Here is a 143,603-nt window from a genome sequence, read left to right as displayed (position 1 = left end):
AGAAAGAGCAATAACGAGAAAGAGATCGTCGACGTCCAAGTTCGAATCGAAGCGCCACCGGCTTCCGCCACTGCATCGTTAGGGTTTTGTTCAATCAGAAGAACAAAGATGGCGCTGAAGTTTCTGAACAAGAAGGGATGGCACACGGGCAGCCTCAGGAACATCGAGAACGTTTGGAAGGCAGAGCAGAAGCACGACGCCGAGCAGAAGAAGTTGGAAGAACTTCGAAAGCAGATCCACGAAGAGCGTGAGCGCAACGAGTTCCGACTTCTTCAAGAGAAAGCTGGCCTCGTCCCGTAATTTTCCCCTATTCAATTCGGTTCCTCCTTTTTCAACTTCTTAGTTAGGGTTTGGGGTTAGAATTAGGATTTTATTGAACAAATTTTACTCATTTTGATTGCAGTGCTCAGGAGAGGTTAGATTTCTTGTACGATTCGGGGCTTTCGGTCGGAAGAAGTTCTAATAACGAAGGATTCAAAGCACTTGAAGCTTTTCCCAAACCCGATGCTTCAGCTGATGCGCCTTCTTCTTCTGCCTCTGCTTCTGCTTCTAAGGTATTTTCATCTTAGCTGCGATTTTTTTTTCTGCTTTTTGGGCAAAAGAGTATTTTTTTTTTCTCATTGGTTTTTGTTGTGAATTGATTTTGTGATTGATTGTCCTGTGGCAGCAACCTGGAGCTTTGTTTGAAGACAAACCGCAGTCTGCGAATGATTCTTGGAGGAAGCTCCACTCTGATCCTTTGCTTATGATTCGCCAGCGTGAGCAGGAGGCGCTTGCTAAGATCAAGAACAACCCTGTCAAGATGGCTATGATTAAAAAATCAGTAAGATTTCTTTTATTTTAAACCTCAAACTCAATAGAGTTCAAAATTTTACATGATTCAAAATCTTCCTAACTGGTAAGTGGTAACTCTGTTAATAACATCCATGTTCAGATTGATAGAACTTAGACTTGGGAGGTATGAGAATTTTGAGATCCCTTCATTAACTTGGTTTCTGGTAATTGTTACCCTTTACCTAGATCAAGCCAATGTATATATGTAAGTAGGTGAGAAGAGACAGATATTGGTGGATAAGACATGTTACACTCAGTTCCATAAAATTTTCTAGAGGGTGGGGTGCCCGGTCTTAAGAAGTGCTGTGAATGCATTGGTGATTGTTTCACATATTGCAGAAACTGCTGACACACCAAAACCTTGTTACTTGGGAATCCTCCTTGTCCAATACAAAAGTCTTGTTATTACAACAACTCCCAGATCCACACTGGCAATACTATGTGGTGTCTTCACCATGTGAACCATTGTTTGCAACCCGGTGCCCCTAGTAGACACCTCCATCCATGCAATTTGAGGCTATGGGTCATTTTCATGGTGATCCTGGCTTTAATTATATGAAATTGTGAATTGTTACTTTTTACTCACTTAGGCATTGGCCACCTTTCATTTTGTTAAATTTGTTTTCTTTAATTCACTGATCACATTACATACTTTGTATACATTTGTCAGATTGTGTTCACCGAGTAGTTTTACAAAACAATTGTGTCAGTTCAGTTTTACCAAGACCTTTTTGTTTAACATCATTTCTAATTGATAGCTTATCCTAATCATGTATGGTAACATTGGTAGGTTGAAGAAACAGAACGCAAGGAGAAAGGTCACAGCAAAAAGGAAAAGCGGAAGAAGCACCATTCTAGTAAATTAAAGCGTAAAAAGCATTCTGATTCAGAAGACGACACTACTGAAAGGAGAAAAAGAAAGGCTGGTGACCGAGATTCCGACAGGAGGCATCACAAGTCTCTATCGGATTCAGAATATGATTCAAGTGAAGAAGAAAGCAAAAGAAGGAAGAGTCGTTTTGAAGACAAAAAGTACAAAGAAAAGATGGAATTTGATTCAAGTGAAGAAGAAAGAAGAAGGAAGAGTCATTATGAAGACAAAAAATACAGAGAAAGGTCACCCAATCACCATCATAGGGAAAGAAAAGACTGTAATGATGAAGCTGAAAGATCACCCAGCCACCATCAAAGGCACAGAAAAGACTATAATGGCAAACATGATGACAAAAATTATAACAAGTCAGAAAGATATGCTTCAGAACGACAGTCCAATAGTGATGCCCCTGCTAAGAGAGTGAATAATGGGAGCCTTGCTGAACCAAGCTTAAATAGATCTGCTGCTACCTCACATGAACGTGAGTCTAACCATAGACGCAGATATGTAGCTCCTAAGCTTTCAGAAGAAGAGCGGGCTGCCAAGCTTAAGCAGATGCAATTGGCTGCTGAGTTGCATGAAGAGCAGAGGTGGAAACGTATAAAGAATGCCGAAGAGACTGATGCACGGGAAGCAACCCAAAACAAAAATTCAGGTGGAAGGAATTTCTTGGATGATGCTCAGAAAAGTGTATACGGTGCTGCCGAAGGAGGGAGTAAGTCAATAGCTGAAAGTGTTCGTCGTCGCACACATTATTCTCAAGGCAGGTCTGGCGGGGAAGGAAATGCATTTCGACGGTAATCAAGGGGTAATAAAGGGGCGATCCAGTGGTTGTTTTATTACTAATTGTGTTATCTAGGTTTAGACCCCCACTATTGCATGTGCTTTCTTTCCTGTAACCCTGTTTAATATCAGTGGAATAACATATCAAGAATTTGTAGTTCATCTCACCTGATTTGAGATGTCCAGTGTTCCTATAAGGTTTTTGAGGTATTTTATTTATCCATGGAGAAATGTTTTCTATATTTTTATGCTCTCGCCCTTACTCATACATTGAGCTTGACCTAAACTTCACCATTAGACTTGGTCTGAGAGCCAAGTTGAATTGGTTGGTGCATCAGAAATTGTGAATACATTGTAACACAACTTGTTTTGGTTTCTAAACTTGCACAAAGTTGCAGAGAAAACACTGTACTCTGTGGATCAAAATCATGGTGGGTTCATCATAAATGTAATCCTTTGATTGAAATCAACCTGAAGGCGAATGATTGTGTCTCCCAAAAGTATCAAAACACTACCATGTTGAAAATATCAGTTCCTAAAGTCATCCACAAGGAGTCTATAGAAAAAGTAGCTGCTGCTCAATTGCTATTATCTCTGTAGTCACACTCAACCAGAGAATTGTCTTCTTTTCTGGCATCATAAATGAATATTAGTACTAGTTATTTAGTTCTCCATTAAATTTTAGACAAGTACAGTTGTACTACACTAGCTGTTGTGTCTCATGTTAGTTGGTATATATATGGTTAAAATAGATTTAATAACCTCCCATCTTCCTTTTGTTTTGGATGAAAATATCCCTCTTCTTTTGATCCAATTCCTATCATTTTATTCACTTATTTAACATGAGAGAACATGACAAAGTAACTTTTGATTAGGAAAGATAATTATGATATGACCCAAAAATGAAAATTGTATTAACACCTTCTTTAAAAGCTCTTAATAAAGGTATATTTTCATTAAAAGCCTCAATTAAGAAGCCATAAAATTAACAGCAAATCAATTAAGTAGTAGGCAAGGTAAATTCATTATCTTGCCGGTTGGGTTGTTATTAATCTGTATAATTAATGATAGTTATGTAAAGCTTCCTCCTTAATTACTATTGTTCTGATGCTACATCATCCTACATACAGTTGCATGTCACTCTCACTAGTTTTGACAATGCCACCTTAACCAAATTAATCATGCAACTCATTAATCAATCATGAATTAATAATCCATTTTACCTATTCAACTGGTAATTGTGATTAGACGACTTGCCAAATACACTTATTGCCGACACACCCTTTGGTAACATAGATACCAATACTCCTTTTTCCTTTGTATCATTCTCATGGCACCAAGTAGTGCACAAAATGTGATTGTCACATGAAACAGATGGTTATGTGATATGTCTATGGCTTTTTCATTACTTTTCCACAATGTAGGGATAACATAACACTAATGACAAGTCACTAAGTTAATAGGAAAATTTGGTGGAAACTCAGGTACAGTCAACTTTACGTGAAGTTGATAACTGAAAGTCATTAAATGATTTGACTGATTTGACTAAATTTTCATCTAACGGCTCTCGGCTATCTACTTCAAGTGAAGTCGACTGCACCCGAGTTTTCACCGGAAAATTTTGCTCACAAATGGCAATTATATATTTATATCAACATATGATATAATTAACTAATTACTAGTAAACAAGTAAAATTGAATTTCAATTGTTCTAGTGTGGAGTGTGATATTAAACCTTTTTTCTCTTTTTGAATTGCCTACTTGCACTCAGGTTTTATTATTAGAATTTCAGTTAGTTCTATCCGGTTTAATTGAAGTGTTATGAAAAGAGTATTGGTCTTTCAAGTTTCAATAACCTAGTTGAATGTAATATTAACTAATAAATAAAATGAAATGTTATGTAAATGGAAAATAAATTAAAAAGTCAAATATAAAAAGACTTTTATATTAATGTACATATAAATAATCACTTTTTATGGTCACAAAAAAAAAACACTTTTTATACATCAATTTGAAATATTTGAATCAAATCCAAATCATCTAAAGCTAAAATAATTACAAAATAAGAAATTGAACAAAGAACTATAATATGTACAAATATTATTAAAATAATTTAAAGATATTTAATTTTCACTATTTCACTTTATAACAACACTTATTTAATACATCCATTTTTTAATAGTAATAATAATAAAAAAGCATGTTCACCTATTCTTTTCTGATCTCACATTTGCAAGTTTGGATTATATATGTCATAACTCATTATTAACTAACTAGAACCAGATTTTTGCATTTTGCGGACTCAAATAAATGATAAAATTAATTAATAAATATTATTTTATTACATAATTATAAATACAAAAAAAATTTCAAAAGTATACTTTTTTAAAATCATGAAAGTTTAATTAGATGAAAATATATATTATAAATATATGAACATTCAATGATTCTATGCAATAATTATTTGTATAATCTCTAAAGGTTATTTTGACTAAATTCTATTTCAAAGATTCAAGCTTTACATTTTTATATTATCAACTATTTTAAAAAGGATAAATATATTTTATTTTATTTTTCATTATATAAAATTAAAATATAAATATTAAAATAAAATAAAATAACAATGACTACTTGAATGAGTTTAAAAATTAATTTTTTTAACTATTACTACTTCTAAGAATTTTATAAATGTGAATTATTTTTTAAGCATCTTTGTTAATAACTTTATATAATATTTTTTTATTCTATTATTTTAACTATCACTTATCACAATTTAAAGTTATAAAAATTAAATACAAGCTAAGTTGTAATTTTATCTAATATTATTATGATTATTTCTATTTCTAATTTAGAAAACTATTAAAGTAAATACCAAAAAGTTTAAAATTTAATATATTTTATTGATATAAAGTTGGATACATGCATGTTAATGCTCAATCCGTAATAAAAATGTAATGATTTTTTATAGAGTAACTCAAGGAAATAAAATTTTATAACAATCTACTCCAAAGATTGCCTCTAATATGTGTGTTCCGATATTTACCTAGAACTGGATGGTTGGGTTTGAATGAGAGGCCCAAACACTAGAGGAAGGTGGTCTCCAACCTGCTTTACGTTTGAAAACCGCCGTCCAAGTTATATATGTGAAAGAATGAGAGGTGGTACCTGCAAAGACACTCCAATGCGTAAGTCAGCAAGGGGTTAAGCATGTTCAATGTATTAAAACTTAGAGATGCCTGAGGGGTATTAGTGTATTTATAGGTGATGTGCCAATAACCACCGTTGGAGTGGATCCACTATTAGTGGTGGATAACCGTCCCTTTATCTTAGAATTGTTGAGATCTCTCTCCTAGAAGTGGGTGAGAGATTTAGGGAGGTAGTTACTCATTTAGATAAGTATGAGCTGCATGTTTCAGTTGGCTCTGACCTCTTAGAGGAGGTCAGATGAGTGGATAAGGCTACTCTTTTTGACCGGGCCTTTTAACTTTATTGGACCTGGCCGTTATATTGGGTCAGGGTATGAATAGTGCCCCTACTCAAGTTTGATCTTTTAGCTAGGAGTCGGATTCGAGTATTAATCGAAATCGGGGATGCTCTGAGTCGATCCCTTCTTTCACGTCGGAAAACCATCATGGTTTTTCATTCATGAAACCGACGTGATTTTCAACCACCGCGTCTAATCAAACGTCGCATCTGTTCGAGTGTGGCATTTATGCGTGGGGGAGTAGTTACATTGGTAACGGCACGTTTCTTTAATGAGAGCGTCGTTTTATTGTTATGCCCCCCTAGTACGTTACAAATACTTTTTACTCTCCTTTCTTTGTTTTCTTTCGCCTTCTCTTCGAAGTTTCTCCTTCTGCTCTTTCACTTTTTCACTCAAAACTCTCTTTGATTTTTTTTTCGTGGGTGTTTTGCCTCAGCTATTGGAATTCTCCCCTTTAGTGATTCCACGAAGAAGGTTAGTTCTTCTTATCTTGCCTTCCTTTACTATTTTTGCCGTATTTTATTTGTACCGTATGCCAAGAAGGGTTTTCGAGTATATTTTTTATGCATGCTTGTTGTTGTAGTGAGAAACTTTAGGATTTTTGTGTTCTTCTTTAGAAAAGTTATTTCTTTTACCACTTGTTGACTGTTTTCTTTATCTGTTCTGACAGAACTGTCTTGTGTTAGAACTATGTTTTTTTATGTTCTTTTTCTTTGTGTCATGTAGATATATTTCTTTATATTTTATTTTTCTGGAAAAATGTCTTCTCGTATCCCTGTGACCCTTTTGAGATGGGTAGATGCCTCCGTGCTTTTTGAACACCCTCTAGTGGATACCGTTTTCTTAACCGAACTCCGCAAACACCATAGGATCTGTATCCATTATGCTGATGAACTAAAATACAAACTAGTGGTCCCAGATTCTGATGATCGGGTTTGCTGTGGGAGGATCAATGATTCTGAGCCTCACTTCTTTTTCAAGCATGACTGCCTTTTTACCCGTTTGGGGGTTTCCTTTTCTTTTTTCGATTTTGAGATGGGAGTTTTATCTCATTGTCGAGTTGCCCCTACCTAGCTCCATCCCAATTCTTGGGAGTTTTTGAAAATATACCAGCTTATTAGCAAAGAGCTCCACTTTCCGATTTCTTTACTGATCTTTTTTTTATCTTTTCTACCTTACCCGACCTTTTAGTAAGCAAAACACACAATAATGGGTATCTTTTCGAGCTATTCAAGGTCGAAAGGTATTTTTCATTTTTGACAAGTCCTTTCATAACTTCAAAAACTTTTTCTTCAAGGTCCAGGCTGTAGAAGGGGATCATCCCTTTTTTCTAAACGACAATAACAAACTCCAATTTCCTCTGTACTGGTCGAAGACCTCTCCTGTAGATAAATATAGTCTAGACAAGTTGGATGAGGTAGAGGAGGCCATTGTTGGGTTTTTTTCGAGAGGCTTGGAGGCGGGCTTGAAACCTGGATACTAAGAAATTCCTTCTTGGCCCTCCGAGTTTTGTTCAAATTGAGTTAGGTAGTTTTTGTTTCTTTGTGGCTGCTTTTAATGAATTCTGACTTGAAATGTTTTCACTTCCGATTTGTAGGCTGATCAACTTTTATCCTTTCTTTCAGAAATGGTGAAAAGTGGGTCAAGCGCTGCTTACCAGAAGGTCCAGGAAGCGAAGAGGAAGGCCCGCGCTCGAGCTGCTGCACAGGAAGTTAGGGTCTCGACCACTCCCCCTCGTCGTCAAAGCTCGGGTCTGGGGTCATCTTCTCAGCCCATTTTGGTAAATCCTATTCCTCTTCCTCCTCTACCCCTAGTACATTCTGCCTCGGAGCCTGAGAAAAAGAAACGAAAGACCATGGAATTTGGCTCCTCTAGCGTTGGGGATGCTGGGTTTGATGGTCCGAAATTTACCAGGAAGCACATCCTTCCTCATAGTCAGATTGCTATGGATGATGCTGCTCTACGAAATCATCTTAACATCTTGATCCGTGGTTCGAACTGCTGGGGTTTGTACTTCTCTCCTTGATATTTTGGACAAAACTCCCTTGAGTACTACTCGGAAGTCCATAGAGGACCTTCAAGGAAGAATTGTCCTATACCAGGAAGAGGAGAAGAGATTGCAGGAGAAGAATACCTGGGTGAAAGATGAGCTCACTAAGTTCTAGGAGAGGGAGAAAAAATTAATGGCCCAATGTGCTTTGGTTGAGGGGATGAAGAGCAAGGCTGAGGAAACTTATGTGAGGGTCTTTTCTGAGAATATTGATCTGAAGAAACAGCTGGAGTAGAATTGGGAGGCCTATTAGGACTTGGAGGATTCTATTATTGAGAGCTCGGAAGAAGCATTCAGGGTGTTCAAGGAACAAGTCGGAGTTATCGCTCCTGACTTGGACCTTTCACCCCTCCATCCCGACAAAATGGTCATTAATGGGGCAATTGTCTCTCCTCCTCGTTCTGAGACCGATTTCGAGTTGAAGACTCGTGGGCAGCACATTATTGAATCTCCTCCACGTGAGGTTGAGCAAATGGAAGGATTCCCGCCGAGCTCTTCTTCTCAACCAAGCGATGCCCCGACCTCCATTGCTGAAGAGATCCCTCCGTCCTCTCCGATTCCTACGGCTGAAGTTCAGAACTCCCTTCCTGGTGACGACTCTATTACCCCTTCTGATCTTATTGAGAAAGCTATTTAAGGCCCGGCTTGTGGGTCCTTTTTCCGAACAATTTTACTTTTATATGTTTGTTTGATAGTTTCTTGACTCTTAATCCTTTTAGGATTATTAACAATAACTGTTTGTTTTTGTTGCCCCTGTTCGGGACGGGCCTTCTTTAAAAAATACTTGCTTTATTATGCATAATATTTGTTTCAACAAAATATTTGCTTTTTATTGAGTGAACTGTTTATTCTAAGTTAGATAATTTGTCCAACAAGACTCTTAAAAGGCTCCTTTTGCTAGGTGCCCTCTATTTTGGTGAGGTTTTACGAGAAACCCTTAGGGAATTTTCACATCTTTATTTTCCATGTTTTCGTCTCATAGATTCAGTTTCATTTTGCTTAGTGAATCATTTTCATAACTTAGGTTTTTGTCGATGCATTTTATTTTTCTCGGGCTTTCCGACTTTTGAGTTATTAGCTCTGTTGTTTCCGAGTTATTATGATCAACTTGTACAACCTCTTTACACCGACTTGTACCTCATTGCTTTATGTCGTCGATCACATGGGTCGGTCGATGGATTTTCGCGTTTTATCAAGCTTAAGTCGGTGCGTACCATAGTAATAGTAAATGAAAAATTTAGAGGGAGAAGATGAAGTAATAAAAGATAGATATTATTACTTAGTGAATTGTGGATAATGATGCTTTTGCTACTAAGGGAATGGTTATTCTGCCCTTGGCCCTCGCTTTGGTGCCTCATTAAAACCCCCTCTAGGAAAACCCTTTTTGGGAAAAAATCATAGAGTCGGGAAAAAGAGTACATCAGAGAGTGAAGTTCGCTTTTGGCTATAATATCTCTTCATATTGTAAGCCTGCCACGATCTCGAAAGCTCGGCTCCTCCTAGATTGGACACTTTATAATATCCTTTTCTTAAGACCTCTACTATCTTGTAGGGTCCTTTCCAGTTTGCAGCGAGCTTCCCTTCGCTCGACTTGTTTATGCCGATGTCATTTCTAATTAGGACCAAGTCGTCTGAAGCGAAGCTTCTTCAAATGACTCTTTTGTTGTATCTGTTTGTCATCCTTTGCTTGAGCGCTGCTTCCCTTATCTGTGTTTGTTCTCGAACTTCTGGAAGTAGTTCGAGTTTTTCTTTGTGAGCTTGAATATTGCCGACCTCATCATAAAACCTCACCCTTGGACTTTGCTCGTTGACCTCAACTGGGATCATGGCTTCTATGCCATAAGCAAGTCGGAAGGGTGTCTCCCCAGTTGTTGATTGAGGTGTGGTTCGATAGGCCTACAGTACTTGAGGAAGCTCTTCAGCCCGGGCTCCTTGTGCTTCTTGAAGCCTTTTCTTCAACCCCGCTAGTATGATTTTATTGGCTGCCTCAGCTTACCCATTTGCTTGTGGGTGCTCTACCGAGGTGAATGGTGCGGTATTTTATAACCCACAAACTAACCGGCAAGTGCACCGGGTCGTACCAAGTAATACCTTACGTGAGTAAGGGTCGATCCTACGAGGATTGATGGATCAAGCAATAATAGTGTTTGATAGGATTAGTCAGGCAAATAGAAAATAATGTTTAGATGTTCAAAAAGCATTAAAGAGTAAAGAAAAGTTTGAAGAGACAGGTGAATAAGTGAATAAATTGAGAATAAAATATGGAAAAGATAGTTAAGGCTTCAGAGTTATCTATTTTTTCGGATTGGTGATTCTTACTAACTATTTTAATCATGTAAGATTTAATTCATGGCAAACTATATATGACTAGACCCTAATTCCTTAGACCTTCCTAGTCTCCTCTTAAATTCATTAACTGCCAATTCCTTGGTCAATTAATTCCAATTAGAGGGTGATGATCAATTTCTACTTTATATGCCAAAAGAATCCTAATTATCCAAAAATAAGGGGATTATATATCACGTATCCCGTTAAATAAAAACAATTAGAAATTCAGTATAATATGTTTTCAAGCTGTTTTTTAAGTAAAGAGCTTTTCCAAGTTTCACAAGAACTCAATCAGAACGTGGGTCATACTTCCGTTCCACCCATATTCATAAAATAAAGAGCAAAAACAATTATTGAAATATAAATCAAAACATGGATTAAATTAGAAATATCAAACGAATCAATCCAACAAATAGACAGAGCTCCTAACCTTAACAATGGAGGATTAGCTGCTCATGGTTCAAAGAGAAAATAAGGATTGTCAAAATGTACCGTGTTCTAATCTGATGGCATCTAAATTCCTATTTATAACTAATCCTAATAAATTGAAAATCTAATTATCTAAAATTAAAAATAATATCTTTTCCTAAAAGATAAGATTTGAATTTAAATTAGAATTAATTAACAAGTCTTCAGTTGATGGGTGGGGACCACTTGTTATGTCCATTCTGCAGCTTCTAATCTGTGTTTTCTGGGCTAAAAATTGAGTTAAAACAGCCCAGAAATTGTCCCCAGCATTTTTCTGCATTTTCTGCACGTGGCGCATGTCACGCGTACGCGTCAGTCACGCGTACGCGTCGACGGTATTTTCTGTGAGTCACGCGGACGCGTCGCTGAGCAAATCTTCAATTCACGCGTGCGCGTCGGTCACGCGCACGCATCACCATGGATACCTCCGATTCACGCGCACGCGTCAGGCATGCGTGCGCGTCGCTCCTCGCATCCATCTCCTTTGATTCTTGTGCTACAAAAACTCCATCAAATTTCGCCGAATGCTACCTAAAATAAACAATATTGCACAAAACTCAAAATAGCATCCATAGTGGCTAAAACTTAATCAATTCTTAATTAAACTCAACAAATTAGATGCAAATTCACTAGGAAAAGATAGAAAAGATGCTCACGCATCAGTGAACTGGTGTTTCATCTTCATACTGGCTACTAGATTTCTAAATGTAGAGTCGGTAAATTGAGTACCATTGTCGGTGATAATGGAGTGGGGAACTCCAAACCTTGCAATGATATTTCTATGGAACCTCCGACTCCTTTGAGCTGTAATAGTTGCCAAGGGTTCTGCCTCGATCCACTTCCTGAAATAGTCCACTCCTACTATGAGGTATTTTACCTGCCCAACGGCCTAGGGAAAAGGCCCGAGTAGGTTCAGTTCCCATTTTGCAAAAGGCCATGGGAAAGTAATACTAATAAGTTCTTCCGGGGGAGCGACATGGAAATTTGCATGCATTTGGCATGGCTGACACTTCTTCATGAAGTCGATGGCATCTTTTTGTAAGGTCGGCCAAAAGAACCCATTTTGAATAACTTTTCTGGCTAAAAACCTTGCTCCGAGGTGATTTCCGCAGATGCCGCTGTGTACTTCATCTAGGACTTCTTCTGTCTTAGAAGTCGGGATGCACTTTAGCAATGGTGTCGATATTCTCCTTCTATAGAGGATATTTTTCACCAAAATATAATTTTGTGCTTCCCTGTGGATCTTTTTGGTCTCTTTTTTCTCCTTAGGTAGGATGTCGAATTTTAGGTATTTGACCAGAGGAGTCATCCATCCGAGGTCTAAGCCGGAGATTTCTAAGACGTCTTGTCTGATCTCATTCTTTACAACTGAAGGCTCTTAGAGAGTTTCTTGAATTAGACTTTTGTTGTTCCCTCCTGGCTTGGTACTTGCTAACTTGGAAAGGGCGTCTACTCTGCTATTCAGCTCCCGAGTTATATGTCAGACCTCAGTTTCTAGAAAGCGCGTAAGATGTTCCATAGTTTTTTCTAAGTACATTTTCATATTTGAATCTTTGGCCTGTTATTCTCCATTGATTTGAGAATTCACTACTTGAGAGTCACTGAAGACTGCTACTTTGGTCGTGCTGACTTCTTCAGCTAGCTTTAACCCGGCAATCAAGGTTTCGTATTCTACCTGATTGTTCGAGGCCGAAAACTCAAAACTTTAGTGAGACCTCTATTTGAGTTCCTTCCTGATTGGTCAATATGATGCCCGCACCGCTTCCGACTTTATTGGATGAGTCATCCACATACAACTCCCAATGTGTCGATGCTTCCTCTTGTCTCCCACGTATTCTGCCGCGAAGTCGGTGAGACATTGAGCTTTAATCGCTGTTCGAGTTCCATATTTCAGATCGAACTCAGACAGCTCTATAGCCTATTGAACCATTCTTTCTGCAATATCTATTTTCTGAAGGATTTGCTTCATGGGTTGGTTCATTCGTACTTTTATGGTATGATCTTGGAAATAAAGCCGAAGCCTTCTGGACGCCACTATTAATGCATATGCAAACTTCTCGAGTTTTTGATACCTTAACTCGGGGACCTGTAAAACCTTGCTGGTAAAGTAAACAAGATACTGTCCGACCTTATCTTCTCGTATTAGTGCTAACGCCACAGCCTTCTCGGTGACAGCCAAATAGAAGATGAGTTCTTCTCCGACTTTGGGTCAGGTAAAAATGGGAGGTTGGTTTGAAAACCTTTTGAATTCCTGAAAAACTTCTTTGCATTCAAGAGTCCATTCGAACTGGCATCCTTTCCTTAGTAGAGAAAAAAGTGGAAGGGATCTCAACGCTGATCCCGCTAAGAATCTAAACAAAGCTGCAAGTCATCCATTCAGTTGCTGGACTTCCTTTAAACAAGTCGAGCTTTTCATTTCTAGGATTGTGTTACACTTATCGGGGTTAGCCTCTATCCCCCTTTGTGTTAGCATGAAACCCATAAATTTTCCAGCCTCTACTGCAAATGTGCATTTTACGGGATTCAGTCTCATCCTATGCGCCCTTATAGTGCTGGAGACTTGTGAAAGGTCAGTCAGGAGATTTGCCTCACCCTTGGTTTTTATTAGCATGTCATCCACATATACTTCCATTAAACTTCCGAGGTGAGGTGCAAACACTTTGTTCATCAACCTTTGGTATGTGGCTCCTGCATTTTTTAACCCGAAGGGCATGACCACATAACAATCATTTGCCCTAGGTGTGATGAAAGATGTCTTCTCCTGATCTGGTTTGTTCATCGAGATTTGATTATATCCCGAGTACGCGTCCATGAACGACAGGTATTGATACCCCAAGCTAGAATCTACTAGGGCGTCAATATTTGGAAGAGGATATGGATCTTTTGGGCATGCTTTGTTAAGATCGGTGTAATCAACGCACTTCCTCCACTTGCCGTTTTGTTTCTTGACCAGCACCATATTCGACAGTCAGGCCAGATACTTGACTTCTCTGATGAAATCTGCCTCTAGCAGAGCTTGTACTTGCTCTTCGACCACTTGAGCCCGCTCGGGATCGAACTTTTGTCTTCTTTGTTGGACAGGTTGGGACCCTGGGTACACAGCCAATTTATGCGATATGAGTTCGGGGTCTATCCCAGACATGTCGGAAGCTTTCTAGGTGAAGATGTCAGAATTTTCTTGTAGGAGTTTAGCTAGCTTCTACTTCATTTCTTTGGTTAAACTAGCTCCAATGTTGGTATTTTTTCTGACTTCTTGCCTGATTTGTACTTCTTTGGTCTTTCCTCCGGGTTGTGGTCGTAGTTTTTCTTTAGTTCGGATTCCTCCGAGCCTAATAATGTTGACTTCTTTGCCTTTACCTCTCAAGTTCAGGCTTTCGTTGTAACACTTTCTCGCCAGCTTCTGATCTCCTCTGATGGTGGCAATATCCTTTGGCGTTGGAAACTTCATGCAAAGATGGAGGGTAGAAACCACTGCTCTAAGCCGATTTAAGATTGTCCTGCCTATCAGGGCATTATAGGCAGAGCCCACATTGACGACAATAAAGTCGATGCTTAGAGTCTTAGATCTTCCTCCCCTTCCAAAAGTTGTATATAGGGGAATGAAGCCTAGTGGTTTAATTAGAGTATCCCCCAATCTGAAGAGAGTATCCGGGTAAGCCCTTAACTCCTTCTCGTCTAATCCCAGCTTATCAAATGCTGGTTTAAATAGGATATCTGCCGAGCTCCCTTGGTCCACCAGAGTTTTGTGTAGATGAGCATTGGCGAGAATCATTGTAATTACTACTGGGTCGTCATGCCCAAATGCAATACCTACTCCATCTTCCTTGGTGAATGAAATAGTGAGTAGGTCGGGCCCTTCACTTCTGACATGGTAAACTTCCTTCAAATGCCTTTTTCGAGATGACTTGGTCACTCCTCCTCTCGTGAAGCCTCCCGATATCATATGAATATGTCGTTCAAGGGTTTGTGAGAGTGGACTTCTTCGTCAGTGACTTTCATCATCTCTTTTTCTTTTTTCATGATTGTCCGACCTTTCCATGAGATATCTGTCCAACCGACCTTCCCGGGCCAGCATTTCTATCACATTTTTAGGTCGTAGCAATCATTGGTAGAGTGACCATACAACTTATAGTACTCACAGTATTCGCTACGACTTCCCCCCTTTTTGTTCTTGATGGATCAAGGGGGAAGTAGCTTTTCGGTGTGACAAATTTCTCGGTATATGTCGACTAGAGAAATTCAAAAAAGAGTATAAGAATTATATCTCCTGGCCTTTCAAGCCTGACTTCTTCTTTTTTCTTGGGCTCCCCTTCCTTCTCCTTTGATAGGTGAGAGTGCCTAGATCGCCAGTTTGGTTCCCGTAGTCTAGCGTTTTTCTCCATGTTGATGTACTTTTCAGCCCTTTCTTGTACATCGCTCAAAGAAGTCGGGTGTCTCTTAGGCTGCATTTGTTTTTGAGAACAGGACAGAACAAGACACTGAGAACAGGACAGGACAAGATATTGATAGACAGAGACATAAATTTTTGTGTTCTTGTATTCTGTTTGGTGATAAACTAGAACAAATTATGAAAATCTAATTTATTTTCATTTTTTTCATTCAAAAAATTTGAGATGAAAAATATAATAATAAAAAAATATAATTATGAAAAATTAACAAAAATAATGAAAAAAAAGAATGAAAAATAAGTTGTGTCCCTTGTTAGCGTCATTGTGTTCTTCCTGTCAGGATGGACACAAAATACATTAATTCAGTGTCTCTGGACACACTGTCTCTGTCCATGTCTCCTTTGACAAACATGGTTTTGTGTCTCTGTGTCCATGTCTCAGTGTCCTATCTTTGTAAACAAAGACAACCTTAGAGATGGACTGAAAGAAAGGTCCCTCTCGAAGTCCATTAACGAGAATCATTATTACTGCCTCAGTAGGTAGGTCCTGAATTTCTAGGCATGTCTTATTAAACCTTTCCATGTAGTCTCTCAGGGGTTCCCCGACCTCTTGTTTTACTCCCAATAGGCTAGGCGCGTGCTTGATTTTGTCCTTCTGGATTGAAAATCGCATAAGAAACTTACACGAGAGGTCTTCAAAGCTGGTGACCGACCTTGGGGGGGAGGTTGTCGAACCACTTCATCGCCGCTTTTGTCAAAGTCGTTGAGAAGGCTTTGCAGCGGGTGGCATCAGAGACGTCGGCTAAATACATCCGACTTTTGAAATTGCTGAAGTGGTGCTTAGGGTCAATAGTCCCGTCGTATCGATCCATATCAGGACTTTTAAAGTTTCTGGGTACTTTAGCCTTCATGATATCTTCGCTAAATGGATCTTCTCCCCCTAATGGGTGTCTTCTCGGTCTGCGCGAGAGCCCCTATCTCTGAATGTGGATTCCAGTCTCAAGAGCTTTTCTTCAATCTCTTTTCGTTGCTCGGCTTCCCTTTTAAGATTCCTCTCTACCTCGCGTTGTCGTTCTAACTCCTATTCTAGTTGCTCTTGTCGCCCTTGGTGGCCATGTAGCAACCCCATTAGGTCTGCGGAGGGGGTTGTCCATCTTTTCCAGGTTGGTGAACTTCGGAGGATATTCTTTTTTATCCCTGGATGTTCGAGGGACCTTCAGCATGCTGTCCTCCCGTTCCTTGTAGGGATATTATTGTCCTGTCATTGTTGACCGCGTCTTGATGCTCTTGCTCAGACTCCGATGTGGTGTGTCCATCTTCAGGATGGTCGTCTGCCATATGTGTTGATCTTCCAGGTCTCCGGCAACGACGCCAATGTTCCGGGGCTTACCTAGAACCGGATGGTTGGGCTTGAATGAGAGGCCCAAACGCTAGAGGAAGGTGGTCTCCGACCTGCTTTATGTCTGAGAACCGCCGTCCGAGTTATGTATGTGAAAGAATGGGGTGGCACCTGCAAAGACACTCTGATGCCTAAGTCAGCAAGGGGTTAATCAGGTTTAATGTATTAGAACTTAGAGATATTTGAGGGGTGTTAGTGTATTTATAAGTGATGTGCCAATAGCTACTGTTGGAGTGGTTCCACTATTAGTGGTGGATAACTATCCCTTTATCTTAGGGTTGTTGAGATCTCTCTCCTAGAAGTGGGTGAGAGATTTGGGGAGGTAGTTACTCATTTAGATAAGTATGAGTTGCATGTTTCAGTCAGCTCCGACCTCTTAGAAGAGGTTGAATGAGTGGATAAGGCTACTCTTTTTGATTGAGCCTTTTAACTTTATTGAGTCTGGTCGTTATATTGGACCAGAGTACGAAAAATGTGCATATATGTAAATCATGTATTTTATAAAATACGAATTAAATAATTAAGAAGATATTTAACATTATTAAGAGGATATGTTAGGTATAGGAAGTCACCTTACTACTTATTATAAAGATTATTATAAAATATGAATTGAATAATTAAGAGGACATTTAACATTAATAAGAGGAGAATCTAGTTGAAATGACCACTTTGTTAATTATTGTGGGAACCATTACAAGATTAACGTTAAAATGAGAGATATGCTTAATTTTATAATAAAATGACATCTATAATAATATGTTAACATGACAAAATTATAAGTAATTATGTGTTATTACTTGAACATAGAACAATTTTTATATCAACTTTTATATAATATAAACTAGATTTAGACTCGTATATTGTGCAAAAAATTAACGTTCTAAACTTTTTGTACAAATCTATTAAATAACTAAAATGATAATAGAGAAATTTTTATAGTTAATTATAAAACAATTTACATAACTTTTAAAATAAATATAATAAATTTTATTGTATAATACAATAATAATAATATAATGAAAATTAATTCAATCAATCTATTATATATTGAAGTATTGTTTAAGTAGTATTTTTTACTCTTAAAATAAAAAATTATATCATAATAAATTTTGTTGTAAATAAAATATAACTGGGTCAATCTATAGTGGATATATATTAAAGTATTTGTTTAAGTAGAATTTTTTAATAAAGGATAAGAAAAAACAGTCCAATTTTTTTATTTGATTTTGATAAATTCAAGTATTTTCGTAACCATTCTTTTTAGTATGTTGAATATCAATTGATTTCACAACATATAATTTTATCTTAAAAATTTAAAAGTTTATAAAAATATAATATATAAATTATTTAATCTATAATATAAATATACAATAATAGAGTAATATTTTAATAAATAAAATTAATGACAAATAAATAATATGATATTTTTTTAAATAACCTACTAATGATATTAAATCTATTTATCAATTTACTTAATATATTAAAATTGAATTTTTTTTCTAACTAATAAAAGTGAGGTGTCAATTTCTTGTGAATTCATTTTCTCTCTAAAATGAAAGCACTATTCTCTCTTCTAAATTTATTTTAGAAAATATCTTTATTACAATTATATTACAATTAGCATTTAATGAATAATACATAATTATACTAATTTAGAAAAATATCTTTTTTATAATTATATAAAATCAATATTTAATACATTATCAACTAATAAAAATGAGGTGTCAATTTTTCATAAATTCATTTTTCCTCCAAAATAAAAGCAATATTCTCTCTTCTAAATTTATTTTAGAAAAATATCTTTATTATAATTATATTATAATATTACAATTAGTATTTAATAAATAATACATGATTATACTAATTTAGAAAAATATTTTTATTATAATTATATAAAAGTAATATTTAATACATTATTAAACTAATTATCAATCAAAAATATTTTTAATTATTTTAATCATATTGATGATACCATTCTAATTCTTATTTATTATATAATAATTTTATTAGTGACAAGTTATTATATTAATGGTGACTTATTTATATTGATATCAATTGATAATAATAATAATAATAATAATAATAATAATAATAATAATAATAATAATAATAATAATAATAATAGATTTTAATAATTAAATACTAAAATAATTGTCAAATATGATCTACCTAACTTGAATTAGTTAACAAATTTAATTTTAGTTGCTATGTTTTATTTTTTACATAATTACGTTAATTGTCAATCATTATATATTAAATTAGCATTTAATACATAATTATATTAATTATCAATAAATTTTTTATAATTATACATTAAATCAATATTTAATATATAATTATGTTAATTGTCAATTATTTTAATTTTCAATCATTGTAATATAATTTTAAATTAATCGTAATTTCTGGCAAGTTGATATTGATATCTATCTTAAAAATTAAAATAAAAATCTATGATTTTAATTATGATAAAAATATATATGATATTAAATGACTTATTCAATCACGGCAAATATATAATGTATAACATAAATAATAAAAAATAATTTAATAATAACTAATTTATATAATTAATTTTGTTCTAATAAAGACTATATATAATATTTTTTGTAGTTTGTGAACCTATATCTGAAAATCAACTCATTTTTTGTTTATGAAAATATAAATAATATAATAGTATACATACATACATACACACACATATATATATATATATATATATATATATATATATATATATATATATATATATATATATATATATATATATATTGTATTACTTAATAGTTATTCTTTGCGAAAATATATGATAATACTATAGATATAGTGTATCAATAATATTAGTTTACAAATATAGTTGCTTATAGTATAATAATATTTTATTCCAATAACATATCTTTTTGTTTCTACTTTCTATATAGCAATAATATTATATATATATTTATATATCTCTTCTTTTAACTCTTTTTTTAAAATATTAGCATATAATTAATATAGATAATATATATACTGAGCAAGTATCTTCATTTAATTAATTATAAGAATTAATAAAATATAATGACATAATTTTCACTTAATTGTAGCAAGTATCTCCATTGAAAATATTAGCTGATTATTATTATACACAATTAGTGTGTGTATATATACACATATGAGTAATGGTGAATTTTTACAATTATTTATCATTTAGAAAATTCATATTTCAGACATATTTCTTCTTCTGTTTTTTATTCTTCATACCTAATAACTACTAGCTACGATTCTATCAATAGTATTATCCATGGTAGATTATGTGATGAAAAAGTTTGAAAAATAAATGCAAGAATTATAAGATTATGGAAAGTCCCATATAAATTTGACAAGAGTAAGACGGTTTACATAGAAATGATTCTCATGAATGATAAGGTTAGTTGATTATTTTTCATGATTCTTTCAAGTGATGCTAGGTCCAATTTATAAATATTTTTTGTTCGTATTTTAAGTTTATTTGGTAAGTAAACCCCTTACATGAATCAAAGACAGTACGATTTAATAGCTTGATAAGTGCTAATAGCTTTTATATTTAATTTGTTTTACAATGTGATAAAATTCATTATTCAATCATCAAGAATTATTTAGCAAAGATGTTTGAGAATGAACTGATCGAGGAAAAGGTTTTATCTCTTCTCAAATTTTCTGATTAAGGAATCAAGTAAAATTTATCTTTTGACTGCACACGTGGAATAATTTTTAAGAATGAGTCACGTATAGTAAATACGATCGATGATTGTAAAATTCTTGCCAATCATTTCAATTTTCTTGCTCATACTAATATATTGAGACAAACAAATGAACAATCTAACTTATTTGGTACGTAGTTAATTTGTATTAAACTACACAATTTTTTTATTTTACTTTTTGTCAAGAAATTACATAATAGCATCATTTTATTGATAACGTAAATTTTAACAGTTTATTTATACAAATGTTTAAAATCGTATTGTGCCTTTTTTTTAAAGGTTTATCCTTTTATTAATATATTGTCAATTTTATCATTTAAAATAAAAAAATTTGGTAAAATTTTTTAATTTATAAGTAATTTATAATGTTATTCATTTATTTGTCCTTAATTTCATGCTTTTAATTCAGATTTTTTTTTCAATTAGATGTTATTGTATTCTTGACCGAAAAAAAAGTTTATATCATGGTCAAAAATAAAAAAAAGTGACCACTACATTGTGGTTGAGCTTCTTGATTTGCGGTACGAAAAATTTTAATATTTCGTAATGAGATTTTATTTTGTAATAATTATCTATTCATATGTAAAATATTTTATCTTTTTTATTATATATTACTATTTATTTCTCTTAATTCTCCTTTTATTTAGAAACGAGGAAAAAATAAAATGCACACTATAAGATCAATTTACAACCCAATTACTCAATTGTTTACGTGATCACCAAGCAACTGAATATATACTTATTCTCCAATTTGTAAACTTTAACAAAGACATTGATAAGCATATTGGTTTACCCATTTTCTACTCATATTTTTATTCATTTTGTATTTTTTATATTTACAATAAATATTATAATATAAAAGAATAAAAAATAATATTAATTGTTATCTATTTTATTTATTTAGTCATAATTAAATTTGACTCAGAAGAGCTATTGTTATTTATTATTTAACAATGCATTTTGGATTTGTTGACCACTTATTTAATAAATTTTTAATTAATTATGTTATTTTAAATTAAAAAATATAGATTTAATGATATCAGAAATTTAAATAAAAAATATTGTACTTACAAAAATTAAAGAGTTGCTCCAATTAAATGATAAGTCATTGAAAGAATATTGTAAAATGCTATATTCTCTAGAAAATTTGGTGTCCAATTTAAAAGACAGAATTATAATGGAAGAGTTGAATTTTGATATTAATACTCTTGCGAGTGAACTAAGTGGGTATTTAGAAAAATTAACTGATGAGCAAAAATTTGCATACGATTAAATAATGGGTGCTGTTAACGGTAATATGAATAGACTTTTCTTCTTATATGATCAGGGTGGTTGTTGAAAAATATTCTTATGATCAACTATATCATGCTTAATTAGGCATAGCTCAATTAGGTATAAAAGAGGTATAATTTTAAATGTTGCTTCAAGTGAGATTGTTGTACTTCTGTTACCTAATAGAAGAACTGCACAACATTCATAAAGATTTTTTGTGTAACATTAAATAGGGAAGTCCTCTTGCAAGGTTAATAACCAAAGCCAAATTAGGGTGACAAAAGAAATAGCCAAAACTTGCCTTATTTAGTATTTATTAATTATCGCAACAATTAACGAATGCTAAATAAGGCAAGTTATGGCTGTTTTTGGCTAATTTTCTTTGGTTACCAAACATTTTCTTTAATCATATGGGATAAAACTCTAATAATAAGTAAGTATTGTTACGAAGTTTTAGACAAATTTCTTAAAGACATTTTGAGGTGTTTAGATTTGTATAGTTCTCACTTGCTATTTGGAAGTAAAATTGTTGTCCTCGAAAGAAATTTTAGACAAATTTTACCTATGATTCCCAAAAAATTCAAGATAAGATATAATTCAGTCTTCTATACTTCTTCATATTTGTGGTATAACTGTAAGGTTCTAAAACTTACAAAAAAATATGAGATTGTCACTAAGTAAAAATAACAACATACAAGAACTCAGAAATTTTATAGAATGGCTACTCAAAATTGGTGATGGTTTGCCTGGTGACACAACAGATGTGAATCGATCGTTCATATACCATCTGAAATTTTGGTTAAGAACTTTGAGACAGTTTTGAATGACCTCATTGATTTTGTGTATTTAGATATGTTATCCAATTTATTCATTGAAAATTATTTTAAAGATAGAGTAATTATCGCACCAATTCTGGATTGTGTCATTGATGTCAATAACAAGATGACTACAGAGTTACTGGACAAGAAAGAATTTACTTAAGTTTTGACTCTGTGTGTGCTAAGGAAAAAAATATGGAATTTGAGTGTGATGCTTTCTCACCAAAGATTCTAAATGGAATAAATTGTGCAGGTCTACCACCACACAAGTTGATCGTGAAGGTTGGCGCTCCTGTTATGTTGCTATAGAATATAGACCAAACTAATGGTTTCTGCAATGAAATGAAAATATAAATTAGAAGAATGAAAAACCATGTGATAGAATGCAAGACTTTAACCAGTAACAAAACTGAAAGTATTGTTCTTATCCCAAAACTGAATCTAATTTCAAATAACAAAACATTACCGGTTAAGTTTCAAAGATGACAATTTTCAATTATTATGTCATTTGCAATGATAATAAATAAGTTTCAAAGACAAATTCTATCAAAAGTTGGAATATACCTTCCAATGTCAGTTTTCACCTATGGTCAATTGTATGTTGCATTATCAAGAGTAAATAGTAAAGATAGACTGTGAATGCTATTGCAAGATCACAGACACTTGAAAGATAACTGCACGATGAATGTGGTATATAGAGAAATTTTTAAAAGCTTATAATGAAAAGATAATTTCTAATTCTCTTAATCAAATTTATTACTATCAATCAATAAAATTGACAAATTCTAGGTACTAATAGGTAATACATTCTTATTCTACATTTATAACTTGAGATATTAACATTATCATAAAAATCTGTATTATTTTATTCTCTTGATAAACTATTTTAAAATCATATTAATCATATAATTTTGTATACTAACATTGATATAATATTATTTCAGATATATATTTTAGGAGAATGTTGAGTTATTTTTTAGTTGATTTAAATTGTTTATTGTTTATTGAAGAACTTTATGCATAAGAATTCTCTAATAATTTATTGATCATTTTGAGCTAATTTTGATATGTTCTTACTTGACAGTAAACTAACATATAAAAATTTGTTGGTAGATTTAAGTATTATTAAGTTATTTATGGTGACATTGAGTATAATATGTCTGATTTATTGAACCAAGTATATTACTAAAACCGATTAATAACTATTCTAGAGTTGATACACTTAACACTAGATTAAAAAAACAAACAATACATAACATATTATTTTATTATTAATCAAATTATTATAATTCAAATTAATTTTAATAAAATAATTTAAAATTATAATTTCAATTTTATCACGTACATGACATGGATTATTATACTTGTTTATTATTAATTAAGAGATAATGCTAATAAAATTCGTTACATGAGGAGGTATAATTATCAAATTTAAAATTCTATAAAAATTATAATTTAACAAAAAAGTTTATGTGTGAATAAAATAAGATGAAAGAAATATTAATTTTTAGTTACAAAAAATATGAGTATGAACTAAAACAAATAAATAGATAGATGGTATCATAATTGCAAAAGCATGTGTAGTCACTATGGTGTGTATTTAAGATGCTGTTGTAACAACTAGTCTTCCATCACGGTAGATTATTAGTGTTATAATATAAGACATAAGATATAGGGTCACTGTGGACCATTTATCCAGCTACTTGTTTCCATCACTATTCCAAGCCCCATTCAAGGATGAAAAAAACTAGTTGGAAGCTATTAAATACCATTCACTGTAATCCTCAATCCTCATATTCAAATCTCAAATTTAAAATTTTTGGCCCCCCACTTTACAAAATTGTTATAATTGATGTGTCGGTTGCCTTATTAAGAATGTTCTTATAGAAAAAAAATAGTAAAATGTAAGTTTTTAATGTATTTATTGAAATAAAAATAGAATAAATTACTATTTTAATTTTTAATATTTAAATTAAGTCTTAATTTTAGTTTTAATACTAAAAATGTCTTATTTTTGTCCAAACATTTTATTTCATCTTATTTTAATCATTTAATTAAAATTATTTTTTTCATAAATATTAAATACTCATTTTGCCTTTGTTACTGTTCTTTTTTTTTTCTTAATATCTTATCACTTTTATTTTCAAATAATTACGGACATCGTTATGACGATTACAATTATGAAGACATATTTTTAGTCACTACTATTTTAATGTAATTGTATTTTATTTTTGTCAATGAGTTATACTTTAAATGTTATAGTCTTTCCATACTCATTTAAAAAGTTTGCGAGTTTAAATCTCCTTATCTTTGGGTTAATAAAAAAAAAACTGTATTTTACCTTTTGATATAGCAACTAAAAAAGATGTATATATTATCCAAAAGCGTGAAAATATTTATTGTTTTTTCTTATATAGCTTAATGTAACATGTATCAAGCTATGAGGGAAGAACATCAGAATCATAAACCAAATTTTTAACTTATTCACAAGATGAGCTTCTTTTGGTTTCTATTCTTCTCTGCACATTTTGCAATAGCAACTTCTCTTGTGCAACTTGAAGGCAAGTAATCACAACACACACACACTCCTAATTGAATATCTAGTTCCCTTTTTTGTTTTAATTTTTCTAATCATCAAATAGAGAATGCAATCTTTATAGAATGATTCTGAAATCATGCCAAGCAATAATTGACTATGATATTATCTTGTTAACTTTCTACATTTTGCAGATAATGATTTGAGGCACAAGCTAAGTGGCATGCACCTAAGTTTGTACCATGTTACAAGCCTTATCCTTCTCTAACATCAAATTCAAAATCACCAATTTCATACTCTGACATATTCAACAAAGATCAGGACCGTGTCAGGTACATTCAATCAAAACTAGCCAATAAGGTGGATGTGAAAAGTTCTGACAGAACTTTGGGACCAAAACTTGTTAGCACACCATTGAAATCAGGTTTGTCAATAGGCTCGGGAAACTACTATGTCAAAGTTGGATTTGGAACCCCTCCAAAATTCTCCAGCATGATTGTAGATACTGGAAGCTCTCTTTCATGGCTTCAATGCAAGCCTTGTGCTGTTTCTTGCCACCCACAAGTTGACCCCATTTTTGATCCTTCAACATCAAAGTCCTACAAAACCTTGCCATGTTCTTCAACTCAGTGTTCTTCTCTTAAGGCTTCAACACTCAATGATCCAGGTTGTTCAACTTCCACTAAAGCTTGTGTTTACAAAGCAAGCTATGGTGATTCATCTTTCTCAATTGGTTACCTGAGTCAAGATGTTTTTACTTTTGCTCCATCATACACAATACCAGGTTTTGTTTTTGGTTGTGGACAAGATAATCAAGGCTTGTTTGGAAGGGCTGCTGGTATATTAGGCCTAGCCAATGATAAACTCTCATTGATTGGTCAATTATCAAACAAAAATGGCTATGGATTCTCCTATTGCCTACCCACATCTTTTTCTTCACCAAATTCCTCAAAGGAAGGTTTTTTATCCATTGGAACCTCATCATTCCCACCATCTTCATCATTCAAGTTCACTCCTTTGATCAAGAATCCAAAGATTCACAGCTTGTATTTCGTCGACTTATCAGTTATAACCGTGGCTGGAAAGCCATTAGGAGTGGCTGCATCAAGTTACAAGGTTCCTACCATCATTGATTCTGGCACAGTCATCACAAGATTGCCTATGTCAGTTTACACAGCACTTTCAAATTCTTTTGTGAAGATCTTGTCCAAGAAGTATCCACAAGTTCCGGGGTTTTCGATATTGGATACTTGTTTCAAGGGGAGTTTGAAGGATCTTTCTTCAGCAGTGCCTGAGATTCAGATTGTGTTTCAAGGGGGTGCTAACTTAGCACTCAAGGCAGAGAATACCCTTTTGGAGATTGAGGATGGAACTACTTGTTTGGCCATTGCTGGTAGCCCTGAAGATAACCCTATTGCTATTATAGGGAATTTTCAGCAGCAGACATTTACTGTTGCATATGATGTTGCAAATTCCAAGGTTGGATTTGCACCTGCTGGCTGCCAGTGATCATAGGTTATGTAAAAATAAAAAGATTTGTTTGAATGCTCCAAAAACATTTACAACCACTCAGTTTCATTTGTGAAATTAAAAGATTATATAAGAATAAAATGAGTGGTTGTAAATGTCTCTGGAGTATGTAATTTATGTATTTTAAGAACATGCAAGTATTTTTACGCTCGGTGATTGTGGCATGATCCAATCAGTTGCAACTCACAAAGCTGGTGCTGATCCTGCTGGATACAATTGAATCATAAATGTTTATGATATATAGTTATTATAATTAAAGATTAAACATTGCTATTAAGAGGCATGTTATGTCTCTTTTCCTTTTAATGTATTCACATCTTAACTGTGCATAAAAGAAAAAAGACAGTTGAATGCTCATGTGAAACTTGCAGTTGCATTAGATTAAGGGATATTTTACTCTCTTGAGTTTATAATTGTAAAACATAAGGGTGATAGAATAAGGCAATTGTTCTGAAATTCCTCATAAATAATAGGGTAAATTGGCCTTTGTTGTATAGGTCTAATAGATACATATTTAATATATGAAATAATCATATTTTTAATTAATCTAACCCGTCCCAAGAATCCTAAAGCCCACCGTTAATTTATCCAATTATTAGATTGAGAATAGGATAAAATAAGACACTAAAAATAAAATATAAAAAATAAAAATAAAAAATTAATATTTTTGTATTTTATTTGATAATAAACTAAAGAGTAAAGTATCATTTTTGTCCCAACGTTTGGGGTAAGTCTTATTTATGTCCCTAACGTTTAAATCGTCCTATTTGTATTCCTAAAGTTTATAAAAGTGATTTAATGTTATCCTACTATTAATTATACTAACAAATCAGATTATATTTTTCAATTATTCTCACTTGGATGTATTCATTCTCAATTAGGTCTTATTTGGATATGTTCAATTTTAATATTATACCCACTATTTGTGTTTAGATTCAATTATGTTTCTAGAAAAGTGAATTATGTAAATGTTGTAGGAATTAGTTTCAATTTTGATGAGCTATTTTTCGGAATGGATCATCGATTCTATCCCAGACATTTGTATTCTAACTTAAAGAAAATATTTTTAAAACTCAAACTAAAGCGTTCATGATGTGTAATTGACGGCAGAATAACATTGAATCACTTTTACAAACGTTAGGGATACAAATAAGATGATTTAAATGTTAGAGACACAAATAGGATTTACCCCAAACATTAGGACAAAAATCATACGTTACTCTAAACTAAAATAAATTTTAAAAATCTAATTTATTCTTTTTTTTATGTAAAAATTTTGAAAAAAAATATAATAAAAAATATAATTAAAAATAATAAAAAAATTAAAAAATAAATTATATTTTTATTAATATTTCTATACTTTTTTATAAAAAATAATACAAAATATACTAATTCAATATTTATAAGGACAATAATTTTATTCATATTTCACAAATATCTTTATATCTCTTTGAGTGTCTTGTGCCTAAAAATGAAAGCAGTCAAATTTATTGACGTAATTGACAAGATCACAAGAACATGAATAATAAGTGAATAACCCAGTCCAATGATAATTAATATTTTATGTTCACCTGATCAAGTAAAATATTAAGCTTCATAAAATCCATGTCCCATCTAAATGTGAAGGCTTAGGCGGCGGCATGGAAATAACATTAATTAATCAATGTGTTTGTCTTTTCCTTTTTAAATATAATTTGTTGTGTAGAAAAATGATAGAAAAGATAGATGACTCAAAATAGGACTCTTAAATCATAAATTATAATTAAAATCTATAAAATTTATAAGTGAAATTCTTAGGTGTCCTGAGAATAACTTACTATTCTTACTCTTATTTCATGTCAGCATTATAATTTTAATATTATTTTTTAATTAAAATTTAAAATATTAATAAAATAAAAAATTAACCTTAAATTGGTTCACAACTAAGATGAAATAAAATAACTTGTGTAAAAAAAAAAGCATTTATTTATTTTCAGAACACACAGATTCTGTCTTACATAGTCTATAACAAAGGATGATTATTAACACTATGGTTTTTGGCCTAATAGAAAATGTTTCCAAAAACACATTGAAAATTGGAGAAAAAAGATTTTAAGGGCGAAAAAAAAATTAATAATTGTCCTTTTCATTTTTCTGCCTTTGAATTTGGTTTGCCATAGTTTAAGAATGTGTAACATAACAAATCCAGCATATCACATTACAAGCATCAATTAATATGCAAGCCATGTATGAACTGGAGTTTAGTTTAGTAGTATTTAATATTTTCAGGGCCTTTTGAGGGTCCCATTTTCTGTTGTCAAAATTCAATTTTTCCATCATAGTGTGCATTTGACATTGGAACAAAAAAGCTTATGATACATAATTATTTAATTATTAGGATTTTGCTATCCTGTGTGCTAAGGATATAAATTAAACATACCATAAAAAAATATTTTAATATTATTTATTACAAAAATATATTTTTTTATGTTTTCAATACATAAACTGATAAAAGTAATAAATAACATTAAAATATTTTTTTTTGTAATATGTTTAATCTATACCTTTAAAACGCACTATAACAAAATCTTTAGTTTTAGTTACAATGACGTGTTTAAGATGGTTAATAATTAAAACAGTTTTCCTAATGTGACTGATATATATAATTAGATGTTTATGTAAGATTGTTTACAATAATATTTTTTAACATTTATCAATTGACTTCATTTTAACATTTACTTTTAAATTCTTATTTAATATATATTTTAGGTACATTCATATATAATTTCAAAGTTTGAATTCTTAAAACAATAATGGGGCTGCCCTTATATTTGATTATCAAATGTGATTCCTCTTGCGCCTTCACATGTTGACCAAAGATCCAAAGTCTTCAACAAAATGCACACAGAAGAAGCAAGAATCATCAGAACAGGAACTGAATGATGATCAGAAAGTGATTCATCTAATTCCAGCAAGCCAGGTAAGTTGATATAGAACATGGAAACATTTAGTTATGCCCTTTTTTTATGATCCCAAAACCATGCCCACATGGTGTTTGCTGAAAAGTTTCTTGCATTTTTATTAATCTATTCTCAGACTTTTTATAGGAATTAACAAAAAATCATTTTTTTGCACAAAACCCGGGTAGATAAATGTATTGTTTATGCAGCTATATCATTGAGCATTGTGCAACGTAACATATGTTAATATATACAGAGCAAAAAAGCAGAGGTAGATTGAACTAGAAGCACTTTTTAGACCTTAACAAAACAATGGTCAAAATCACAACCAATTCCACTTGTTATTCCAAATTCCCAAACAACTCCTACATAGAACAAAGATTAACAATTTGGAATCTGGCTCCACTTGTTTAGTGTAAATATTATATGCAGGAAACATAGTTCCAACACAATACTGTATTTTGATGATCAAGAATCAATGTTTTATGATGACTTGACGAGTAAAATATCAGTTCATAAAGATGTCTTAAAACCGACATGCCGGATTTTGCTTTCACCTTAAGAGTTTGTTGTTTCAGGTCCATCATACCTTTGCACATCTGTGATCTCAGTTTCCATATTCTGCAATAGAGTTGGTAAGGAATTTTTTCACTCTGTCCTTCAGACTCCATTTTGCTTATCTTACATACCTACATTCTTTAGGTAAATATGTGCAACTATGTTAACTAAGAAGGAGTTCTCCATAGAGATTTAGTTCCAATGTATGAATTCCGGTTTTCTTAATCAGCATCATTTAATTGGTCTGATAAGTGAGTGGTGTATGAATTTAGGTGTGAACCACTTACCATGGGGTGCATTTCCTCAAAAATCCTAGCCAGGTCAATCAGTGTCCATGAGGAGAGAAAACAAGGTTCAAGGCGAATGGCTAATGGTATTCCATTGCTCGAGGACTTAATTATCTCGGCCAATGGCAATGATCAGTACCTCGCTCTTGTCTCCGCAGCCAATACAGTATCCAACAAATTGCATTCCAGAAGTTTGCATTCAAACATGTTCCCTGAACCGGCTACTGAGCCTGTCGCGTCTGAAACTATCGACAAATTGGATATATCACCAAGGCTAAGCCAAGGAGGAGGGAAACAAATCGAGGGAGACAAAAGTTGGCACTCGTTTCCTGAGCAGATTGTTTCATCTATTGATCAGGGGAATTTATCAGATTTTGAAGACAAACATAACTTGGATTCCAAGGATGTCACAGGTAGCAGGAGTTTTCACACATTAGAGGAATATGATAATCTTGTAAATGAAATAAGCTTCTCTGATTCTCCCAAAGTTCAGAAAAATGAGTTTAGCAATGAAGAAGCCGATTCAAGAACCATCGAGGAACTTAAGGTATCTGCATTAGCTAATACAATTCACAATATCGAGGACAATGATTCTGCGGCCAAGAAAATGCTACCACCTTGCTCGCACGACAATTCATCAGAAGATAGTAAACTAGTAAAGGATATCAGTATCAAAAGCATTACACTAGGAAGCTCAACTCCAAGTCCTAATAACCACTCCACAAATCAAAGAATTGAAAATGAAGTTGTAAATCCAAATGAGAAAACAAATATTCCTGGGATTGCTGCTCAAGGGGTAAACACCACTGAGAAAGTGAATAAGAGAAAGGCTATAGCAAAGAGGCTAGAATCCCTTAGAATCCCATCTAATGTTGAATTGCCAGCCATTGCTAGCCTTAGAGAATGGATTCCTGGTAGTGGAATATACTCTTCTGCATCCTACGTTACCCCGAAATTTGGCAGCTTTTCTTGTCAGATGGACACTAGGAATGAAAGTGAATCCAGTGAGGATTCTGTGTTCAGTCCAGAATTGGTATCTGCCTTCGAAATGAGCATGCAAATACTTGAAGCAGAGGAAGAAACCATTCTGAAACAAATTATAGAGAATGTGGAGGAAAAAAGTGAATGCAGCCCCAAGGAAGAACTCCACCAAAGGCACAAGGCTAAATCCATAGTTTCAGGTGAATTTAGTTAACAACAAATACATCTCAGACAAAACTGTAATTTGTACCTCCCACACTCTATTTCCTTTTTCATATCTTTCTAGACTTCATGCATGTGAATCTCTGCTTCACTTTTTTTGTTTATCTGTTTTGACTCATTTTATTTTGAGAAGAGGCGCCAATTACATGGCAGTGAATGTGAATCTGGGTTCAAACATATCATGAGGAAAAGATTTCTGTTGGAAAGAAATAATATGGCTTAGTTTTGATGTGATACTGATGTTTCCAGGTAGAAGCAAATTGGTTTTCATGACTACTTCTCCTCAAACTCAGAATATGAAGTGAAATGAAATGTCTAAGTTCAAGGCTGAAGCTCACTTCCTCTAAGAAACAGAACTACCCAACTGTCTTGTCATGATTTCATAAATCCACATAGTCTATAATTTCATTGTAACCGTTCAATTGAATTAGTGATTTGTCATAGCTTGGGAATAAGATTGAAATTGAATAAGCCAACTCTTGAAAGTACCAACATTTAAAATGTCATAAATCAAGCTAAGTTGTTTCGTTATTACGTATATATTCGATTACTATATATGGAAATGGATATTGTCACTCTTTTCCTCATAAATTCATGCAACATATATAAAAAAATCATCTGTAATCATATGTGGTATAGTATTATTAAAAATAAGAGTAGCAATATTAATTTCCTATATATAACCCCTTTTTTTTTCATGAGTAAAGCGACAATTAGGTCTATAAAGATTTTAACTTCGGACTAATTATTCCCTAAAGAAAAAAAATACAAATTTGGTCCTCAACGATAGCAAACGGTGGACACATGATGTCTTTCTATCAATTTATCACAGAAAACTAAACAATGTTACTTATATATACTGTTATCTACTGTGAGGTGTTTATTTATGAAAGATGATCATGCAGATAATAACTTTTGAAATAAAACTTCACGCGATTTGATAGGATTTGTGATAAATAGAAAATAGTTTAATAAAGGCTCAAAAGATAATAAATGCTTCATTCTCCAAAACCATCATTTCCATACTCATGTGGCAGCAACAGAACACACACCACTAAAGATAACAATCTGTTATCTTGAAAGATCTAATTGATACTTCTTTTTTAAAGGCTAATTAATCCAAAATCGAAATCTTCAAAAATCTAATTGTCACTTTACTCTTCTTTTTTAACAAAGATAGTAAACTTCATTATTTATAAGTAGCGAGATATATAACCCACAACTAAATGTAATTCATTCAGTACAGATTAGCTGTTCTAAAGAGCAATTCAAATCATTGATCATTGATGAGAAAATCAATAATCACGGAAAATGCTAATTTGATAGATACAAGTGACAACTAACAATCATAGGCTTAAAAAGGTTATAATTGTTCACATAATTGAATCTTAAGGGATAATGATGAGCATAATTTTGACCCTTTTCCCCTAATTGTTATAGACCGTAGGGGTTGCCACAAGCTGTTAAACTGTGGTGGTTAATTTTTCAACCAAAAAAGAAAAAGAAAAAGAAAAAATAATTAACAAGGACAACATACAAAAGCTCCTTGTTATCTTTGTTTCACTTCTCCAAAACAAGAGATGCAAACTACATATGACTAACAATAACTGCACTCTAAGTCCCAACACTGCAGAAGACTAAGAAGAGATATATATTTAGCAGCACTCAGTACCCATAGGACACAGCACAAGACACCAAATGCAGTGGAACATGATGATGAGGGTGCAAACAATGCAAGTACGGTTTGCTGTACAAACTTCCTATCATTATTAGGCAAGATTAAGAAGGGGAGAGGGAGAGAGAGATTGCAAGTCAATGTGTTATTTAACATGATGTTGTACAACAAACAACTATAACATCCTCAGGCCATGTTGTGATGAGGCAATCCACTGGTATTTTTTCTCTTTTGTTCAGATGGTGCCGCAACACTGCGATTCCAAGGCAAAAGGACACAAGCTCTAAGGGTCTTACAAGGTGTAAGGTTACAAATTTACAAGCAGTCAAGATACGAGTAGTTTCTGTGTCGGTTGTACTGAAGAAGGCTTCCGTAGGTGCGGTCCCAGACACCAATAAAGAGTGATTCTGTATCCGGACTGAAAGATACACCAGAGATCTCCCCAAAAAAATCAATTTCCTGTTCCTTCTCAAATCCACGCTTTGCGTCAAAGACATGCACAAAGTCAGCTGGCTCAGCCATTGCCATGAACTGCCCATCAGATGTGAAACGTATTGAACGTATAGCTCCAAGGTTGCCCTTCAGAACAGCAACAGACTTCGACAAGTTTCGAACATCCCAGACACGGCAAGTTTTGTCTTGGTTCCCGGTAGCAAAAATACGGCCATCAGGATGCCATGCAGATGCAAATGAGTAATCCAAGTGTCCACATAACTGCGTGATTGTCTACAAAGCCACCAAAAATAAAATTTAGAAATCCATAGCACATACACACTAGGAAAATCCACTACCATACTACTCTCATTTTAAAATTCCCCTCGAGAAACATAAAACAGGAATTTGTGACATGGAACAACAGAGCATGCCAACCTTTCCAGTTTGAGAATCCACCAGCAGCCCTTCTGGATTGTCTCCAACAATTGCAAGAAGTTTACTATCAGGGCTCAATGAAGTATGCTGCAGATAAAAGAAACCGATTCATATTGTCATTTATTATTCTATTCCAATACTAGCAGTAGGATTCTTATTGCAGGATCAAAGAAAAACAAAGACATTTTTATCCACATGCATTCTCAATCTTATCTACTAATATAAAATTCAACTAGAAGTGGCAACTCTTATCATCTTTTTTATTTCTATTTTTTTCCAAACATAGAAAATCAGCTAGAAGAACTTACATTTACAGGCCAGGGGAAGCAGAAATGCTTGGAAAGCTGAAATTTCTCCATATCAAAGTCTCTGACTCCACAGTCATTATTTGAAGCCATGAAATGAACCGCTCCACTGGCAGATTAATTGAGAGTTACTTGTTAGTAAGCAAACAACCATGTATGAAGGTTGTACATAGTAATTGCTGACAGCGCAAATCAACAGATTAAGGACCCAAAATAAAAAGAGAGAGAAAAAAGAGTGATAAGAAAGAAAAGAATGAAGACCTGGGATGCTCATAAATCTCGACAGCATTTGTGATCGCATTGTCCTCATAAGTAGTTCTGGAACAAAAGCTAACCCCAGGTCGATCTAAGTACTGTAAGACATTTTGCATGTGCCATCATCAATGGACAGGAAAAATGGTTGAATGCATGAATTAACAATAGTGGTGTTTATAATACCAATCATGTCAGATATAAGAAAATTATAAGCACAGAAAATGAAGTACCTTGCAAATAAGTTCTCCTTGAAAGCCTCCAGCAATCAACAAGTTGTCTCGCACTGCCAGTGTACTAATTTGTGTTTGAGTAAACCCTTCCAAGAGGCTTCCAGGATGTTTCTGTTAGCAACACACATTTAAAACCTTAGATTCTGTTTTCAAGCCATGAGATCAACAACAGACGGGAGACAAAACATTTACCTCACACGGAGCCACATGCCCTTGTACATTCAGGATTTCGGATCTCTTGGAGTGCAACGAAGACCAGTGAACAATTGAGTAATGTGAAACAAGATATACATCATGCTTCGATGTTGACCAAACCAAGTTCCGTAGCTACAAATAACAAATTAAAACTTCTCAGTTAACATACAGGTTTCTATAATAATAATAATAATAATAATAATAATAATAATAATAATAATATGAGATATAGACCAAATAAATGTTTTCACATCCGCACATAAAAAATGCAAATAATTTCTATATAAACATACTTGGAAATGAAGTATCGTTGACTTCACAGATCTAGTGTTCTGCCAGAAATCATAAAATCTTCCTCCTTTATCTGTTGGCCTGCATTCCTGTAGACAAGAACCGGGGGCATAAGGACAAAAGATCTGTGCATGTTAATCAAATGTTATAAAGCTTTAAGCAAAACCCTGTACCTTCTCCGAAAGTTCCCCTGATTGTGGTATATTTTCATAATTCTTGTACTGCTCTAGTCTAGTTTGTCTATACTTTTCACGACTAATACTCAGTCTATCCCATGGTATACCTTGGATATCCTTTCCCTTCCTAGCTTCTGCGGCAGTGGTATCTGTTATACGATTTTCCTGCTATTGAGAACCCAAATTACCCCCACACAAGAAAAAGTGCAAGCAGACAGAAAAGATTAGGTCAACGGTCGTATTCTACTAAAATTCAGTCATGCAAAGTTAAGTCATCCTATAGGTATGAAAAGAAACCGAATGCAGCAACAATACAATAAGATATATATACACATAAGACACACAAATTATTGAAAAAATACTTCATAGTGACTAGTAATGAATAAACATTCAAGACAATAGAAATTAAAATTGCTTATGACTCGAAACAAACCAAAGGATCGTATTCATCATCATCATCCGAATCTGATTCACCAAATGCTCTGCCTCGGAAATACACATCATCTTCTACCTCTGCCATTTCATTATCATCTGCAACGTACTCCATTTCGTCCCTGTTGTAATGAGACATGTTTGCCAACGCTGTTGAAAATTGATACCTAGTCCATAAATGGGAGTGGGATAAAATGACTAAACTAAATTCAATAATTGAAAGGGAGAAACAAAAAAATCAGAATCAGATTTTTCGCCTAGCAGTAAGCTGCACTTAAAGTTAAACGCCATACCCTAAAACCAAATACATCCTTTAATTTTGTCATAAAAACAAAAGCATCTTCCTTCTAAACCTAAACCGACAACGAATAGAAAAAATAATTAAGAAAACCTGAGAAATAAATATCATTAATCTGAACAAATTCCAGCCATCCTATGAAATTAATTCCAACATCAACATACATGGAACCAAAATTTCCCCAACTTCGTTTAATTCCGAACACAACAAGATGGTTTCACAGAGAAACCCCAAAAACCAGAAACCGAGAAAAGTAAATCAAATAAAACACCTAAAAGGATACCTACCCAGGAACCAAATTGCAGCATCTACACACGCGAATTTGTAAAAATGAAAACTTTAATAGATAAAAGGAAAATTAAATTAAGAAAATAAAAAGGGGTTGAAGCAATTGCGATTTATCGCAGGAAACGACGAGAAAGAGTTTAACTGGTTCAGAAAAATTCAGACCTGTGTAAAAATTGGAGGGGTTCGTGAATCCAAGCCCTTGTTTTGTGGTTGAAGCGTTTGTTGGATCTCGATGATAAGGACCTGAATTAGATCTCCGTATGCGAATGAACCACCTTTGCAGAAAAATAATATATAATGTAATTTATATTTATATTTATAAATAAATAGATAGATAGATAGATACTTAGATAGACAGATAGAAGATAGATCAGATATCTCGATTCCTCTTTGCGATGCAAACCCTGAATCCAATTGACATAATATCAGTGATTAGTGCGTAACACTCAATAAACTAACATTATTTATAGGTTTGTTAAAAGATTTGATTTAGGTTTAATTTATTTAATAATATTTTTAAAAATTTTAAATTTAAATTAATATTATCTAATTTAATAAGATTAAATTTTATTTAGATTAAGTTATTTTATTTGTTAAGATATTTAAATATTAGAGATTTATTTAAATATTTTTTGTAAAATAATTTATACATTTTTTTATGAATAGATTATATATATATATATATATATATATATATATATATATTTTTTTTTTATTTTTTTATTTTATTTGTTGTACGAAAAAAATTGTAAGATCTAATTTAAGATAATTTTGTATATTAGTTCTTCCAATTTTTACTTTTTAAAAATTTTACAGGAAAAGATTTCTAGTGATCTAAATTATTAAAAATAGAAATTTAGAGGTTTATTGAAAAAAATTCTCTGTCAAAAGTTTATTTGCTAATTACGAGTAACATGACTAATTTGATATTATTAAAAAAATAGAATTAATTTAATTAAGTTATCAAAATAGATAATTGGTGATATTTTTTAGATATTTTTTAATTTATCCTTATAAGATTTTTTACTTTTCATTTATTAATAATTAGCGGCTCAACAGACACTGTCATGCTTGTTCAACCGCTTTTTTATTGAGTTAAAAGAATATTTTTATATTTTTATTTTTAAAATTATAAATTTATTATCAATAACTAAAAATTAAATTATAAAAAAATAAAATATTTTAAATTATTTAATATATGTAAAAAGTATAAAATAAATAAATTTAAATTAAAAAATAAAAAAAATTGTTGTTATCATGTGTAATTAAATCAAGATAAAGATTTACTAATATTATTTACAAATTAGTTATTTATATATTAAATTTATTTATTTTGTCAATCTTATTTAATTTGAAGTAAATTTAAAAATTAATATTCAAAATATTTTTTTATACATAATTCTAATAGATAAAAAATTATTTCTTTAATCTTATATTAAACATCTTTTATTATTTTTAATTTTATTATTATTTTAAAATGATTAATTTTTACTTTGATTATATCATCTCATCATATTAATTTTATCATACATCTTATCATTTTCTCTTGTAATTATGTTGCCTTGTTTCATTCTCCTTCTTTATTTTCTTCTTTTATTAACCCCAACTACGATCAATTACCACCGTATCATTATCGCAGTTCTCATTTTTGTTTATCACTTTAATCCATACATATCCATTGTGTTAACTTTTGAGTTGTTAAAGATTTATTAAAAGAATTATTTTCTTATTTGATTTACATATCTAAACGTATAACTATTATATAAATACTTATTTTTCATACTTGTTTGTTAAGTCATAGTTTATTATTTTAAGAAAAAATTTAAGATATCAAGCATTCAAAAATTTTGTATAGAATAATTAAATATAAAATTTATAAGTTATTTAATTTTTTAATATATAGAATAATTAAATTTAAATTAATTTAAGTATAATACTAAAATCATTATGTTGTTACTATGTGTAACAATGAAGATAAAAATTTATAAATATTTGTAAATTTATTTATTTCTCAATTATATTTAATTTAAAGTAGATATAAAAATTTATATTTAAATCATCTTTCTCTCGCATAATTTTAACAGTTAAAAAAATTTTATTTCTTATAATTTTATATTCAACATTTTAAATTATCTTTAGTTTTATTATTCTTTTATGATTTTTAATTTTATTTTTATTATTCTTTTTTCTTATAATTATCTATCTACGTATGCCTCACCACTATTCTTATGTTGGCTTGTTCTCTCTTCCTTCCTCGATTTTTTATTCTCTTTCTATCTTTCTCCAATCACAATTAGTTACCAACGTGCATGTATTAGTTCATAATTATTACACTCAGAAGTAAATACTACTTTAAAAATTAAAAAAAAAGTCTCATAACTCTTATGTAAATTATCTACACTCCTATAAATGTAAGAAAGAGTAAATTAAACTTTTTTTTATTTCGAATTTTTTTTTATTATCTAATGCATACAAAGTCACATATTTTTATTTATGATAAAAGTTAAAAATTAAAATTAAATGACATTAACACTCTTTTGTTTAATAAATTAAAATAAAGCATAAAAATAATATAAGGATAAAAACTAAAAAAATAGATGGCTGTAGAAAAGGATAATGTTTAATTTTATGTCATTATGTATGAGAACAGTGATTTATTTTATTATGAAAAATTTATTATATTAAATAATATGGGATCCATATGTTATCTAGATTATTTCTTTATCAATTATAGGCTTATCATTGTAATTGTTTGTTCAGTGACAGTGCATAAAGAGTACATAGTATATAAGGTATAATAACTCAACAAACAGTTTCTAACGGGAATTTTTATTCTCTTCAACAATGAGAAGAACTTATTTTTCTCCCTCTCTTAATCATTCTGGTTCATTAAACCATCAACATCACAGTTTGAGCAGTTTAGGACATGAGATTTTCTTCATGGTGCGGTGAGCGTGGAGAGCAACCAAGCTGTGAATTGAGATCCAATCCAATTTTGCCATTTTCTTTCTATTCCAAATTTTTCTTTCGAACATTTTCTTTCCCATAGAGTTTGATGAGAGGCTATTTCGCAAGATTCTTTCTTGGTGAATATAGTTGTTCCGATCAACGAGTTGGAAGGAAGAAGATCTGAATCCTTATTACTCTGTGATTCATTGATTTCTCAAAATGGCAAACATAGTAAACAGATCCTCCCATTGTAGAGGTCATGGAATGTAATTGTAACAAGTAAGGCCACATAGAAGATGTATGAGTACTCCTCCCATTTCTATCAACGGCAGCAACATAACACCACCATCAATCACGTGATCGAAGGGCATGATGATATACTCAGTGACAAACAATCCAATTCAATTGTCTCCAAGAAAACACTGTTCACTCCAGAGCAAAGATTTGCCTTATTAGAGTTGATCAAAGACAAAAATGTGCAGCAACAACCTAATAATGCAAATCAAATTTTGACTAATGACTTTCACTCCAGGTAAAACCATTGCATTACATTTTAATGCGAGAAGTATGAGTATTATCACTCCAAAATCTGGGTCATTGATTCCGGTGCAACAGATCGTGTGACTTTTGACTTAAAATATTTTGCAAGTTTTCAAAATATTACTCTAATCAATGTGATATTGCCAAATGGGACCAAAACTATTAGCACTATCATTGGCACAATCACATTCTCTAAATTTTTTTTCAATAATATTTTATACATTCCTTCTTTTGATTTTAAACTGATCTCTGTGTTAAAGTTAACCTCAAACTTACATTGTCAACTGTTAATCAATGATAAGTGTTATGAGATACAAGATCGATCCACATCAAAGATGATTGGCATTGCTGAGTGTATAGAAGGGTTATATACAATGAGTAGAGAACCAGAATTCTCTCACTTTCCCCTTCTTCCAACAAAGCAAGCTTCATTGGCGGCAACTACGACTACTACTCATCCCACCACACCTTCACACAATGAGCACAACAACATTTGACATCTTAGATTAGGACACATACCCATGTATAAATTAATTTTTCTGAAGAAAGATTATCCTTTTATAGATTGTATTGTTTCAAAACTTCCTTATGATTCATGTCATTTTGCAAAAGAAAAGAAATTATATTTTAATTTTAGTACAACTAAAATAAAAGATTGTTTTGACTTAATTCATATGGATATCTGAGGTCCTATTTCTATCCCTTTCAATGAAGGACATAGATAGTTTTTTACTGTGGTGGATGGCAAGAGCAGATTCACTTGGATTTTTTTTATGAAAACCAAATCTGAAGTATCCCGATTAGTTATTAATTTTGTGAATTTTGTCAGAGTACAATTTGAAAAACAAGTTAAGAGTATAAGGATTGACAATGAGCCAGAGTTCACTCTAAAATCCTTTTTTGCATCAACTGGAATTTTATACCAAACTTCTTGTGTAGAAACACTAGAGCAAAACGAAATTGTAGAGAGAAAATACTAGCATATTTTAGGTGTTGCTAGAGCACTGGTATTTCAATCAGGAATTTCACATTGTTTTTTGCAATACGCAGTTGCTCACGCCATTCACCTAATTAATAGGCTTCCCAACACTAACCTGGATAATGCTAGTCTTTACAAGTTTTTGTATGGTAACTTACCTGACCCTTCACATTAACAAATTTAAGAACAAAATTAGACCCAAGAGCTAGAAAAACAGCTTTTCTCAGTTTTAAATTAGGAACAAAGGCTTTTTGACTTATTGATTTAAAATCAAAGGGATTTTTCATATGCAGAAATGTAACTTTTTATGAAACTTATTTTCCATTTTTACATTTCACTAGCACTGACATTTCTATGGTACCCACTCATACTCCACAATACATTGATCTTTTTCAATATGATACACTATCCACACATCATTTGCAATCAACCACACATACCACACTCACAGATTCAAATGGACATTTCTCAAGCTCCATGCACTCACCAATTTTCTCACACACCATTGCACCCATTACTACACCACACATTAATAATGCACCTGCATGACAACACTCTGACATCACACATGACTGCATTACTAGAAAATCTGAAAGAATCAAGAAATCACCTACTTATTTAAAGGACTATCATTGTATGACAACTCAGACAGCTCACTCTAGCAACTTTGCCAACTTTAACTCTTTATACCCTATCTCATAACACTTGTCATATGATAAACTAACCCCAAAATATAAGTCACTTTCTCTAGTCATCACCTCAAATCAAGAACCTAGCACTTATGATGAAGCGGCTGCACATGAATGTTGGAGAAAGACAATACAAGATGAATTGACAGCTCTAGATCAGAACAGAACTTGGTGTCTCACTGAACTCCAAAAAGACAAGAAGGTTGTGGGTTGCAAATGAGTTTTTTGGATAAAATTCAATCTCGATGGCACCATAAAGAGACACAAAGTGAGGCTAGTTGCAAAAGGATTCACTCAAGTGCAAGGAGTAGATTATGGTGATACTTTTGGTCTAGTTGTCAAAATGACTACCCTACGAGTAATGTTGTTAGCATTAGCCGCGGCAAAGAAATGGCATTTGAAACAGCTGGATGTCAACACTGCCTTCCTTCACGGAGATTTGGACAAGGAAGTTTATATGAAGATACCACCCGGTTTGGATGTGTCACAACCAGGTTTGGTTTGTAAATTTCAAAAGTCTCTATATGGGTTTAAGCAAGCAAGCAGGCAATAGAACATTAAGCTCACTCAGACTCTTGTGGATGCTGGTTATAAGTAGTTTTTTTATGATTATTCACTCTTCATCAAGAAACAATCTGAAAGCTTCATTGCCATTCTAGTATATGTTGATGACTTGGTTTTAACCGGGAATGACATTGGCAAAATCAATTTCATCAAGCAAAATTTGGATGACAAATTCAAAATAAAGGATCTTGGTGATCTCAAATACTTCTTAGGAATGGAAGTAGCACGCTCTAACTCTGGAATTCACATTTATCAACGGAAGTATACCATGGACCTTCTTAGAGATTTTGGTTATCTAGATTGCAAGCATCTCTCTACCCCTATTTGATTATAGTTAGAAACTCTCAAAGGAATCAGGTACTATTTTAACAGACAACACTGTTTACAGACAGCTCATCGACCGACTCCTTTACCTCACAAACGCTAGACCTGATATCTCTTACGCTGTGGGACGTTTGAGCCAATTTTTGGACTGTGCAACCACTTCTCACCTACAGGCTACTTTTTGTGTACTCCGATATTTAAAAGGTCGACCTGCAACTGGTCTCTTCTTTTCCTCTACTTCTAATCTGCATCTCACTGGATTTGTCAATGCTGATTGGGCTACCTGTGCCGATACTTGTCGCTCCATTTTTTATTATTGCTTCATACTTGGGAACTCTCTCATTAGCTGAAAGAGTAAGAAGCAAACCACAGTTGCCAAGTCTTCTGCAGAAGCTGAATATAGGTCTCTTGCTGTTGCCACTTGTGAAGCTAGTTGTTTATCTTTCTTAATGGATTTCATTGGTTTACCGCTTCAAAAGTCTATCACTCTTTTCTGTGACAACTAGTCAGCCATTCATATTGCCAATAATCCCATCTTTCATGCAAGAACCAAACACATTGAAGTGGACTGCCACATTGTTTGTAAAAAGCATTTGTCTGGTCTCATTCATCTTATGCTAGTTCGTTCCAAAAATTAACTTGCTAATTTTCTTACCAAAACTCTACCACCGGGTCCTTTTCTTACTAATGTTTCCAAGCTAGGATTATTAGATTTACATAATTCTATCTTGCGGGAGGGTGTTACCTAGATTATTTCTTTATCAATAATAGGCCTACCATTGTAATTATTTTTTCAGTGAATGTACATAAAGAGTACATAGTATATAAGGTGTAATAACTCAACAAACATTTTCTAAGGGGAATTTTCATTTTCTTCAACAATGAAAAGAACTTATTTTTCTCTCTCTTAATCCCTTCTGGTTCATCAAACCATCAACATCACAGCTTGAGCAGCTTAGGGCATGAGATTTTCTTCACCATATTTACCAGAATGCATAAAATGCAAAATGGATACCAAAATGCATTTTTCTCATAATATATGTAAACCGCGACAGGGGTACCGCGGTTTAGAATACACGTAATCCGCTATAGGGGTGTTGCAGTTTACGTGCTACGAGAAATAAGCATAAACTGCGATAGGGGTGTCGCGGTTTACGTGCGGACGTAAAATGTGTATAAACCGCGAGAAGGGTGTAGCGATTTATACGTTAGTATAAATACGTTGGAGGGGTCTCGCGGATTACATTTGTGCTGGAGAAAAGGTTTTCTAGAGAGAGAAGTAGAGGTTTTCTAGAGAGAGGAAAAGAGAGAAAAGTGTGGTTGAGTTGAGTTGAGATCGGAGCCGCGACCATGGCAGAGGCATGCAGTCTATACAGGCTCAACGGCGTTGCGCACGTTGCTGGGAGCATAAACGAAGAGGTTAGTTTGGTTATTTTTAGTTAATGTATTTTGTATAATATTTTTTGTATTTTTGGTTATTTTTAGTTTCGTTATTGTTAGTTAATGTATTTAAATTTAGATTTAAATTATTATTTTGAATCATAAAATGTAGTATTTAATTAATTTAGATTAAGGTCTTTAATCGTTTATGTCTTTCATTAAATTTTGTGATTAGAAAATAGGAATTGTATGTTACCTGTTTAAACTTTAAAATTATAGTGTCTGTGATAGATGACTATAAATTTGTGTTGGGTTTTCTATATGTTTGGTTTCTTCTGTCACATGCTCCAGCCGACTAAGTGTATATATTGAGTTCAGAGGCAGCAGAACATGCCTCTGCATGACAGGATCGTACCATATCTGGAGAGGGTCGGGTTGTACAACCTGACGAGGCTCAACGCCAAGTGGTTCTGGTTGGACGAGTCCTTAGTTAATGCTTTCATTGAGAGGTGGCGTCCTGAGACGCATATCTTTCATATGCTCTTTGGAGAGTGCACTATCACACTGTAGGATGAAGTATACCAGTTTGGGCTGCCCGTGGATGGTTTATCTATATCCGGGTGCCTTACTGATTTTGAGAAGTTTATGGAAGAAGGCAAACCGGCGTGGGAGTGGTTTGAGGAACTGTTTGGCGAGTTTCCACCACAGAATAAGGTGAAGCAGTATACAGTCCACTTCACCTGGTTTCATGAGAGGTTCAGGGTGCTGCCAGATGATGCTACGGAGGAGACCGTACGCATATACGGACGAGCTTATATTATGATACTGCTTTTCACTCAGCTGTTCAGTGATAAGAGTGGAAACCAGGTTCATATACGGTGGTTGCTCTTTGTGACGAGGCTTGATGATATGGGCAGTTATACCTGAGGGCCGGCAACATTGGCCTGGCTATATCGTTGCATGTGTCGGGTGGCCAACAGAAACATGACGAACGTGGCGGGCCCCTGCAGCTACTACAGTCATGAATTTTCTGGCGGTTTTCTAGCATCATGTCGTGGGGATTCGACACATATCCCTTCCCATTGTCTTCCAGGTATACAAATTTGTGCAGTTAGTCTTGAACTATAACTTTTTTTATTATGATTCTACCTGTTAACTTCGTATAACATTGTATTTCATTCATGTGGGCCACCTACTTGCCTTCATTCGACCGCAAGGAGAAGAGAGCCGTCCAGTGTCGCCTAGCGTTGGACCGATTAGGCGATCGAGATGTAAGTTTATTCATTTTGATTCATTTTTTATGTAGTACTTAACTATATATTTGTTAGTTAATTGACTAATTAACATATTCTGTCAACATCTGTATATTATTTAGGAGCCTTATGCTTCGCTCGACATGATGGCTGTCGTTCATCCAGAGATTCTCACAGAGGAGCACAGTCGGTTATGGTGTGTATGTACTTGCTTGATATACTTTGCCGTCATTGAGTGACACCAGGTGGATCGGGTGCTGCCATAGCTGGGTGGCGTTTAGCACAAGCCTGAGCCGGCCTCGAACATTGTGTGGCTCCATGCCAAGGATGGGTGGGGTGGGAAAATATGGTTCCCGGGCTACTACCAGGTATGGCACCTTAGTTGGCAGAACAAGGTTAATGATGTCCTGAGTATTGCCCGAGTGCCTGATCCCGGGCCATCCGCAGACTTTCTGCGATGGTGGTACAGAGTGGCCCATAGGTTTCTGTCGCTGGATTCCTTGATTGCCGATCCTAGGGCCGAGGAGATCTCACAGGATGTTGTTCAGAGAGGGTCATCACAGGCTCTTTTTAGAGTACCCATGCTAGACGTGCCAGATAACAGATGCGTCGAGAGGTGACGACGTGTTGGTACCCGGGCTACAGACCGGGAGTGGCGATGGCTGGATGACATAATTCAGGATGACAGATCCGGTGGCGACGGAGTCGGACATGCCGATCACCATGTCGGGCGTGGCCGTCCTCAGCGTCAGGGTGGTTCATCAGGGGGTACATCTGCTGGTCCTGGTGATAGACCTGCTGAGCATGCAGGGGCGGAGACCTAGAAGGTTCCTCTTACACATGTTTCGAGCTTCTAGATATACCATGACATCCATGGCTAGATGTATGATGACCTGACGGGTCCGACTTTCACGATGGATATGGACTATGAGGTTGGAAGTTCACAGCTCTATTCCGACTATGCAGATCTCATCCAGGATGACGACCCTCCGCATTTTCAACAGCAGACCCCACAAGATCAGGTGCCTAAGACCCAGCCCCAGATGGACATTGCGCAAGGGTACTGCCCAGATATGGATGATATGCAGCAGTACTAGCCGCAGATGTCTGACCCTCATGGATTCCAGCCCCACCTACATGTAGACCTGAATGAGCCTGTTGGCAGTCCGTATGACAGTTGGTTGGGCATGGGAGGGACGCCTGCATCTGCATATGACATGGGCATGCCAGTCGATCTTCCAGCACAGCAGCGCTAGAGGCCCGCCAGAGTGAGATGGGCTGCTCGATGTGGTATATGGTCGCATCTCCTAAGCGCATTGGGACATGACTCTGACGACGAGGATGAGGACAGGCAGGAGCCGTAGCTTACTTTTTTATGTTTTCATTGACGATACCTATGTATGTCAGACTTACCATGTACTTTTGTATTATATGTGTTTGTACTTAATTTATTTCCATTGAATTAGGCGTGTGTAATGCATGTTTTTATTAACCACACACTATGTTTTATGTTTATATAAATTGTATACTAATGCATAAACTGCTACACCCCTCTCGCGGTTTATGCACATTTTATGTCCACACGTAAACCGCGACACCCCTATAGCGAATTACGTGTATTCGTAAATCACGGGACCCCTGTCACGGTTTACATAGATTATAGAAAAAATGCATTTTGGTATCCATTTTGCATTTTATGCATTCTAGTAAATATGGATCCCATGTTATTTAATATAGTAAATTGTCCTTTTATTATATTTATTTTTATACTAAATAACAAAAAAGTTAAATTTTATGTCCGATTTTTATTAATTATTTTACTTATCTATAGTTGTTTAAATTAGACTTTATATTTATTAAGTCATGTTTCCTTCCAAAAAAAAAATAGTTACGAAGTTACTTTCATTTTTTTTATAAGAGTACATTTATTATATCATAATTTTAATAATTAATGTAAAATTTAAAAAATTAAATAAATATATATTTATTTTTATTACATTCAAGAGTGAATTATATGTATTTTTATAGTCAAGAAATATACTTCTTCTATAATTAATAGTTTTTCAATCATCTAATTTTTAGAAGAATAAATTATATGTAAAATGAATCCTGATATATTGGTACAAAAATTATTCTGCGTAATTTAAAAAAATATTGTCTTGTTAAGTTATTTTACTTTTATTCTTTTAAAATTATATCCAAAATTAAAAAAAAATTTACATGAATAATTTACATCCAATAAAAAACTCTTAATAAAGTTGCTGGGAAAAATATGTAAAAGTTTTTTTATTCAACGACGGATGTATGGAAAAAAATTTTTAATAATAAACTTCTCTCACTAAGGGTAATATTGGAACTTAAATTTAGACGCCAATTGACACTATATATTGGAACTTAAATCTGCAATAATAATTTATATCCAACAAGAAAATCTTAATGAGATTACGGCGAAAAAATAGGTAAAATTTTTTTTATTTAACGTAACTGATGGAAGAATTTTTTAATAATAAATCTTTCTTAAAGAATAATATTAGAACTTAAATTTAGGCACCAATTATTATTATATATTGTGTAAATTAGTAAATACCAAGAGCACATTAAAATAATATGATAATAATAATAATAATTTAAAGAAAAAAATTATTCTTTGTATATTTATTTAAAAAAGTTATCCTATTTAAACTATTTTACTTTTAGTCTTTAAAAATTTGCAACAATGATTTATATCTAATAGAAAATTTGTAATGAAGTTTCTATTTAAAATAGATGGAAATTTAACTTGACGATTACGCAGGAGAATTCTTTTTAATAATAAATCAGAATAACATTAAAACTTAAATTTAGACACCAAAAATTTTGGTATTGTCATTATATATTGTTATAAACAATGACGGACCCAAGTTAAATGAAGAGGAGCACTTGCCCCCACTAAGTTATAAAAAAATAATAATATTATATAAATTAATATATTTATTTCAATGTAATTATATTTTTGTTTTCACAAAAATTTATAAAATTTTATTTTGAGATTTATATTAAAAATTTTCTTTTATTAAATTTAACATGTAATAATATTTATTTTATTAAATTTGATTTAATATTAAAATTAAAAATAAGTAAATAAATTAACTCAATAAAAAATTAATGAATGATAATATAACTTTTAAAACTAATCAACTAATTAATTATTAAACTAAATCTCAGTTCTCTAAATATAAATAAAATTATCAGAGTCTTATTTTGTCTTTAAAAATTAGTTATAATAAATAAAAAGAATATCTATATATTAATTAATATTCTTTATTTTAATATTATATAATACTTTTTAATTTTATTTTTTAAATAATTTTGTTTGTAACAACTATTTTAAATTAAAAATATTTTAAATCATAAATATTACAACAAATAAATTTTTTAATTGAATGAGATGTAATTAGTATTTGAAAATTATAATGAGTAGTAGAATAATTGTTTAAAAGCATAGAAATTGATTTTGATATGTTAAAATATGTATATCTTTTTAGATAATTATTTACGTGATGATTGTAAAATGTAATTTTTTTTAATTACAATATATAATTAAATAGATGTATAAAATCTTTAATCTAATAGTATATTAAAATTAGATTAAAATATTTTAAAAATAAAAGTGTTTACTAATTTTTTTAAAACTTTAGTAATAACTTTAGTAATAACTTTATAGGAGACATTGCAGAGAGAAATAGGATGCATTTACTTTAACATAAATGTAGGTTCGACCTTTGGAATAAGGGTAATCAGGGTCTCATTAATATCCCGGACGTCCAAGGGCCTATTAAAAACTCTTTCAACCAGATTACAAAGGTTGGTTCTCACCCTTTCCCACTTATTCTGATAGAAAATTGCCTAAATCCTATCTTTTTCTGGAGCCTTGAGACTTCCCATAGAGAGTAGAGCGTCCTTTATTTCCATACGAGAGATATTATTGCCAGTACTCAGAAGAACATCTCTATCTAGAAGAGGAAAATTATTTCTCAAGACAAAGGGGTATCTGGAACATTATCGGTATACAACTGGTTATAGAATCTGATCGCCATTCTCTCCAGGGCTGTACGGTCACGCACCCAGCACCCATTATCATCTTGCAAAGCTTCAATCTGATACCTCCTCTTGCGGGCCATGAGCCATGGAAAAAATTTGTTGTTACGGTTTCCGAACTCCAACCAATTACAACAAGATTTTTGGAACCAGAGCAGTTTCTCTTGGGCCAAGATCTACTCATATTCCACCCCAATTTCTCCAGATAAAGATTCGAGTTCATAATGAGACTGTTCTTAATGCCTTGAAGCCTCTTCAAAAATTTTTATTTGCCAAAGACATTATGATTCCAAAGCTTTAACTCTTGCTTAAAATCTTCCATGCAAGTATTCCAAGAGTCTTGAAGATTACATCCCCTGTTAACAACATTATCGAAATCAGGGTGATCCAACCAAGCAGCTAAAAATCTAAAAGATCTCCTTCCTTCATTTAGTGCACCCTGAGAAGTAAGACGCAAAAGGAGAGGAGAATGGTCAAACTTCAGACTCGGTAAATGTTGGATAACTGCCCCTGGAAAGGTGATTTGCCAGTCAAGGTTAGAAATTCCCCTATCAAGCCTTTTCACCAGAGAATATCTTTTCCAAGTATACGGACATCCCGAGTAACCCAGATCCATAAGGCCATAGTAAGATAAGCAGGCATTAAAATTAGGGCAGGCCCTTCCATACCACAACAGAGACTCCCCACTTTGTTCATGATCATTCAAAATAGCGTTAAAATTGCCAATGGGGCACCATGGCAAATTGGCATCCCTGTCAATACTGTGAAGATTCTCCTAGAGAGATTTCCTGAAACCCCTATTAGGACTCCCATACGCGCCTGTTAGAAATCACTGCACCGAATTTCTATCTTCAATCTTCATGTGAACAAATTAGGAGTTATGATTTAGCACATTCACTTTTCAGAAATTCGAATTCCACATACACCAAATCCCTCCCGATTGCCCTCTAGCCTCCACCACAAAACTACCATCTAACCCAAATCTGTTTCTAACCATTTCTCCCCGAACACCACTGATATGGGTCTCCAGCAGGATGATGAAATTCACATCAAACTCCTTTCTAAGATTTCTAATAAGAGCAGAAAAATTTTACCCGCAGCTCCTCTATAGTTCCAAACTACAATATTCATTAGATACTCAAACAGAGAAGACGGCCCTTAAAAACCCAAGAAAAACTTCAAACAGAAGACTGGCTGTTACCCCCTATAGCCCAGAGGCTTCCGCATAGACCGTAGGTTCCGTTCCTTTGCCTGACACCTTATGTCCATTCTTGGGTATATCTGGTGCCTTGCTTGAAATTCCACTGCCGTCTTCGACCTCTAGACCAATCGGAGGAGTTCCACCATGCTGAGGGACTTGGTTGAAGAAGGAATTATGGCTCACATGGGCCTCAAGAACTTCCTTGGAGCTCTTCACAAATTGATAGTCTCCCCATTGTTGTTTTGTGGCTTCCCTCATTCTATCCATGATTTTCTTTTTCCACGATCCCCCAAGTAAAATTATTAGAAGCGGAGGATGGAACATTTTTTCTACCTTCTAATGAGACCGCTAAGAAGATAGAACCTTTTTCCACCATTTTTTGTTTGGGCTTGAAGCCCTTTTTTTTAGTATAGGCCAAATTTTCAGGGCAGCAACTTTTTTGGTTTCCTGCGTGTAAGAACCTACTTTAGGTTTTCTTATTATCACCTTTGATCTCTTCAAATTTGTTGGGCGCGTTTGGACTTGGTCAGAAGGCCTAATGGTGCTCCCATAGGTCTTTCGAGGACTTATAACTGGAGCTCAGTCAGAGACTTGATCTTTGGGCCCAGCATACTCTGGCCCTTTCTTTAACGGACTTCTCATAGAGGGCTGATCTGGAACGATACTCTGGAGTCCAATATGCATGGCCCCACTTGGTTGAGAACTTTCCTGCATCTCATCATCCCTTTCCTCATATAGCACATTAAACCGAGAATCTCCCCTACTGAACGTGTTCTTCGTAATGTCTTTACTTTCCTTATTAGGAATGACATTAAAGGTCTAATTCCCTTTTGTCTTTTTCATCAGGATTTTCTCTTGTTTCCTTTTAGGATACCTCTTCACCATCATCCAGGGGCCAAAATAAGGAGGATCATGATTTGCCCGTCGCACGATATGCTCATCATTGTGTTCCTGATTTTCTGGAATTTCCTAATTTACCTTTCACGTGATGGCCGCATCCCTTTTCCTTACCATCGTTAATCTCTCCTTTTCTATGGCCACCTCTACCACTGGTTGATTAGCCTTATGCTCGTCATCTTCACTACATTGTTCAAACTTATGACTAGCGATGGCAATTTTTTTCGACGGGGCGGGTATCCACGGGGATTTACCCGCCGGGAGACAGGCTTGGGGGTCATTTTCTCCCTCCGGGAGCGGGGGATGAGTATCTGTTTAATAAACGGGGCGGGGCAGGGAGAGAAGTACCCGGTCCGTGATACCCGCAAAATATCCGTGTAGCTGAAATTACATAAATGTCCACACACACACACACACACACACACACACACACACACACACTCTCATCAGTTCACTTTCACTCTCACATCCCAACCTAAATCGTGTCTCAAGTATCACCCTCTCTGTCTTTCTTCCTCCTCTTTCCTCCTTTGCCGCTGCTCACCTACTTCCTCTTACTGAGTCGCCGGTGTCGCTCCGTGCTTGCGTGTCACAACGTTGGCACCGCTTGCACCTGCATCGCCGCCTGCACTCTGCGAAGATAAAGCTGCTCTAGCCATGCTTCTACTATCACCAACATATTTAGATCTATCATCACCAACTATGCTTATGCGTCCATCTTCTTCAAGTCTGCCAATCTACCATCATCAATAGCCAATAAGTTGTTTGCATTCTTTTAATTATATAATCATTCAAAAAATTTTGAATTTTTCTCCAATAATCATCGTCATCATCATCTATGACATATATGTCAATATTATTTTGATTTAAACATATTATTAATGTTTGATTTATATATATATATATATATATATATATATATATATATATATATATATATATATATATATATATATATCTTTTGCGTAGCTTTTATGAATATAATATATGAATATGTTTGATTTTATTATACTGTGAATTGTATTTTGTTGGAAGATGATTTCGAATGGATGGAAATTAGAAACCAATATGATTTAATTATGATGTAATTTAAATTATTTGATTGTTCTATATAATTGTATTATTTCTATTCATAGATTGAAATTGGATTAAAATTTTTATTCAAAAATCTGTGGATAATCCGCAAAGACTCCGATCTCCGACGGATACGGAATCCCCATCATCCGTCGTGAAAACGGGACGAGAACAGGGACGAATTATAAGTGGCGAGAACGGAGACATGTCTCCGCCTCCATAGAGATTCATTGCTATCTCTAGTTATGACCATATTTTTCACAGAAAAAACATGCAAAATTACCTTCATACTCAATATTAAAAGTGCTTCCCAAGAGAGATTCTAAAAACTAATTTCTTAAACAGATCAATCTCGACACAAATTATCGCAAATTTCCCTTTTGAATGTATAAAAATAACTCGATCAATTTTCAACATATTTCCAATGGCAGACCCAACCTTCCTCAAGAAACGGGATTTCAATCAAAAGGTTGGGAATGCGGCTCCATACTACAATCTTTTTCACATAGTTCTCCACCGCTAGAAAAAAACAGTTTCCATCTTGAAACAATTAAATAATGTCCTGCGATCATCTATGATCCTTTCACAAGCGTATGAAAGTAATCTCTATCCATATCAATAACACTAATCCTCTCTTTATGTGGCCACTCTCAATGAAGAGGCTGTTCGATGAAGTCAAGGGCTACTCTCTTTCCTAGCATTCCTTTTATTCAGGAACCGCCTTGCCCTTGTCCTATTTTAAAATGATCAAGATCGGGTCGGTGTTTCCACTTTATTTAACCCCAATTGGTTCAAGAGGAGAGGAAGCCAAGAGAGTAAGAAACTAAGAACCAAGAAAGAAGCCATGAACGTGGGACTCGCTATCTCTGACATGCATACCCCTTCCACCATCCGCTTTCTTTCACCATCTTCTTCCCCTTATCACTCCCTTTTTCCCCTTTACCTTCCCAATAACCACCACCCACGATTTCGCGCCAAATCCTCCCTCGTAATTGAGAAGCAGGACCCACCCACCCTCTCCGTCGTTCAAGCTCCCGCACTGTCCTTGCCGGAACCGGTCTCTCGCCGTCTCATCCTCCTTCGCCATGCCAGGAGTTCCCGTGAAAATCGCTCACTCCGTGGTAACCACACCATTCATGCAACCCAGCCTCCGAAATATAAAGAAAAATTAAAAATTAAAAGATTCGAACAAGTCCCAAAATTCACTCTTTTTTTGAAGCGTTTTTCCTTTTATTAGCTCAAAGTTTTAAACTTTGCATGTTTTCGTGAAGTGGGGGAAGTTCCCATTTAAGAACTGGTATGGAGATGGAAGAAGATTTGTACTGATTCTAGGTTGTAAGAAACGGTGGGGTTCACTGCTTTGTTCAATTTTCAAGCTTTCTTGTAGTTTAAAGTTTCAAACTTTATGGTTTTGTAAAGAGGTGTGGGACATTCCCACTTAAGAATTTGCATCGAAATGACAAAAATTGGGGTTGATTATAGATGAAAGAAATGGTGGGTTTTCTATAATTTGTGCATTTTCAGGTTCCACACTTTTTAGTACCCATGTGAATGATGTATTGTTATGTGATACTTTGTTATGTGAACATGTTCTAAGTGTGAAGATGGTTTTTCTGCAGATCATGACCGGCCTCTGAGTAAATCTGGCCGTGTGGATGCTGTCAAAGTTTCTCTAAAGCTCCAAGAGTTGGGATGGATTCCTGAACTTATCTTGTGTAGGTTAGGATTGATTTCGTGGCACATTGTTCTTACGAATTGAATTGATTTGACTGTTTAAGAGGTGAGGTATGTGATATGAGCATACCTATTAGATATCAATTGGCAGTTCCTTAGATACTAGTTATAAAGGCTCATACTTTTTTCTTTTCAAATCTATATTATGATTTCAGTTTCTTATCTATATACCCTTAGTGTGTCTAAGACGGTGTCTAAAGATGATGTATAAAATTCATTTCCCTTTTAAGGACCTTATTGCGTTAAAACAGCTTTATGTTAGCAAGGATTTTTGAGGTTTTGTATTGATTTTTGATTTTGTGCTGTGGCAGTGATGCGGCACGGACTAAGGAGACACTCAAAATAATGCAGGAGCAAGTGCAGGAACTGGTGGAAGCCGAGATTCATTTTTTTCCTAGTTTCTATTCGATTGCAGCCATGGATGGACAGACAGCAGAGCACCTTCAAAAGATTATTTGTAGATATTCAAAGGATGAGATTCTTACTGTCATGTGAGTATCGGCAAATTTCAGCCTTTTCAGGGTGATATCTATAACTTATTCGTGCCTTATTGTCAAGGTAGAGGCTGATGATTCTGTCCTCATCAGAATTATGCCTCTCATCTCTTTGTTGCTTGTACACGAACAATTTACAGACACAAACGACGCTGATATAGCTATTACAGTATCAATGTTTCAGATGATGTTATACTAAATGCATTTACTACAATTGAGAAAACACATTTTGGCCCCAAACATGGATAGCCAGTGGGATCCACATTTCAATTTTTACACTTTCTAAACTTTTTATGTTGAGAGTTTCCAACTTTTCATGCTGTGGATTGAAATGCATGTTGTTTCACTCAAGATGACGATTGAGTTTTGTCTGAAATTCTCCATGTGCAGCATGTGGTGGTTTCCAAGAATTGTCTAGGAGCCCTTATTCGTGCTAATATCTTTTCATTCGCATTTTGAGAAACTAAGTTTGATAGTTGGAAAGTACTCTTCACAGGATCTGATTGATATTTAATCATTTGCTGGTATTCAGGTGCATGGGACATAATAGGGGGTGGGAAGAGGCGGCCTCGATGTTTTCTGGGGCCTCTATAGAATTGAAAACATGCAATGCTGCACTGCTGGAAGCTGCTGGAAAATCTTGGGAAGAGGTTAGCTTTTGTTACCTTGCACAATTGACTACTGTATATTTTCATTCAAGACTATTGGCTTTCTCTATATGTTTATTATGTGTTATATATTGTTAAGTTTAGATGTTCTACTGACATATTTTATGGATCTAGTGCAACAATTAACTTTAAAATGTTCTTGTAGGAGTTTATGTTTGGTAGGTGGTTATAAATTCTTTTTCCAATGTTAAAGTCTCACGTCGAATACTTGATTAATGAATTGGCAACATTTTTCTGCCACTTTGAATTTTTGTTGCTAATGACCATCACTCCCTGAAAGTTTTATAACCCTTTGTTTCTCCTCAAGGCTACATTTGTTGTATAATTTATCAATGGTGTTGTAGCATATTAGTCTGATTCATGCATGTGTCATGTGTGAATAGAGAATGAGTTCAAATCTTAGTAGTGTTTTATTTGGCCTTTTGGATTTTAACTACTCGATCGAATTAAGGCTTTTGTTTAATATTAATTATTTAGTTTATCCTGACATAATATCTTACAGGCATTTGCTGCGGCGGGATTTGGCGGGTGGAAGCTTCATGGCATAGTAAAGCCAAGTAGCTAGCTAGTTAAGCATTTCCATTGAGAGTTAATGCAAAAAAAGAAAAATTTATGCGCAGAAGTGGAAGTTCGAAGCATCACGAGTTCTTTCTGAAACCGAAAAGCACAGTTTCAGCAGTGCAAAGAGTTGATTATGACTTTAGAAATCATGCTGGAAGGAAAATGGAAAATGAGGGAAAGATTTTCAGTTGCAAATGAGTTGCTTCCAAGATGAGTCAAGATATAAGTATGGCTGAGGATACAGAACACAGAATCTCAGTCCCTTCAAATGCTGCTGCTTAATGTATATAGCATAAAGTTCATTGAAGTGAACTCATGCTGCTTACTGGTTGATTCAAGTTGAACACAACATCAAATAAAAATTGTTATGTAAATTATGTGCTGCCATCATATTATACCTCTTCCCCCTTAGTCCTCATTCTTTAATTAAAGTGAAAGTTTGTTTGATCAAGCCTCAGCTTGAATTCAGTACAAGTCCTTGAAAATAATTGCTTGTGCAGATTTCCCCTTGCATTATAACTTTGATTGTAATTCTACCGACTAAAGAAGAGTTTAGTGGTATGGTGTTCATAAAAAAATGTGCACACCATCAAATCAGAATTTATGTATGTGTTCTTAGGTTGATATTGATTTACTATACAGTGTTACAACGTTTAGAAAATCCACTTTCAAAAGTCAATTTTGATAAAGCTATTTTCGAAAGATAAAATCTTTACCAAACCAAATCTTTATTTGGTTTAAGTGAATTAAATAACTTAAATATTTGTGCAAATATTTTCTTAAGACTAGAGAGAATTCTGTGTATTTTATCCAAATTGAATATTGGATATTGAACCAAAAAAGTTGGAAAAAGAATATCCTTTTCAGCCATGAAACATAAGTTTGGATACAAATTTGCAAACTTTTTTCTCCACCAATGACACAAAGAAGAAACAGAATGTCAGAATCTCAATGAGAACCCAATCAAATTTCAATTTTGTTACGTCTATATCCTTTATAATACATAATTTTTTTTTAATTAAAAACAATTTAAATATATAATTAATTAATAATAATGGTATTTTTATACAGATATCAGGAATGTTTAGTATAGGAATAATATTTTTTTAAAAAATATTTTAAAAAATTTTGACAAAAAAATAAATAAACATTACTTGCAAGAACAGAGAGAGAGAGAGAAAAGAGTCCAAACATTCTCTTCATCCGTCTTTCGTCTTCTCTAAGTTTATCAATCTTGTACGATTTCTTCTACTCAACACCAACACCAACAACAACAACACACTTAGGGTTCTTCCATGGCGTCGCTAGGAACCCCGCTTTCCCAATTTCAATCCCTTTCTTGCACCAAATCCTGCATCCGGCTCCCCTCACCTGCTCTCCCTCTTCAATTCCGACGGAGATCATCGCCGGCGCTCCGGGGCATGCCGATGAAGGCGGTTGTTGTTGTGTCTGCAACGACGGCGGCGGAGACGTCCAACAAGAAGCGGTACCCTGGGGAGTCGAAGGGGTTTGTGGAGGAGATGAGGTTTGTGGCGATGAAGCTACACACGAGGGATCAGGCTAAGGAGGGCGAGAAGCCCGTCACGGAGCCCGAGGAAAAGCCCGTCGCTAAGTGGGAACCAACCGTTGATGGCTACCTTAGGTTCCTTGTTGATAGCAAGTTGGTTTACGACACTCTCGAGAAGATCATCGATGAAGCTCCTTATCCTTCATGTTAGTAACTAACTAACTGAATCTGTTATGCTTACCTAACTTAAGCATCGTTTTGCGTGCGTGGGTTGTTACAATTACACCCATTATCCATACGCATATCTATGAGTAGTTTTCAATGCTCTTGGAGCGCGAATTAAATGTGCTCCTGAAACCAACTTGAGTTTGTCGAGTAGTTAGCTTATTCGTCAGCTTAAGCAAATGTGGGGTTCGAATCCCACCTTTGCATACAGCAGCCTATTGGCCATTGCCAAATTCTTAGATGGAGCCCCAATCCGAGACGGATTAGTCCTTGGCCTGGATTGGGGGATACCGTGAGAAACAAAAAAAAATAGGTGCTCCGGAAGCATGCAATAATTGAGCTTAGGTAAACTTAAATCATATTAATTGGTGACTTAACCGTGAAAATGAGTAAACTTGAGAGATTAATAACCGGGGTGTTTTGTTTGGAGTATCAACAACTAAGGTTTTGGTGTTTCTTGGCATGTATGTAATAATGGCAGTAATAACATATCTCATTCTTAACCTGTAGATGCTGAATTCAGAAATACAGGACTCGAAAGGTCTGCGAGTTTGGCGAAAGATTTGGAGTGGTTTAAGGAGCAAGGCTATACCATTCCTGAACCTTCCTCTCCTGGCCGTAGTTATGCCGAGTATCTTATTGAGTTGTCGCAGAAGGATCCACAGGCTTTCATTTGCCACTTTTACAATATCTACTTTGCCCATACAGCTGGTGGTCGAATGATTGGGAGAAAGGTACCACTCTCAAAGTCTTGTGTGCAAAAAAGGTTAAATCAGATTGTTTGTTAATTGTTAGAGTGCCTGATGATGCATATGTAGCTATCCCAGCTTCGGTTTCTGTCATGTTACATTTTTCCAAGTTGTGTTCTGTTAGTGTTAGTTAAGTGTTAGTAATTTCTGTTAGTAGCAGCTAAAAGTTACTGAAGTGCAGCCTATATATATTCATCTGTATCTTGTAGGCCACAGAAGCCTGATATTCATTTGTTCAGATGCAGATATATTTTGGCGTATATGGGTCTAGCCTATGCTTGATACTAGCTATATAGAGTAGTGGGTGCCCTCCAATATGCCACTACTATGTGTCATAAAATCTTTTAGCATGTTATTTCATTCAAAATTCTATGGAGAATCATTAGAAAGCTATAAAATGCATCCTGAGATATTTGGCTACAACTTTTGCTCATGGTTTACATCAATAAAAGGATGCTTTTCTCAATTTATGGGGGTTTAGTGATGTCAATTGGACTATCGATCTTAATGATATGCACTTCATGTGTCTTGTTTTACCCCAAATTTTATAGAGGCAGAATTATAGGAATCTGGCTTCTATTTCTGTCTTTTCGCTCGCTCAGTAACACCTATCTTCTGTTACAGTTAAGTTAGTTAACTGCTGTTATTGTTAGTAGCTGTTAAAGGCAAGTATACAAGACAGCTTATATTATTGATCTGTGATCTACTGAACTTATGAGATTCATATTACTTTGCAAATCCGTATACTTTGGAAAAATTTAGTCAAGTCCCTGGTCATCATCCTTTTCCATAATCATTCTCTTACCGCATTTTAATTTTAACAGGTTGCTGAAATGTTGTTAAACAAAAAGGAGCTGGAGTTTTATAAATGGGATGGTGACCTTTCCCAGTTGTTGCAGAATGTGAGGGACAAGTTGAATAAAGTTGCCGAAGTATGTTTCTAGGTTTCCCGAACTTTTAACTTGTCATTTGCTTTAGAATCTCTGAGGAATAAGCAATATCTTGATTTCTTTTGTGGCTTTATTTCTAAGGAACAAGTGATATATGTTATAGCTTTAAGATTTTGTGAGATAGCATGATGAATATACTATCGTTTGTTGTTTCACCAGGAATGGACTCGGGAAGAGAAGAACCACTGTCTTGAAGAAACAGAAAAATCGTTCAAGTTCTCAGGAGAGATTCTCCGTTTAATTCTTTCATGATCATGATAATACATGCTCTATTATATGGTTTATTTACAAGCATTAAAGTGCATGGCGCAAGTCAAGAATATTGCAATATGTGTATATATGTTTTAATTTTAAGTTCAAGATGCAATAGACTGAATGTTGATTCCCAGATATAAAAAAGTTAACTTCCTAAACATTTCTTCGGTTCCGAATTTGCATTATTTTTCCAAGGGAAGTGTTCAAGGGGATCAAACCTGTTGGCTACTTTCTGAGTTACTAAGATATATTTGAAGGTTATTGAATCTGTTTGGTGAGAATGGATAGTGTTGCTTCCATTTTGATAATGACACTTTATTTCTATTGAGTTTTACATGAATATGATAACCAATAATATAAAAAAAAAGTCATTATTACAAAGTGACATTATCAAAATAGGAGTAACAATATCCACTCTCCTCAATGATTGGCACAAATAGAAACAAGTACCATTATCAAGAGAAAGAAAAGAGAGTTCTAAGTGGCTAAAAGAACACTAGAGTGACTGAAATTCTGGTTTCTTTTCTTGTATGTTTTCCAATGTAGTGTCCTGAGTGTATGACATAGAAGTTCACCTGAAGTTCATGATATTAGTTGCTTGCAAGTAAAACTGTAAAAGCTTGATTGTAGTTCTAGTGACATGAGCATACTGGTATGTTGTTTGATTATTTCATACAAGAAATGTTTTTTGCACATAACATCCCTGAGATACACTCATCTACCCCTAGATGGGGTGGTGGGACTTGCATTTGGAGTGAGTTTGGATTTCTATTCAATGATTGATAAGAGATAAGATGTTCTATTTTATGTATATTTGTTCTAGTCTTTTATCACTTGTTTTTAATCACAATGCCGAAATTTTCAATTATTTTTGCATAATGGCTCATAGATGGAAAATTTCGCGTTTAGAGCAACCAAAAGTCCAAAACAAAAGAATTATTTTCATGGCTACCTGTAACTTTTGGCTTAATTTAAAGGCTATTCATGTGTTGGATTTGAACTCTGATAGCGAAATGCTTCTAAAAAGTAAAGTATCATTTTTTTCCCTAACGTTTGGGGTAAGTCCCAAAATTGTTCCTAACATTTTAATCGTCCTATTTAAATTCCTAACGTTTTAAAATTGACTCAATGTTGTCTTGCCGTTAGGGATTCGTTAACAGAATTGACGGCGAGACAAAATTGAGACGATTTTAAAACGTTAGGGACTTAAATATGACAAAAATGTTAGGGATAAAAATGATACATAAAAATAAATTTTAATTTAATTTTATCTTTTAATAATATTAATTTTTTACTGTGCATAATATTCAATTATTTTTTAATTACATCTAAATAAATTATACTTAATCACGTTACTTTCATTTTAAATAAATTTATTTTTTTTATAATTTTAAAAAATTTTGATACATTAGAGACAAAAGGTATAATTTATATTTTATTATATATATATATATATATATTATTTTTTTCTTTTCTACAAGTTTATATACTAGTCATTATACAAACATTTCATGATAACTAAAAATCTTTAAGAATAAAATTAAAAAAAAATAATTTATTTAAAATGAAAGTAATATGATTAAGTGTAATTTACTTAGATGTGATTAAAAAATAATTGAATACTATGTATAGTAAAAAATTGATATTATTGAAGGATAAAATTAAAATTTATTTTTATGTATCATTTTTGTCCTCAATGTTTTCGTCCTATTTAAGCTCCTAACGTTTCAAAATCATCTCAATTTTGTCTCGCCGTCAATTCTGTTAACGGATTCTTAACGGCAGGACAACATTGAGGCTATGTTTGGTTAGAAGAAAAGAAATAGAGAGGAAAGAAATAGAAAGGAAAGAAAGAAAAGGAAAGAAATTGAGTGGATTTTTATTTTTTTTAGATGTGTTTGGATGAAAGGAAAATAAGAAGGAAAGAAATGGTATAAAAAGACAATTTTACTCTTATATTATAAAATATATTGAAAAAAAATAAAGGGATAATATTAAAAATAGAGAGAGATAAATAGTTTTCTCTCCATTGTTGGAGGGAAAGAAAATTGGTGAGTCCCACCAATATTTTTCCATTCATTTTCCTTCCTCTCCCATTTCTCTCCTCAACCAAACAAAAGAAAATAACTATTTTCCTTTCAATTTCTTTCCCTTCCTTTTCTTTTCTCCCATTTTTACCTCAAACAAACACACCATGAGTCACAACTTTGGGACTTACCCCCAACGTTGGGGAAAAAACAATACTTTACTCCTTCTAAAATAACAACTTATAAATAATAAATATTAGCTTGAATTACTATTTTAGTATATAAAAATAAAAGTTTAATTTTAATACATTAAGAAGTTTTTATACAATAATGAAATACATTTTTTTTTTACAATTGTGTAAAATTGTTTGACAATGAGTGCACTAAAATTAAATTCTCGAAAATAATGTTGTCACAATTTGTTTTCACGAAAAATATCATCTCATAAGTCATAATTTCCAAAAGATAAATCACTTCTCTAAATGTCAAATAATGAAAAATGGTCATTTTATATTATTACACACCAATTTATTACATTTGTTAAGTGTATGCACTACCATTTGTTCCTGCAACATAAAATGCGTGTTATAACTAACTTAGGTTGGTCGAGTGGTCAACTCACTCGTTTATTTAAGCAAGTGTTGGGTGTTTGAATTTCGTCTTGTGCATGCAGCAATTCATTGGCCAGCAGCAGACCCTTAAATAAAACTCAGATTCGCGACGTATTAGTCCTTGACCTGTCGAGTTGGGGATACCGTGGAAAACCAAAAAAATAAAATAAGATGTGTTATGAAAATTTATCATTAACTGTTAGTCAACGGACGTTGAAGTTTACAATATACAACTTAGAGATTTGTGTAAAAAACCTACCCTAACTAACTAAAAGGTATGTACTGTGTACATCTTATCCCAAATTGAATTTTAGATAATGTACAAAAAAATATTGAAAGAAAAGAATATTAGAATGATCACGCAACTTGTGCATGTGCCTCCTATGAACCTTTCTAAATTAAAGAGAAACATAGGGTGGATAAAACATAAAAGAAATAATTCCCATGCAATTTTGTAAACTTTTTTCAACCAATGACACAAAGATACAGAATCTCACCGTGAATCTAATTTAAAATTATATTTAAAAATTCCCAAAATTAAAAAAAAAATTAACTACTTGTAAAAACAGAAAGAATGAGGAGACGACAAATTTTAAGGTTTTAAAAAAAAATTAAAATCCAGCTGGCTGATTCAGCTGTTGTCTCTGCCCAAACGTTCTCTTCCTCTGTCTTTCATCTCTTTTTCCTTCATTTTCTCATCGTTTTTCAATCTCCTATGATTTCTCTTACTCTGTGAAAATTCAAAGGGACAAAACAAGAACAACACAAAAGCAACAACAAAGGCTCTTCCTTGAAAATTCCATTTGAATTTGGCTTTGTTTAATTTCTTCAAACGCAGCATTGTATTTTGATTCTGCGTCAGGGGAGGGTCCTACATTATCATCATAGATACCCTCTTTTTCATTCTGGTAAAGTTGTTTCCTTTTTCATGTTATCTTTCCATTCCCCAAGTTCCTTGTTCCATTTGTTGCTAAAATGTGATTCATTTGCCATGTGCATTGTTCAAATGTGGCATTTTTATTGTTATCAAAGAAACAAGGTGGGTGGATTTTGAATGTGGGATCTGAATTGGGATGTTAATGCCCAAATTATTGCTTTGTGTGCTTTAACCGTTTATTACTGTATCTATTTGTTTGCTTTAAAAATTGTTTCTCATTTAGGAATTGTTTAACGGAATTCAAGTGTGAAAGGTTTTGACGTTTGAATAAAGTAACTTCATGTTAAGAATTGCAAATTGCTAGCTTAACGGATTTGAAAGGGACAACTTTTTTGTTTAGATTGAAAATTGCTAGCTTATTGCTCCTTTTCTATGGTTTATCTAGATGAAGCCTTTGTAAAGTTTTTGTGCCATTTATTTATTTATTTTACAGGAATTGAACATTTCATGGGTTGTGTTGGAAAAAGGTGTCCTTAATTAATATTTTGCAGCCAAATTTTATGAGCATGTTCTTTCTATCCTGGGAGGATTTTGAGGCTAAGGGGAAGAATGAATGACCTTCTCAGAGACTCCGCTCTACTTGTAATCCCGTGAAGCGGAGCTTCTCTGAGTTACATGCTGAAACAAGATGATTGACCAATTCATCAATTTCGTTATTCGTCCTCCCAGGTATGCGGCCGCTTTGGAATTAGTATATTTAGATTCCAAACTTGTAAAGTATATTGGTTCTGAGTGGCACTGTGTTATGAGTGACTAATTAAGTCTTCAAGCTAAAGAGGTTTTTCTATTCATGGTGATTGAATTTAATTTGAACTGTATTGAATTCAGCTGAACATGTTTCAATCATCTTACAAGAACCACGAGACAATTTTCATCGAAGACTTCAATTATTCTGAAATTAGTCTCTTTTGTGAAACTTATGCAAATGACTAAGGGCACCATTTTTCACTGCTCAATTTTGCATTATTATTTTTCAAGACTGTCGATTATAGTTTCAGTGTATCTGCTTTGCCACATGTGCAGGGCTGAGTATGATCCAGAACAGTACCTGTGGGAAAAGGAATTCACCCTTGCCGGAAGAACATACATAAGGCAGGATTTGGAGGCAAGTATGGACATATTTTGTTGTATACTATTGTTGTCTATTCTTAGAAACTAATTAATGTTTGAAACATTAGATTGAAATCTTAGTTATCTTATATATTTATTTGTAATCTTGCAGCTAAAGAACTCAAGAGGTTATACCTTGCAGTGTAGCCATTATCTCCCTTCACCATTCCCTGAAAATGCTTCTCTTCCTTGTGTTATATATTGCCATGGAAATAGGTATGTTAATCTTTATGGACACATGACAGCTATTGCAGCTTGAAACAGGTTTTATATGGTTCTGGTTCTGAATGATACATTTGTTCCATTCTCCTTTTTGATATGTGTATTTGTGTACAAATGATGCAGTGGTTGTAGAGCAGATGCCAATGAAGCTGTCGTCGTTCTTCTTCCATCAAATATTACTGTTTTTACTCTCGACTTCTCAGGGTCAGGCTTATCTGAAGGAGATTATGTAAGCCTTGGTTGGCATGAAGTAAGTAACCTCTTAAAGAATATGTTTTATTCGTTGAATTGGTTTGAATCCATTTACATTAGCTTCTGCATATTACATACTCTATGAAACTAACAATACAACACATTTATAAAGACCCTCATGATCAATTTTGCGGTTTTAATTTTGCTTTATTTTTTATTTTATTTTTTTGTGTGTCAATTTTGATGTTTACTCTTGATCTGTTGTATATGAAAAACTTGTTTTGTTTCTCTTTCCCTTTATGTAGAAAGATGATCTCAAGATGGCAGTGTCATATTTAAGAAGCAACAAGCAAATATCAGGTATAGGTCTCTGGGGACGATCGATGGGTGCCGTTACTAGGTACTACAATTTCCAATCAACTAGTTTGATTTTTGCAAGAATTTCTTGGTCAATTGATTTTAGGCTTGAATGTGCTTTTAGTCTTTATAATATAGGCCATTTCGATTTTGGTTTGTATAAAGTTTTTTGTGTTGGCTGTAATTAGTCTTTATTATCTTTCCTTTTCATTTTTTTTCCTAATCCTTGTCACCATAAATTTTTATCGTCTAAAACATTTAAAAATAGGTATTTATTTCATACTAAAAAAAAGCCTTCAGTTTTTTATCTTTACAAATAACTTTTGAACTCCTTCGGGTATCTATGTTATTAATATCACAAGTACATTAATCTAGATTATAGGAACCAAAAAAATTAATGAGAGAAATCAATGGTATAATTGACTATGCACTTTACTTTGGTGTGAATTGTGATGTAGCATTCTTTATGGAGCTGAAGACCCTTATATTGCTGGAATGGTGTTGGATAGTGCCTTTTCAAACTTGTATACTCTGATGATGGAGCTCGTGGATGTTTATAAAATTCGGCTTCCAAAGTTCACTGTACATTCTCTCTCCCTCATTCTATATTCATAGGACTTAAGATGCTATCTTTCCTTTGTAGTAGCAACTAAAAATGATTAAATGAAGTAGGATCTCCATATTGTGAAGAGTAAGTGAATAAGTGATTAATGCAATACCATAAGTGAATAAGTTTTTGGCAGTAGTATGAAGTAATAAGTGAAGATGCTGTTACAGTTCTGGGTTTATGCATTGGTTTTAAAATGCTTCTGAGTTTCTTATTTTCCTTCCCTCGAAATTTAGAGGATCACTTTGCTGTTTGATTGAAAGGATTGGGAAATAGGATTATTGTTAACTATCTGTGGAGTGGATAGTCTTTCATCTTAGAGGTTTCAATCTACTTTCTTGTCATGGTTGACATTGGTTAGTTTGAATTTTGTGTATGTTCTTTTAATTTTGCTGCATTGGTCCACAATCAGGTTAAAATGGCTGTACAATACATGCGGAGGGTTATCGAAAAGAAGGCGAAGTTTGATATCATGGACCTTAAACTTTTGCCGGTATGTATTAATTTTGAAGCCAAATTTTTGTTTCTTTCTTCTGTTTATTTGATATGTTATGGTGTATTTAGACCAGTTCAAATTTAATAGCATTTATTTTCTGGACAAACATTTTTTTTCGCCAGAGCTATCTCCTTCGTGTCTGTCTTAATTTAATGCTTTTAAAGCTTACAGGTTGCTGCGAAGACATTCATTCCTGCTTTATTTGCACATGCTAACGATGACAAATTTATTCAGCCCCACCACACTGAACTCATCTCCAAAGTTTATGCGGTATTATTTCCAATCTGAGTCAATGTGCTTGTTTAACATAGCCAAAATATCTTACATGATCTCTAAATTTGTAGGGTGATAAAAATGTCATAAGATTTAATGGCGATCACAACTCCTCTCGACCACAGTCCTTTTTTGATTCAGTTGCTGTTTTCTTCTGTAAGGTGCTCCACCCTCCTCCAATTCCTAGAACTCGAAAGGTTGATAAATATTTCAATCTGGGGAGTTTGAGACTTGGTTCTGGTTTGGATGAGGTAATATTAATAAGCATAATGTATAGAATTCTATTTCTTGATGAAATCACTTTGCACCCATAATGCAACTTATGAACCAGAATGATACATCACCAAGCTTCTTGTGCAACTTATGTTATCAGATTTTTAGTTACTAATCTGCTCTTGCTTTTATTGGTAGAGCCTGTTGTATGAGATACTCTCTAGTCTGCGGTCTGCAGCATCAACTACCGATGCTGCAAGTTCATCTTCTTCTGCTCCGAACGCTTCATTTGTAGACTCAGTTGGAGGCCTTCCCTCAGAAGTTGTCCCAGTGACTACAGTAAGATCTCTCCTTCCATCTGCCTATGCTATTTTCCTTTGAAACTTTTATTCTGTTTAATCATCCGTTACCTTTAAGGCCATGATGTAGACTTAAAGGCTATTCGAATAGTTAACGGCCGCACAGTTTGCGTCCTCAATTTGCATAAAACCTTTGTGCTGAGAAATAAGATTGACATAGTTTTCGGTACCACTGACATTTAAGTTTATCTTATGTTGTTTCTATTTTTTATAGAAATATTTTTTTATTTCCTGTAGAAATTGTTTGCTTTCTGCTACTGATGTCTTTAGTGGTTTAAACATGTCAGTTTGCAGATTTAGTCTTTCTTTGAAATGATGTTTAATGATTTTACAGGACGAGCCAGATGTCTTGAACCGAGATTCTTACTCATGTAATAGCTCAACTAGAGAAAGCTGGGGCAGATGTTCCATTATGGGAAACAGCGACGAGGAACCTACTACAGATCATGGAGCTGAGGATAATGCTTCTGAGGTCTGTCTCTATCTCTATTTCTATCTTTGATTTATTCATCAGTTAAGAGCACAAAATTGATTTGAAGATGTGCAATAGTAATGTGGCAGTTACTTGCCTGCTAAGTTATATATCAAAGTGATATGGTAATCCATAAATTGACATTGGTGTTTTGTACTTCGCATGTAAATTATATCGAAATATGCAAGTTATTCTTTACTCCCATGGGAAGCATGAGAGAAATCTTGCCGGACAAGAAAGAAGACGAAAAGAGTCAAAAGGAAAAGAAGAAGAAGAAGAAACCTGATAAAGCAAAGAAGATTAAATCCGACGGGTTAGAAAAGATCGAGTCCCTTAGTCGACGCCTGCGGCGTTGTTGCATGCCAAGGGGATCTTTCCATCAAAGACACCAGTCATCTTGATTAGTCTTGGTTGCTATTGCATCTTGTAATCCATCTTATTGTAAAATTTTTCCACATCAATGTAAAAAATTTTTAACCTGTGGAATCAGCCACTGATGTAATTATCAGGTTAGGCCGCCTACATTATATCCTTTGGGTACGGCCTTTTCCTGGACCCTGCGCTAACATGGAATGCTTATGCACCGGGCTGCCAATGTAAAATGCATTGATATTGTTAGGTAGCCCATGAAATCCAACTTTCTTTGTAGCTTGACTAGTTGGTTATCTTTTAGGAAAATTCAAGAATGTACTACTAAATGAGCAAAAAATAATGCTTTGTAGACTTGGCCCTGATTATACCAATTGTTTATTGAGAGGCTTTGGATGTGACTCATCTCTGTGTTGCATTCTGTAAACTTGGTGCTTCTTGTGTGATTAGATAACATTTCTGACATAAACTATAAGACACTTGAAGTAGCTTGGTAACATTATCCTCTTCCCAAATTCCTAACCAACTGTAATGGATAATGTGACATCTGAAATTTTGAAATGAATTCTTCTTAATGTTTGCATTGACATTACTATCAAAATACAATGCTTCTCACCAGTGATATTACAATGTCTAATTTCTATACTTAAACATCGTTTGACGTTTGGTCTATCTTGTCTCACATATCAAATATTTCTTATATTTAATCTTTAGGGTAAGGACTTTTTATATTTTCTGGATAATGCTTTTTTATCAATTTTTTATTTTATATATAATTAAAACTTGAAAAAACAAAAATGGATAACTTGTTGATGGGAGTAGGGGTAGCAAATGAGTCGAAACTCACCGGTCGACCCGCTTAACCCGCTAAAAAGGCAGGCTGGCCTGGAAAATTGAAATAGCCAAACCTAAAAAGCCTGTCTAACTCGCACCGCCTAATCCGTGGACTTTGGCGAAGCAGGGCAGACTTCCCCGCCGGACCAAGAGTTTTTTTGGTCAAGGCCATTTTTTTACAAATTTTTATGATATTATTGATTTACAAGAGGATGAAGATGATAATTGAAAATATTCTAAGTTATATTTTGAATTATGTTTGATTGATTATAAACTTGAAGTTATTTAATTATATGTTTTAGACAATGTTTGTTTTGCTTTGGACAATGTTAGTTTTATTATTTTGTTTAAAAAAACTTGGTTTATAATTATGTTTATTACATATTTATAATTATAAAGACTTTAATGTTTGTGAATTTAAAAATTATAATGTTTTTATATCTTTAGAAATTATAAATTTATTGAAATGGTTATGAAATTTTATATATTATTTAATATTTAATAAATTATAGAAAAACAAAAAAAGAGATTTGACGGGCTTTGCAGTAGCCCGCCGTCAGGCAGAGCGGAAAGAAAATTTAGAACTGCCTCACTAAGCAAAACGGAGCGGGCTTTTGGCGGGGTGGACTTTCCTGTTTGCCACCCCTAGAGTATGGGAGTGGGAGAGGGAAAAGTTTAAGACAAATAATATTTTTTCCCCTTTTTTTCCATTAACATGAAGTTCTTTCTTTTTCCAAAACTCAGCAGGATTCTAGGGGTGACCCACCATTGTAAGATATTCAAATTCAAAAGTTGCACTTGATAATTTGATTCCAACTTTGACTAGCTTAAAAGGACTCAAACACGGTTCAACATGTAACTTTTAGAATCTTGTCTTGTTTATATCAGATTTCATTAATAACATTTTTCTTGAAATAAAGCAACATCATCTGCAAGATTTTTCCATGCAAACATCTATACATTACAAACAGCAACATATAGTTTTATTATTGGCATAAGCAAACATTAACGTATACCCCAACAGAGACAGCGAAATGATGCAGAATAAATAGGTTTATGCAGCAGTTTACTAGATGCTTTCTTTAACCCCAATTCAAATCAGCTCACTAAATGAAATTAAAAGGCTTAGTATTTGGTAAGTATTGAACTGAAAACTAGACCTTAGGAATCTGTTAAGAACAGGTTCCTTCATCCACTAAGGAGTACATAATATAACACAGAAACTAAGCTTAGAAAGTTGACAGAGTCAGTCCTAGTGCACTAGCTACTACACATTACAGCCAATCAAATGTTACTGCCACTACCAACCTTCTCCAATTCCTCACTATTTCTAGCAGACATACCCAATGATGGATCAAATTGATCTTGTGTAAGGAAAACGGTGCTTGATTGCTGGTACGACGACATGCTCGACTCCAGTATCTGATGCGGGAGCACCATATCCGGTTTGGAAAATGTTGCCTCCACACTTACTTTTTGCCTCTTGGTTGATCTCTCCCCTTTGGGGCTGTCAGCAGGGGAACCAGAATCTGGTGTCAACGGTTCGTGGTGAGACGAAAAAGATTCATTTGAAAGACTCTTTGCTGGGGCACGTTCTTTGGCTGCTTTCTCCGGATCAGGAGTTGCCGGATCAGTCTTGTTATCAGGATCTGGGCAGGTATCTTCTGGAACTTGCCCAGCAATCCCAGAGCCGGGTACATCTGAAAGAACCCCACTGAGCCGTTGTTGCTCTTCAATTATCTTTTTCAAGTATTTACCCTGGGCTTCTATCCTCAATTGTAGCTGCCTCTGAACCTGTTCCATATCAAAATATGATTATAATTCACCATTCAGCATATTGAATTGATTCTTAATTTAAAAAACAAAACTCTGAAGGAAAAAAATGCATGTATTTGTTTTTATAACAAAGGTAGAAATATTTTGGAATTTCGCAAGTCAAAGACATCCAAGAAAGGTCATTGATTCCTCTACAATCACAAGTCTTTAAGTATATAGAACTTTCAAGAATTATAAATTGTTTACATGATCAAAATATGATGAATGATCAATGGTGTGCTGATTCTCTCTTGCCATCACAAAACCATGCAGTATATCTTGTCAAAACAATCTTTTCAACAATTATCTTGCTTACATAGGAACTAGCTCACACTATTCCTTGAAAAAAGGCCTTAAAATAAAAAAAAAATTACATTAACATGTTACAATTAATGCCCTGTAAATGCATTCATGTAAATTTATCATCTTCCCTTAAATTAGAGTTTGGTAAATTTGTCTGCAAATGCATGTAGATTTGATAATACAATTGTGTATTGTGCAAGACAGTTTAGGGCTATAGGGTACTACTCAGGCAGAGGCTCTTATAATTAAAATCTCAACTGGTAGCGGCATTACTCATGCAAATGTGTTGATCAGTATATACACCTTGGATATAAAACCTAGTGTATAGTTTTTTATGTAATAAAAAACAATTAGTGTTGACTCGCATAAATTAGATATCAAACTCATCACTTCATCTCGCATAATTAAATGTGATACAATAAATAACCAAATATGTTAATGTAATATAAGCCATTAGATCAGTTCAATAAAATTTACCTCCAATTGTTCATGTAGGCGTTTCTGCACCTCCATTTGAAGCTTTAATGCTTCAGTAATTTGCATCCCACTGCAGACAGACAAGACCACACATAATTTCAGTCATTTATATACCACCAGAACTTTTGAGGGGAAAAAAAAAGCAAGTTACTTTTTCTCCCAGCAACAGCTTCAATGCATTGAACACATAGTAAGCATAAGATATAGTTGTCTAGCTAAATGTGCATTAGTAATGGGGGGATAAATAATCGCGTGTATACTCACGGTGAACCATCTAGATTGGAAAGCATATCCCCTGCTTCTTTCTTGTCAGTTTTCTTTCCTTCTACAAACAATTTTAGAAGTTATCACCAATCAAATCTAAGGGAGAATTCAAAGTATAATGAATATACTCATATATGTGAAATTTGAAACAGTGAAACTCAGAGACATACCATCAGACGAGGAATCAGGTAGGTACTTTGCTAGACGATATTTCTGGATGCAGCAGAACAGTAGAGTGAACAAAGAGGAAATGAATTAGAATAACAGATACCGAGAGACCCTGGAAACACGTTACCTGTAAATGACTTTTCACATGGTAGATTGTTAAGCCTTGCACACCCATAACTCTAAGGACACCTTTCGGTGTAGCGCCTGAGGGGGAAAAAAGGATAGTTTGAGAATCTAATACTCAAGCATATATGTTAGATAATTTCTTCATCCAACAAAAAGCCAGGGGGTAATACTCACGATCTGGTCCACCAAGTTGTGCCACAGCATCAACAAAGCGCTCATGTAGCTCATGTGTCCACCGTAAACGTTGCTTTGAGGCGAGATTAGGGTTGTTGGAAAGATTGTCTCCATTGCCAGGATCCATTGTGCTACTACCATGAACCAATGAATTGCTTCCGATTAAACTTGAACTAGGGACACTCTTTTGATGATACATTTGTCATTTATCTGACAGAAAACATAAAAAATAACAGAATATAATGTGGAAATTAGTACTGACATCCTGAACCTTACTGCCTATTTGAACAGGTTGTCAAAGAAATGGGGAACAATCAGAGATATGCACACAACACAATCAAGAAAGGAATTTCTTCAAGAGTAACCTCAAATATTCCTAAATGAAAAATTGAAATTAACATGTTATGATCCCACTACCTAATCTAAGATCTACTCACATTTTGTTTGATCATGGAGCGTTACATTATAGAGATCCTCCCTCAACCAACTATAGATATCATTGTTTGCAAGTCGCAACATATTTTGACCTTAACAAACACTCCCATGTATCCAAGAAGTATTGACTGCAATATGTAGATCCTTCAACACAGCAATATTTACCATGAACACCACTGTCCATAGTCGAGAGTACACACTATCACAAACTCAAGACCAGTAGACACTTGTTCATTTTGTTCTTCATCTAAAGCGAATTTCTTCCTTCACTTCTCTCATCAGTTGAGCTTTTAGGAGAACCTCAAACCTTCTGATACAAAAGCACAACGTTCCAATGTCTAAGCAACTTAAGCTAAGTGGTCTTGAACTAGGTTAACTTTTCTTGTTCTTTTACAAAATGGCACTCGATAAAGGCATCAAATCATTATCTACATTTTACAATATACTTATACAAAATGACATTTAGCTTCCTAAGGCACTTCCCCTAACACCAAATTATCCCTCTCCAATAACCATCCAACTTATCTAATCCTCCCTCTATCCCATTTTACCATGACTCTGAAAATTTCTTACATCCTTGAAATAATATATTTGGATACAATTTTTAGCTAGATACATTGATAGAAGGATGAACCAAATTTTCAGCTCAATCAGCTGTAGTAGGCCAGAATAAAAGGTGATACCAACACAATTTGAGGTACTTATCCCTAAATGAGGTTGATTTCTCCTTAAACTTTACTAAGTCACAAAGATATCATCATATTATTGGCAGAGAACTAAAAAGCATCATTATTGTTGCTTAAAGCAAAGACTATTATTATATTCATTCTCATACAACATCTGATGCAACCTAGCAACATTAGAGAACAGGGCAATATTCTTCAAAGTTGACTAATTGAATTTTCATCACATTAATACCTATGAATATCAGGCCACACCCTCAAAATTGAAGAACCTCAACTCTAATAAACCAATTACTAAATTTTTACATCCCCCCAAAATTGGGGTTATGACCCGAAATTAGAATGACCCAACTCTTGAATGATCACGAAAATCTGAAAATTTTACAACTTTAAAAAAATAAAAGTGAGAAAAGCTCCCATTCTCTAGTCGCAAAGCACGGAACGTTACAAAGTGTAGGGTGCAATTTTGAAAAAGTAGAAAGTCAAAGGCTTGAAATTAAAAACACAAACTTGAGGGTGATGCAATAGAGAAGAGTAGCACTGAGTTGAAGCTCAAAGGAATTAATGCCAAAAGGGTCGCCAAAAAAGTTAAGAAACAAAGGAAAGGAAATGCAGAAGCAGAAGCAGAAGCAGAAGCAGAAGCAGCTTCAGAGAGAGAAAAGAGATTGTGATTGAAAGGGGGAAGAAGAAGAAGAAGAAGGAATGGATACGTACCCAGATCTACGCAATCCAAACGACAACGCATAACAAAAAAAATTCGCTCCCTTCAATTTCGGAGCTGTGTAGTTCTGTGCTGTTTCTCTCTCTTCTCTCTCTTCTCTCTCTCTCTCTTTTGCTATGCAGTGACACACACACTCATACCCCTCCAATGGCATTTCCTTTGGTCCTATGGATTTTGGATTCTATTTCTTTTTTTTTTTTCAGTTTTTTGTTTTAATTATATGATAAAAAGTGGCAATGGAAATATCACACACAACTACCAAGTTTTAAGAATTTTGAAGAAAAAATATTAAGAGCTTGTTTAAGTACTATTAAGTTATCAAACAAATTTTAGTAAAAAAATATTTTTTATTATTTTTTGTTGTGTTTAACAAAATATTAGTAATAAAAATAAAAATATTAAAAAAATAAAAAATATATTTTTAAAAAAATTATAATTTACATCTATTTTTACTTTAAAAAAATATTTTTTAACATAATTAATAAAAAATATTTTTATATTATTATATTTAAATATAATTGTTTGATAAAAATATATTTTATATAAAATATCTAAATATAAAATTAATTTTAATTTTTTAAAATATTTTTAAAAAAATAACTTAAAAAAAAAGATATTTCCATAAAAAATTATCCAAATAAACTATAAGTTTATAATTAAATCTTTAATCAATATCATATACCGATCATAATATATTTATATTTTTTACAACATAATTAATTATTAAAATCATTAAATTTTTGTAGTAAAATAATCAAATATTTTAAATGGAATTAAAAATGTTTTTATAAACATAAAAAATCAGTTATTTTATTCGTGTTTTGATTATAAATATAAATATTATTATATTGTATGTTTTTTTACAAACAATTTATTAGTGATTATTTTTTATGTAAATATGTGTATGATTGTATATTTAATATCATAGGTATAATATAAATACAATTTTTTTTATTTTGTATCTTTTAACAATTAGATACAAAAAGATGACATAACTTTTTTTCCTTTACTTAAAAAAACAATTTCAAAAACCAACGAATTATAATTTAAATGATATAATCTTTTCATACTCACCTAAAAAGTTATAAATTTAAATTTCACTCTTAACTTAAAAAAAAAAAAACTTCAAAATAACAAATCCTTGATATTACAAGTAAAATTCACTCAACATACATGCCAACCATTTTTTACTAGGGCTTCTATGTATAGGATTTTCCTTAGTAGTACTTTGCTTTCATATATGCTCTTAAATTAATTATTAGCATATATGGATTCCTTGGCAGGGGTGCCTTTGAAATATTGAATTGAACTATTTATTATTTAACCAAACCACTCTTTCTTGTCCATTCCTTGAGTCAAATATTTCAAAGTCTTCTTTCTGGTATTTTTCCACCCAATCATTTAAGTCTTGGTCCATCGACCATTATTTGGAAGAAAATAAATTTGGATTTTAATATGATATAACATAATAATAATCTTAATATAATATAGGATTTCTCTGATATAGTTGTCAAATAAAAAAAGTTTTTATAAAAAATAAAAAATTAATATTTAATATATTTATAATATATTTATTAAAATAAAATATTTAAACTTTAAACCCTAAATTCTATATATATATATATATATATATATATATATATATAGGTTCCATTGTTTTAGAAAGATGAACCCACAAGTTTAGATTTCACTAATAAATCAAGGCATTTATTAACAATAGAGTATTACGATAAACTAATTAGAAGCCCCAGAGTGCAAAGATGAAAACGAAATTAATGAAAAATTAATGGTTATTCATGAGTTAGGGTAAAATCATGAATCATGAAATCCATAAAAGCATGCATTTTAATATGAGTTGATATTTAATTTGGTTTTTAAATTTGTATAGGAGTCTTATTTTAATTTTTAAAATTATAATTATTTTTATTTAGTCTTTAATTTTATAAATGGGATTTATATTAGACTTTGTAACAATTTTTGACATACAAACATTAATGAAATGCTGAAATAAAAAGTAAAATGTTCAACTAGAATTTATAAAATGATGTCGTTTGCCCGTTTTAGTTTTGACACTCAAATAATCTAAAAATAATATTATATCACTTGTTTTGGAAGAAAATTTTTTAATAAGCATTACTTACTAAACCAAAACGATACTGTTTTACAAAGTTTAATGTGACATCTAGCTTTACGTTAATATTTTATGAACATCTATCCGTTAAAAATTATTTCAAAAACTAACAAAAATTACATTCACAAAATTTATAAACTAAATAAAAACAACTAAAATTTTAAAAATTAAACTAAAATTTACCTACAAGTTCAGAAATTAAATTAAGTATTATTTCTATTTGAACATGTTTCCCACTTTAATTATTGATAGTTCAAAATCACATGCAATAGTTTATTAAGAGCTAACCAATCTTAATAATGAAACAAATAAAGTTTTAAAAAAATATGCTATAATATAGAGTTTTTTTTATCAAAGATAATTAATAAAGCTAAAAAATGCTCTTATTAGAACCCTTATATAAAAGTATCCGTAGACAGAAATAGAAGTTCAACACGAAACCCTAAATTTAAATAGGCATGTCAAGCATTAAACTTGGGCTATTTTTCATTTCTTTAATTATGCAATTATTGTGGTTGATAATGAGTATGATCTTTTAACCTATATATAAATATGATATATATCCAAATAGTAATAGGTACGTGAATCATTCAAAGAATTTTATGAACATTCACTCTCCAAATTAACTATATACCATTGACACCTTGCCATGTGTCATCAAGCACTCATATATAGCTTATGGTATTCATTCACAATGATTATGCATGCCAAGCTCAAATAATTATTCCAAATAATTTAAACTTATAAAATATTCCATTTCTAAGCGCTATACCGTTGCAGGGTCATGATTTCATAATTCTTTCTCATGCATTATCCTCTTTTATAAAGTCCTTACTTTATATAGAATTACATCAAACACAAAAAAAAAAGTCTTAAGTTACTAAATAACTTTAAGGTTTGAATATATATTGTCAATCTTTTATATATTTTCTATTAATAAAGTTAAATACATACTTCTATTTATATATATATTAGCAAAAGTGTACATATATACACTAACAAATAGAGATTATTAACATATTATATGTAGTAAAAGAGTGAACTACTAAATATAAAAATTGCCACCTTAATTTGAATAGAACTTTCTTAATAACTATCATAATAATTCACGAACATAGTTAAAATCGACGGCCAAACAGTTCGGACTTTGCAATTACTTAAATCTAATCCCATCAATTGATTATATATAACAACCAAATTAATATAGAATTAAAAAAAAAAAACAAAATATCTATATATAGTAGTGTTTGCTCTAATATAGCTAAAAGAGAAAGTTGGAAATGAAAAAGAGAAGATAGGGATAGAACATACCCTGTTATTGAGGCAAAGAAGAAGAAGGAGATAATTATAGTGTCTCTAACTTGCTTGATGATCATCATCATCAATCTCCTCAAGCATGTGAAGTTGGTGACTTTTATGTGGCCTTGAATTCTTTGTTTTAGAGTTTTGGATTTATTTATTTACTTATTGTTTTTGTTTTGATTGTGTGTGATATGTTACCTAGTATGACTATAATTCCAAGTCCCAAGTGGTGTGAATGGGTGAAAAGATAGAATTTAGTAGCTATTATTGGTTGTGAGGTGAGACAAGAAACAAACCTAAAGCATAGTAATTGGCTATGATGGAATCTTCAATGTAATATTCCCAAATGATTCTAAATATATTCAATAAATAATATTCCGGCAGTCTAGTCAATTTCCTATATATTGCTTTCTTCACAAACTAAACTTCTTCCGGCTGTGTATTTATCTATGGATTCAACAATGCAAAACCATGCATTCAAAATATCAAACTGCTTATTTTTTTTTTTTTTAGAAATTATTTTCTATATGAATTTATATATGATTTTTTTGTTGGAGTTTAAAATATACATATCTCGTTTATACTGTAAACGAAATACATACAAAATTATCTTGTTTACACTGTAAACGAGATAAATAAATGCGGTATAAATTAGTAAATACGTTACAAATTATTTATTTTAATAATTAAAATAATTAAATTATTCATTTAAAAAAATCCGGGTTTATATGGTATTTTATATATATATATATATGTATGAATTTAATTTTTAATAGTTTCCGGTATAAACAAATTTTATACGTGTATTTTACTATTTTATTACATATTATTATATTAGTAAAAATAACTATTTTTTATCAACCATGTTAATAATCATAAAAAAAACATGTAATTTGATAATTATGTAAAAAGTTAACACCACAAATATAAAATAAATAAATAAACTAACTGATTTTGAATTTTGTTAGTGAAATCGTATTGATTACATCAGAGATTATTTTGTTAGTTGAAAAATGAGAGAATAATTACATTATAATTATAATTAATTAGTGTAATAATTAATTACTACCTTATATAAGGGTGTTTATTTGTTGTAAATCAACATTTTCTCCACTATTTAGCAAATTTCTATTGATTTTCCCTTCAAATAGTTCTCTTTATTCTTTCTATCACTATGATATTCCACCCCACGAATGACCAATCTTCTAATTCTCTACACTACAGGTGCTAAATTTTGTACATGAGGGTATGTATTATAGAATTGTCTCATATTGTTTCATTTATTTAATTTGAGAATATAGTATACATAGTCCTTTTATGTATGTGATAAATTAGGGTTATTAAAATTGGATTTTTTTTTTAATCAATATGCATATTACTGAGTGTATATACATTTTTTACATTGTCATTATAACATTCGAATATAAAAGACAGAAGCCAAATAAACATTGAGATCAACTACTGTACACTCGAAATGTGTAAAAAAATTAACGATTTAAAGTCTTTTAAATTTAAAAATTAACAATTTTAAATTTTAAATGCGTCAAAAATGTATAAAACCAACTAAGAATTTGATACATTGATATAATATTCTGGTTGTGTTTAATTTTTATTTTTCTATTTCATTCAATTTTATTTAAATAAATTAAAATTTAAAATTTAAAATTTAAATGAATATAATTCGAATTCATGTAATTCAATCCAATATAAATAACTAATTAACCATACCAATAGAATAATATCAATTAACTTAAACCTACTTAAAACCTTTGCTAAATTAAACATTAAAATCCATTATAAATATCCCAATCATCTTTTGTTCATTCCACCTCAGTGTTCCCTCAGAACAGGACCTGAGATGTGTAATGACAGTATAAAAACGTAAATATTTTACACGTTTCATATTTCAATAAATAAAGTATTTGAATAATTTAAATAAAAACCTGTCAATATACTATCCAATATCAATCTCTTATTTTCCCAAGGACTTTAAAACTTTATTTATTATCTTTTACATTGATGAAATGAAGTTCAAACTTTTTTTATGGTATTCGCGTTGAGATGTTTAGATGTATGAATAAACTAACCACTCCCCAATTTACACTGGTTAAATAAAGTTCAAATTTAAAACTTCATACAAACTATCTAAATTCCTCTCACCACTCCAACTCTGTTTAGATACACAAATATTGACACAAATATTCATTGTAGAGGAATCATTGTAGCCAAAGAAAAAATTGATTCCACTATATAAGAACCAAGATGGTGGCATTAAGAAAAGATTAATATAGAGGAATCATTGATAATAAGGTTGCAAGCCATTGATGCTATCAACTACCAAAGTCCAAAGCCAATTAAGGCTTAGGCAAATCCCAAATTAACAATAGGCCTCCATGTGTACCATATATAAATATATATGTGTGTGTGTATGTATTTCTTTGTCCATAGTCTTAATACTAAATTACTAATCATATTAGCATGTAAATGGTCCCCACTTGAATAATAATTCCACCACCTTGGACACATATCCAACTATGTTATACTCAGCACTTAGCATAAAATTTGTTTTCTAATGAATTTCATAAGCATAAAATAACAAACCATGATTTGAGTATAGCTGGCTTTCAACACCAACCAACTCTCTCTTCTCCATCCATTGATGTCATGATCCTCCAACTAACTACTTGTGTCATTCACACCCAATCAATGGTGGGGAATCAACAAAAATGGCAAATGTCACATCTTTGGTGTGATGAACTATGGCCTCAAATAGTGCTATTTACATCACAAGTTGGTGCTAAAGGCCAAAAGTCACCAAATTTAGTAAAGCATCAAACAAGGTGAAAAAACATAACCTAAGAACAAGGACTTAACAATGATTCAAGATAACTGCTTAAAGAAAAGTACCTGAGCTGATTTCTACAACTTCACTTTTCCACATTATCCGTGCGAAATTGGCATGTTCGAAATAATTGTACAGTCAATGCTAGCTTTTCACAATGCTTAAAGCCATAGGGAAGTTTGAATTTACAAAATGGAATAAGGTGATTCCACATCTGTTCCCATTAATTAGAAAAGAACAGGTCAGAGTTCAAATACCTATCCTAGAGAAAGGAATGAAGGCCTGCAAAGCTATCTTTGGATTATCGCAGGATGAACCGGGAACCATCAACTTGACCTTCCATCCCTACATGCCGGCGTACCTAGTTATTCCATGAGGGTTACCTTGGGCTACATTGATGGCTTGAGTTCTCATCTTAGCTTCAGTCCAGATCAAAGGTGCTGCCATAGAGTCCATGCCTAGCAGCCTCCTTTTCCCCTCACCGGGTGATCCTTCTAAAATCAACCCCCCGGTAGTCTCATGTGAGGTTAGACAACTTTCAGTCGAACAGTCAGCCCTCTGTGGCGGGAGGCTATGAGGTAGTTCCTCTTCCGGGACATTGACTCCCGCCACTTCAGTAGATGGCATGGAGAAAAAACCAAGAGGATCAACCATGGGACCTCTTGGGGTCTTGCTCGCGACTCCTTGAAACTTTTGGTTGTCCGTGTCTATGACGGTAGCGCCAATGAATTGATCCGCTAGCATCTTACAAGCTCTTTCAAGCATGACCATGTATCTTTGCTCTGCGTCTTGGCGAATTTGCAAATGCTTCTCTGCCTTCATTAGAATAATTTTGAAAATTGGTAAGCATTTATCTACAAAGTAGTTTCAAAAGAATTTCCTCATCTATTATATCAACATCTAACTCCAATTATACAGTATGCAAATTCAATCTAAATCTAAAAAACTTCATGAAGACAAGCAATAAGCACAACTTGCGCACTAAGAAAAAGATATTTACCTCTACTTGCAAATGTAGTTTACTTTGCACTTCCATTTGTGCTCTTAAGGCTTCCTTGATTTCAAAACCCCTATGCAAAAGATTAATTTTTCCTTCAATTGTTGATTATTAAGACTCCATTTGTGCTCTTAAGAATGCAAAAAGATGCTTACTCATTGGTATCGGAAGTTGGCAACTTTGGAGAAGAGTTGTCAGTACCAGGACTTTCTAAGTATGAACCCGACAATCCTTTCATAAAATTTCAACAAAAATCAATTAAACCAAGAATAAAACAGGACTATTTAGGCGTAATCACAAATTAGAAATTCCCGCCAAACTTTCATCTGGTGATTATAGTTAAAGCTTTTTTTCCTCAACACACCACACAGTTATAATAAATGCTGAGCATGAAAAGTTTGGATGGTGGAAACATAAGTGGGAATGACAACCATACCATCTTTGCATCCCTCACCCATATCTTTCCCTGATTGCTTACCAAGTCTATATTTCTGCAAGACAGAATAGACATATTCTTTTCGTTTTCATCACAAAGACTAAAATTGGGTAGATTATAATGAGGAAAGATATATATAAATATGTAGCAAGACCTGAAGATGACTCTTCAAATGAAATAGAGTCAAACCCTTGACATTCATGGTCCGCATGATTGCTTTTGGCGTAGCTTCTGCAGATAATAGCCAGAACCTAGTCAAACAATGATATTGATGATATTGATTACAATACACATTAAAATTCTAATTGTTACTAGTTAGGACGAAGTTAAACTAGTTTTTATATCGAGGAGATAGGTTACTGATATGACATAGGAAACATAGAAAGCTAAATTTATTTGCATCAAAATACTTTTGAACTTTCCAAACTTGGTGAATTCATGCAAAGTATCTTGCTTTGTTATTACAGCAGTAAACCACTCAATCATTCATCTGTTACCATTTGATAGAATTGATCTTAATGTAAAGTAATTCATATTTGGCAATTCATAAGTGATTCTAACATACATTAAAAGAAGTTCACTTCTCTCAAAATCAATTCTAAGGCAAGAACTGATTCTAGTGGAGAAATACCAAACATGGGTAAAATCAGTTGTGGGAGGGGAATCAATTCTAGAACCTCAAGTTCTTTTTCAACATGCATTAAGTGGCTTATTCAAGAATAGTAGCCACTATGGCCGCTATAGCGTCTATTGATAGCCTACTGGCTACTACTGTGGCCCTCAAGCTGCAACAATGAAGCACTTGGCTAAATGTATTCCTTAGAGGCCTACAACCATTTTGATCTGAGGCTAAAGCAGTCACTCCTTGTTACAATTCATAATTAAGCAGGAAAAAAAAAAGGAATAGTAACCCCACAATGTTGTAGTAACATTATACACTCAATTCTGGCTAGTTCATTGGAAAAGATTATGAATAATGATACTGTATCGAAACATTATCGAATTGATGGAGAACCCTACAAATGGCAACATATTAACCACTCAAAACATAATTACGCTATCGGTTTTGCAAGGAAACCAACCTTTTTTTTACCCAACAATTGGCCAACAAAATAGTGAATGAACAAGGATTAAGCATTTAAGTTGTTATTGCAGAGAGGAAAATGGAAATTTAAAGGGAAAGCAAAATAGTAGTTGGCCGAATAAAAGTGAATTTGCAATCTTTTCTCATTGGAGGATATCAACATGGCAACTTCATCACCCCAGTTGTGTCTATGTCAATGTACAACTACTGATTCCACTCCATTGCCGCAGATTCAGCCAAAAAAAGAAAAAAGAGCATAAACCTTCCGAGTCAATTTCAGCAAACCAATGGAACGTGGACATGAGGTCAAATGTGGACTCTATAAAGTGCAAACCTTTCTGCAAAAGTTCTATACTTTATGATCAAACTCAAAACCCGCTTATAAATAAACCCCTTTCAAACATAAAGGATCTTAATTTAACTGCAATATTCAACATCTCTAATTAAAATGTGGGTGGGGTAAGTTTTCTGCTCATAAAAGAATTCTCCACCTAATCTCTCCCAAAAAATTCCACCTTCTCCAAAAGCACATGCATTTCAGGGATGAACAGTTATGCTTGATAAGAAAAAACAATAAGAATCAACAAGTAGATAGATTAAAGCCAGAAAAGAATTAAAATTTCTAATTAATTAACTATACATAAGTAATTGACTCGAAAGCAAAAAAGAAAAATCCCCTTCATTTTTACTTGCCCCCCAACTAGAAAGTGGGATCATGATTTCATTTCAAAAGTTCAAACAAAAATCAGAAAGCATAATAATAATATCCAAAGGAGCCAATACAAATTCTCAGCCATATTCTTCTTCCATGAGAAGAAAACAGAAAACAAAAAATTGCATATGTGCTATAACAAGAAAAAAAAAGAATTTCAAAATAAATAAATAAAAAGAAGATTGAAGTGAATGAAGGGAAAAAGGTTGAAACTTTGACTTACTACTAGCACCTCCGAGCTGAGTGACAGCATCAACAAAGCGTTCATGGAGGTCCTGAGTCCAACGAAGTCTTGGTTTTGGATCAGCAGTGAGAACAAGACATGGGTCTCCCTTGTGTGTGAGATTGGAGGCGCCACCAACTTGAACATCTTCTTGTCCAACAAGCCCTGCTTCATGTGGGTGTATCAGCCTCGGATACATGATGATGATACCTCCCTTCTTCTTCTTCAATGGTGAAAACCTGAAAGAACGAAGAGAGAGAGAGAGAGAAAGAGAGAAAGTGAGAGATTGAGGAGTAGATCCAAATGAAGGGAGGGTAGAGCTAGGTACCCATTTGAGTGAAAAGGGTAAAGGTTGAAGCTTTTTAGAGAGAGAGAGAGAGAGGATGACAATGAAACTGGAGAGAAAAACACCGTACCTTCTGAAACTGACGCTGGCACACTGGCACGCCTTTCGGGGATCTTGTCCCTTTCTGCCCTTTTTATTATACAAACAACAAAACCAAACTTAAAAAGACTAACCAAAAAAACCTTTTTAAATGAACTAAAGTTTCATTACTATTAAATAGGGTGTACATAGTTCCGGTGAAATTAGAGTTATTTTGATTCACATAGGATTTTAAATAACGACTGAATTTATTTTTAAAATTTTTACTCGATCTTAGATTCGATAAAATTTTATTATTTTCAGATCGCATTAAAACTAGATTTAAATTAGTACTATCTGAATTTTAATAAATTTTATTTTAAAAAATTATGATACATTTATTTATAATAAAAAATATATTTGTTGTTAAAAATCAATATTTTTATTTGAATTTTAATTTGTTTATAAATTTTAATTTTAATTTCATATTTTTTTGTCTATTTTCTAATTCAATAAATATGATTAAAAACAAAACAATAAGTCTATAATTAATATAACATAATATTATAATTAATTTAAAACATATATATTTTTTAATCTCTTTAGGATGCATATAGACCGGGTGAAATCAGATTCGTCTTAACCCAAACTCAGACATAAATAATAACCGAGTCCATTTTTAAGACCCTTATCCGACTCCGTAAAATTACACCAAATTAGTTTTTAAAGTGTTCGGGTCCAGACTTAGTCAGACCATATACACTCCTACTATTAAATATATCATCAACAAAATTTATTATTTTCAATCAATAATTAAAAGTTAATATTTAAAAATATAAATTGAAAATATATTATTTGATTATTAAATTAAAATATTTATATTAATAATTAAAAATACTAATTAAAAATAATAAATTTTATTAATTTTTTAACTTTTTTCTTAAATTTATAATTATTTTAATAATTTGATTTCAACTGATACTGGTTAAATTTTATTTGAACTAATATTTTAAAGTGGTTATTATGTTAAATAAATTAGATTAATATTTCATCTTTTTTTTAAGTTATACTTGACTAATTACTAAACAAACATTGAATTTTGTTGAAAATTTATGAATTTATACAATTTAAAAAGAAAAAAGTAAAAATATTTATTTATTAATCATATAATATTTTCTTTCTCCATAATAAGACCATTAGCCAGTTTAATAAATTCTTTTAGATTGCTTATGATTCTAGCTAAATCCTTCTTTTGTTGAACATTTACTAATTACTAAGACAAATATTAAATTTCGTTGAATATTTATTAATTTATACAATTCAATAGAAAAAGTAAAAATATTTATTTATTAATCATGTAATATTTTTTTCCATAATGATCACCTCGTCAATTTTAATAAATAAGATAAAATATATTTTTTATCATTTATGTTTGCGATTTATTTTAAATATCTTAAATATTTAGTTTTATTCAATTTTTTCTTTAATACTTTTTATTTGTGTTGAAATTACTCTGAATATTAATTCTATGTAAACTTTTAGAGACAAAATTAAAAAATTTAAAGGATCGTTTTAACATAAATTGAAAATATTATAAACAAAATTGAATGAATAAAAAATTTTAAGAACAAAATTGAATAAAATTAAACATTTGAAATATTTTAAAAAATATTATAAATATTTGAGACAAAAAATATACTTTACCTTAATAAATACTTTTAAATTGCTTATTATGTAGCTAAATCTTTTTTTGTTTGAACATTTATAAATTTTCCTAAATTTGAAAAAAAAAAGGCATAAATATTTTTTATTGATCATTTAATATTTTCTCTCTCCATATTTATAGTCTTACCAATAATTTATAATAAATAATTAAAAATTAAGCTACTAAAATAATATTTAAAAAATTTTATTGTTGACAAAAATATTTTCTAAAAGCACGAACAACAAAAACTCTCTAAAAATAGTTAAATTTGATAAAAATGATTATCCGTTAAGTGATCATGTTTTTGTTGATTAAAAATGTTTAATGAAATTAGAAATTTACATGCAATTTTTTTTATAAAGTTGATATTTAAAAATTATTAAATAATTTAATAAAAAATTAAATTATTATTAATTTTACAAGAAAATAAGTACACCTAAATTTTCAACCAGTTATCACCCCAAACTCCCAGCCACCACCGCCAATGGAATGTGCAACCCTCTCACTTATCTATCCTCCAATGGATTGCCAATTTCAAAGCTGGTATGCCATCTCAATTAAAGTGACAAATACCAATTGGCAACCCATGCGAGTTAGGGTGGTTGTGAACCTTTAATGTGCTAGCTAATTTAGCATTTGTCGTCAACAAAAACAAAATGACACAAAATCATTTGATTGACTAATTTAATCTTTTGTCTATTTTTTAGAATGATAATATAACTTTTTAAGTAAAAACAATTTATTTCAATTCATATTTTCTATTTTTGTGATACAATACAGTATTTGTAAATATTTTTATTATTTCTAAACAAAAAATAACATGTCAAGTTAAAAAATAAAAAAGACCTAATTATTTTTAAATTTAAATTGGTTAGAATTTATTTGGCTTTATTCATTAAATAATATCTTTTTTAAATTACTTTTTATTCATTACGTTAATATCTTTTTAATAAATTATTCAAATTTAAAAATATTATTTATTATAAAACTAAATAAATAATTTTTAAATATAATTTTTAAATATATAAATAATAAACATTAAAATACGATTAATACATTAATAAAAATAATAATTCCATAATATACTATTAATTTTACGATTTAGATAATTTTTACAATAAAGTAGAAATTAATGAACTCGTTATTTGATATATAGTAAAAGAATTTTGAGTAATAATAAATTTGATTTTTTATCTCTTAAAATTAAATTAATAATTTTATTTGATATCTTTGCACTAAACTACACTATAAATAAACTACTAATACTAAATGAAATAAAACATAATATATATATTATATATATATCATAGAGACCATTTATAAACTCAACAAACTCAAAGTATCAATAATATTATTAATCTATTAATAATACATATATTGTCATAAAGTTACATATCAATAAAGATTTATCAATATAAGAATAATGTAGATTAATTAAAATTTTATATATATTAAAATTCAATTAAATTTACATATATTTTACTCAAAATTAATTAAAATTTTACGTATATTTTGAATAAAATATATGTAATTTAATTAAATTTTAATATAAGTAAAATTTTAATTAATTTGTATTATTTTTATATGGATAAATCTTTATTGATTTGTAACTTTATGACAATATGTATTACTAATAGATTAATAATATTATTGATATTTTAAGTTTGTTAAGTTTATAAATGATTTCCATAATATATATATATATATATATATATATATATATATATATATATATATATATATATATATATATAATGTTTTATTTTATTTAGTATTAGTAGCCTACTCATAGTGTATTTTAGTGCAAAGATATCAAATAAAATTATTAATTTAATTTAAAGAGATAAAAAATTAAATTTGTTATTATTCAAAAAAATTTATTATATATCAGTGTTCATTAATTTTTATTTTATTATAAAAATTATCTAGATCATAATACTAATAGTATATTATAGGGTTATTATTATTAATATATTAACCGTATTTTAATGTTTATTATTTATATATTTAAAAATTATATTTGAGAATTATTTATTTAGTTTCATAATAAATGATATTTTTAAATTTGAATAATTTATTAATTAGTTTGTATTTATTATACTATATATTCAATAATTTATTAAAAAAATATTAATATAATAAATAAAAAATAATTTAAAAAAGATATTATTTAAAAAAAAGGACAAACAAATCTCTAACTAATTTAAATTTAAAGATAATTAGGTTTTTGTCCATTTTTAAACTTGACACGTTAACATTTTTTGTTCAGGGTTAATGGAAAAACATCCATAGAGACCGCGTTGTATCACAGAAATAAAAGATAGAGACGGAAATAGATCATTTTTATCTTAAGAGATCACGTTTTCATTCTTAAAAATAGACAACGGACGAATTGATAATTCACTCTTTTTTATTATCATATTTAACTATCTTTATAAGTTTTTTGTTATTTATATTTTTTTAAGATTATTTTTATGAATGATAAATTTTTTCAAATATTATTTTAGTAGTTTATTTTAATTAAAAGGTATAACATGTATAAACTAATTAACAAGTGTTTGAAATTTTAAAATGATATTCAATTAAAAAAAAACTAAAAGAAGACAATTAAGATGAATACCCTATCTTTTAAATAAAAAAAAAGTTTTTGACATTTATAACAAAATTCATATTATAAATGTAGCAAATATCTAATAATAACCTAATATAACTAAATTGATATAATAAAATTAGTTAGTAGTTCTAAACAAATTGTCATTTTTTTAATTAATTATCTTTTTTTTATCTCTCACGATCTTTTCTAATCTAATATGTTAAGAATTAATTTGTCGCAAATTTAAGTTCAATTTAAGAGTTTGTTAATAGTCAATAAATTACTAATGCATAACACGAAATTCAAACTCTCGACATTTATTTAAGCGGATCAAATTAATGAACTAACCATTATATTAATCCAATTTGGTTATTATTATTTTTTTTTGGTAATAATTATTTTACTTTATTAATAGGCAAAAATTAAATTAAATTTTTGGGTTTCCGTTTTGTCCATGTCTATGAACATTCGTATAGTATTGATTGTCTCAGCCTCTTTCATCTCACTTTCTATTTTGTTTCTGTTTTGAGTCCAATGTCATTGTCAGTGGTCCTTTTCTTTAGGGTGTAATCCAGCAAACAGAAAAGCAAATTGGAGTCAGTGGATATGGACTGTTTCCACAAGGATGAAATTAGAGGGCAAAAAACATTATTTGTCTATTAAAATTCAGTTATTAAATATGTATTTCTGTATAAATAAGTATTATATTATATATTTCTAATATATATTTTATATAAATAATTAGTTTTTAATTAATTTTTAATATATATGTAATAATATGATAGTAAAGCGTGATCTATAAATAATTAGTTTTAAATTAATTTTTTATAACTCAAATTACATAATTTTTTAATACTTATCTAAAAAATTGTGAGTTTGAATTTCTCTATCTTTAATAAAAAAATATATGTAAATTGATGCTCCAATTTTTAAATTCGAGTTCCTTGGCTTATATAATTGCAAATATTCTACAAATGTTTGAGTATATAATGCCTTAATTTTGGACTAAAAAAATGAATATTTCAATAAAATATCATTTATAAATATGAAAGTATTATAAGGAATTAAAGATCAATATTGTGTGCTAAATTTAGCATTGATATGTATATGTATATTGTATAAATAATCATCAGCTTTAAGCTTTTTGTTGGAAAATGGCAATGAATGGATTAATCATGCTTCAGTTTGCAGCAGCAATTATTTGATAAAAAAGAACTGGGAAAATGATGGAAAATTATGCCTTTTGGATGGTCAACTTACTATGATGATTGATTTTGCTCCCGTGATTACTTTATCAAATTGTGTCTTTTATTATTATTGGTTTTTCTTTTTTAATGTCTATGACTGTACCTTACTTTCTGGACCCTTTTGCTTAGACTTAAATAACAAAGTTTATAAAAAATAAATAAATAAAGGGTTGATGAAAATTTGCCATAGATTTATCTTAGTCTCACAAACAAATTATCTAAAGATAAGAATATCATTTGATGATTTTTTATGAAAGCATATATATACAACCATAAATTTATAAAAATTACTATTTTATAGCTATAATATTTAAGGGAGTAAATATTATTACAGTGATTTAAAATTATATTACATAATCAAAATCAACCGTTAGTTTTTGAGGGGAAAAGAAAAACTTTTCTCATGATAAGTTACTCCAAACATTCAAAATTGTAATGCATTATTAATGTTACAACAATAATAGTGTCCGAAATAAAACTTGCAGTATTATATATATTCTTTGCTTGTCTTTATCGTAATCCAATATTTAATTAACGGATAAATAAGACATACAAGTTGGCCGTTCACATAAAAAAAATAGAATTATATTATGTGTACATTAAAATTAATCATTAAATAAGTTATTTATATAAAATATATGTTAAAAAATAAATACATATTAAAAATAAATTAAATCACATATATATTTATACATAAATATATTAGTGGCTAGTTTTGATGTATAAATAATATTTTTGTAAAAAATAATAGTCTATTAATTTGATGTCCAGTTCACTAATAATGATTTTTTTTAAAAAAATAGAGAAATTTAAATCCATAACCTTTTAGTTGAGTATGAAAAAATTATATCATTTGAATTATAATTTATTAACAGAATCACAGTTGGAATATAATGATTAAAATATCCAAAGCAGTTGGATTATACTAATTAGATAATAAGTTGGTACTAAATTTCATATGGAAAACATTGGAACCATATTTATAAACTTTAATTTCTATTTCAATCAGCATACTACTTATGCAAATGTCAAGAGTCATAACTGTACAAAATATAATATGATTTATGTAATTCTATATAATGTGAACAATTTTATGGGGATATAAATAAGGTATTTTTAGGGAATTAAAGATTTTGGACTTGAGCAAGGAAGAAAAAAGAAAAAAAATCGATTAATTGGAATGTGTTTTGATATTAAATTCTTTAATATTTTCAAACTTTATCAAAGAATTCAAAAATTTAGTTCGACAACATTAAAAAATGAGTTGAAGATAAAACTTAAAAAATGTTTCTTTTCTTAAAAAGTATAATAAAGAAAGAAAAATGAATGGTATACTTGTCATTCTTTTCATGAATGTACCATAATTAGAGTTTTAGAAGGATGGAAGCTGGTGATGTATCAATCAACTAATAATCACTTTTTTTTTTCGTGTGAAATTGGTGGGTTTGATCCAATCATATACTCAATTTTAAAATAAAGAGTAAATTTTCAAATCGATTTTTAAGAATTTTAAAAATAAATATTTTAGTTTTTTTAAAAAATAATACACAAATCAATTTTTTATATTTTTTTATTAGACATAATAGTTTTTAGGTTAAATTACATAGTTGATCCCTATACTTTTAGTGAAATTGCAAATTAGTCCCTACGCTTTAAAAGTTTGTAATTGAGTCCCTAAAGAGAATTAAAATTTGCAATTTAGTCCCCACCGTTCAAAAAATGTTTGATTTAACAGAATATTCTCAGAATATTCTCTATTTTGAACATGTGAGCTGCACATGTAATAATAGAGACCAATTTACAATTTTAGTGAAAGTATGAAGACAAACTGTGTAATTTAACCATTTGAAAATTACCAAAAATTTTTTAGGCTATCTAAATCCATCCTGCCCCTCCCCAACTCTCTCACTCTCACTTTCTCACTTTCCAAAATGGCACTCCAATCCCAACGCTCTCTGTCTCTCACCTCGACTCACCATCGTCGTGCCTCTCGCCTCCGTCACCGCGCCGGATCAACTAATAAATTGAGTTGCTATTTCTATGTTGATTTGTTGCTGATTTTTCTTAGACATTGAATTGTTCGCTTTGAGCATGCTTGGGATTGGAATTGTTCTCTTCCATTTCTCGGTGTTCAGTATTGGGATTTGATGTACCAGAATCACTACCCACATATGTAATGAATCCATTCTTTGGCAAGCGCACCAAATATCGTCAAGTAATAACCCACAGTGGAGTGGGATCGTATCCACAGAGATTGAGAGATTGAGCAGTTTTGGTTAATGAGTTAATTAGTTAAGCTAACCAAAGTGGAGAATATTGAGTGCTGTAAATTAAATTGCAGAATTGTAAATGACTCAAAAGTAAAAGAAAGATATAAAGTGTAGAAAAGTAAATAGTAAGAATGTAAAGAACAGAAATGTAAATGACTGAATTGTAAATGGGGATAGGGAATAGCAAAATGTAAATAAAGCTATAAAGAGTGTGGAAGATAAGAATAAGGGGAACGCCCAGCTTCTTAAGTGGCACGCCCCTTGTATTGACATCCCTGGCGTGCCACGCCTTCGAATCCAAGTGGCACGCCCAGGGTCTTCTTTACACAATGGTTAGCCTGGCGTGCCACGCCTTCGAACCCAAGTGGCACGCCCAGGGTCTTCTTGACACAATGGTTAGCCTGGCGTGCCACGCCTTCGAACCCAAGTGGCACGCCCAGGCCTTCTCTTCTTGCTCCTCTTCCCTGGACACTTGAACTGGGCACGCCTTGGTGTTCAAGTGGCACTTGAACTGGCGTGGCACATTTGTGTTCTTTTTATGGTCCTTTTACGTAAGATAAAGGGGTAGATGATGCAAGTCATTAGGATTGGAAGAGAAGAAAAAGTTGTCGTATGAGAGAGGCGAGATGGAGGAAGGAGGCGAGACCTGACTTGTGAGCACAAATGCGGTGGATTTGGCATAGCGACGGTGAACCGAGGTGAGAGATAGAGAGCGATGGGGTTGGGATGTCGTTTTAGAAAGTGAGAAAGTGAGAGTGAGAAAGTTGGGGAGGGACGGGGTAGGTTCAGATAGCCTAGGAAGTTTTTGGTCACTTCAAATGGTTAAATTACACGGTTGGTCCCCATACTTTCACTAAAATTGTAAATTGGTCACTGCTGTCAAACATGTGCAGCTCACATGTTCAAAATAGAGAATATTATGAGAATATTCTGTTAAATCAAAATTTTTTGAATGGCGGGGACTAAATTGCAAATTTTAATTCTCTTTAGGGACCAAATTACAAACTTTTAAAGTGTAGGGACCAATTTGCAATTTCACTAAAAGTATAGGGACCAACTGTGTAATTTAACCTAGTTTTTAATTCATATTTTGGCATGACTTACTAACAAAAAATATTGAGTTAGCACGTAAATTTATATACGTAATAGTCAAGTCTTTATATGTGTGAGTAGGACAAAACAATCACTGACCTGTAATCACCAAACAATGTCGTATGGTGAAGGATATAAAACGTTTCGTTAGAAAATACCTCTTGGTTTTCCTCAATATCAACGAAACCAAGTCTGAAAAAGATATCAAACCCTATCATTCACTCTTGTTTTTATATAGAAACTCTATATTACTGCAACCTCATCTTCCATCTCATCTTCTACATCACCTTGTCACCATCAACGTTAGGACTCCGTTCATCATCGTGACGCCTGTTATTTACTGTCGTTATCTTCAAGTTGCTTGAAATATCGAGATTGATGCAACGATAACACTATAAGATTTTTATTGAACTTTCGTGCAATTAGCAAGTTAGTACCTTATTTTCGCTAAGCTAAATGGGTTTATAATAGGTTACATTACTTGATTAATCAATTTATTTTGCTGGATGGTTAGGGTATAGTAACAGTCGTAACTTGTGACTTGCAAGTTGTTATATGTGTATGGGTTTTAAAGCAATTAGAAGGATATAGCATGTTCAGTAGCTGTAAAAAAAAAAAAACCGTGGTTTATTTGTGTTTGTTGGTTTTGGTTTTGTTGATTGTGGTTTATTTTGAAAAATACGAATTTCCCTTGGTTGGCGTTATTAGAACTGAACCTGAACGTTTTGATTCCTGCAAATGAAGAACTAGGATTTCATGAGCAGCTTTAACAATGAAGAACGAGACCTCCATTATGATAACTAATCATACAACGCCGTTTGTGATTATAAGCCGGGGAGTGTTTTGTCTTACTCGCATACGTAGACACTTAACTGATACGTGTGTATGTTTATGTGCCAACTCAACATTTTTCGTTAGTAAGTCAATCGCAAAATAGACCGGAGATTGTTATATCTGATGGAGAAAAATTCTGAAAATTGATTTGTGATTAATTTTTATTGAGGCTAAAATATTTGCTTTTAAAATCTCCAAAGACTGATTTAGATAATTACTCTAAAATAAATATTGTTTTGATTATTATTTTTATACAATAAAAAATTAACTCTCTAGATATATTTTGCATCTAAATACATTAATTTTCAATGGGTTGATATACCAAATTCGTCTTTGAAAAATAGCGTGGTCTACTAATTATAATTATAAATACGTCAACCAATCATTTTTTGACAGGTGACATTAACTTATCATATCATTATGCCACGTGTTATTTAATGTGACATATCATTATTTACTGAACAGAAAAACCAATCTTAACTTACAATCTTTTAGGATTAATATGACTAAATTTTTTTTTTGAAAAACCAATTTAAAAAATACGCTTTCTTTTAGAAATAAATTTGAATATTAATTATTTTTTAATATATAAAAATATCAAAACGACAATTATTTTAAATGAGTAAACCATAAAGAAAAGGTAAATATACCCCACATAATAGAAAGATATTTTGTGAAAATTAATTATTGTTAGGAGGGTAGATTGGACAACTACTAATCTCGTATATTATTAGGGATGGCAACATATATCTTATTTGCGGGTACTCAATCCGACTCCATTCGATTGAGTAGGGTTGCCAACTCGATCTGTAGCGGGTAAGGTAGGACGCGGGTAGGGTTCTCATGCAAATCAGGTAGAATGTGGGTTGAAGCTTAACCCTATTCGATCAACCCGCATCTTATATATGTATATGTTATATACTTATATAAAACGAAAAAGCTCTACATCCATGTAAAAATTACATGGATGGTATCTAAGTACCTTTCACTCCACGCGTTTTCTCCCACCACACACTCGTTTGTTTTACACGCACCTCATATAACGTATAAACGTAATCCTTATTTTGCGTGATCAACCTTTCTCAACGTAAACCTTTCTCAACGTAAACCTTTCCATATAACACAAACCTTTTTCGCGTTCTTCTTCTTGTTCTTCTTTTTGTTCTTTTTCTTTGTCTTCTTCTTCCTATTCTCCTTCTTCTTCTTCAACCTAATTAAATTCGTTGTTCTCCTCTATTCACATTTTTCTTCTCTGCATTATGGATCTGGATTGACTTCAACATAATTAGTTTCGTCGTTCATCTTCTTCTTCGTTTTCTTCTTCGATCTGCACTTCTGAATTGAAACAATGAATGAATCAACTTTAAATAAGTTGAATGAGTACGATTTGGATAATTATTCCGAAACACATCAATTTGATGAGGTTTGGATTATTGAATTTTGAATCGAATTCAATGGAATAAAATTGCTAATTTTATTTGAAGTAAATTGAATGGACTGAGGTGATCTATATCTGAATTGAATTGAATTGAATTGATAATATGTAACTGTGAGTAACTTTTCGGTTCGGTAATTACTAAAGAGTTGATTTACTATGTGCATGTGTTCGGTTCAGTATGCAAAAAGGAGTCTAAAAATAATTAGACAAATATAGTGTTTAGAGTTTAGGATTCAGGGTTCAGGGTTTAGGGGTTTAGGGTTTAGGGTTTAGGGTTAAGGTTTTAGGGGTTTAGGGTTTATTTTAGGGATTTAGGGTTTATGGTTTCAAGGTTCAGTGTTCAGAGTTATGGGTTCAGTATTTAGGGTTTAAGGTTTAGGGTTTAGTGGTTCAGGTTTAGGATTTAGAGTTTAAGGTTTAGTGGTTCAGGTTTAGGGTTTAGAGTTTAGGGTTTATGGTTTAGGGTTTAGGAGTTCAGTGTGTTTCCAACTTTTGGTTCGCCAGTGTATTAATTAAGGTTCACTGTGTTCTTTTGGAGTTCGTAATGTATTGGTAAATACAGTGATTGCAACCACTGAGAACCTGGAATAAAACAGTAGCCAGACAGTTCTAACAGATATATAAATTAACATCTCAGATGAATAATCCATCTTAAATCAAATATAAATATTAACATTAACATTTAGATTAATATTCACATATATACATTTGAAGTAAGCATTTTTTGCTTTTTAAACAAGTTAAATAAAATATTGTTAATTACAAACAGTCAATCATAGTATATACTATTAACTATCTAAATCTCCATATGTGAATTTACAATAAGGGTTGGAGAGGGCAGTGAATTTACTATCATAGTATATTTTTCTTTGATGATTAAATGATTATGACGTTTTATTCAGCACATGAATGGTGTTCGGTTCAGTGAAGTTGACCATTTCGGTTCATTTCTGTTCTGCACAATTTAAAACTCTTCCTCCTCACTTTCTACTGCTTCTTCACAAGGGAAAAAAAGAGAAAAAGACAAAAAAAAACATGCAGCGGCAATAACAACAAAAGAATGAAGATAAAGAGAAAACATGTGAAGAAGAAGGACGCGAAAAAGAAGGAGAAGAATGAGGAGGAGGAGGGACCAATCTCTATTGCTGTTTTCGTTCTTTTTTTTGTTGTTCCTTGCCAAATCTTCTCCCGATTCTGCTGGAATAGTAGTTTTCGCAAAAAATGTGACTGAAGTTCGAGTGATTTTGAGAGAGATTTGAAGAGACGGAGCGGTTTCGTGTGTGTTGTAGAAGAAAGAACGTTTTTTCATAACGAAGCGCGAATGAAGAGTCGTTTCATTTGTACGGGGCACGTGAAAGTCACGTTTATTTAATGAGATTAGAAGCACGTTATTTGTTTTTTGGTTTTGGCCAACTTAATTACATGGTTACATGGATGTGTAGGAGTCTTATATATAAAATTATGTTTCAAATGGATGTTAAACCAAAGACTTCTCACTAAATACAAAAGATCATTCGCCATTAAAAGAAGATCATTAATTCATAATTTAATATTTTTTTACATCAAAATCAGTTCTATTTTAAATTATCATCGACTTATATAATAATGTTGTATCTTTTTTGTAATCCACAGGTAAGATCGGATACCCACGACTTAAAAATAAGTAAAATTAAGATTGAGATATTGTCAACCCACAAATAGAATAAAATTAAATTTATATAAAAATCTTAAAAATCTCAACTTACAAATAAAATTAGGATTGAATTCAAATTCTACTCTACCATACCTTATCTATTGTCACCCCGGTATATTACAACATCACAAAACACACACCTTCCAAGTTCCAATATGAGGGTTTTCAATTGTCATCCACTATTAGTTTTAGCCCAATTTTAAATTTGGGTACATCTATTGAAAAACAAAGATCATAACCACTAGAGTATGATTTTATTTGCATGTTGTAGCTTAATTAGCTTAGTGCCATCGCAATTAACAAGTAAAATAAAAAAATTTAATTTTAATATATTATCAGTATAAAAATAATTATATATATATATATATATATATATTAAATTACAGAATGTCATGTAAAAAAATTATTTTTTATATTAACTATATAAATAATCATTTAAAAGAATAAATGATAGTGTATCAAAATTAAATTTTAAAGAAAAAAACTCTAAATGTTCCTGATAATTATTTCAAAAGACAACGAAATTTTTAACAAAAAATATAATTTTTTGTTCTTGATTTTTATTTTTATGAAACTGATTAATCCTTCTATCAATATTTTTTCTTCGTATTAATGGAATAAACCTACATAGTACGTTAAATTGTTGATTTATCCATTAAAAATTAACTAGGATTAACAAAATCTTTTTTGTTAAAAATTTTGTTGTCTTTTAATGATAATTATTAAAGCCGGTTTAATTTTTATTTTTATTTTTTATTATTTTTTATATACATTAGCTAAATTTATTTTGTAAAACTAAAAATATTAATAATTTTTAAATTATTTTATTTATAAAAATTAAATAAAAAATATATTAATAATTAATGTATTACATAATATTTGAAAAAAGATCATTAATAAAATAATTAAATATCAAAACTAAAAAAGATACTTTTTTATTCAAAAATCTCGTAATCCTTAAAAAAAAATTTATCAGGAGTAAGGTTGGTATTCAATCAATTCTAAAATAAAATTATCTTTAATCTTTTTCCAGGGGACCGAGGGCAGGGAAAGGGGTTTTGGGAACAAATTACAAATATGAGTGCCTTTTTGTCCTTCAAATATTTCTTAGGGGCAGCCTTTTTATAGTTTGTAAGCGTGGGCTTAATTGTTTTTGGGCTTAAAATATCTGTTGTGTTGTTAGTATTTTAACATTAATTTTTGTACAAAAAGATTGATTAATGAAAATTTGTTTTCACCCCAAGAAAATTATGTTTTTGTGTTTAAAGAAAAAAAATCTTGTGATAATTAGCCGTTATTAACAGAGCTAACAGTGTTAGATTTTGAAGGAGGTAATTAAGGGCAATGTCCCTAAATTAATTGAGGTAACTATTACTATATCGTAAACTAAAGGGTACAAAATATTATAGTTAAAAAAGACGGATAATAGTTAAGTTTGTCTTGAAAAATTATTTATTTTTTAAATTAGTCTTTAAATAATTTTTTAGTTATATTAATTTTTAAAAAATAAGATATAAGTTAAATTAGTTATTCTGTCCGTTAGATAATGATATATCATGTTAAGTGTTACGTGACATAATGATATAGTAGGTTAATGTTACAAGATGATTAATTGATATATGAGGTCATTAATACTGGTATGCCACGTATCATTTATATTTATAATTAAATTTTTTTAAAAAATACATACGTAAGTCATTTTCATCTCTAAAATTAAAAAATTGATCAAATTAGTCTTTATATAAAAATTTTTTATTTTTTCTTTATAATTTAAAATTTTTAGTTTTTCTTAATCCTGCTCATTTTAATTTTTTTTACACCTTAATAAACAATTTTTTCAAATAAAATAATAAAATAAACAAATTATTACAAAGTTATTTTTTCATTTATATTTTTTGATTTTTCATATTCAAATTCTAATTTTTTTAGTAAAATTTTTTTATATAAATAATTTTATCAAATTATTATTAATTATATACTAAACGTTTTAATCTTTTGAATCGCACTAAATAAATATAGTAGTTATTTTAAATATTTTAATCTTTTGGATCTCATTAAATAAATAAAATACTTTTTAAAAAAATTATATTAAAATATTAAGATTCAACGAGTGATCCCACAAAATCGGCTTTTTAATTATTGAGTTCAATTATATAAATTAAAAAATAATAAAAATTATAATTTTAAAATATAAAAAATTTAAATTTTAAAATAACTAATATATTATTTAGTGAGACTCAACATATTAAATTTTTTAATATATAATCAATAATAATTTGATAAACTCATTTAAATAAAAAAGTTCACTACAAAAAAAAACTACAACTTAAAAATGTAAAATTTTAAAAGATAAACGATAAAATAACTTTATAATAATTTAATTATATTTATTATTTTATGTAAAGAGAATTTTGTTTATTAAGGTCTAAAAAATAATATTAAAATTAGTAATATAAAAAAATTTAAAATTTAATATTAGAATAAAGTATACTTTTTGTCTTTAAAGTTTGTCAAAAGTTTTAAAAATACTTCTAAATTTATTTTGTTTCAATTTTATCCCAAAGTTTTCAATTTGCATCAACCATACCACTGAAAACTAAATTTTCAAAAAATTTAGAACTAATCGAACAATAATGCATGATAAATATATTTGATTAGCTTGTGTTAAAGATTGTTCCTGTGAAATTATTCCTAAATTGGTCATTTTTTTTGAAAAATTAGTCCTTAGGGATAAATTTAATGCAAATAAAAACTTCTAGAATAAAATTGAAACAAAATAAAATGTAAAGGTATTTTTGAAACTTTTAGCGAATTCCAAGGACAAAAAATATATTTTACCTTTAATATTATGAAAAAAAACGAAAAATTTATATAAGGACTAATTTGATCAAGTTTTAAAATTTTATAGATAAAAATGACTTACGTGTGTACTTTTAGGGACTATTTTGATTATAAATAAATTTATTACATGTAAATGACATGTGACATGCCAGTGTCACTGATCACATCAACTAATCATCTTGTAACATGCAGCATTAATCTATCATATCATCATGCCACATGACACGTCATCATCTAACTAACAGAATGACTAATTTGACTTCGTTTTATCTTTAAAGGATTAATATGACTAAAAAAAATATTTGAGTACCAATTTAAAGAATAAGTGATCTTGCAAGGATGAATTTTGTAACACCCTACCATATAGAGCTTTACGTTTAAGCTGTAAAATAGAGGTGGTGTAATATTACGACCTCTAAAAAAATAAAATATATACATAGATATAGTTGAAGAAATTTGTAACTAGGAGCCTTGAAAAAAAGTTTAAACAAAAACCGCGAAGAGAAAAGCGCATTATACTTGAAAACCTAAAACCGGAGAAAAGATAAGGGTAAGACATGAATAAATACAAAGAGTCGAGTACAAAAAATACATAATATCAAGCTCTAGACGCAACCTGCGAAGCTAAAGATGGCTGGAGTATAAATACATATATAAGCATAAGTATATATCCTAAAGTAACCCAACATGCATAAAGAAAACACCTAGTTCTTCAAAAAAAAAAACTGTAAAAAGATTAAACATTATATATATATATATATGAGAGTTTATGAACAGAAAATACATAACAGACAACTCCAAAATATAACTTCCCAACTTCGCTTGCCGTAGGAACCTTCAGACGCTCACCGAGGCACATCTGGACCTGCATTTGAAAACAACAACATAGATATGGAATGAGAACTAGAGGTTCTCAACATGGTAATGACATAGTTATCAGAACCGAACCGGTAATCGAACCGATTAGGTTATTGGGTCACTGGGTCATTGGTTTAACCGGTGGGTCACTCGTTGAACCGATTGACCCGGTTCCATGTAAATAAAAAACAAAATATAGTAAAAAATTTATAATTAAAAATTTAAAATACATATTTTTACTAATATTTTAAAATATTTAGCTATTCTGAACAATATGGAACAGAAACAATAAGTATTTTGTTAATTTTACTCTATCATAAATATTTTTATTTTATTTTTATATTAAAATAAGTATTATTTTCGAATTTTAATAATTTATTAATTATTTTATATCTATTATACTATTATATACTATAAGTATTTATTAAAAAATAATATTAATAGATATTATATAATTATGAAAAAATAATAAGTGAGTTTATAATTACTGTTAAATAAAAATATAATTAATTTAAAAATAAGTGAGCTTATAATTAAATTAAAATAAATTAAATAAAAGTAAATTATTTGCTGAAAGATATCAATATGTATTTTAATTTGCGTATATATTAGTAACAGGCAAGTTAGCCTGGTAGATGTAGCTTCCTTTTATCTCCTGGAGGGAGTTGGGGTTAGGGGGGTTCGAACCCCAACTGCTTCATTTCGAGGAAATTTTTAAATTGTTCCGGTTCGGTCGGACCGGTTGTTATTGAGTTTGACCGGTTTCAACTAGTTTATTCTAGGTTTGATCGGTTCGCACCGGTTCTTAATCTTGTACGGTCCAATCATCGGACCGGACCGGTATAGGATCCGGTTCACTAATTTTTTTTGTCGAACCGGTTGGTCCGGTCCGGTTTTACTAACAATGGTACCCATATACATAATATATAAGGTCCCGAAAAAGGCAGAGGTGATCCTAGAACTCCGATACTCAGATTTAAATATTGAAGCTTATAAATTGAAAACCATAAATAGAGTAGGTTATCTAAGGTTCTTATTTTTAATTTCTTTCTAACTTAAGCCCTAATTTCTGCTTTCCTCCAATCCTCCAAACCTCTGGTGCAAAGACAAGCATTACAAACAAAGCAAATACAAGTAGGATACAGATACAACAGGTAGCAAATATAGCAAGTAAGCATAATAATCACACAGGCAAGCTTAATTAATGCACAATCAAACAACACACACATATGCATATGATGTATGCTTGTCCTATGGTTGATGAGTCTTATCTTTCAGTTATATAGCCAACCCGACATGTCCAGTAACTAACCTGGACATTGTCCTCTTGAAAACTGGTGAGCAGTACAGTACCACGATCCTCACCTGGTAAGCGGTAAACCACCTCGATCCCAACAGATGTTTTCAATTGGAAAAGAAAAATTTGTGGGCGATAAATGACCACGATCCCTACAAAGCATATTCATTTAAAAACTGGTGGGCGGTAAATAACCACGATCCTCACAAAACAATTCTCTTTAAAATCTGGTGGGCGATAAATAACCACGATCCCCGTAAAATATTTCCATATCAAATTCGTCCTCATCATCATTCAATTCATTAAACAATTATCATCATCACACCTCCCATTCCGTTCATCAATAGTTCACACTCAGAACATAATTATCTTCTTAACTAAATAAAACTCAAAACATAATACTTTTCTTAATAAATTAAAATTCCAACATAATACTTTTTCTAATAAATCAAATTCCCAAACATAATGCATTTCTTTTCTTTATAAATTGAAGTCAAATAATATAATTCTTTTATCCATACTTGTCTAAATAATACTTTAAACCAAAACTCCAATTTTTATAAAAATTTCAGCAGCATCTCTTTTAAAATTTGGACTTTACCACCATTCTCGAGTCCCAATCAAACCAACCACACACACACATACACATACATAACTCAATAAATCCTCAATCTTTTATCATCAATATTCACATTCATCAATAATCATTTATCAACTCCCATCAATAACATTAATTAACATAATTCCTACAACCAACTCAACAAAATCATCATTCATCAACTCATTCACAATATAATTCCACATTTTCATCAAGGTTACTAGCATTAACATATTCCCACATTTCCAACTTATACTATGGTCATCTAGCCTATGTTTTCACAAAACATTATATATTATCTACGAGAAACTAAAATCATACCTTGATCGATTCCTCCTTAAGCTCGGAACACCTCAAAAGTCTCTCCTTTCACAAGCTCCAAACTTCCAAACGTCGATTCCTAAAGTTTAATTACCCGAATTTCGTTCCAAACCGCCCAATTGAACTCCAAATCAACAAGAACACAATCTAATTCACATAATATCACTATAATCATCAAAGGATTCACTAATTCAATAATTCACAAGGGCTCAACAATTCCTTACCTTACCCACGAATGAAATGGACAAAACCAACACTATCCATGAGCTAATTCGACCCCAGAACATCAAAATCACATCATCTCTCAAAATTAAAAATTTTAAACTTCAAAATTAGCAAAGAGTGGCGGAGTAAGAAACTCTTTTGGCAGTGAATAACGTCTCTAACCCCTCTCTCACCTCTATTCACTCAGCAGCGTGAAATCCTTTTTGCTTTGAGGAGAAGTGACTGAAGCCACTTATAAGAAGGTAAACGGGTTGGGCCTTGGGCCCGATTCGACTAGTTCGGTCCGTTAGCTCGATTTTGGTCCAAAATCTTTAAAATTAGTGTCAAAACTTATATTTTAATTATTTATACTTGAGGTAATGACCAAATCAGTACCCGAAAGATTCAAACGCTGACATTGGTACCTCACTATTGTTATTGACAAAATGGTCCTTAAAAGGTTTTAAAATTTGACAAGCGTACCCACGAGTGCACCGGAGCACATTTTCGGCAAGCACAGTGCTGATGTGGCCACAGTGTTTTGGTGACTTGGCAAACCACCCCCAAAGTTTTCTCCCCAATGCACACTCCCTCCCCTTCCCTCTCCCTCCCTGTCGCAGCCCCCATCCCCAACGCACACTTCTCCCTAATCGCAGTCCCCGCCGCATCACAAGCTCCTCCCCAACGTACACTTTCCTTCCTCCCTCAACACCACCATTCATAGCAACAATAATTTTAACATCAACAGCAACAACATCAACCACTTTCTCTCTCTCTCCACCACTCCCCCTTTCCCAACGCACACTTCCTTCTCCCTCCCTCAACACCACCATTCATAGCAGCAACAACCTCAACATCAACAGAGTTGCCCCAAATCATGAATTGTCCCAAATTTTTAGGTTAAATTATCATTCAAAAAGATTAATCACAATAAAACTCAGAAAAAATAAACAAATTCATATACAATAATCAAAATAAAATAAAATAAAATAAAATAAAACTTAATACAGACACCACCAAAGTAAGAATAGAAGACGAACACCAGACACAGAGGGGGCAGGACATGATAGAGCCAAGATGGAACCCAGACAGAGGAGGCATGGCAACGACTGGGGGTTAGCAGCAAGCAGATACAAGCAGTGAAGACGATAGCGGTGAAGGCGTGCAAACAATGCAATGCTACGAAGGAGACATTGGCGGACGCAGAAGACCTGGCGGCGAGATGGCGGCAGTGCGGTGTCGATGACACTGGCTCTGTAAAACTGAGAAGGTTGAGCTCTACTGCTGTTTTGGGGGAGAGTGAGTTGAGAGTGTGAGACACTGTGTTGGGAAGGGGATTAGAATTCAAAGAGGCAAGGGAAATGGATTAGGGTTCAGAAAGGGGGATTTTGGACTGAGGAGGGAGAAAGTGCGTTGGAGATGGGGAATTAGGGTTAGAGAGGGAGAGGGAAGGATTAGGGTTGGGGAGGGGGGAGAATGCATTCAGAAAGGGGAATGGGGGAGTGCGTTGAGGAGGAGGAAGGAGAAGGAGAAGAATTAGGGTTGGGAGGGTATTTGCCATGTCATCAAAACGCAGTGGCCATGTCAGCACTGTGCTTGCCGGAAATGTGCTCCGGTGAACTCGTGGATATGCTTGTCAAATTTTAAAATCTTTTAAGAACTGTTTTGTCAATAACAATAGTGAGGTACCAAAATGTCAGCGTTTAAATCTTTCGGGTACTGATTTGGTCATTACCTCTTTCTATTTTATTAAACTATAAAATTTAATTTTCTATTTTTTTAAATAATAATTAGTTTATTGATTAATTATTTATTAATTTCGCAAATTTTACAAATTTAACTATTAACTTCAAAAGAAATTCGAGAATAGTAAATGGAATTTGCCCTTTTCAATATTTGTAAGACCTCAAATCATATTCTAAATTAAGAAGCAATGAAATTAAAAATGGCAAGAACAAAATGTATAGTCTTAAAAAACTAATTTAGTTTGGTCAAGTAGTTAGTTTATTCAATCTTTTAAGTAAATGTCAAAAATTCAAATCTCACCTTATATATATATATATTAACATACCGGCTAATAACAATCTCTTACATTGAAGATCCTTTTTTATTTTTTTATTCTCTTTTTTATTTTCAGCTCGTTGTAGTATTTTACATTGCTAAAAAGTCTTATTTCAAAACAATTATATAATGACAAAATTATCAAAAATTGGCATTCTGTATTTTTGTTCAACAACACATGAATCCTTTCATGATTTTGGATATGTGATGTTAAATTTTTTTCTGGAAAAAAATAGAAAAAATAGATTAATCCATTCTGAGCTAAAATTTGTGACAAATTAGTCTATAATATAACCTTAAGAAAATAAGAAGGAACAAATATATCCAATTTTAATTTAGAACAACAGCCTAATTTTTTTTTATTTTTTTTGCTTTATTCACCTAAAAAGCACCTAATCACCATTCCTTTTAATAACTGTTCCCTTAAGTTAGATCAGGCTAGTTAATAATTAGCTTAACTTCTTCTCAAAAGCAAATAATTCTTTGATTTTTTTCCCCCCTAGTGATCAAACAAAGAAACAATCTTCTGTATTTTTCCCCCTCAATTCTATAATATGATTACAGGCCTAACTAAAAATTGATGAATATGGCCAAGAAACATTAAATACACTAATAGCCTCACATCACATGAATGCAAATTGGTATTACAAACCAAAAAAGAAAGTAGCAAATATTTCAAAGTCTATAACCATGCAAGTGTTTGGCCCATCTTCTTGCCATATAAGGATCATGAAAATCCCAGCTTTCGACATTGCTACTCCGACCACCACCGCTGCCGCCACCACCTTCTCTAACATCATCTTCACCCTTATGCTCTCCAACACCTACAACTGTTTCCCCAGTTCTTCTAACACACTCATCAATCTCACCTTCAATGTAGCTATATTCCACATACACATGTGTGCAATCACCAAGGTCTAATAGTATTCTCCTCTCTTCTCCACCTCTTATCTCTCCAATTCTTATGACTCTTCCACTTCCGACTTCCTCCCCGGCCCCGCATATCCGAAGTTGGATCTCCCGGACAATGCCGCCCAACATCTTAGCCAGGAACTCCTCGAATTCTTGTATGACAAAGCCACTTGAAGTGCCAAAGCCAAATCCAACATGGAATCTATGAATGGGAGTGGATGGAAGTTCCATGCTTATTGCATGGTATGGTCTTGTGGGATTATCAGACAAGTGAAGGATGCAAGACTCAGGGTTCTTGTGCATCCGGTCCTCGAGTATCTTGATTCCTTTCTTCAACCCTTCGACCGGATCGGCTTGGCCCATGTAGAATAACCGGTCAATAACTTGGAGGGCTGTGCGCTTTCCATAGGATGTCATGCGCCTTAGGGGGAAGACACGAGCTGCGGCCGAGGAGTATGTAACAATGGCTAAGCGGTCAATGTGTCTGAGGGAAAAAACCACAAGAGCCATTGCTTGTTTGAGAAGCCTTAAGTGTGGTCCATTGGGGCTAGCAACTAAGACCAAGTCGGTTGCGCGTTCATGAGTCAGTTTAACTGAAAGGCAAGCTCTGTTGGAGGAGGGACACATCATAGGTGGAGATTGTAGCAATGATGAGGAGCCACATGTTAAAGGATGCAGTGATAGGTGGCAAGGGCATGAAGCATGCTTAGTGACTTGCAAAGCAGGATGGAAACTAGCTGGAGCATTCGGCGGTATAGGTACAAGATTGAAACACAGCTTGGGGCTATCTGGTGTATCATCAAGCTCAACAGGATCGTCGTCATCATACCGTGCCGTGCGAAGTAGAGAACGACGATGAACACGGAAGTTAGCAATAGAATCATCAAGGATTCTTAGGATAGGATCACTCTGAGTACTTGATGCCAGAGAGCCAGAGAGGTTGTTGTTTAGGTTGCGAGGGAGCTGAGTCCAATGAGCACGGCAAATGGGGCAAGTGACACTACCGTGGCGAACATTGGAAGAGATGCAGGCGAAATGGAAAGCGTGAGAGCACTGAGCAGTGAATATAGCTTGGCCGGGACTGCTACCCTTGCTGTGGTAACTCAGAGGATCTAAACATATTGCACATAGATTCTGCAAAAAATATGTATCACTTCAACTCAAAATCATTTCCACAAAAGCAAAATCAAGCACAAGCTTGTGGTATTTATTCCAACACTGACACAAAGTTGCATGATTTAACCAAACTCATCTCACTTTTTACCATTTGATTGAAGTAGGGACAGAAACAACGAAACTTTTTCGGACCCGAAAAAAGAAAAAAGATTCTACAGACACTGAAGATAAAATAGATTGTATATGCATAATAAAAGTTTCACATTTCTTCCTTAGGAAGCTATTGAACACACACACATTACTTTACTGTATACAAATTTCCAGAGAGGCATTTGGCAATAATAGAAGGAAAAGCATGATCATGCATGTTATGTGGCAGGTGAAACTTCCCAAAGTGGGGTCTGCATTCATAATGAAATTGATTCTTGGCTTCACCCATGCGCCAACCATGTGCTTAGGGGCACTCACATGCCACAATCCTCCATTCAATACCTTTGCTCTTCTAGTTTCAATTTCAGTACCAAAATTAATGCTTTAACACTATGCTCCCAGTTACCAATTCACATTTTATGATCTTGCTAACAAGAACGCCTTAAGAAGAAAATTCTTATTAAAAATGCATTAAATATGCTAAAAAAATGGAAATATTTATTGTAAAATAGGTCAACAAGGGATCATAGCAGAAGGTGAAACTCTGAGGGGCATTGGATACCAAATTGCCAAATGTGAAAACGGTTCAGAAACACTTTTAATAGCAAGTGGTGTGGCTTTTATTTAAGTGGAAGACTTTCTTTAACCATAAACTTCAGAAGGACAAAGAGCAAAAAAACAAATATGAATTATGATGTTAATAGTTACTGATTACTAATAATTTAGGTGGTTTAAGAAGGTACAAGTGAAGTAGATTAATTAATTTACCTTACTATGAAGGTCATTGTTGTTGATGTTAACAGTGATGGTGGAATCTGTTTCTTGTGTAATCTCCCCTGAGCAATTCTTTGTTGATGTTGACACAAATGAGGAATTTGAGATCTGCAAAGCATTCCACATTAGCAGAAAATTAGTACTTTCAAGCTTCAACTCCCCATACTTCAAATTTCACCAGAACTTTTTTTACAAAAAGAGGAAGAAAAAATAATAATGATAATGCCATTTATATCCACAATAAATTTATAGCTGCTTCAAGTCATCACTAAAAAAAGAGAAAGAAAGAAAGAAAGAAAAAAAAAACATAGTATGGATTAAGGAGCATTGTGAGTTCCAAAGAGAAGCAAGTGTTGGGACATGGAAGAAGACCTAATTAGGCAAAAATGGGAACAAAGTTTGAATCTTTTGGGAAAATGGTAAGCACCCAGAGAAGAAAGGAATGGAATTTTTCATGGGAAATTTAAATGTGTGATACTTACAGAAGCAGATAAGGCGTCAATGGGAACTGGATCCACCATAGATTTCCTCCTTGAGAATGAACCACATGCATATGCTGCTGCCATTGCAACCTTCCTTGCTGCTTCTCTAAGCTTTGATGATGCTCCTCTTCTTCCTTCTCCCATTGTTAATGACTCTCTTTCTCTCTGTGAAGTTTGGAGCCACAAGAAAAGAAGGGACAGAAGAGAGAGAGAGGAGGAGACAAAGGGGTCTGAAAAATTCAGCTTGTGTTGAGTGTTTTAAAGTGAGTGTTATTATTGTGTGTATGTTCTTTCTTGTTTACTTGTTTGTTTATAATCTTTTTTGTTCATCACTCTCTTCAGAGAAACACACTTCACACTTATATATAACATTCATAACTACTATTTCATCAATCTCACAATATTTGGGTTTTTTATTTTTATAAATTAAATAAATATAATAATTATCAAAATAAATCATTTAAAAAATATTTATCGAAATAAATACATATCTCTTATCTTGTTTACAGTGTAAACGAGATAAGATAGGTAGACGCGACAAGTGTATATTTCATTTACAATGTAAATAAGATATATATATTTTTAAAATTTTTTTAAATAATAAAAAATATTAATAATATCAATAATCCAAACTTTTAATATGAAATTAATAAATAAAAAGGTTGGTAGAAATATTTAAAATAAATATCACTGAATCAAGTTGGTCATATTGATTAAATTATAATATATGGCAAAATAATTATATCATGTGTTATCATCTAATCAATATTCTGTGTTATTTGTAATCTAATTTGATAAATATATTAGGAATGATTTTATGATTTATATTCGTAATTTAACAATTATATATAATTAATTTAATTATTTTTTCAAGATTTTTCTTTAATTTATTGTATAATATAGTTTTAAAAAATTAAAAATATTGTTTAAATAATCAATTTGATCATTATGTTAAACATAAGATAAATTTATATTTTAAATTTCTTATGTAAAGTATATAATATATTTGCCACCTTATATATGCATACACTCATAATATAAAACAAACTAATTAATGATTTAAAAAATTGTAAATAAAATTGAGGGACTTATTGCTCTATTTTGATTGTGAATAATTGTAAAGTGGTGAAATTTATTTACCATGAGACAACATTTACTACCAAAAGTACTAAAAATTATTGAGAGAAGTACTTTTCACAATGAAAGAGGAGAATCAATTGGTTTTGATACTTTACCTATAGTTTAGAAAATCTATTTTTTATTTTCTCTCATCATGCTTCATAGGTCAAACAAAATAGGAGTTTTTTAAACAAACAAAAAATGTTTTTTACATGTAAAATAAGAGTGAATATCCCACGGATTCTTTCTCGAAAAGACAACAAAGTCCTCAAAGAAAAACCAACCCAATTTCTGATATTTTTGTTTTGGGATTAATTAATCCCTGTGCCAAAAAAATTAACATTAACTTTTTTTGGCACATGGACTAATCAGTCCTATAAAAATAAATCTCAGAGGTCGGGTTGATATTTTTTTTGTCAATAATTTCGTTGTCTTTTGAGATAATTGTCAGGTTATTTTAGGTTTTTTTTCGTAAAATAATGCATCATATTTTTGCATTAGGGAAACAATGTAATTATGTAAGAAAAAAAAATGTTGAAATTGATGGAAGAGCATGAAATTATGAGGAGGAAGGAGAAGGAGAAGCAACATTGGAACAATGTGGCACTTTCCAAAGAGAATGATATCATGGGACCAACCCACTAAGCCTAATTGATCAAAAATAAGTTGTTTACAGCATGCAATAGTGAGATCCATCCACCAATTTTCATCCATTTTTCTTTCCCATAATAAACAACTATTATTTTGAAATATCTTATCTATACATCTAATGTTGATATACACATACACTTTATGTTGTTTTTTTAATATAAAAGAAACATTTTGATGACCCCTAAATCTAGATGGTATGCATGAGCACTTGTGTGTAACATAATGACAATTTTAGAGATGAGTTCAATGATGAAGAGTTTTCATTAGATTTTAAGCATTCCAAGCCCCACCTTCTACACACGGGTTTGGTCCAACATAATAACATTTGATGCATTTTATTTTTAAAAAATATTTTGTAAACTCATTTTATTTATTTGGTATATTTAAAATTAAATTTAATTTATGGTAAGTATAAAAATTTTTTATACAAATAATTAATTGTGTATTGTTATATTAATAAAACTTAAAAAATATTTAAATATGTGATTTTGATTAAATAATTATATAAAAATTTTTACATGTTAATTAAAAGTAAATTCTTTGAAACCACATAAAATAAGCTTCCCATCTTATGATAACATACATACTTTTCTTTTTTTTTTTTTTTCTTATGTGGATAAGACACATGGTTCAAATCATTTTGGTACCAACAAAGCCAAAGAATGAAGGAAAATGAGGAAAAAAATGAAAAAAAAAAAGAAGAATCGAGATTGGAAAAAGGAAAAAGGAAAAGAAAAGGGTAGAAAGAAGTTTCTTCTAAGAAGTGGGGGAAATGACCGTTTTGTTTTGAATTTCAAAGGTTCAACAATCAACTTATGATAACTTCCAAACTTTGCCTTCTTTTTTTATGTTTTTATTTTTGAAATATATATATATATATATAATTTAATTTTGATGTACTGTCAGTGTAAAATAATTTTACACGTGCATTCAATTATGTAACGCTATATTAGTAAAAATACATATCTTTCACATTGACTGTGTGAATAATCATCCAAAAAAACAGATGTGATTTTACGAATGTATAAATTTACACTGTTAGTGCATCAAAATTAAACTCTTATTTATATATATATATATATATATATATATATAAAATTCATCCCTTTTAGCTTGCTGATAAAAATAAACAGCCATGTTAATTAATTTATTTGCAATGCAAAGGTGGCCAAAGCAAAGAGAATGCTTTTCCTTGCCATGGTTGTATTCCACTTGTGTCTTCATAAACACAAGTCTTATATACATAACATAGGTTCCCTTATGATTTATGACTCACTTTTTCTTTAATTTAATTTTGTCCCTTTATAGCTTATACTTATAGCCTTATACAGGTACTCAGTTATTTAGCTTTTTAGGGTTGATATCAAGTGCATTCTTATTTGTGGAAAGTTTTGGATTAAATTCACATTGATACTTTTTTATTTTTCATTTTTTTCTGTGCTACATTAGTATTTAGTATTTTAGTTTGATCATGAGTAATTTGACTCCGAACTTAAAGTTGGTTGCATCTTTAGACTTGTACAGTTGTACTACTTAGCGTATTTATTAATTTAGTATATTAATACTTTAATAGGCATTAATGTATTTACTAATACATATTTTTATAAATTTAAGATAATAATAATAATAATAATAATAATAATAATAATAATAATAATAATAATAATAATAAAGATGATAAACACTTTATTTTTTAATAAAGGAATCTTGGGTTTGATTTTTAAAAATAAAAATTTATATAATATATAATAATAATAATAATAATAATAAAAGATATTGAAAAAAATTGTGCATTAAATTCTCTTATATTCCTATTATATATTTATGGTAGATTTATGCAATTTTTTGAGTATCAAATGTTTAACTTTTTAGGCAATGCCACCATCATTTTGGTGTACTAGGGCACCAAGACAATCAATGATATAGATGTTAGGCATATTTTTGTGTTAACAATTTTGTTTAATATTCATACGATTAAATTATCTTATGAAATCAAGTACTAAATCTAACCAAATGAATTTAGGTTTTCCTCATGTTTGTTTGTTTGTTTTTTCTCTCTGTCGAAAATATAGATATTTGTTAATCAATTTAGACGGTCAAAAAGTAATTTAATTAAAGCATAGTTTATAAAAAAAATGGGTTGAAGATGCATTGAACAAATACTTTTTAAGTACACCAATAAAACAAACACAATATTTTGCGTAGCTATTTAGACATTAGTAATAACTAAACCATGGAAATTTAATAAAAGATTTTAACCAAAAACAAGTAAGATAAGCCATTGAACTCAGTGTTATAATGATTGTGGTAATTTTGAAGAACTTCTCTGTAATTTAAATCTCATTATAGAAAGAGGGATGAACAAAAATTCACATACATTATCACATACATAAAAAGATAAGTTATGAGTAAAAATTGGAAGAGACCTAAAAAAAAAAAGTTATTCTATAGTAATAGCTGCATCTATGTCCTATGCTTTATGTCCATTCATTCACTTTCATCTGAAAAAAAAAAAAAGAAAAGAAAAAAAAGAATGAGTTGTCCCATTGATGGTTGATAAATAGGCAGTGTTTGGATACTCATATTCTATGTAACTATCTAATGTCCTTTGTACTTTTTATCTTCTATAAATTTCTTTAAAATCTTCCAAATATCATAAAGAGAAGAGGGCCCATATTTTGGCTAATTTTTGTTAGAAATGAAAAAAAAAATTGTGTGTAATTTTGATGAATTGGTGTATTTTTTTATATGGATTTAATTTTTTTACTTTAAATAACAAATCAGACCCTTAAATTTTTTATCGGAAGGTCAGATTTCATAGTGCATAAATTGAAGATCCGATTTGTAGTAAAATAATTTTTTTTGCTATGAAATAAATTAGAGGGTCCAATTAGTATATTTAAAAAAATTTTCAACACTAAAATAAAAATCTAAGAATCAGATTTGTATATTTAAAAAAATTAAAAAAATCAAATTTTCATATTTGCATATTAAAAAAAACTATAAATCTGATTCTCAAATTTGTAGTATCCACACAAAAAAATACCGAATTTTACATTATTAAAAAACACCACTGGAACTACAACAATAAAAATAAAAAGAGTAAGATATTTCCTACCTATAGGTTTAGACTTTTAGTTTTAGGAGAGTAATTTTGCGACTCTTTAATTAGTAATGTTGCTTTTTTTAATCATATTTTTAAATTATCCTTAATAAAAAAATTTTGAAAATTAAAAGATCATTTACTCAACTTGAACAAATCAATAAACTAGTATATTCAAATTCAGTTGCAACAGTTTGAGAAATTGTAACAATTAGGTACATGCATCACAGCACCTAAAGATAAAATCTAACCAGATGGAGCCATTTAGGAATGCTTGGACTTTTAAATAAACTATAGCCATGATATTGATTCAGTTAACCACTACACTTGGTTGCAATTTAAGCATATAATTATGAAATCAAATCAATACAAAAAAGGAAAAAAATAAAAAAATCAAACATGTAGAAATGATTGTGATAACTGATAAGCATGTGTACATATTCTATGAACATTGCAACTGTTAAGTCCATGTTAAAAATACTATACTTTCTTTTATGTCCCTAAGTTATTTGGATTATTTAGATAGAGATTCTTCCTATGACATACATAACAAATAGACAAATTATAAAGAGTCAATTTTTATCTTATCTCCAATTTAATATCTACAATCTAAAATATATGTAATTGTCATGGTTTATCCACCACCAACCTTTGATTAAACTAATTTAATTCAGATTCATGTTAATTTTCTCAATATGGGCAAGGGGGGATTTATTCAAATTGTTTTTTTTTTAATTTTATAAAAAGAATTATCTACAAAACAAGTACCTAGTAGACTAAGAAAATGATGGATGAACTAAAGGAGAGTTTGTGGAATCTCTCCTTTTATGAATGACATATCTGAAAGCTATTGTTGATTCTATTCACATGAAAAGAAGGTAAAGGGGGAAAGAAAAGCTGGCTTGTGTCTTCAAAAACTTGCTTCTTGCTAGCCTACAAAGAAATGTGTCTAAATTGCATGTTCAAATTGGTTGAATGATTTGACTTGGTCAAAACTCCAAGTTTAATTAATAGACTGGTTTAGAATTAGATTATATGCATTATAAGCTTAATCTTTTTTATAATCTTAATTCCAATACGTTGCTTTCACAAATCACAATCCATATCTTCTTTCTTAATCATTGAATAAACTTTCCTTAATACAAGCGCCTGATTTTCTGGTGGTTAGTTGTACATAGGTCAAGACTCAAGAGGTAAAGCTTTTGGCATTTTCTAATTGTTTTTCACACACTCACTTTTCATAGTCATGTTAATCATAATGTAGTTAGATTTCATGGTCACTTCTGAATCCTTTTCGTTCATATTTGGACCACCCCATAAAGTAAAAGGGGTCATCATGTCATATATATTTATTCAGCTTTTAGAAAAAATCTCATGATTTGAAAAGAAGGGTAAATCATTTATTACTTGTTTGAATTTGAGTTTGGTCTTTGGGAACTGAACGGTAAGAAGCAACATTTTTTACTTTTTACCCTTTTCAGTACCTCTTCTTCCATGCTTGTGTACTTATTCACAAGCAAGAACACAAAAGTCTTCTAAGAACCTCATAAAGTAACTCTTGTAACTTAGTGTTTATTAGCAAAACTAATCTTTGAACTTCAAACTAGGCACTCATGGTAATTGGCAAACCAACAAGGCAAGGCATAATAAAGTACACAAATTATAATGACTACTCCATGCAGTTGAACTCGTCTTAATGCTTTCCATGTTAATATATGAACTTGGTTAGTCTTTAGTTGATTGGAAAAATGGAAACTAATCTGTTAGCAATAACTCTGGTGTATAACCCATTTCCCTCATCAAAGGTTGAAGATTATGTTGCAACATTCCATAAATTTCCTCAACCTTGGGATTAAATCTATCCCCAACAAAAAATACATGGTTTTTTCCATTTACCAGTATTTGACTATACCCTGGAATTTTCTTCACATTCCTTTCCCTCATTCTTTTCCTTACCTTTGCAAACTCATCCCATTTCCCTTCTGCAGCATGTGTATTGGCCAGAAGTACATACCCTCCTGAACTATATGACTCAAGTTCTAAAAGCTTCTCACCAATATAATTTGCTATTGTAACATCCCCATGAAGCTTGCATGCACCAAGCAATGCAACAAGAACAGCTTCATCTTTTTTGGAAGGAGGGATAGCAGATACTACATTCATTGCCTCATCGATGAGTCCGGCTCGGCCTAGAATGTCAACAAGGCAGGAATAATGCTCTGCCTTAGGAGTTAAGTTATAAGTTCCTATGATTGAGTTAATATTCTTCTACCTTGGTTGACAAGACCAGCATGACTACAAGCTGATAGGAGTCCTATAAATGTTACCTCATCTGGCTTGATTCCAGAAATTAGCATGCGTGCAAAAACCTGTAATGCATGGTAACCATGTCCATGATAGGAGTAGGCTACTATCATTGCAGTCCATGAAACTACATCCTTTGACTTTAATGGTTCAAAAACAAGCCTAGCAGAACTAAGATCTCCATTCTTGGAATACAAATTAATGAGAGAATTTGTAAGCCAGGTGTCATGCTCAAACCCGAGACGTATGATCATCGAATGAGCTTGCATGAGCTCTGCCACACCGTCGCAGGAAGTAACCACGCTAGTCATGGTGATTTCGTTGGGTCTAAAGCAAGATCTTAGCATCAACATGAAGATTCTCAAGCAATCCATCCTTCAAACAATCATCATGCAATAAACATTCTCATCATGATGTTCCAACTTCTATGATCATGATCATCTGGTCCATGCAACATCTTATAAGGCATTAGATCAAAGACTTCCTGCATGTCATCATCTTGTTGTGCAACAGAACCATAGCTGTCCACGAACATGAGTTCATCGGCATCAGTTGAAACAACTCTGCCTTATCCATCTCTTGGTCCAAAACCGAAATCATGATGTCCAAGAACAACATTTCTCCTGGCATCTCAAGGAAACTCATAGCCTTGTCAAGCACCATTGTCAAGATAGACTGACATAGCTGTCCAAGTGATGACATTCTTTCAGGCATATATCAAGAACTTGCGAGCTTGATCAAACCATTTCGAGCAAACTGAAACCATGTGTCCATGAAACATTTTTTCAGGCATGATACAAGAACTTCAGCTTCCACACCCATTAGCCATGAAACCATCTTGGTCAGAAAGCATTTCTTAATTCATGAAATTCAGCATACGAAGCTTGCGTACCATCATCATTGCATGAACAATGTTCTATGGAATTCTTGCAAGATTCAGCTCTGGTAGGTCTTGTACTTCAAGTAAACCGAATCATGCAGTTATAGGAAACTTCATTCTGTGGCATTTCGTCAACAATTTCCTTGCTTCTTGACTTTGCCATGGCGACCTAAAACGTATATCCGCGTTAAGCTTGTTAGTGCTGCATCATGTGATGAAATTGGATCAGTTTCTTGGGACTAAGTTCTTCGGTGTCTGAAATCGGAGCCAATTGTGTTTATGGAGCAAATGCTTATCTGGTCGGTAAAAAATGTAATCCTTGAATTATTAGTGTCCATCATGCAGTAAACGTAAATTTTCGTTTAACATGATAATGATGCTTCAAAATTTAAGCGAAAAAGTTTATTCTGTATTTACTGTACAATTAATGAAATTTACAAATATAATTGCTCATTATCAGCAAAGGACTGTTTAAAGAAAAAGTCTGTATACTTGTATTCATATATCTTTTGCATTTTTTGAAAATCCATATAATAAGTTTAATTATTATACGTATACAAATCTAATGTTGATAAATAACCATTAAATTATCATACTGTATAATATCTTGAAAATCCTAAATTTTAATTGTCTTAAATAAGTTTCTCTGTTTTAATTATTTTTATTTCAATATAATCTATTTAATACTAAATTTAAGATTTCTATTAGTCAAAATAACTAAAGATTTTAAGATTGTTGACACTTAATTGCATGTTGATGTGGACACTAGACACATAATGAGTTTAATTTAAATTAGTATTCCAAATCTAGTTAAAACACCCAAATTAATCTATTCACACTTATAAAATCTTAACCACCAAATGTTCATTTTTGTCATATAATATTCTTTGTCTTCATTCTTTTTCATTGCTGTTGTTCATAGTATCCTCTTGTGAAGTTCTGAAAAGTTATTTCTTTAGGTGAGGAATGATGGGTAGCGGTGATAGAAGTCAAGAAAACTCAAGTAAGAACAACTCCAATGGAAGAAATTACAATGACAGGAGAATTCAAATCAGATGTAAGAACATTGTATTATGCAATTGTGGGTTGCGTATAATGATTAAGTACTCACCGACTCTAAAAAATTCAGGAAGACTTTTTTATAGATGTCTCAACTATGAGGTAAAGTTCTCTATTTGATCCAATTGTTAAGTTGATACGGGTTTAATTAAATGAATGATTTGGTGATTGTTAATTCAATGTTTTTTTTTTTGCATTATTGTAGTTTGCAATTCATTGTAATTTCTTTCGTTTGACTGAGGGATATGAAGAACGAGACGTGGTTCAAGTTGCACAAGAAATTTTTAATGAACTCAAAGCGGTTGCTGTTGTGTGTTGTATTGATTTTGATATATATTTGGTTGTTTTGATTTTTAGTTAAAAAATAATTAGAGTGTAAGTGTGTTCATGATCATTATGTAATCATTTATGATTATAAATGATATTAAGTTTTCTTCAATTTTGTATCTCATCACTAATTTGGATGAAAGATATTCTAGCGACAAAATAAAGTTAACAAAACCTCTAATATACCATTATAATTATAACAACCATGTGATAATGGTGTTATCTTAGTGCAAAATATAAAATATAAATTAGACGAGTTTATAGCTAAGATCATATCATTATGAACAAACACTAATAAAATATAAATTCAGACTTAATTCATAATAAAGCAAATCAAAAGCAACAACTAAAACAACAATATCAAATTATTCCTGCTAACATAAAGTAACAATTAAAATCTTCATGACATGTTATCATCAAACATTTTTTGTGTGCCTTAAATCCAAGTATTGGAATAAACTTTAACAATACTTCCATCGCTAAAAATGTTCTTGCACTTTCTCCTTTTATTGTCTCCCTTGAAATTGCATTAGCAGCACCAACATTTGGTTTTGGAGAACTAACAACATCATTAGATGACTTGACAATTAAAAATTTGTTTCGTTTAATTATCTTCTGTTTGAACAGCTGTCAATCATAACAACTAGAATCAATTACAATATTAATATTTACAACATTAATAATAATAGTTGATCATAATACTCAATAAAATTGTTTAGATTGTGGCTTCTAAATAATATTAGTAACATAAATTACCGTACCAGCACTTTGAGCAATAGCACCTTAAACAACGGTATCTTGAGTAGTATCATCACCTTCTACAACAGTACCTTGAGTAGCAACACTTTGGACTTGGACAATATCTCTAACTTGAGTAGCAGTTTGTCTATTTTGTTGGACACCAACTTCGTCACTAACTTGTTTATCAAGTTAATCAGTTTGAGGGGCTTTTTCACTAATTTTATCATCAGCTTGTTTTGCATTTACTACTGTTTTTTTTGTCTTTAGTTTTTTTTTTATAATTTCGCACTCTCTTGTAGTATGACCAATATTGTCACATATATCACAAGTGAACTTGTCATATTGCCTCTTTAATTTTATAGACTTTTTTCTTGACTGCCTCTAATAGAGGCCTCATGTGCATCATTCTTTCTTGCATAGAGCTTTGGTCTCCCACAAAATTTTGGTCTTGCATAGAGTTTTGATCTTTCATCATGTCTCACGCAAAAAAACGACTTTTTAGAGCTTTATAAGAGGATACTATGAACAACATCAGCAAAGAGGAGTAGAGACGTAGAAAATTATATAACAAAAGATGAACATTTGGGATTAAAATTTTATAAGTGTAAATGGATTAATTTGAGTATTTTAACCAAATTTGAGACACTAATTTAAGTTAAACTCTTTGTGTATTTACATTAACGTGTAGTTAAATGCCAACTTGGTACTTAACTATACATATCAGCAACGTTAAAACGTCTAATTACTTTTAAACTAATAAAAATTTACGATTTAAAAAATAAAAAATTTATTTAATTATTTTAAAAAATAAAAGATTTATCTAAGACAAATTAAAAATTTTAAAAACCATTTTAAGTATTACTGTTACGGCCCGGCCCAAAGACCCGACGGGTCGACCCTGGCCCGAGCTCCACCCGACCCGGTAAGTCGCCCTTCAAGCGACCCGGACACGTGTCTTGTACGACCCACACACGGCTGCAGGACAACGTCCTTGGGAATATGGGCCTGTCCTCACAAAGGGGCCCACGACTGACATGTATATAAGGGGAAGATTGGCTCTTCCCCCGAGGTACGCCACCTTTACACATCACCTTTCTCACCTGCACATCATCTGACTTGAGCGTCGGAGTGTCTTTGCAGGTGGCACCCCCCCTTCATCTTCTCACCAGGACAAGTGCTCGACTGCTCGGGAAGCCTGCAACCAGCGCGATCAAGGTCAGGGTCTCCTCACTCCTTCACCCGTGAATCACACCTGTCCGGAACCCGACAACCGAACATTGGCGCCGTCTGTGGGGACAACTCCCTGCCTAGATGGAAGTCATGCTGGGTCCCGGTGACCAAGCTCGAGCAGCCGGAGCGGAGGGGGCAGCCTCCGTCGCCTCACTGAGGGGGCGGCGGAGGTCCCCCCAACAACACACGAGAACACGACCCTTCGGGGGAACGGGTGGCGATAGCGCCATAATAATGCAGGAGCTACGCCACAGAGTCCAGAACTTAGAACGACAGCTAGCCGACCGGGAGCGGGATGGACGGTCTACCGATCCCAGCTTTACCCCATCTCCCGGGAGCGAGGAGGAAGACTCTCACCGAAGCCGCCAGCGGCGTACATCCGCTTCCCGGACGGAAGCGGAGAGCACGCGGGAGGAGTCACCCATAATAAGAAGGCGAAACGACAGGATCATCTACTCTCGAGGCGGACCAACCCGCCGAGAGGACGGGGAAGGGAGATCCAAGAGAACACGGCAACCTGTCATAATGGGTGTCACCCCGTTCCACCGATCTATCCTCGAGGTCCGGTTGCCGAAACACTTCGACAAACCAACGGACATGAGGTATGACGGAACTCAAGACCCTCTAGAACACCTCACGGCCTTCGAGGCCAGGATGAATCTAGAGGGAGTAGGGGACGAAGTAAGATGCCGCGCCTTCCCGGTAACCCTAGCAGGACCAGCGATCAGATGGTTTAACGGCCTCCCTCAAGGCTCCATCTACAATTTCTCAGACATCAGCCGTGCATTCCTGGCCCAATTTACAACGCGAATAGCAAAGGCCAAGCATCCTATCAACCTTCTAGGGGTAACCCAGAGACAAGGAGAGCCGACCAGGAGGTACTTAGATCGGTTCAACGACGAATGCTTGGAAATCGACGGCTTAACCGACTCGGTGGCCAGTCTCTGCCTGACAAACGGCCTCCTCAACGAGAACTTCCGAAAACACCTTACTACGAAACCAGTTTGGACAATGCATGAAATCCAGACGGTGGCCAAGGAGTACATAAACGACGAGGAAGTCAGCCGGGTCGTGGCCGCCAATAAGCGGCAGTCCGGTTACAACCAGGCTCGGCAGCCAGGCGACGGCGAAAGAGCAAAAGAAAAAGCCAGGGACGAGGCATCAAACAAGGCACCTAGACCGTTCCCTCGGGTCGGAAAATTTACTAACTACACTCCACTCACTCTCCCCATCGTGGAAGTTTATCAGCAAATAGCTGAGAAGGGAATCCTTCCGAAGCCCCGACCACTCAAGGACCGTACGGGAGGAAACAAGAACCTTTATTGTGATTACCACAAGGGTTACGGCCATCAAACGCAGGACTGTTTCGACCTAAAAGATGCATTGGAACAGGCAATAAGGGAAGGAAAGCTAGCAGCGTTCTCCCATCTCATCAGGGAGCCGAGGAGACGTTATCGCGATCAAGACGAGGAAGGCAAGACCCGTTCGGCCAAGCGGCGACAAGAACCCGAAGACAGAGACCACGGCCTCACTGTGATAAACGTGGTAACGGCAAAAAACGCTGCGCCAAAATCCAGGTCGGCACACAAGAAAGACGCTAAGGTCCTGACGATCTCGTCCCCGCCGGCGCAGGGCTCTAAAAAACCTCCATCCATTTCTTTCGACCCCGAAGACCAATGGTTCAGCGACGCCCCGGAAAACCCCCCCATGGTCATAACGGCCAGAGTGGGAACCGGCCTCGTCAAACGGATCCTTGTCGACACGGGAGCTGATTCAAATATCATGTTCCGCAACGTGTTCGACGCACTAGGGCTAAAGGATGCCGACCTGACGACTCACCAGCACGGGGTCATCGGGTTGGGCGACCACTTCATCAAACCGGACGGAGTCATATCCCTACCAATCTCGGTGGGGCAAACCCAAGGCCGAAGATCGGTGATGGCCGAGTTCGTGATCCTCCGAGATTCCACAGCCTATAACATCATCTTGGGAAGAAAAACAATCAACGATTTTGAAGCCATAATCAACACCAAGCTGCTAGTTATGAAGTTCGTTACCGATGACGGATCCATAGGGACCATAAGGGGAGACCTCGAGACGGCGGTCGCTTGTGACAACGCCAGCCTTTCCCTTCGAAAGAAGTCCAAAGAGGCATCCGGCGTGTTCTTAGCCGACCTTGATGCCAGAGTAGAGGACAAGCCGAGGCCAGAGCCAGAAGGGGACCTGGAGAAGTTTAGAATTGGTGACGAAGAGGAAAAGTTCACGTTCGTTAACAAGAACCTCCCACAAGAATTGAAGGAATCTTTGATTGAAATGATAAGGGCCAACAGGGACTTGTTCGCCTGGACTCCAGCCGACATGCCGGGAATAGATCCAAAAATCATCTCACATCATTTGGCCGTCAAGGCGGAAGCACGTCCAGTAGCTCAACGGAGGAGAAAGATGTCGGCAGAAAGAGCAGAGGAGGTAGCCAAGCAAACGGCCAACCTCCTAGAAGCGGGCTTCATACGGGAAGTGGACTACTCGACATGGCTCTCGAATGTGGTGTTGGTGAGAAAACACAACGGCAAGTGGAGAATGTGCGTGGATTATTCTGACCTTAACAAAGCATGCCCCAAAGATTGCTTCCCCCTCCCCAACATAGATGCACTCGTCGATGCCGCGGCGGGATACCGATGCACCGTCCTGACGAAGACAAGACGGCATTCATAACGCCAGGAGGAACTTTCTGCTATAAGGTAATGCCATTCGGCTTGAAAAATGCGGGGGCAACATATCAAAGGTTGATGAACAGGATATTTCACGATCTCATAGGGAAAACAGTTGAAGTATACGTAGACGACATCCTGGCTAAAACAACACGACCTGACGACCTCTTGAGCGACCTGGCGAGTGTATTCGCGTCTCTCCGTCAACACGGTATGAGGCTGAATCCCCTAAAGTGCGCCTTCGCCATGGAAGCTGGCAAGTTCCTGGGATTCATGATAACTCAGAGAGGGGTAGAAGCCAACCCGGAGAAATGCCAGGCAATACTCCAGATGAAGAGCCCGGGTTGTATCAAGGACGTCCAAAGGTTGGCAGGGCGGTTGACCTCACTATCTCGATTCCTCGGAGCTTCGGCAACAAAGGCCTTGCCATTCTTTAACCTCATGAAGAAAGGGATGGCGTTTGAGTGGACGCCCGCATGTGAAGAAGCCTTTCAGCACTTCAAGGAAATCCTGGCGGCACCACCCGTTCTCGGGAAGCCAAAGGACGGGGAGCCACTATACCTATATCTCGCTATAACGAGTGAAGCCCTGGCCGCAGTTTTGGTGCGGGAGGACGGGAGAACTCAACAACCAGTCTATTTCATAAGCAGGGCCTTGCAAGGGGCAGAATTAAGGTATAGCAAGTTGGAAAAGCTAGCTTTGGCACTCCTAACTTCCTCAAGAAGGTTGAAGCAGTACTTCCAGAGTCACCAAGTTGCCGTCAGAACGGACCAAGGGATCCGGCAAGTACTCCAAAAACCCGATCTGGCGGGAAGAATAATGACTTGGTCCATCGAACTCTCCCAATATGACATACGGTACGAGCCCCGGCAAGCCATCAAGGCGCAGGCTATAGCGGATTTTTTAGTAGAAGTAACGGGGGACGAAAGCGAGGAAGGGGGCACACGGTGGAAGCTCCATGTGGACGGAGCCTCCAACCAGACCTTCGGAGGTGCCGGGATCATCCTGGAAAGCCCGATTGGAGTTGTATACGAACAGTCGGTCAGATTCGAGTTCCCCATCTCGAACAACCAGGCAGAATATGAGGCCCTTATAGGAGGCCTAACCCTAGCAGCAGAAGTCGGCGCAAGAAGAATAGAAATATGCAGTGATTCCCAAGTCGTCACCTCCCAAGTAAACGGTAGCTACCAAGTCAAAGACCCTTTGCTACAGAAGTACTTGGAAAAGGTTAAAAGCTTGAGCCAAAAGTTCGAAGAGGTCACGGTCCACCACGTACCTAGAGAAAGGAACACACGGGCAGACCTCCTATCAAAGTTGGCCAGCACAAAGCCAGGGGAAGGGAACCGGTCTCTCATCCAAGGCATGGCAAGAGAACCAGCAATCACTTTGCACATGACAACCCTAGGTCTTTCCTGGCTAGACCCCATCACCAACTTCTTAGAACACGGCAAACTCCCTAATGATGAAAAGGATGCGGAGAAATTGAGGAGGGAAGCGGCCAAATACGCCGTCATCCAAGGACAGCTGTTCAGGAAGGGGCTCAACCAGCCCCTACTGAAGTGCCTACGCCCCGATCAGACGGACTACGTCCTCCGAGAAGTCCACGAGGGCTGCTGTGGGCACCATATCGGAGGTAAGGCCTTAGCGAGGAAACTAATCCGAGCCGGATATTACTGGCCGTCGATGATGACGGATTCCAAGGAGTTTGTCAAAAAATACGTAAAGTGCCAACAGAACGCTAACTTTGCCAAGGCGCCGGCCTCCGAGTTAAGCTTGCTAACGACCTCTCGACCATTTTCTCAATGGGGAGTCGACCTCTTAGGGCCCTTCCCAGTCGGCCCCGGGCAAGTCAAGTACCTCATAGTCGCAATTGACTACTACACCAAATGGATAGAAGCCGAACCACTGGCTACCATATCCTCGTCCAATTGCAGGAAATTCATGTGGAGGCAGGTGATAACGCGATTCGGGATACCGGAAGTCGTCATCTCAGACAACGGCACGCAGTTTACTGACAAGAAGTTCACGGAGTTTCTCAACGGCCTAGGTATAAGGCAAAAGTTCTCTTCGGTAGAACACCCTCAGACAAACGGACAAGTAGAGTCCGCCAATAAGGTCATCCTTTCGGGGCTAAAAAAGAGGTTGGACAATAAAAAGGGCGCTTGGGCCGACGAACTCGCAGCGGTCCTCTGGTCCTACCGAACAACCGAACAATCCTCCACTAAGGAAACTCCTTTCCGACTAACATACGGGGTAGGCGCAGTAATACCCGTAGAAATCGGAGAGCCGAGCCCGCGGTTGCTTTTGAAAGGAGTGGGGGAAGCCATAGAAAAAGACCTGATAGATGAAACCAGGGAAATGGCCCATCTGACAGAAACGGCGCTAAAACAAAGAATGGCCCTGCGCTACAACACCAAAGTGATCAAAAGGGAATTGGAGCCAAACGACCTCGTCTTGAGACGAAATGATATCGGCCTACCGACCCCCGGAGAAGGCAAGCTAGCGGCGAACTGGGAAGGCCCCTACAGAATCAAAAAGGTGATGGGAAAAGGAGCATTCAAGTTGGAAAGGCTTGACGGCAAAGAAGTCCCGAGAACATGGAACGCGGACAACCTAAGAAGATTCTACTCCTAGAGAATGGCCCGACAAGCCGACCAGGCTAGCTAAGTAGTTAATTTGCAAGTTTAACTTTTGAACTTCTCATAGCAACTTACGAGCCCTTTATACGATTACCGAATAAGATATACTTGTGCAAATTTTCTCTCCTGTTTCGACACTCAATTTTTCAGATAAGCCACCCCACCACGTCCAACGACGACGCGCGTCCCCGGGACTGATCACCCCGGGAACCCGTCAACCACCATCGTAACGACTACGCGAAAGGCCATGGGCCATTGATATAAGTGACGACAATAAACCAAAAACGGTTAATAGAAACGGAAATACGACCAGACGAATAAGGAAAAGTTTATCACGACAACTCGGGCAAACGATTAAAACGGTCATTGATCACAAGCCAAAATAAAACGGCTAAAATCAAATTGTTTACAAGCCAAAACGGCTAAAACTAAAATAGTTCACAAGTCAAAACAAAGCGGCTAGACAAAAACTTTAAACAGAAGATTCATTTCTTGGGGGCGTCGACGACTTTGCCATCCTGAATGACTTTAAGAACACCAATCGCCGACGTATCAAACTCGGGAGCAATGACTTTGACCTGGGCCTTAAGGGCCTCTTCGGTCGCCAAAATTGCGCCCTTCCCCTGCTTCACGATGTCTTTATACTTAGCCTTCCAAGTTGTTAATTCGGCCTCCACGGCTTGCTTTTCTTTCTCCATCTCGGCCACCCGTCTCTGCGCCGCGCCGACCTGGCTTTCCAAAGTCATCTCACGTTCGACCAGACGAGAAAACGTGGCGTTCGAGTCCTTTAACTTCTCCTCAACAATGGCAGTCTTCTTCTCTGCAGCAGTGACCTTCTTCTTGGCAGCGTCAAGTTTTTCATTTGATTGAGTCAACTGCTCCCGGAGAGTCTCAACTTCATTCTTTAGCTCATTGTTGGCCTTCCCACTAGCTTCCAACCTCCTGCGGAGGGACTCCATCCCGGACAGCTCAAACTCGGCCTTCCGGGCTATCACGGCACCCCGCAGAAGGGTTCGGTACATCCACCTCGCCTGCCCGGCAAGGGAAGACTCATGGAAGTACTCCTCAGTACCGGGGATCAGCTGGGAATCTATGAAGTTCCCAGCATCAAAATTCCTTTCCATGACGGTAAGGACCCCCTAGGGACTTGAGGACATCTTCCTCTTCCTCTTGGGGTTAGGGACCTCCTCCACACCATCATCGGTTTCAGGGGCAGACGTCGAACCCCCGGTGCCTACCACTTCGCGGAAGGGGGTGGCATGAACCGTTTTCTCGCCCTCGACCTGGGCGGCTTGGGTCGAGGTCCCGGTTCCGTCAACCACGGCCTCCTGCCCGGAAGTAGTCTTGTCCTCCGGAGGAATCGCAGACTTCTCAGTGGCAGATTTTTCATTATCCCCCTCGTCGTCACTGGCGCAGAGGAAGGTTTGGAATAAATTGGGAAGACCAGTCACCGACGCAGACATCTCCACTGTAGAAAAGTAAAGAAGGTCGGTTAATCGCCGCAGGATATCAATAAAAACAAAAAGGTAAAGGGCAAAGTACAAGTTTCTCACAAATATAATTACGACCGGACTCCCGGTCACCCATAAGGAGGTGGGGATTGACTAAGTTCTTCCCAAAGACTGCTACCAACACTTCGGCGATCTGCCTATCCACCGCCGACATGCCATTATAGGTTACCTTAATAAAGGTATTGGACCCTGCCCCGAAACTCCAATAGGTCGGGATGAGCCGTACCCCCTCCAACGACAACCAAAAGGGGTGACGACCTTTGACAGGGCGGACTTTGAAATATTTGTCCTTAAACCCGTGGTAAGAATCTTCAAACAAACCAAAAATCCTCCGACCTTGGGCAGACCGGAAGGACATGAACCCTTTTTTGTGTTTCCCCTCTTTAGAAGGGTTTGTGAGGGTGAAGAAGAAGAGGAAAACATCCACGGACACCGGCAGTTCGAGGTATTCACAGACCATCTCGAAACAGCGGATCGAGGCCCAACTGTTCGGATGCAACTGCGACAGTGACACGGAAATTCGACTTAAGAGCGCCATTTGAAAGGCAGAAAACGGGATACGAACTCCGACTTGGGTGAACATGGACTTGTAGAACCAAATCCAGTCGGCGACTCGGGGGTGGTGGAAGTTGATTTCATACAATCGCTCGTGAGGAGCCGGGACGAAAACGTCATAATTGGCCTCCTCGTCAGTCCCTCCACACAAGTACCCGGCTTGTCGGAACTCGGTGAGCTCCTCCTCGCCCATTTGGTTAGGCGAATCCTTCAAGTTGGAAACGACCCAAGCATAGGGATCGTACGCCGCGGGGTTAACGGATGCCCGGGAAACCGTGCGAGCCATACCTACATGGGGGGACCATCCAGTCAGTCTAAGAGATCGGTTGCTCAAGTCGAATACAGATACCACCCCCCACGACTCCCCGACTAAGGCCAATCGAGACTAAATCACGAAAAGAACAAGAAAAGCCTACCCTGGAATGGTACTTCCCCCACCTAACACATCTAGTCGCAATTAAAAAGCTAAACAACAATAGCAAAAACCAAACAACAGGCATGCAAAATAATGCATAAAAGAGAATGTGATTCGAAAGTTACCTGAATTAGTGGAAGAACGACGGAGCAGTGTTAAGAAAAGTTACGAAGGGAGAGGCGCACAAACAGCACAGCAGAAAAATGATGAGATTTGGGAGCAAGGAGATGGCAGAAAAGGGAAGAAACAAAAGAAAGAGAGGGGTGCTTAAACTGGCCCGTTTAAAAACTACCCCAGGAAGCGCGAAACGTCTGGGGGCAGAACGGTCTTTTCAGCCAGGGCTTTTTCACCCCATTATGAGCATTTAATGCTCGGCGCGAGGAACGATGCGACGAAACGGTTGCTGGCGCAACCAAAGGACACGCGCGTAAAGGGCACGTCCTTGTCACGGACGACCGACCAGACGACCCCAAGTGAGAGACGAGACAACACGCCATTGATAGCTCCCAGGCTACCATTGGCGCGTGGGGGCACTGTTACGGCCCAGCCCAAAGACCCGACGGGTCGACCCTGGCCCGAGCTCCACCCGACCCGGTAAGTCGCCCTTCAAGCGACCCGGACACGTGTCTTGTACGACCCACACACGGCTGCAGGACAACGTCCTTGGGAATATGGGCCTGTCCTCACAAAGGGGCCCACGACTGACATGTATATAAGGGGAAGATTGGCTCTTCCCCCGAGGTACGCCACCTTTACACATCACCTTTCTCACCTGCACATCATCTTACTTGAGCGTCGGAGTGTCTTTGCAGGTGGCACCCCCCTTCATCTTCTCACCAGGACAAGTGCTCGACTGCTCGGGAAGCCTGCAACCAGCGCGATCAAGGTCAGGGTCTCCTCACTCCTTCACCCGTGAATCACACCTGTCCGGAACCCGACAACCGAACAATTACCTATATATATATATATATATATATATATATATATATATATATATATATATATATATATAAATGAAGTTTTAAGGCTTAAAATTTTAAGGGCTAAAGCAAATGCATTGTTTTAATGGTGATTTGTCTGTTATATTGTAGTTTTGAAACGTGTAATTTACTAGTCGTAGTAACAATCACGTAACTAGTATTCATATTTTTGGCCAATATATAATGTCTGACTAGATTAAGATTTGCACGATATTCGCAGAGCTAAATTAATTATATTATATAATATAAATTTAGAATGTTATATGTATTGCTCAGGGATATATTAGATAATATATAGATTAATATTAAATTTAAAAGTTATTGTAAAAAATATTGTATAATATATTTATTTAATTTGATAATTTATATATGATTCAATAATATTATTTTTTCTAGTAGCATATCAAAATTAATTTAAATTTTGTAACGGTTGATGATAAATAACAATTTAAAATAAAAATTAATTCAAAATTTAATAATTATAAAAATAAAATTACACATAAATTAGACTATAAATAATAAAATATTCAATCAAAGTTTATTCGTCTGATTTTATATAAATTTTTTATTTTTATTTTTAAATAGTTACTTTTGTTATATTTTTTTTATTTTTTTTAGGTTATATTTAAATACTGCAGTACAGTGATAAAATTATTCGATAAAATATAAGTATGAATATTATTAATGTTTTGATAATTAAAAATGATATTTAATTTTTTAATTTTATTTTTCATGCATTATGAAATATGTATTTTCAATAATATTGTTATAACTAAATAATATTAAAAAGATATAAATTGTTGAAAGAAAAAAGAAGTGATATATGGACGACAAAAACACTATATAACTTATGAATACAATTACATAAAGAAATAGAAAAATTAATGAATACAATCATGCAATCACGTAATATATATGTTTAGCAAATTTAAAAAATAAAATGTATGATAATCAACCAAATTCTAGTTGTGCAAAAAATTAGGAAGAATAGAGAGGGAGAAAGAGAAAGATGTATGAATTATATGAGGGGATATAAAGAAAATGTGTTAAGTGAATGTTGATTTATATAGTAAATATAAGAATGAGTGATGAGTATGAAAGGAAAAAAAAAGAAATTAGATTTTAATTAAATTTATACCTATTAAAAAAATTAACATTAACATTGAAAATAATAGTGTAACCTACATAAAAATAAAAGATAAAAGAATATAATATAAAAAATTAAGATTTAAAAAGAATCCTATAATATTATAAAAAATAGGTTATTATGAGGAGATAAAAATGACATGAGAATCCTGTGACATAATGCAAAGATAGAAGATATCTCTCAAAACAAAATTCTTATGTAACAACATAGAGTGAAATCAAATGTCTAAAAATGATTGTAAAACTACCTTGTGCTCTCTTTTAATATATTATAATAATTAATAAAAAAATCAATTAAAATTTATTCACATGATTTCATATAAATATTTTTTATTTTTATTTTTTAAATAGTTAGTTTTGTTTATTTTTTTTTTATCTTTTTTAGGTTATATTTAAATACTATAATACAATGATGAAACTAAATAAAATACAAGTATAAATATTATTAATGTTTTAATAATTAAAAAAAATTAATTTTTTAATTTTATTTTTTATGAATCATGACAACATATATTTTTAAAGATATTATTACAACTAAATAATTTTAAAAAATATAATTTGTTAAAAAAAAAGAAGTGATATATAAATAACAAAGACAATATATAACTCATAAAATTAATGAATATAATCACATAATGACTTAATACATATGTTTAACAAATTAAAAAAAATTATGGTTGTCAACTAAATTTCAATTGTGCAAAATATTAATAAAAATGGAGAGGGAGAAGGAGAAAGAAAAAGAAGTATGAGATTATGTGAAAGAAAATTAAAAAAATGTGTAAAGTAAATATTAATTTATATAGTAAATATAAAAATGAGGGATGAGTATGAAAGTAGAAGAGAAGAAATTAGATTTTAATCAAATTTATAACTACTAAACAGAATTAACATTAACATTGAAAGTATCAGTGTAACTTACATAAAAATAAAGTGTAAGAGAATATGAAAAGTTAAGGTTAAAAAATAATCATATAATATTATATAAGAATTAATAGTTAAATTAGTCCTTGAAAGATGGGGCATTTTTTAAATCCGTCCCCTAAAAGGTTTTTCAGTTAAATTGGTTTTTCTAAAGTTACGAATTAATCATATTTGTTCTTTAGAGACTCCATTAACAATTTTTGTCAACAATTGATGATATGAAACGTTAATTGACAACATACATCATACTTGATATGTCTAATCAGATATTAACTAGATATATTCATGAAAATTTATTAATTTAGTCTTTTTTTTTTCCAATTACATAAACTATATTTCTAATATGACTTAGCGACTAAATTAATAGATTTTCATAAATATATTTGGTCAATGTACAATTGGACATATTATGTATCATATATGCTATCAGTTAATATTCTATGTCATTAATCGTTGACAAAAAATATTAATGGAATCAATGAAGGACAAATATGATTAATTCATAATCTTTAAAGGATTAATTTAATTGAAATTTTTTTTAGGAACGAATTTAAAGAATGTCTCATTTTTTATGGACTAATTTGACTATTATCCCTATGATATAAAGATAGGTTATTATGAAGAAATAAGAATATAATGAGAATCCTATGACAAAATGTAAAAATAAAAGATTGTGCTCGAATCGTGTGAAATAGCCACGTAAACCGACTTGATATCATAATAGAAAATTAAAAGATTAGCAATGCATCTAAAAATTATCTTTAATTCTGTTTTAATATATTACTAATAGATAGATTGAAATAATTTTTCCTTCAAAAATTGTATTGTGATTTGTCTGCTATATTATGATTTTGTTAGGGTATTGAAATGTCTCTCGATCTCTTTTTCTTCCATTTCCTTTCTTCTATTTTGTCCTTAACCAAACAAAATCAAGGTTCTGAAAATCGGATCGGACCGGCCGGTTCGACCGGTTTAACCGCGAACCGATGATGCAAGCGGTTCGATTCTCCTTCAATAACCGCCTATGAGGGAATCGCTAAAAAATTGGTGAACCGGCCGATCGGATCGGTGACTGGCCGGTTTCTCTAAACGACGCCGGTTTCAGTTGGTTTGAAAATGAAACCCGATTACCCGACCCGACCCAGTCTGAAAACACCCCCCTTCTTCCCCCGACCCCCATTCGTTCTTCTCAATCTCACAACGAACCCTAGCACTCTGAAGTCTGAAGCATTCCCAGCCCAGTAGCCCTCCATCCGTCGTCGCCGCGGTGCTCAGGTCGTCAGCGCCACCGCCTGGTTCTCAGCACCAGTAGCCCTCCATCGTCGCCTGGTTCCCAGCCCAGTAGCCCTCCATCGTCTTCGCTGGCCTCTCGAACCAGGTGAGTGCCTCATCGTTCTTCATCTTCTCTGAACTTCGAATTCCTCTTCAATTTGTGTTCCATAATATTAATTCTTCAATTCATCTTGGGTCTTGGGTCTTCAATAATTCGGTCTTCTTCGGTCTTCAATAATTCATCTTGGGTCTTCGTCTTCAATAATTCATTAATTCTTAAAATTAAATTAATTCCAATTTCTATTTTATTGTATTTCAAATTCACCCTAGGGGTTTTTTTTCTCCTCAGTTGATAGTTTGATACAAAAACATGAAGACGTTCTTAGTTTACCCGTTACGCGATTTTTGTTCAATTTATTGCTGTTTTAGTGTTTTGCACTTTTGCTGCTTTGTAAATGTTAATTTGTTACTCTGTTTTAAGTTGTTACTTTGTACTTGTTAATTTGTTCCTCTGTTTTGTGAATGCTGGAAATTGAAAACTTACTCTGTTTTGCACTTTTGCAATATTGTTGAATGGCTGAATGCTGTAGGCACTAGGCAAAATTGCTGTAGGCAGAATTGCTGATATGGTCTTGTGTTGTGGTTAAGAACATACTGTTAATTTTCATTGTGTTTGGCTCCTGCTTTAGGTTAAGAACATGGTTAATTTTCATGCTGTTAATGTTCATTGTTAATTTTCATTGTTAATTTTCATTGTGTTGTGGCTGTTTGCACCAAATTGTGGCTTTCAGTTAAGGGGGCTATGCCATTGGATGAAGGGTTGGCAATTAGATTCAATACATCTAATGTCATCAAGTGGAAGGAAGCAAAGCTGCAAAAGAAAACCAGGGGTTGCAAAATACAAAAATAAATTGAAGGTAGCTGGTATACATTTAGTTTGATCAATGCTGATTTACTGATTTGAGGTTAGTGGAAAGTTGAGTCTGTGTTACTCTTTCAGGGATTTGAGGTTGAATTTGTGATTTGTGATTTCTTGGGTCTTTTGTAATGCTGCTGATTTGAGTTTGGAATTTGTGATTACTGATTGGTGACTTGTTAAGCTGCTGTTGTTAACTTGTTATGCACTTATGCTGTTGTTTTGTTATGGAATTATGGCACGGAGTGTTTTGAATTTGTGATTTGTGATTAGTGATTTTGTTATGCTGCTGTTTTGAATTAATTTAAGGGTGATTATTTGTTATGCTACTGTTTTGAATTAATTTAGGAGTGATTAATGATTATTTCTAGTTGTATTGTTGTTGTTTGCACCATTGCTCTTTTCACTATTTAACTTTGTATTTTGATAAGATCATATGGATTTGGTTGACATTTTATATAATGTTTTAAATTTGGAAGATATTTAAGATTTATATTAGACTATAATTATATTTTATGATGTTTAATTGTTTATATATAATTTATTTATTATTTTATTCTGAAACGGTTCTTCCGGTTGAACCGGTTGGATCAATAAACCAATAAACCAGTAACGAGAGCGATTTGATGACCGGTCCGGTTTTCCGAACCTTGAACAAAATCCTTAAAAAAGTTTTGTTTTCTTTTATCTCAAAAAAAAGAGGTTAGAGACTACAAAAGTTTATATGCAAACAACTAATGCAATACTTTCTTTTTTTGGACATTTCTAGGACTAAGCCCAAATCCTATCTGAACCCATAACCCAACCCGCCCAATGCAATACTTTCTTTTTTTTTTGGACTAAATGCAATACTTTTTTTGTCTCTGAAAATTATCGTTATCGTACTATGTGTGCCAAAGTGGGAAACTGTGAATCATGTTTTATATGATTTTACAAAGCACCTTAAAACATAACAATAGTAAATAGCCTATGGATAAACAAAGAACACTTAGGCCTACAAATTTGAAGGCCTTCAATAACAAAAAAGAGATAAACAATGGATAAGGCCCAAAGCCATTAGACACTTGTGATAGAGACGATGGGGTAGGGGTTTTGTGTCGGGCGGGTGGGGGTTGGGGCTCGGGTCTAGGCTCAGCGCAAGACAAAAAAAAAGGGTTCTCGAGACATTAAATATTTAAATTAGGAGGTGGAGTGAGAACTGGAGCAGCGCCGGAGCAGCAGCGTTTCTTCTCCCTCCATCATAGCTGGAGCAGAGTCGAAATAGCCGCGATTCTTCTCCTTCCATCATCCCTGGAGCAGCAATTTTCGTCGTCTTCCATCATCGCCACAGTAGCCGTCAGCAGCAGAACACCGTGTCGAAAAACAAAAAACGACGACGGTGTGATGGGGAGAAGAAACGGTAAAAGGTCACTGCATGGAACCCTCCGCCGCTGGCTGGAGTCGTGCATGTCCAGTCACTCCACTGTCGATGATATCGTTAACCACCTCCGCTCCACTTACCCCGATTACCAACGCACCAAGCACCAAGCCCTCACTCGATTAGTTCAACAAGTCCTCGAGCCACGTTCCAAACACGCGACCAAAGTCTCTGCCAAGCGCAGCGGCCACAATGGCGACGAAGAAAGTGGTCGACGCGCGCTCCGAAAGAGACAGAAGAGAGTCGACGAAGGTGAAGAGAGGTTGCAGGGCGACAAAGAAACTCAGGGTTCTGCATCTTCCTCCTCTGCTTCAAGCTTGAGCGCGTCCGGGAGCAGCGGCAGTGAGGATGATGATGGCAGCACAGTGTCTGTTTCGACATCGGAGGACGCAAAATACCGGGAGAAGTACGAACCTGCTGTCGATTTGATGAAGACGATGCTGCGGAAAGCGTATACTCCTACGAAGGATGATAGTGCGAGGAAGATGAAAAACGTCGTGCAAGATAAGAACGTTGAAATGGAGGTCGCCAATAGTGACAAGGCTACTAATGAGATTTGTGCTAAGAATGGAGGCGGAGGCAAAGTGAAGGCGGCGTCGAATTTGAAGGGTTCCGTTTCAAATGGCGACCATGGTGGTGGCAGCTTTGTTAAGGTGAAGGCAGGACCTAGGTTAAGTGATTTGGGTGGGATGAATGATCTTCTGGAAAAGCTGGTGGAAGAAGTGATTGTTCCATGGTATTATCCTGAGCTTCCAAGAAAGCTATGTCGTACTCCTACTACTGGAATCTTGCTGCATGGGCCACCCGGTTGTGGCAAGACCACACTGGCTCACGCCATAGCTAATGAGACCCGTGTTCCCTTCTATCCGATATCAGCTACTGAGTTGGTTTCTGGAGTATCGGGTATTTCGTTATCATTTCCTTAAACTTGAGGTTTCCTTTCTTTTGTTATTAGACACCAATTACAGGCACTGCTTATTTTTTTTACTCTTTCGTCCGATGAATTGTTAAGGTGCATCTGAAGAGAATATCAGAGAGCTTTTCGCTAAAGCATATAGGACTGCCCCATCAATTGTCTTCATTGATGAGATTGATTCAATTGCTTCGAAAAGAGACAATTTACAGCGAGAGATGGAGAAAAGAATTGTAACACAGTTACTTGCCAGCATGGATCAATCAAATAGGCATATGCAATCCGCTAATGGTTTGGACAGTTCTAATGTTCATCCCAGTTATGTTCTTGTAATTGGAGCTACAAATAGGCCTGATGCTCTTGACTCGGCCTTGAGAAGGCCTGGGCGGTTTGATCGGGAGTTTGTTCTTGGCATTCCTGATGAATCGTCGAGAGAACATATCCTCTCTTTGCTCACTCGCAATCTTCCACTTCAGGGTTCATTGGATCTAAAATACATAGCCAGGTCTACACCAGGATATGTCGGTGCTGATTTGGCAGCCTTGATTACGGGGGCGTGTAATTTGGCCTTGAAGAGAATTATTTCCAAAAGGAGAGGGGAACATGAGACAAGTTATCTTGGAGACTGGTGGGGCGAACCTTGGCCTCTTGAAGATATGGATAAGCTTGTCTACACAATGTCTGATTTCCAGGTGCTCTAGATTTGTTTCTTTGTTTATTTTGTCTTATTATTAGTTGCTATAATGTTATTATAATTGTTAAAAGTGTTACTCATATTTACGGGGTATACATTCAGGAAGCTTTGAAAATTGTACAACCTTCATTAAGAAGAGAGGGCTTCTCATCCATTCCTGATGAGAAATGGGAAGATGTTGGCGGCCTTGATTATTTAAGGAAGGAGTTTAAAAATAGAATAATAAGGCCGATAAAATATCCTGAGGTTCATCAGGTAATTTTTTCAAAGTACACTTCATTTCCTTGTCCTAAAGTCTAATATAGAGAAAAATTGGCTATTAGATTAAACGAGCTCTTCCTTCCAGTCTTTCATATTCTCGGATAGTTGGTTTGGTAGCAGTCTCTTAATTCTTGCCTTAATTGCATTTTGTCATCTGAAAATTAATGGATTGATTTTTGCCTCCCCTTTCCTTGAAAATGGTGGTTAGTTGAATTTCATAGGTTGGTTAATGTTATTGGATTTATCTATTTCAGGCATCTAGGTTTGCAAATCAGACGGGAATTTTACTTTTTGGGCCCCCTGGTTGTGGTAAAACTCTTATTGCCAAAGCTGTTGCCAATGAGGCAGGAGCTAATTTCATTTATATTAAGGTTTGCCTAAATACTTCATCTTACCTTATTCATTTTTGGTTTTGCTTCACGGGGACTTACACTATATTGAATAAACCATTATTTTAAATTGCTATTGTTGAATTATTTTAGGGGCCTGAGCTCTTAAATAAATTTGTTGGAGAAAGTGAGAGAGAAATTCGACTAACGTTTAGTCGTGCAAGGGCATGTTCACCCTGTATATTATTTTTTGATGAGGTTGGTTATTTTATCTCTCGATGAATGTTAACTATAATATTTTGACACAAAATTGTCTGACCTAACTATAAAAGTAATTTCTTATGTATTTATTCATTCATTGAATCATTGTTAAGTGCAAGTATATGTGCACTAGAGGGGGTCGTCCCCCAAGTTAGTACTCAGTAAACAATTTATGTACAAGACCTGTGCTTTATATATTAACTTATGTTGCCTATATGGAGTTCTAATTTGAGTACGTTTGGTCAATTTGTTTGAAAGGTGTGTAAGGATCCCAATAGGTAGCGACTTAGAGAAGTTTGTCATTATAAATAAAGTGTAGGACTATAGGAGAAATGAGTTAAGGTCATGTAGAATAGAGTACCATTTCTATCCATAAAGATTCATGATGTTGATAATTCTACCTATGAATAAATAAAATTGTGTAACCATGAAAGATGGAAGTTGTTATTGTTATCCATAAAAGTTGGGAATATTGACAAAATGTATACATGAATAAAATTAACGTTTCGATATTTTTATCGCGTAGAAACCATCTTTTGTGGGTACAAAACTAATTTCGTTAATTCATGGTTAATATTTTCAGTGTTTTATAGTTAGAAATGGTAGTTTACTCGGTCATTTATTGAGATTAGTCTCTTTCTAGAATTCGAAATCAACTCTTGAATTAGGTTCCTTGTATTCTGTTACATTGATTTGGGAATAATACCTGTTATCTATCACTATTCAATTAACTTCAGGTGGATGCTTTGTCAACCAAACGTGGTGCAGAAGGTGGATCAGGCATTGAACGAGTAGTGAATCAGGTCAAACAATACTAATTATTGGATAAATAATTCTGATATCATTAATATTAAAAAATGGCATTATTATTTGCAACTGCAGTTACTAATTGAGCTAGACGGTGGGGGGCAACGCCAAAATGTTTTTGTCATTGGTGCAACAAATAGGTAAAATTTTATTTGTCATATCTATTTAGTTATTTTTGTTTCCATCTTATTGCAGTGAAGTAAATTTCTCATTTTATAGGCCTGATAGGATGGATGAGGCTCTCCTCCGTCCTGGTAGACTTGGTAAACAACTTTACGTTCCTCTGCCAAGCACTGACCAGCGGTTTTCAATATTGAAAGCTCTTACAAGGAAGGAGCCTGTTGATCCTACTGTGGATCTGGGAGCCATAGCTGAAGCGTGTGAAAATTTTAGTGGCGCAGACCTTGCTGAATTGGTTTGTCCCTGTTTTATCTTTTCCTGCTTGTTTTAATAATCCTTTGAAGGAGGAATAATGGGGGAAGTTGTCATTTTCTTGATGATACAGGTGGATGAAGCAACTCGTGCTGCTCTTGATGAGAAATATACCGCAGTTGAAGAAGCTTTGACCTCAGTTGAAGCCTCTAGTGATACTTATACTTGCAAGCCAAGACATTTTGATATAGCACTTAGTAAGGTCTTTCCCTCTGTGTCTCCCGCGGTATGTCCCATTCTTTTATGTATCTCTCTTTCACACATTAAAGCTGCTGTCTTACCGAGTAAACTAAGGAACTTGTTTCATTTATTTGAATCAGAAAAGGCGTAGGTATGAGCGCTTAGCAAAGCATTTTAAAGCATCATGAGGATCATGGCACTGATTGTTTTAGGATATATAACCCCTCCTTGTCTAGTCGACTTAAACTTGAGCACTTCAAGTAGTAGCACTACAAGAAAATGTGTATTAAAATATTTTTTAGCTGGAATATTTTTAAGTTTTAACACTTATTTCAGGTTATTTTTTTGTGATAATATGTTATTAATATTTGAAAGTTATTGCCTAGTAAGTCAAACATGGCGGTGTTGCTTCCTAGAACCAAAACTATAGATTTATCTGGCAAAAAAAATGGGTTGCTAATACAGTGCAAAGTAAGAGCTTCCTCGACTTAAGATGATTTACTCAGTATTATTAAAGTATGCTGCACAGATGTATACTCTTATTACATTTAATTTATTTTAAAATGAGTTTGATTGGAGTTGTTTTTGCTTATATTATTTCAGGAAGACTTTTTTATAGATGTCTCAACTATGAGGTAAAGTTCTCTATTTGATCCAATTGTTAAGTTGATACGGGTTTAATTAAATGAATGATTTGGTGATTGTTAATTCAATGTTTTTTTTTTGCATTATTGTAGTTTGCAATTCATTGTAATTTCTTTCGTTTGACTGAGGGATATGAAGAACGAGACGTGGTTCAAGTTGCACAAGAAATTTTTAATGAACTCAAAGCGGTTGCTGTTGTGTGTTGTATTGATTTTGATATATATTTGGTTGTTTTGATTTTTAGTTAAAAAATAATTAGAGTGTAAGTGTGTTCATGATCATTATGTAATCATTTATGATTATAAATGATATTAAGTTTTCTTCAATTTTGTATCTCATCACTAATTTGGATGAAAGATATTCTAGCGACAAAATAAAGTTAACAAAACCTCTAATATACCATTATAATTATAACAACCATGTGATAATGGTGTTATCTTAGTGCAAAATATAAAATATAAATTAATCGAGTTTATAGCTAAGATCATATCATTATGAACAAACACTAATAAAATATAAATTCAGACTTAATTCATAATAAAGCAAATCAAAAGCAACAACTAAAACAACAATATCAAATTATTCCTGCTAACATAAAGTAACAATTAAAATCTTCATGACATGTTATCATCAAACATTTTTTGTGTGCCTTAAATCCAAGTATTGGAATAAACTTTAACAATACTTCCATCGCTAAAAATGTTCTTGCACTTTCTCCTTTTATTGTCTCCCTTGAAATTGCATTAGCAGCACCAACATTTGGTTTTGGAGAACTAACAACATCATTAGATGACTTGACAATTAAAAATTTGTTTCGTTTAATTATCTTCTGTTTGAACAGCTGTCAATCATAACAACTAGAATCAATTACAATATTAATATTTACAACATTAATAATAATAGTTGATCATAATACTCAATAAAATTGTTTAGATTGTGGCTTCTAAATAATATTAGTAACATAAATTACCGTACCAGCACTTTGAGCAATAGCACCTTAAACAACGGTATCTTGAGTAGTATCATCACCTTCTACAACAGTACCTTGAGTAGCAACACTTTGGACTTGGACAATATCTCTAACTTGAGTAGCAGTTTGTCTATTTTGTTGGACACCAACTTCGTCACTAACTTGTTTATCAAGTTAATCAGTTTGAGGGGCTTTTTCACTAATTTTATCATCAGCTTGTTTTGCATTTACTACTGTTTTTTTTTGTCTTTAGTTTTTTTTTTATAATTTCGCACTCTCTTGTAGTATGACCAATATTGTCACATATATCACAAGTGAACTTGTCATATTGCCTCTTTAATTTTATAGACTTTTTTCTTGACTGCCTCTAATAGAGGCCTCATGTGCATCATTCTTTCTTGCATAGAGCTTTGGTCTCCCACAAAATTTTGGTCTTGCATAGAGTTTTGATCTTTCATCATGTCTCACGCAAAAAAACGACTTTTTAGAGCTTTATAAGAGGATACTATGAACAACATCAGCAAAGAGGAGTAGAGACGTAGAAAATTATATAACAAAAGATGAACATTTGGGATTAAAATTTTATAAGTGTAAATGGATTAATTTGAGTATTTTAACCAAATTTGAGACACTAATTTAAGTTAAACTCTTTGTGTATTTACATTAACGTGTAGTTAAATGCCAACTTGGTACTTAACTATACATATCAGCAACGTTAAAACGTCTAATTACTTTTAAACTAATAAAAATTTACGATTTAAAAAATAAAAAATTTATTTAATTATTTTAAAAAATAAAAGATTTATCTAAGACAAATTAAAAATTTTAAAAACCATTTTAAGTATTACTGTTACGGCCCGGCCCAAAGACCCGACGGGTCGACCCTGGCCCGAGCTCCACCCGACCCGGTAAGTCGCCCTTCAAGCGACCCGGACACGTGTCTTGTACGACCCACACACGGCTGCAGGACAACGTCCTTGGGAATATGGGCCTGTCCTCACAAAGGGGCCCACGACTGACATGTATATAAGGGGAAGATTGGCTCTTCCCCCGAGGTACGCCACCTTTACACATCACCTTTCTCACCTGCACATCATCTGACTTGAGCGTCGGAGTGTCTTTGCAGGTGGCACCCCCCCTTCATCTTCTCACCAGGACAAGTGCTCGACTGCTCGGGAAGCCTGCAACCAGCGCGATCAAGGTCAGGGTCTCCTCACTCCTTCACCCGTGAATCACACCTGTCCGGAACCCGACAACCGAACATTGGCGCCGTCTGTGGGGACAACTCCCTGCCTAGATGGAAGTCATGCTGGGTCCCGGTGACCAAGCTCGAGCAGCCGGAGCGGAGGGGGCAGCCTCCGTCGCCTCACTGAGGGGGCGGCGGAGGTCCCCCCAACAACACACGAGAACACGACCCTTCGGGGGAACGGGTGGCGATAGCGCCATAATAATGCAGGAGCTACGCCACAGAGTCCAGAACTTAGAACGACAGCTAGCCGACCGGGAGCGGGATGGACGGTCTACCGATCCCAGCTTTACCCCATCTCCCGGGAGCGAGGAGGAAGACTCTCACCGAAGCCGCCAGCGGCGTACATCCGCTTCCCGGACGGAAGCGGAGAGCACGCGGGAGGAGTCACCCATAATAAGAAGGCGAAATGACAGGATCATCTACTCTCGAGGCGGACCAACCCGCCGAGAGGACGGGGAAGGGAGATCCAAGAGAACACGGCAACCTGTCATAATGGGTGTCACCCCGTTCCACCGATCTATCCTCGAGGTCCGGTTGCCGAAACACTTCGACAAACCAACGGACATGAGGTATGACGGAACTCAAGACCCTCTAGAACACCTCACGGCCTTCGAGGCCAGGATGAATCTAGAGGGAGTAGGGGACGAAGTAAGATGCCGCGCCTTCCCGGTAACCCTAGCAGGACCAGCGATCAGATGGTTTAACGGCCTCCCTCAAGGCTCCATCTACAATTTCTCAGACATCAGCCGTGCATTCCTGGCCCAATTTACAACGCGAATAGCAAAGGCCAAGCATCCTATCAACCTTCTAGGGGTAACCCAGAGACAAGGAGAGCCGACCAGGAGGTACTTAGATCGGTTCAACGACGAATGCTTGGAAATCGACGGCTTAACCGACTCGGTGGCCAGTCTCTGCCTGACAAACGGCCTCCTCAACGAGAACTTCCGAAAACACCTTACTACGAAACCAGTTTGGACAATGCATGAAATCCAGACGGTGGCCAAGGAGTACATAAACGACGAGGAAGTCAGCCGGGTCGTGGCCGCCAATAAGCGGCAGTCCGGTTACAACCAGGCTCGGCAGCCAGGCGACGGCGAAAGAGCAAAAGAAAAAGCCAGGGACGAGGCATCAAACAAGGCACCTAGACCGTTCCCTCGGGTCGGAAAATTTACTAACTACACTCCACTCACTCTCCCCATCGTGGAAGTTTATCAGCAAATAGCTGAGAAGGGAATCCTTCCGAAGCCCCGACCACTCAAGGACCGTACGGGAGGAAACAAGAACCTTTATTGTGATTACCACAAGGGTTACGGCCATCAAACGCAGGACTGTTTCGACCTAAAAGATGCATTGGAACAGGCAATAAGGGAAGGAAAGCTAGCAGCGTTCTCCCATCTCATCAGGGAGCCGAGGAGACGTTATCGCGATCAAGACGAGGAAGGCAAGACCCGTTCGGCCAAGCGGCGACAAGAACCCGAAGACAGAGACCACGGCCTCACTGTGATAAACGTGGTAACGGCAAAAAACGCTGCGCCAAAATCCAGGTCGGCACACAAGAAAGACGCTAAGGTCCTGACGATCTCGTCCCCGCCGGCGCAGGGCTCTAAAAAACCTCCATCCATTTCTTTCGACCCCGAAGACCAATGGTTCAGCGACGCCCCGGAAAACCCCCCCATGGTCATAACGGCCAGAGTGGGAACCGGCCTCGTCAAACGGATCCTTGTCGACACGGGAGCTGATTCAAATATCATGTTCCGCAACGTGTTCGACGCACTAGGGCTAAAGGATGCCGACCTGACGACTCACCAGCACGGGGTCATCGGGTTGGGCGACCACTTCATCAAACCGGACGGAGTCATATCCCTACCAATCTCGGTGGGGCAAACCCAAGGCCGAAGATCGGTGATGGCCGAGTTCGTGATCCTCCGAGATTCCACAGCCTATAACATCATCTTGGGAAGAAAAACAATCAACGATTTTGAAGCCATAATCAACACCAAGCTGCTAGTTATGAAGTTCGTTACCGATGACGGATCCATAGGGACCATAAGGGGAGACCTCGAGACGGCGGTCGCTTGTGACAACGCCAGCCTTTCCCTTCGAAAGAAGTCCAAAGAGGCATCCGGCGTGTTCTTAGCCGACCTTGATGCCAGAGTAGAGGACAAGCCGAGGCCAGAGCCAGAAGGGGACCTGGAGAAGTTTAGAATTGGTGACGAAGAGGAAAAGTTCACGTTCGTTAACAAGAACCTCCCACAAGAATTGAAGGAATCTTTGATTGAAATGATAAGGGCCAACAGGGACTTGTTCGCCTGGACTCCAGCCGACATGCCGGGAATAGATCCAAAAATCATCTCACATCATTTGGCCGTCAAGGCGGAAGCACGTCCAGTAGCTCAACGGAGGAGAAAGATGTCGGCAGAAAGAGCAGAGGAGGTAGCCAAGCAAACGGCCAACCTCCTAGAAGCGGGCTTCATACGGGAAGTGGACTACTCGACATGGCTCTCGAATGTGGTGTTGGTGAGAAAACACAACGGCAAGTGGAGAATGTGCGTGGATTATTCTGACCTTAACAAAGCATGCCCCAAAGATTGC

The 143,603-nt window shown here is 33.8% G+C and overlaps 11 protein-coding genes, 1 long non-coding RNA gene and 1 pseudogene across 35 annotated transcripts in view; 8 read left to right on the top strand and 5 right to left on the bottom strand.

Moving 5' to 3' along the window:
* The window catches only part of LOC112796095 (uncharacterized), a 2,849-nt gene extending 116 nt beyond the window's left edge, over positions 1 to 2,733 (top strand). Inside the window, exons 1-4 of the mRNA XM_025838382.2 lie at positions 1 to 296; positions 404 to 554; positions 668 to 823; positions 1,625 to 2,733. The exon at positions 1 to 296 is cut by the window's left edge and continues 116 nt beyond it. Of these exons, the coding sequence (XP_025694167.1) occupies positions 109 to 296; positions 404 to 554; positions 668 to 823; positions 1,625 to 2,509 (1,380 nt within the window). The 5' untranslated portion in view covers positions 1 to 108 and the 3' untranslated portion in view covers positions 2,510 to 2,733. The remainder of the gene's footprint in view (positions 297 to 403; positions 555 to 667; positions 824 to 1,624) is intronic.
* A 22,085-nt stretch (positions 2,734 to 24,818) lies between these two features.
* Positions 24,819 to 26,785, top strand: LOC112796094 (aspartyl protease family protein At5g10770-like; annotated as a pseudogene).
* Positions 26,786 to 29,270: 2,485 nt separating this feature from the next.
* Positions 29,271 to 31,942, top strand: LOC112796093 (uncharacterized). The gene is made up of 4 exons (XM_025838380.3): positions 29,271 to 29,438; positions 29,997 to 30,053; positions 30,249 to 31,444; positions 31,716 to 31,942. Exons 3-4 carry the CDS (start codon positions 30,265 to 30,267, stop codon positions 31,769 to 31,771), a joined length of 1,236 nt encoding a protein of 411 aa, XP_025694165.1. The 5' UTR covers positions 29,271 to 29,438; positions 29,997 to 30,053; positions 30,249 to 30,264; the 3' UTR covers positions 31,772 to 31,942.
* A 1,267-nt stretch (positions 31,943 to 33,209) lies between these two features.
* On the bottom strand, positions 33,210 to 36,947 carry LOC112796091 (uncharacterized WD repeat-containing protein C2A9.03). 15 transcript variants are annotated; one of them, XM_025838372.3, is made up of 11 exons: positions 36,828 to 36,947; positions 36,644 to 36,756; positions 35,897 to 36,062; positions 35,461 to 35,631; positions 35,290 to 35,376; positions 34,994 to 35,128; positions 34,802 to 34,912; positions 34,578 to 34,669; positions 34,320 to 34,425; positions 34,012 to 34,098; positions 33,210 to 33,867 (listed from the first exon to the last, which is right to left on the bottom strand). In XM_025838372.3, exons 3-11 carry the CDS (start codon positions 36,032 to 36,034, stop codon positions 33,457 to 33,459), a joined length of 1,338 nt encoding a protein of 445 aa, XP_025694157.1. In that variant the 5' UTR covers positions 36,035 to 36,062; positions 36,644 to 36,756; positions 36,828 to 36,947; the 3' UTR covers positions 33,210 to 33,456. The 15 variants fall into 15 exon arrangements, with proteins under 15 accessions (XP_025694157.1, XP_025694160.1, XP_025694158.1 ...); XM_025838375.3 differs by having other exon boundaries at positions 35,461 to 35,628; XM_025838373.3 differs by having other exon boundaries at positions 35,897 to 36,045.
* A 15,878-nt stretch (positions 36,948 to 52,825) lies between these two features.
* Positions 52,826 to 56,239, top strand: LOC112796090 (uncharacterized protein At3g52155, chloroplastic). The gene is made up of 5 exons (XM_025838371.3): positions 52,826 to 53,529; positions 54,028 to 54,127; positions 54,454 to 54,633; positions 55,169 to 55,286; positions 55,807 to 56,239. Exons 1-5 carry the CDS (start codon positions 53,253 to 53,255, stop codon positions 55,867 to 55,869), a joined length of 738 nt encoding a protein of 245 aa, XP_025694156.1. The 5' UTR covers positions 52,826 to 53,252; the 3' UTR covers positions 55,870 to 56,239.
* A 123-nt stretch (positions 56,240 to 56,362) lies between these two features.
* Positions 56,363 to 59,711, top strand: LOC112796089 (heme oxygenase 1, chloroplastic). The gene is made up of 4 exons (XM_025838370.3): positions 56,363 to 57,578; positions 58,108 to 58,331; positions 59,171 to 59,278; positions 59,456 to 59,711. The coding sequence occupies exons 1-4, from the start codon at positions 57,161 to 57,163 to the stop codon at positions 59,546 to 59,548; spliced, it is 843 nt and encodes a 280-aa protein (XP_025694155.1). The 5' UTR covers positions 56,363 to 57,160; the 3' UTR covers positions 59,549 to 59,711.
* Positions 59,712 to 62,810: 3,099 nt separating this feature from the next.
* Positions 62,811 to 68,201, top strand: LOC112796088 (uncharacterized). Its single transcript, XM_025838369.3, has 13 exons — positions 62,811 to 63,097; positions 63,560 to 63,795; positions 64,150 to 64,231; positions 64,349 to 64,452; positions 64,582 to 64,708; positions 64,956 to 65,050; positions 65,466 to 65,589; positions 66,027 to 66,107; positions 66,282 to 66,380; positions 66,455 to 66,634; positions 66,795 to 66,935; positions 67,290 to 67,427; positions 67,616 to 68,201. The coding sequence occupies exons 2-13, from the start codon at positions 63,755 to 63,757 to the stop codon at positions 67,826 to 67,828; spliced, it is 1,425 nt and encodes a 474-aa protein (XP_025694154.1). The 5' UTR covers positions 62,811 to 63,097; positions 63,560 to 63,754; the 3' UTR covers positions 67,829 to 68,201.
* A 1,506-nt stretch (positions 68,202 to 69,707) lies between these two features.
* On the bottom strand, positions 69,708 to 77,575 carry LOC112796086 (myb family transcription factor PHL7). 6 transcript variants are annotated; one of them, XM_029297752.2, is made up of 7 exons: positions 77,239 to 77,575; positions 71,958 to 72,167; positions 71,785 to 71,861; positions 71,660 to 71,702; positions 71,490 to 71,550; positions 71,226 to 71,295; positions 69,708 to 70,424 (listed from the first exon to the last, which is right to left on the bottom strand). In XM_029297752.2, exons 2-7 carry the CDS (start codon positions 72,154 to 72,156, stop codon positions 69,915 to 69,917), a joined length of 960 nt encoding a protein of 319 aa, XP_029153585.1. In that variant the 5' UTR covers positions 72,157 to 72,167; positions 77,239 to 77,575; the 3' UTR covers positions 69,708 to 69,914. The 6 variants fall into 6 exon arrangements, with proteins under 6 accessions (XP_029153585.1, XP_072091044.1, XP_025694148.1 ...); XM_072234943.1 differs by having other exon boundaries at positions 71,490 to 71,547; positions 77,239 to 77,378; XM_025838363.2 differs by lacking the exon at positions 77,239 to 77,575 and adding an exon at positions 73,790 to 74,045.
* A 2,547-nt stretch (positions 77,576 to 80,122) lies between these two features.
* Positions 80,123 to 84,057, bottom strand: LOC112796087 (protein PHR1-LIKE 2). 2 transcript variants are annotated; one of them, XM_025838365.3, is made up of 7 exons: positions 83,940 to 84,057; positions 83,524 to 83,762; positions 81,659 to 81,735; positions 81,505 to 81,559; positions 81,224 to 81,299; positions 81,072 to 81,141; positions 80,123 to 80,887 (listed from the first exon to the last, which is right to left on the bottom strand). In XM_025838365.3, the coding sequence occupies exons 2-7, from the start codon at positions 83,720 to 83,722 to the stop codon at positions 80,417 to 80,419; spliced, it is 948 nt and encodes a 315-aa protein (XP_025694150.1). In that variant the 5' UTR covers positions 83,723 to 83,762; positions 83,940 to 84,057; the 3' UTR covers positions 80,123 to 80,416. The 2 variants fall into 2 exon arrangements, with proteins under 2 accessions (XP_025694150.1, XP_029153586.1); XM_029297753.2 differs by having other exon boundaries at positions 83,852 to 83,953.
* Positions 84,058 to 105,442: 21,385 nt separating this feature from the next.
* On the bottom strand, positions 105,443 to 108,710 carry LOC112796085 (probable E3 ubiquitin-protein ligase WAVH2). The gene is made up of 3 exons (XM_025838362.2): positions 108,374 to 108,710; positions 107,886 to 107,999; positions 105,443 to 106,985 (listed from the first exon to the last, which is right to left on the bottom strand). The coding sequence occupies exons 1-3, from the start codon at positions 108,515 to 108,517 to the stop codon at positions 105,615 to 105,617; spliced, it is 1,629 nt and encodes a 542-aa protein (XP_025694147.1). The 5' UTR covers positions 108,518 to 108,710; the 3' UTR covers positions 105,443 to 105,614.
* Positions 108,711 to 115,001: 6,291 nt separating this feature from the next.
* Positions 115,002 to 115,861, bottom strand: LOC112794571 (pentatricopeptide repeat-containing protein At2g13600). The gene is made up of 2 exons (XM_025836565.1): positions 115,519 to 115,861; positions 115,002 to 115,435 (listed from the first exon to the last, which is right to left on the bottom strand). Exons 1-2 carry the CDS (start codon positions 115,859 to 115,861, stop codon positions 115,002 to 115,004), a joined length of 777 nt encoding a protein of 258 aa, XP_025692350.1.
* A 1,693-nt stretch (positions 115,862 to 117,554) lies between these two features.
* LOC112794181 (uncharacterized) lies at positions 117,555 to 117,928 on the top strand. Its single transcript, XR_003198751.2, has 2 exons — positions 117,555 to 117,591; positions 117,695 to 117,928. It is a non-coding gene; the product is annotated as an uncharacterized lncRNA (long non-coding RNA).
* Positions 117,929 to 131,847: 13,919 nt separating this feature from the next.
* LOC114923993 (cell division control protein 48 homolog C) lies at positions 131,848 to 139,118 on the top strand. Of its 4 annotated transcripts, none has more exons than XR_011880896.1 (13): positions 131,848 to 132,043; positions 132,729 to 132,854; positions 133,623 to 135,173; positions 135,283 to 135,875; positions 135,980 to 136,132; positions 136,393 to 136,509; positions 136,621 to 136,725; positions 137,466 to 137,531; positions 137,611 to 137,675; positions 137,755 to 137,950; positions 138,041 to 138,193; positions 138,288 to 138,782; positions 138,885 to 139,118. XR_011880896.1 is itself a non-coding variant. In XM_029297750.2 (13 exons), the coding sequence occupies exons 3-13, from the start codon at positions 134,237 to 134,239 to the stop codon at positions 138,913 to 138,915; spliced, it is 2,448 nt and encodes an 815-aa protein (XP_029153583.1). In that variant the 5' UTR covers positions 131,848 to 132,043; positions 132,729 to 132,854; positions 133,623 to 134,236; the 3' UTR covers positions 138,916 to 139,118. The 4 variants fall into 4 exon arrangements, 2 of the variants coding, with proteins under 2 accessions (XP_029153583.1, XP_072091042.1); XR_011880895.1 differs by having other exon boundaries at positions 132,729 to 132,902; XM_029297750.2 differs by having other exon boundaries at positions 138,751 to 138,782.
* Positions 139,119 to 143,603: the final 4,485 nt, after the last annotated feature.

The sequence above is a fragment of the Arachis hypogaea genome, chromosome 4 (genome assembly GCF_003086295.3).
Source record: "Arachis hypogaea cultivar Tifrunner chromosome 4, arahy.Tifrunner.gnm2.J5K5, whole genome shotgun sequence".
Taxonomy (NCBI): domain Eukaryota; kingdom Viridiplantae; phylum Streptophyta; class Magnoliopsida; order Fabales; family Fabaceae; genus Arachis; species Arachis hypogaea.
This window is presented reverse-complemented; position numbering and strand designations above follow the sequence as displayed.

What these genes read in the sequence shown, in the direction of transcription:
- LOC112796087 (XM_025838365.3), bottom strand. Translation starts at nt 83,722, where the DNA reads ATGTATCCGAGGCTGATACACCCACATGAAGCAGGGCTTGTTGGACAA. An exon ending in TCAGCTCGGAGGTGCTAGTA is followed by an intron (nt 81,736 to 83,523) that starts GTAAGTCAAAGT and finishes TATTATCTGCAG; the next exon opens with AAGCTACGCCAAAAGCAATC. An exon ending in AACTACATTTGCAAGTAGAG is followed by an intron (nt 80,888 to 81,071) that starts GTAAATATCTTT and finishes ATTCTAATGAAG; the next exon opens with GCAGAGAAGCATTTGCAAAT.
- LOC112796085 (XM_025838362.2), bottom strand. Translation starts at nt 108,517, where the DNA reads ATGGGAGAAGGAAGAAGAGGAGCATCATCAAAGCTTAGAGAAGCAGCA. An exon ending in TTGACGCCTTATCTGCTTCT is followed by an intron (nt 108,000 to 108,373) that starts GTAAGTATCACA and finishes AATGCTTTGCAG; the next exon opens with ATCTCAAATTCCTCATTTGT. An exon ending in ACAATGACCTTCATAGTAAG is followed by an intron (nt 106,986 to 107,885) that starts GTAAATTAATTA and finishes TATTTTTTGCAG; the next exon opens with AATCTATGTGCAATATGTTT.
- LOC112796088 (XM_025838369.3), top strand. Translation starts at nt 63,755, where the DNA reads ATGATTGACCAATTCATCAATTTCGTTATTCGTCCTCCCAG. An exon ending in ACATAAGGCAGGATTTGGAG is followed by an intron (nt 64,232 to 64,348) that starts GCAAGTATGGAC and finishes GTAATCTTGCAG; the next exon opens with CTAAAGAACTCAAGAGGTTA. An exon ending in CTGAGGATAATGCTTCTGAG is followed by an intron (nt 67,428 to 67,615) that starts GTCTGTCTCTAT and finishes GAAATATGCAAG; the next exon opens with TTATTCTTTACTCCCATGGG.
- LOC114923993 (XM_029297750.2), top strand. Translation starts at nt 134,237, where the DNA reads ATGGGGAGAAGAAACGGTAAAAGGTCACTGCATGGAACCCTCCGCCGC. An exon ending in GTATATTATTTTTTGATGAG is followed by an intron (nt 136,726 to 137,465) that starts GTTGGTTATTTT and finishes AATTAACTTCAG; the next exon opens with GTGGATGCTTTGTCAACCAA. An exon ending in TTCCCTCTGTGTCTCCCGCG is followed by an intron (nt 138,194 to 138,750) that starts GTATGTCCCATT and finishes ATATTATTTCAG; the next exon opens with GAAGACTTTTTTATAGATGT.
- LOC112796090 (XM_025838371.3), top strand. Translation starts at nt 53,253, where the DNA reads ATGAACGTGGGACTCGCTATCTCTGACATGCATACCCCTTCCACCATC. An exon ending in TGAAAATCGCTCACTCCGTG is followed by an intron (nt 53,530 to 54,027) that starts GTAACCACACCA and finishes GTTTTTCTGCAG; the next exon opens with ATCATGACCGGCCTCTGAGT. An exon ending in GATGAGATTCTTACTGTCAT is followed by an intron (nt 54,634 to 55,168) that starts GTGAGTATCGGC and finishes GCTGGTATTCAG; the next exon opens with GTGCATGGGACATAATAGGG.
- LOC112794571 (XM_025836565.1), bottom strand. Translation starts at nt 115,861, where the DNA reads ATGACTAGCGTGGTTACTTCCTGCGACGGTGTGGCAGAGCTCATGCAA. An exon ending in TGCTGGTCTTGTCAACCAAG is followed by an intron (nt 115,436 to 115,518) that starts GTAGAAGAATAT and finishes TTGACATTCTAG; the next exon opens with GCCGAGCCGGACTCATCGAT.
- LOC112796091 (XM_025838372.3), bottom strand. Translation starts at nt 36,034, where the DNA reads ATGTCTCATTACAACAGGGACGAAATGGAGTACGTTGCAGATGATAAT. An exon ending in CAACGATACTTCATTTCCAA is followed by an intron (nt 35,129 to 35,289) that starts GTATGTTTATAT and finishes TGTTATTTGTAG; the next exon opens with CTACGGAACTTGGTTTGGTC. An exon ending in AAGGAGAACTTATTTGCAAG is followed by an intron (nt 34,670 to 34,801) that starts GTACTTCATTTT and finishes AATGTCTTACAG; the next exon opens with TACTTAGATCGACCTGGGGT.
- LOC112796093 (XM_025838380.3), top strand. Translation starts at nt 30,265, where the DNA reads ATGGGGTGCATTTCCTCAAAAATCCTAGCCAGGTCAATCAGTGTCCAT. An exon ending in GGCTAAATCCATAGTTTCAG is followed by an intron (nt 31,445 to 31,715) that starts GTGAATTTAGTT and finishes TGATGTTTCCAG; the next exon opens with GTAGAAGCAAATTGGTTTTC.
- LOC112796089 (XM_025838370.3), top strand. Translation starts at nt 57,161, where the DNA reads ATGGCGTCGCTAGGAACCCCGCTTTCCCAATTTCAATCCCTTTCTTGC. An exon ending in TGAAGCTCCTTATCCTTCAT is followed by an intron (nt 57,579 to 58,107) that starts GTTAGTAACTAA and finishes CTTAACCTGTAG; the next exon opens with ATGCTGAATTCAGAAATACA. An exon ending in AGTTGAATAAAGTTGCCGAA is followed by an intron (nt 59,279 to 59,455) that starts GTATGTTTCTAG and finishes TTGTTTCACCAG; the next exon opens with GAATGGACTCGGGAAGAGAA.
- LOC112796086 (XM_029297752.2), bottom strand. Translation starts at nt 72,156, where the DNA reads ATGTATCATCAAAAGAGTGTCCCTAGTTCAAGTTTAATCGGAAGCAAT. An exon ending in ACCTGATTCCTCGTCTGATG is followed by an intron (nt 71,551 to 71,659) that starts GTATGTCTCTGA and finishes AATTGTTTGTAG; the next exon opens with AAGGAAAGAAAACTGACAAG. An exon ending in TCCAATCTAGATGGTTCACC is followed by an intron (nt 71,296 to 71,489) that starts GTGAGTATACAC and finishes GTCTGTCTGCAG; the next exon opens with TGGGATGCAAATTACTGAAG.